Raw genomic sequence first — 130,604 nt, forward strand, 5'->3', positions numbered from 1 at the left:
AATAAGACTACCATAGCTTATCTCAGTTGTTCATTAAAAAAACTGGATTCTCCCTTCTGAGGATGAGTTGGGTACAATTGCAGGGAAAGAAAACACTGTCTGGATGTGGGGAAAATAATAATAATAATTATTATTATATATATATATATTAAAAAAAAAAAGTCAGTTTCTTTGTCAAAAAGCAGTCTTAAGAACTTCATTTGTTTAAATCATACATGTTGTATTGAAAGGAAGGGAAAAAAATAGCTATAAAAGAAATGATATAAGCAAGACACCAAGCCCTCAGATCTGATACTCCTGTGTAAAATTGGAGGAGATCAAACATGAGATCCAGATTGCCTGGTAGCACTCTTCTTTCACAATGTTGGTTAGTCTCAGGGCACTTGCATTCCTACTTCAGCAGTGGTAACCTCCCAGCATAGTTCCACTGATGTAATATGCATAGGGTAATACACAGATATTGCAAGGACCATGTTTCAGAGAAAACATATGGGACAATGAAGGAAGAATGAAGAGGAAACATAAATATGCCTTCCCTGTCCCAAGTGCAGGACTGAATTGCAGCATAAGGGAGCAGTAGCTGCAGGACTGGGAAAGAGGAGGGAAGCCAGGCACTCTGCCTCTGCTGGGGCTGGACGAGGGGTGTATGGCTGGAAAACCTTGTAACCAGGGTAATGGGACAACAGCTAGAGCTATCTCTCAAGCTGCAGGTTTAAAACAGCACCACCACAGTGTAGCACAGTGAAGGAAAGCAAATTACTTCGCCTTTCTTGTTAATATCTGTCTGATCTTCCTCATGCCTGCTGTGGAAAGAAACCTTCTGCGAAGTTATCATTAAAAGCCTGGCCTAAAGCAAAACCAAACTGGACATCAAACAAAGGTTAAAGGCAACTCTGACAGTGATGCCCTTGTATTTCCACTGACTGGAACTGTCAGGAGACGGCCCAACAATAAATATAAGATCCATGTATTTTATAATTTGTCATCCTTCTTCTACAGATTATTGCACAAAACAGAGGAGACAAATTTCCTGTCTTGATGATTAATTTGATGAGACCTCAGATTCTCAGCTTCTTCTCTGATTTAAAGCAATATTTAGAAGGCAGGGGTGGGATTGTCAGTGCCACTGCCATCGACTCCTTGATGTGGAGATGGCTGGGATAGAAGGACTCTGTAATTCTACCTTAAATTATTAATTATTATTAATTATTATCAATCTACCTTAAACACAGCTTATTCAGAAAACCCCCAGGAGAAAATCCAGGGTCAGGAAAGGAAATCAGGTATTAGCACTTAATGGGCTTTCTGTTCTTTGTTATAGTTGACGTCTCATTCTCTAAGTCATCACAGAACCCTCTAGACTGTTTATGGATAGACTGATTTATCCTCAGTGTTACCTGTTGATAACACTTTCATACTTTTAATTTGGTTATAGCTAGAGTGTAAGCCTATTTAAGGTCCATCAACAACTTTACTATCTGTGGTCATCAGAAATATTGTACATGTGCGCTGTTGTTATAAACTGGTGACAAGGATATGTCCTTAGTGTGGAATAAGAAATTGTAGAGGCTTTCTGTATTAGTTGTTTACAAGCAAAAGCAAGACTTACAAGGTGTTTCGAAAATTATCCTGAAAGTTTTAACTATTATTTCTATAAATAAATGAATGTAGCACACAAACTTTCTAAAAACATTATTTATGGAATGTATCTGAAGCTGTTCCTCTGTCTGTGGAGCTATTTTTGAGCAATTTTATGCATTTATTTATTTATCTTAAAGAAATCAGAAAGAAATGCTTTTCACAAAAAGTAGCACAACACAGAAAACATTTGCTTCATCCTTCTAGAGCAACGAAAGAAGGAAAGGCAAAGGTTTTGAAATATAACATTTATCTTCAGCTGAAAAGAATCTCACATTAATTATACAAAATTGTGCTTCATATTCTCACAGTGTAAAGACTGAAATATTATATTTTATAAAACGGATATTAGCTTGATAGTACCCTAATGGGGGGTTTTGGTGAAGCTGAAGCTGAAGATTTAGCTTTTATGCTTTGAGAACCCCAGGAAGGATTTTAGAAGCTTGTTTCCTTAAAATTATTACCTTTTTTTTTTTTTTCACATTCATTTTTCCAGGTCTTGAAAATGTTTTATCTAGTGGAAAAACAGAAACTCAGTCCTTATCAGAGGTGCAAAGTAATGATTTTGATGTTCAGTTACACGTCTTCTAAGTCTCTTTTGATTAGCTCATTGCATGAAAATGGCTTTTAGATTGTGGAGTCCATCACTTCTGAAGAGCACAGGTACATACAGTTTTGTAATGTGAAAAATCAAAATATTAAATTAACAACCTTAGTAAAGGGAATTTACATTGACTGTAAATTGTGTGGTCTAAGAAATCTGTAATTTAATTTTGTCCATTATAAATATTTTGCTTCCTGCTCCAGTGTTATGAGATAATGGTTCATTATCACTATGACTACAGATTACATACGGGATTATTTTTTTCTGATCTAATTCCAAGAAAGAGAGGGAGAGAATAATCTAAGAAAGAAAGCTCTTTCTGCAGACTCAGAGATCTGGCAAGAACACAGACAAAAGAGTCAAAAGGTAATTGATAAATGTAATTTATTGCAAATCTCATTAGTTATTGTATAATAGAAAGGCACATATGATAAGAAATGCCTTAAGGTAAAAAAAAAAAAAATCAACCACAATGTTTTGAAATTCTTCTTTCTTGAGTACCTTCCAAATTAAATAGGCAATATTTTTGAAATGTAAATAACTGTGACAAGCACACAGTGCAGTATGTGCAAAGACACAAAGTATCTTCCAACTGGGGAAAAAAAGAAAAAAAAAAAAAAAAAAGAAAAGAAAAAGCCTTACATAAAGTTTGCAATGCTCTTTTTTATTATTTTGTCAACACTTCTGCAAGATGTGATTCACAGTATTCTACGACTACGTACTGCAGCTGAGATGTTATGCCTCAAAGGAAAGAAAAAATTCCAATGTGGTATGTGAGCTCCTTTTTCAGATCTTCATACAAAGCAGGATAAATGAATCAGAGCATGGAGCACAGGTCAGATGTTCAGGTGTTTCCCAAATATGTAGGTGAATATTTATTTCTGCCCTGAATCTTTAACATTAAAACCAAACATCTTCCAGCTCTTTACATGTACCTAAGATCTTCTAACAATGTAAGTAGAAGCAAATATTAGCAAATATATAAATATTCACAGAATCACAGGATCACAGAATCATCTAGGTTGGAAGAGACCTCCAAGATCACCTAGTCCAACCTCTGACCTAACATTAACAAGTCCTCCACTAAACCATATCACTAAGCTCTACATCTAAACATCTTTTAAAGACCTCCAGGGATGATGACTCAACCACTTCCCTGTGCAGCCTATTCCAATGCCTAACAACCCTTTCTGAGGTCTTAACCTTAGCAAAATATCTATTTGCAAGCTGCCAACAGGGTCTGTAATCTATGACACATCCTTCCCACTATGTTTAGGAAATAAGACAAACACTGTCATAAAAAATATTTTGTTTTTCTGTCTTTTGTTAATACAGATATGTGAATTTCCAGCCTAACGTTGTTATTTAGGGAAATGGTTACTTGTCATGTACAATATGTATACGGAAACTGTATTTGGCATCTGCATGTGATGGAGTGTGGCCATGGGGAGACACCTTCTTGCTCATGGTACTGGGTGGATGAATATGAGGCCCCTGTGGAAGATACCTGCTGCTGAAATCACTCCTGAACTCTCTTAAGCCAATGGGCTGAGCCACAGCAAGGCTGCCAGGGAGAGGTGATCCTCCTGCTCTATTTAGTGTTGGTGTAGCCTCACTTATTGTATTGTGTGCAGTTCTGGTCTCCACAAAATAAAAAAGGTGTTAAGATACTTGAAAGCATCCAGGGGAGGGCAAAAAATCTGGAAAGCATGTCCTATGAGGAGAGGCTAAGAGCACTTGTGTTTTCTAGTTTGGAGAAGAGAAGGCTGAGAGGTGACCTCATTACTCTCTGCAATTTCCTGAGGAGGAGAAGTAGAGATTGAGGTGCTGGTCTCTTCTCCTTGGTAGCTGATGACATTATACACAGGAAGGGCACAACGCTTCACCCAGGGAGTTTCAGACTAGTTTATTAGTAAAAATGTATTTACTGTGATCATGGTCAAACACTGTTTTCTATTCTGTTCTGTTCTGTTCTGTTCTATTCCATTCTATTCTGCTATGCTATGCTGTGCTATGCTATGCTATGCTATGCTCTGCTATATGCTATGCTATGCTAACGCAGACAGGTGACAAGTTATGTGGCACATACAGCACAAAGTTTATAGTGAATTCACAAGACCTAACTTTTTCACTAAAAGACAAACATAAAACATATGTTACCTGCTTTTGAATTACCCTTTAGCCACAATGTGTTTAACAGACAGCTTGTTCACAGAAGGCTAGAAAACTAAGAAAAGGATTATGCATAGATAAAAACTCCACCCAATTTTCCAGTGAGCATTTTGTGACTATTTTTATCAAGGCAGGGTAACAAACTGAGGCATTTAAACCTCTTTTAACTTTACATCTGTTCCAAATGTCCACAAATCTCCATGGATGTTATTACTGTATGAATTATGTATGTTATTTCCAGGTTCTGGCTATCACTGATCTCATGATGAAAAGGATATGTTATGAAAAGTCCTATCTCCCATTTGCTGTGAATTCAGTCTGAATTCATTCAACAGAAAAAAAGAAAAAAAAAAAAAAAAGGGAGATGTAGTCAATAATATTTTACAGTAATTATAATTTGCACAGGTCAGTGAGAAATTACATCTTTGGCAGGGACTTCAAGATATTTTGAAAGCTGCTCTGTAATAATACAGTAATACAGGAAAAAAAATATTATACAGAAAATTATATGAAATGCTCAGCCAAAGTGCTGTGAAAACAGCATGTAAATTGTGCAGGGGAAGACATGGGGTGTGGGAAGACACACCGAGCCCTGACTTCACTGAAAGTAATTTGATAATAGAGCTCTGATGTATTGTTAGCACAATTTGATGGTCATTAGCACAATTTGCTAGTCTGACAACATAGAAGAAAGAAAATGTTATGTGTTCCAACTGAAAACAAAATATATTCTGTCTCTATGAGCAAGATCATTGTGCATTATTTGAATCAAAGTATTATTCGTGTTGTTAAGAGTATTTGTTACCTGTTCAGCATGGTACAAGACTCAAATAGAGGAGTAGAAATGTGAGTAAGAGGATGGACATTGCATAAGGTGTTTTTAAAATTTATTATTATTATTATTATTATTATTATTATTATTATTAATGATAATAATATGAAGATAATGTAGTTGAATTGAAAGACAATATATAGAAGGGATGCACCTTGAATACTGTGTTCAGTTTTTCACCCCTGACCACAAGGTCATTGAGGTGCTGGAGTGTGTCCAAAGAAGGGCAATGAAGTTGGTGAGGGTCTAGAGAACAAGTCTTTATGAGGGAGTTGAGGTTGTTTCGATTGGAGAAAAGAAGGCTCAGGGGGACCTTACTGTACTTTACCTTAAAGGAGTTTGTAGCAAGGTGGGGATTGGGCTCTTCTCCTAAGCACCAAGTGATAAGATGAGGGGAAATGCACTCATGTTGTGCCAGGTGAGGTTTAGGTTAGATATTAGGATGTTTCTTTACTGAAATGGTTGTGTGGCATTGGAACAGGCTGCCCAGGGAAGTGGTTGAGTCACCATCCCTGGAAGTCTTCAAGAAATGCAGAAATTGGTACCATGGTTTAGTGGTGGACTTGTTAGTACTAGGTTAAAGGATGGACTAGATGATCTGAGAGGTCTTTTCCAAACTGAATGATTCTGCAATTCTATGATGGAGAAAGGCTGCACAGAAAGGAAATATGACTAAATCTGATCACACAAAATCCTTGTAACTATTTTGAAATTACTTTTATGGAGTAAACAGCATGTTTTCTTAAAGGTAGGTTTAGTTTTGGAGATTGCAACATGTAATATAAGATCTTGTCTCCTATATCCATTTTATTTTATTAATAATATGGTAGGCAATTAAACAGAAAAAAAATCTAGAAAGCTCTAAAAGCACAGCTTCATAAAGCACAGAAAGGCCTTTACTTGGAAGTACCAATGAATAAGAATAAATATTTTGTTTTCATTCACAGCCATCTGATGCTGATTACAAGACATGAGCAACATCTATCCGTGTTATCGTTATATATGTTAGAGCTATCACACGCTAATTGCTGCCTATACATGTGCATTCCGAGAAGACATTTATTGTTGAAAATCAATACAGCATACAGGTCTAACAGAAAGGTTTTCAGAATAATTTCAACTGTTAGATTCTTGTCTGTGTTTCTTTCCCATTCATGATACAAAATAATTCTGCAGAATAAAATACCAAGCCAACTAATACTGATTAAGCCTTTAATGCCCAAAGAAAATTTTGACTCCTAAAAGAACTAGGAATCCTTATTAAGGCCAGTGTATGTGGAATAAACCTCTCCCTATGTTTCATGGAACCAGACTTCATCATAACCAGTTTGCCACTGTAATTTATTCCAGCAACTTTGAAAAACTTAGTTTTATCTTTTATCCTCTTGACGGATCACCAGGCCACAAAGCACCTTTAAAATTAATTTCTTCACACATTCTACAAAGCAGGATGCAATCCATGGTCTTGATTTATGCTAGCGTCTCTTTTTTTCTAAGCAATATCCAGTATTTTCTTATGAAATGTCTGTTGATGTTAACAAAAACTCTCTAAGCTAATCAGTGTCTCATTACAGACATTTCCCAGTTTGTAGGGAAATATGTGTCTTAAAACCATGGATGAGGCACAGTCCTGGAGCACTGGGTTGTAGTTTGACTTTGATGAAACTACTCACAATCTTATATGTTTCTAGGCTAAAAATACACTCAGTTTAAATGTTAGACATATTGGAAAAAATATTTTAATATTCCACTTAAAAACAGTTTGAATCACTGTACTTTTTCAACCTATCTTATCAAACCTCATCTTCAAAAGATGAAATGATTTGCACTGCTCTTAGCTGCACTTTGTCTAATTTACATTACAAGACCCACTGCACCACAGATGCAGACATGTCTTAGGATCCAATCTTAACCCATTTGTCCATTCATTTAGTAGCAATGCACTTCCAGTCTGTTTGCTAAGAAAGACCTTCTCTTGTAGTTGCTACAAGACCTTCTCTTGTAGTTGTAGTTCTCTTGATTTGGCTAGCAGTACTTTGTATTCATATGCAGAGCAATAGTGCTGGTACTGGCTAAAGGTCTGGTTGATCTAATATCTTATCTCCAGCTGATAGCAGATGCTTTTGGAAGCAGTACAAGAGTCTAGTATAAAGTTAACTTTCCCTTGGTATATCCTCCTAGTATTTGGCAACTGATTTAAAGACTGCTTGAGCTGGAAATTGCATCTGGATGACTGTATTTTATAGGGATACACAGCTTATACTGATTTAAAATAAACTTTTTTCAATAGGTCCCATAATCCGATTACATGGACTTTTAATTATTTATTTTTGTGACATCACAGACTTGTCGTATACTGAGATGATTATTTTTTTCTACTGTTCAAAATGGACACATATTATATAGAAGGCCACCAATGGAATTACATTTCTTTTTTGTAAGACAGTCTGTTGGTGCTTTGTTGTTATTCATCTTGTGAGTCTTAAAATAAATATCAAGTCACAATTTCTGGACAATGAATATAAAAATATAGCTGTCTCATTGGAATTAGTAACAACAGCACATGGACCTGTATTTATTCTGTGTGTCCACTAGACCTATCGTACAAAGGATCTGTTCCATCCTGAACTCTATAGAGTTCAATACAAAATGACACCAATAAAACCACAGAGCAGATTATATAGCACATGTTCTTCTGCAGTAACAGGTAACTCTGTGCAATAACAAATCCTGGTGAGTGTTTAGGCAAAAATATTGCATAACATTATTACCTCTATTCCTCAAATTCACTTTTTGCATAAGAAATATCTTCACCACTTTGGTTATTATTTTTTATTTATTTATTTTTAGTCCTTCTGAATATGGTAAAATTCATTATTGTTGTATTGACTAAAAGCACTACTGTAATAGCAGTTAAATTTTCTTCATAGCAACAAGCAAAATATTGCTTTTCTTTTACCTTTAAAATACTTTCCCAAAGACTTTAGAGGTAATCATCCATCTTTTGAAGAAATCCCAGTTTTGCCATGTACAACCTGAACTCTTTGGAAAAACTTATCTCACCTGCAGAAGACAAGCTATATGCAGTTTTTAAATACAACTGACTCCAATACACTATAAGAATTTATGTTTTCAGTGAACACTTCTGAGGAAAAGGAAAAGCTGTTAAGCACACACTTTCAAGCTTTTAAGAAAATAAGCAACTAAATACAAAATAATTTTCATTCTTCTAACAAATGTCTCCCAGTAAATATCCTTAAGTATAGTAACCTAGAGACGCAGATAACACAAGCAGACAGAAGTAATATTTTCTCATAGAAACTTTTATGCAGATAAAGATTTATAATGAACACAATGGAGTTCTGCACTTTAAGGAGTTTGTTTGGGGCAACACCACTCTTGCCTTCCTCGGTGTTCTTCACTATATCACAAAACACAAAGGAGAATTATGGACAGCCTCCTTATCTGTAGTGGGGTGGGCCCCTGGGCATTCCTGGCTGGGCCCCTGGAAAGTGTGGGTGTCCAGGTGAATAGCCTGGTGTTGAAAACCCCCAAGGTCCTGGTGGCCGTGTCACAGCAATGGGTGGGGGAAGAAGGTTTCCTCCTCTGTTCTGCATGGGATGGTGGCCATTTGGGGCAGAGCCTGGATTCTGGAGTGTCTGAGAGGAACTTGCTTCCTGTAGCTGACCCATTTTCTTTGCTTCATTGCCACTCTGTCCTTGCTTGTTATCTGAAATGTATTAGGAGAACATAGTTAAAGAATGAAAACGCAGAACAGAAATTCTCTATGAGGGAAAGGCTGAAGCACCTTGTCCACTCCAGCATATGATGGAAGGTCTGGGAGCCACCACACCAACAGTCTGAAATAAGGAACAATGCGACTTCATGATCCTTGCACCATATTTTCTCTCCAGTTCTTTCTGAAAGGTCCCAACAAACGGAAGTAGAAGTATTTCCCAAGTAGCTAAATTCACTGGCAAGAAGATATCATCTACAAATGGTGATGAAGGTCAGCAGTTCCAAAATAAAACAGACAGGTTTTGAGGCTGTAGACATGCCTTCCATGTGGCTCTTCCACAGATCGTCATCCCTAATCTGCATTTCTCTGCTAGGCTTAATCTATACTGATTGTATGGCATGCACGATTGGGAAAGACTAGTAATATTCAGAGGGGAGGAAACAGTCTGTAAAATCCTTATAGGCCAATTGAAACCTGCCTGACCAACTTAGGCTTTCTGATGAGGGTTATTACCACAGTGCCCTCTCACTACACCTTCTGCCACTGAACCTTGGCACAGAACGCATATGCTGTCCTCAGCTGTCCAGGATGAAAGAAGTATCAGACTGAAAGAAATATCAGCAGGATGCATTTTTTTTTTTAATGATTTTTTATTGGATAAGAGGGATCACTGACATTCAGAGAAGGTTGTGACACGTTCTACTAGTTTTATTACTTTGGTAAAAGGTGTTGCCTGTTGTGGAGTGATGTTACAGCATTTCTGAAATTAGCCAAAGGAAGAAAAATGGACTGGATATTAGGCTAATACTTGTCATTCATTATTGTGAACGTCTTTCAAGAAATAATGGCAAAGGAAGCAGACAAGACAGTGAACAACACTGGTATGGAATACAAGTATTTCTCATCTTGAGAAATTCAAAACTGTCCTTACCTTGATTTGGAGTAGATTCATCTTGCTTGCTTCCTTTTTGCTTTGTCTGTGGAGGTTTTGTCTCAAATGGATTTTCCTCTTGTTCATTTGATTTTTGTGCCTTTTGTTTATTTCTTCTTTTATTTTCTTCTGCTTGCTAATGGTGGGGAAATAGAGAAGGCATCTTTCAGTAACCTGAATGTCTTCTCTAATAATTAGTAAAGCCAAAATTCAACAATTCTTTATTCCTTACACTTTGTAGCTTCTTTTTAAGTTCCAAGTTAGCTTCCTTGTAGGATTTGGATGTAGCATTGAGATAATAAATACTCAGCCTAAATTTCAAGAAAAAGAATGCATCTTGTTAGATAATGATTTAAAGATTTCCTATAGCAATAACTACAACTGTGCTAATATCAAATCTGTATTTTTCCTTGTATTTTGACAGTGAGTGGATAACGTGTTTCCTCAGAGTAAGAAGAAGGTACTTATTTCAAGGTATGTGTGTGGGGAGGAACAGAAATAAATTATTCTGTCTTTTATACTCTACATTCACTCTTATGGTAGCTAAGGAAGATGCTCAATTAAGCTATGTGTGCATTGCTATGATGGGTGCTTCACTGAATAGCTTATAAAAGTTAATTAACTAGTATGACATACTTTAAAAATTAGTAAACTATATTTATAAAATCTTTTGAAGTAATACAAAATTCACAGACAAAGACATAGGCAAAGCAGAGACATTTAATGCTTTCTTTGCAGCCGCCTCCAATGCTGATGATGGGCTTCGGGATCCAGGATGCCCTGAGCTGGAGGACCATGATGGTGGGAATGATAAACTCCCAAATGACCCTGAACGTGTGCGGGATTTGCTGCTCCACCTGGATCCATACAAGTCCATGGGTCCGGATGGGATTCATCCCAGGGTGCTTAAAGAGCTGGCTGACATCATCGCGGGACCTCTCTCAATTATTTTTCAGCTGTCTTGGGAATCTGGTGAGGTCCCAGTAGACTGGAAGCTGGCAAATGTTGTCCCAATTTTCAAGAATGGCAAGAAAGAAGACCCTAGAAATTACAGGCCTGTCAGTCTCACGTCAGTGCCTGGTAAAATTATGGAGAAGATGATCCTTGAAGTTACTGAGGCGCACCTGGGGGACAATGCAGTCATTGGTCCCAGCCAATGTGGGTTCACGAGGGGTAGGTCCTGCCTAACAAATTTGATTTCCTTTTATGATAAGATCACCCATCTAATCAGTCAAGGGAAACAGAAACCAGCTGATGTGACCTTTTTGGACTTCAGCAAAGTTTTTGACACGGTTTCCCATAGGATCCTACTGGACAGAATGTCCATCATACAGCTAAACAAAAACATCATCCGATGGGTGAGCAATTGGCTGACGGGCAGGGCTTAAAGGGTTTTGGTAAATGGGGCCACACCAGGCTGGCAGATGGTCACTAGTGGGGTCCCCCAAGGCTCCATTTTAGGGCCAGTCCTCTTCAATGTTTTCAAAGACAATTTGAATGTAGGACTAGAAGGTGATTTGAGCAAATTTGCCGACGACACCAAACTAGGAGGAGCTGTTGACTCTCCTGAGGGTGAAAAAGCCTTGCGGAGAGATCTGGACAGACTGGAGAGCTGGGCAATCACCAACTGCATGAAGTTTAATAAGAGCAAGTGCTGGGTTCTGCAGCTGGGATGGGGCAACCCTGGCTATACGTACAGACTGGGCAACGAGACGCTGGAGAGCAGCCCCGCAGAGAGGAGTCTGGGGGTTGTGGTTGATAGCAAGTTGAATATGAGCCAGCAGTGTGCCCTGGCAGCCAGGAGGGCCAACCGTATCCTGGGATGCATCAAGCACAGCATCGCTAGTCGGTTGAGGGAAGTGATTGTCCCGCTCTACTCTGCACTGGTGCGGCCTCACTTCAAGTACTGTGTGCAGTTCTGGGCACCACAATGCAAAAAGGACATTAAACTGTTGGAGTGTGTCCAGAGGAGGGCTACAAAGATGGTGATGGGCCTAGAGGGGAAGACGGACAAGGAGCGGCTGAGGTCACTGGGCCTGTTCAGCCTGGAAAAGGGGAGGCTGAGGGGAGACCTCATCGTGGTCTACAGCCTCGTCACGAGGGGGAGTGGAGGGGCAGGCGCCGACCTATTCTCTTTAATCACCAGTGATAAGACCCGCGGGAATGGTGTCAAGCTGAGGCAGGGGAGGTTGAGGCTGGATATCAGGAAGAGGTTCTTCACTGAGAGGGTGGTTGCACACAGTAACAGGCTCCCCAGGGAGGTAGTCACTGCAGCAAGCCTGGTGGAGTTTAAGGAACGTTTGGACTGTGAACTTACTCACATGGTCTAAAATTTTGGGTAGACCTGTGTGGTGCCAGGAGTTGGACTCGATGATCCTTATGGGTCCCTTCCAACCCAGGATATTCTATGATTCTATGATTCTATGAATAGGCAAAGTCAAATACTTCTAGGAAAATAGCCAAAACCATAAGTTTTAATTTTTGTTCTAAATTTGGTTACACTTTTCAATATATTGCATTATTTTTGTGATAACTCTATGAAATTAGCATTTTTTACTCTCATGATTTAATTAGAGAAATTCTGATATGAAACCCTTTATTAAAGTAATCAGTAAGTAATTAATCTTCATTTGCTGTTGACTCTGCTTTGCCAGATTTTGCCTTGTATTTTCCTTTTTTTTTTTTTCTTTCTCATTTATATTTTGGTATTTTTGTCTTGGATCTTTGCAGTATAGGAATCCTGCTCAGAAAAAAATAAGTAGAAGGTAACCACATATTTCAGAGGACATTCCAGTCTTTTTGTTTTTCTAGCTAATGGCTAAATGGAACAAAATGTTAAGTGAATCTTGGTAAAATTTCATCTCAGAATTTCATTTTGCTCACATAAAGTACTTTGCAATTTCCATTATATTCTGTAATCTTCTCTATATTTCTTGGCAATTCTACAATACAGGGTTAAATCCCAGCTCATTTCTATCTAGAATTAGCTTTTAGTGCAGCAGTATGCAAAAATTGTGATATACATGAACAGTAGTTTAAAATGTCTTTATGAAGAAGGACTCAATATGGTTTTTGAGAAAGACTATTCAGGGGTCATTATTCTTTAAGTGACTTATGAAAAATCCCTACTAGCCCTGTTCCATAAGAAAGAATAAGACTCCAGGTGATTTTAGGCAGTTGAGACTGGAACATCTCCATAGTACATTTCTAGCACCCTCTCTCCCTCTAGTCCCGACAACATAAGGTACATCAAGGAAAGGCACAGGCACTCAAGATCAGACTCACTGAAAGTTAATGAGAAATAGCTCTGCTTCATGGCAGTCACTGTTCTGTGAGTTTTCTATTGAACTTGCTAAGGATTTATGACATGTTGTTCTGTCTACTGAACAAGCTGATCAAGGTCACAACAACATCAGATCCCATAGACTTTTGCATTTAAATAGTTTTGTCATTATGGTAGCAAGAGCAAAAAAATGTAAAAAGAAAAAAAAAAAAAGCTGAAAACAGCTGAACAAAAGAGAGATCACCTTTTGTGCAGAGACACATTAATTATGTTCAACTAAAAGATCTAAATTCTTAAAGTCCCTCACCATGGGGGAATCAATACCATATTTAATTAGATATTCAGGCAGTAAAGATTCAGAAGGAAAGAAACTGATCAGACCTTTCATTAAGGATTAAGTTTTCAGTTAATATTCTATACGTACACCATCAGTAATATAAAAGGTAGGATAAGTCCAGGGTTAGAGGCATAGCCAAATACCTTCCCAAACCAAGAAGGGAAGTCATGCTCCAGAGTTTCTGATATGACTTCAAACATTCTAGTTTTCCCACTGTTAAACAGAAAATGTGACAATATATCATATCCAAATATTTTAGCAATGCCAATTCAGTATTATGAATATGTAAGTTAATAACATCACACCAAACCAGGGAAAAAGTCAAAAAAATACGTTAGCATTATTTAAAACATAAAACTCTGAAACTAACTTTAGTTAAAACAGGATTTATGTATTTTAAGGAGAAAAATAGACACCAACATTTTAATCTCAACAGGCTGTAGAGGCATAATAAAGCACTGATATACTCTTTAAGAATAATTTCTGATTTAGAAAAGTAGTAACAAATGTTTACATCACAGCTAATCAAAAGAAAAGGTTTTCTGTTCTACAATTCAGAAAATTAAAATACTTTTTAAAATAATTAACCAGATTTATAGGATTCCAACTTCAATGATTATCCATAATGAGAAATGTCACATAATTAAACACTCAGCCTATCAGGTGCTAATAGTTATAAAGGAAAATCCTTTTCATTACTGGATAATTCACTGTGATTTGATGTGGTATTAACAATAGGTGGATGTAAAATGTAAAATACCTGAAAGGACCGCAGTCAAAAGATGGTGGGATGGAGACTATGGTGTACACAGCGGGCAGCGTGGAGAGAAAGAGAATGAAAAGCAACATGGCCATGTAGAAGTTGTTTGATCTGGAAGCTTTGAAGACCCTCTCCTGGGGGACATTGCAACACATCACTGCCCAGCACTGCAGGTACATTGAAGTGTGGAGGCGGAACACATTAATTGCTGGTAGACATGGAGCGTAAAAAGACCCCATCCTAGAAAAACAAATAAACAAACAAACACTTTGTAGTAGGACTTCTGCCTAAATATGATACCTATTTCCCACTCTGATATGCTTTGCAACATCACTGTGTGCACTGTTTTTCTTAAAATCTTGTTTATTCTTTTTTTTTTTTTTTTTTTTTTTTTACTGGTGTTGCCTCTTCTTGCTTTAAGAAGAACTGGAGGCATATAGAAAGAATTCTCCATATGTACTCTTTGTTTCAAAGCTCCAAAATTCTCCTTCTCTGTGAATGAGATAATCACTTAATGAAATGTTACTCATGAAGCATCTGTCATGTGTTTCATTAAAAAAAAAAAAAAGAGAGAGAAAAAAAAAAAAAAGTAACCCAAAATCTAGGTGTTACTGAAATAATCTAGATTATTCTTTATTATTTTTCTTAGCATATTAGTATCATTTTAGGAAGAATATTTTTGCTAAATTGACATTTATTTTACTTCTGTTACTATGGTTATTTACTGCCTTATTCCAATGAACTTATTGATTCTGCTAAATGTCATATTTTTTTCCTTATTTTCTACAGTTGCATGGTTATGACACAGAAGCAGTTGGGACCATTTTATTTTTATCTGACCATGTTTCCTGTGCCATGATGACTGAAGAGCAGTTATTTTTAACTGCCTGTCCAAATGGTACAGATAGCAGGAATCTGCTTTTTCCTTTATCATTGTTCAACTGATCAGGGCTGAGTCACCTTGCTTTTGGGTGACTCTTTTTCTCTTTATAGAATAGGAAAAAAAAATCTATGTGGTTGGAAACATTCCTGTAAGTATAGAGATGTCATGTCAGAGTATATGATATTAATATCTCTTCTTCCTCTTTCCACATATCTTCAATTAAAAGAGATGGCAAAGGATTGGTGGTCTTTGAAGGCAGAGACCTAATGGCCTTATTTCTTAAACACACAGAAATCAGTTGTAAAATACTCTGCAATTTCAGCAAGTTCAAACTCTAGGTAATTTATGGATATTGCCAAAATTTGTATGTATAACTTAAAAAACATGGTAGACAAATTCTTGCCAATAGGTTATCAATATGGAGAAGACTTGCAAATGAACTGCATTTCAGTCACTTTGTGAGAACAAATAAAGAAAGAGCCTTTGTAAGTGTACTCTCTCTCTCCTCTCAGAAAACAAATGCACATATACGTACGTCTCATCCTTTCTAGTTCTGTGGCAGTGCCAACTCACCAGCTGCAACTGAAACTCTTTTCATTCTGTTTCAGATCTGCGAAATCTGATGCATCTGGTCCCATGATTTTAGCTCAGAAACAGCTTAGAAATTGTTCCACTGATTCCACTGTACCAGCATCTGATATATATTGCTTCACACTGTCATCAGACTAAAACAATGAGACAGGATCCTCATTTCACAGATGCTGATAAATCCTGCAGTCCTGTGGAGAATGCTGACACAAGAGACACACTTTGCCACACCTACCAGATCATGCCTTGGTTAAAGATCAGTCCCAGCACATTCCCACTTATATCAAACTCTGAATATGATGGCTGAAAGAAATAAAACAAATTCGTTCATTAGACTTGCACAAAAGGTTTTAAGATGACTTATGCTAGATTAAAATTGTCACTTCCAACAGCAGCAGAATAATGGTATTGTATTGTAAAGGCTCTTGTTGCATATTATCAATGAATCATGAAATTAATAAATAAGACTCGAGGCCAACAGATAGACTTTAATACTGGTTGCAGAATTTTACTGAGAACACTGAATTTGAGCAATGACTGAAATGCACACGTTATTTTGTAGGCAGGTTTGTGTGCATATGCACCAGAATAAACATTTCTGGTAAGATACTGGCTCCAAAATTTTGGTTTACATTAAAATTTATTATTCAAACATATTATCCATTGAGTTTTCCATTGTCACAATCTTTTGCTTAATAAACTGTCTTGGAAGAAAGAGTTATACTACAACATAGCTGGTGACCTGCATGATTCACCATAGTGGGTGGTCAAAAAGATCATGAATGATGATCCAGGTATTAATTACAGGGACAACTGACATGTGGAGTAATGGGCTTGAGATACAAAAACAACTATTTCCCTGAGTCTGAATCAAAACAAAGATATTCTGTTAAAACTAACAAATTAAAGTCACAATTACAAATTATAATATGTTGGGATATTTGGAGCTTCTACACTCTTTCTGCCTAGTTTTATGTATATATATATATGTATGTATATATATACATGCATATACGGATATCTGCATGTATGTTTACAACAAATTGCTATATTTATGTTGTGTGTACTTATGAATTGTCTTCTATGCAAGGAAATATTAAATAGACCTTCAACTAAGTATTAATTACCAATTATTAATAAAGTAAGATTAAATCGTATTCAACTTGAAAAACAGTTGAATAAGGGGAGCTCTTTAGAACCATTCTTACATAATGCCAAATAAAAGTTTCACTGTTTTATTAACAGTTAAGTGATTTCTACAGCAGCAATGGTATCCATCAGATAAGCTGTCTTTGCAGAAAATGAAGGAAAGCTCAAGATGATCTTTCAAATTAAAGACTATCAATAATATATAAAATCTGGGTATGGCTCATTGGAAGATTCCTTGTTCATTATAAGCTCTAATGGTGTAAAGAGTTTGGAAAATTGGCACAAATAGTTCTGTAAGATCAATTTCCTTTCTTTTATTTATTTTTGTTTTGCATGCAAATCAGCACAGTTTCTAGGCTGTAGCACTGATTCTGATTCCTTATATATCTTCACACCCTTTCCTTGAGGTACTAGTAGCACTTTTTCTGTACAACAATATGTCCATCATACACTACTAGCAAATGTGTCATTGGCACTTTGAGAACAGTAATATAGCATGGAAATAAGGTGTCCCCTCACTGCTGACCAATCAGTCCATGGCTTCTCTTAACAGTGGTTAAACCCTTGTATATGGGCTGTAAGGTTCACACTCACTACTTAATACTTCTCTGTACATTCTTTACTCTGTATAGAAACATAGAATCATAGAAAAAATAAGATTGGAAAAGACCTTCAAGATCATCTGGTCCAACCATCACCCTACTACCAATGTCACTCACTAAACCATCACAGAACCACAGAATCACAGAATCATCTAGATTGGAAGAGACCTCCAAGATCATCTAGTCCAACCTCTGACGTAACACTAACAAGTCCTCCACTAAACCATATCACTAAGGACTACATCTAAACATCTTTTAAAGACCTCCAGGGATGGTGACTCAACCACTTCCCTGGACAGCCTATTCCAATGCCTAACAACCCTTTCAGTAAAGAAGTTCTTCCTAATATCCAAACTAAACCTCCCCTGGAGCAACTTTAGCCCATTCCCCCTCATCCTGTCTCCAGGCATGTGGGAGAATAGACCAACCCCCATCTCTCTACAGCCTCCTTTAAGGTACCTGTAGAGTGCGATAAGGTCGCCCCTGAGCCTTCTCTTCTCCAGGCTGAACAACCCCAGCTCCCTCAGCCGCTCCTCACAAGACTTGTCCTCCAGACCCCTCACCAGCTTCGTTGCCCTTCTCTGGACTCTCTCGAGCACCTCAATGTTCTTCTTGTAGCGAGGGGCCCAAAACTGAACACAGTACTCGACGTGCAGCCTCGCCAGAGCCGAGTACAGGGGGACAATCACTTCCCTAGCCCTGCTGGCCACACTGTTTCTTACGAAAGCCAGGATGCTGTTGGCCTTCTTGGCCACCTGAGCACACTGCTGGCTCATATTCAGCCAACTATCAACCAATACTCCCAGGTCCTTCTCTGCCAGGCAGCTTTCTAACTACTCATCTCCCAGCCATGTCCCTACACACCAGGTCCAACCTTTCCTTGAACAACCCCAGAGATGGTGACTCGACCAATTCCCTGGGCAACCTGTTCCAATGCCTGACCACTCTTTCTGAGAAGAAATATCTCCTAATTGTTTTAATTGTTGAGTAGAGTAGTGCTCTTTGTTTAATTCTTTGTTTTAATTGTTGAAGAGTAGGGGCATCATGTTTCCATTTTTCCACTCACCAGGGACATCGCCTGAATGCCAGGACTTTTCAACTCTGATGGAGATAGGCTTGGCAACTACATCAGCCAGTTCCCTCAGGACCCTGGGATTCATGTCATCAGGTCCCATGGACTTGTACCTGTTTAGATTCGTCAGGTGGTGTCGAATCTGCTCTTCACTTACAGTGGGTGGGACTTTGATCCCCCAGCCTCCATCTATGGGTTCAGGGAAATGAAGGACTTGGGAAGCTCGTCTACCAGCGCAGATGGAGGCGTGGAAGTTTTTGAGTACCTCAGCCTTCTCCATGTCTGTCGTTACCAATTACTCAAATATAGAAACTCATTCCTGATATAAGAAATTAGCCACCTATAATCGCTTACACACTACTATTTTCACCCCTCAGTCTATTTTCACAAATGCTAAAGGTGCATGGTGGCCCTCAGGGACTCCTCCTGTCACCCCAGAACAGCAGCCTGAAGGAAGCTGGGTCCTTTCTTGTGCTCTTCAAGGTTCTGTGCAGAAGGGATGCCACCTCTCGCACAAGGGCTGGGGGATGGAAAAGAAGCATTCACGCAACCCCTGAGAATCGGCAACAGAGTTCTTTATTGCTGGGAGACGTTGCAGATAAGCCTGCAGGATGTTCATGCTGTTTGGCGGCTCCAGGCTAATGTTTGGGATGGAGCCTGAGCGACGAGTAGGGAGCTCTCCAGGCACTCCTGCAACACTGTTGGTGCGCTCTGATGGCACAGAGCAAAGACATGCCACGGTAGTTGCAGGTCTGATCTGGTGGAGGTGGATCCACTTCCATCAGTTCCTCCACATCTGGTGGATCCCGCTCCATGGGCTCCATGGTGTTAGGCAGAAGGATAAGCCAGTCCTTGCCCAGGACTGGCCAAACAGGATGCCTTTCATCCGGAATGCTTTCAGGCCAGAGTGCCGAACCACGGAGTCATCCAGTTCCACCCCTAGGTCCCATGCCATTGTCTGGATGATTTCCATGCATGGATTCGATGCTGCTATCTGTTTTAGGGCCATGGCTGGGTCCCACACTGTGTTCCAGATTATGGGCACACCTCTGCTCCACACGGCTGTCTGCCTGATGCTCCTGCCTTCACCCCATGCCACCACTGCACTAATGGAAAGGCCTAGGCCCCCTGTCGCTGTATGGCTGAGGGGGCAGCCTGTTCCCTGCGTAGTTGCGGTGCCAATGGTACCGCTTGTAAGTGTCTGTGGGCTGGGCGCCAGAGGTCCCCTGAGCACTGGTGTCTGTTGTGCCACAGGTGCTATCCCTCTGCCCATGACACATCTCTGTCTTGTTAGGTGCCTTCCTTCTCGGTGCTTCCTTGGACTGCATTGCTGTCCTCTCACATCGAGGAGGGCTGCTGCTTGCCTTCCTGCCTCTGGTCTTCTTGCTGCCACACAAACTGGCTGTCAGAGGGCCTAGAAGCTCAGCGAATGGTGGGCCACCTGCAGGGTTCCTGTTCTATAGGGCCCGTAGCAAAGGCGGGGCAGTGGTGGCCACTGTGACCTCAGCAAGCCTCTGTGATGAAGTGGCCCATGCGTGCCCAAAGACAGCTGTGTTGGGAGTGGCCTGGAAGATGCCCTCATGTGGAAGAAGAAGGACGGTTGGTGGGGCTGAGGGCCCCTTTTCTGGGGCAGGCTCCCCTAGGCCGTATGGATGGATGGGTGACTAGAAGGAAGGATGGTATCTGTACAGCTCTTCAGTCCAGTCACTTAATTAAGGCTTTCTTGTATCAGCCTTGTTCTATTGATTAAATAACTGTGTTATACCCTTTTAACTTCCCTAACAAACAAAAACAAAAAAGTCTGAAGTGTTAATGGCAGAATGATTGCCTCACTAAGGAGATCAGATCCAGGGCAGACTCATTCTGCTGTGAAGTGGGGGATCACAGCGTGCAGGGGGTTTTCTGCTTCAAGGTCACTCAAGAGAGCCGCCAGGACCCAGCAGCCCTCATGAGAGTGGCTGACAAGGCTCAGGCAGAGCCAGAAGCACCCATCCTCTGTCACAGAAAGGCAGCTCCTGGGGAGCATGACTTTGGAGTGCAGCGACCAGGGCGGGCAGTCAGGGGATGGTGCACTCGTTGGCCCAGCAGAGCATGCAGGGATGGTGAGCAGGACCGTTCATTTTGTGTCCTGGGATCAGCAGAGGAAAGGCCTCCTACTGAAACAGAAATGGTGTCCACCCACCAAGCCTGCTGGTCTGAGGCTGAAACCCAGGCGGGGGGGGCAGCAACCTCCCCGGGCAGATGCCTACACCCAAACAGACCTCCTGAGGATCAAAAGAGCATCCCAAACCCTCAGTTCCAGGGAACTCCAGTCTCTGAAAGCCCAGGGCCTGAAGGTACAGGTGGGTGTCATGGGTGCAAGTGTGCCCAGCTGGATGAGTTTTTCAAACTGTTGGCTCTGTTGGGAGAAGAGCTCTCCAGACAGCGTAGCATTTGGGATCCCCAAGTTGGGAGGAAGTGTCAGTCTGCTAGAGAGTAGGAAGGCCCTGCAGATGGACCTGGACAGGTTGGGTGAATGGGCAGAGGCCAATGGGATGAGGTTCAACATGGCTAAGTGCCGGGTCCTGCACTTTGACCGCAACAACCCCATGCAGCACTACAGGTTTGGGGTAGAGTGGCTGGAAAGCTGTGCAGAGAAAAAGGATCTGGGGGTGTTGGTTGATGCTCACCTGTACATGAGCCAGCAGTGTGCCCAGGTGACCAAGAAGGCTAATGGCATCCTGGCTTGTATCAGGAATAGTGTAGCCAGCAGGACTTGGGAGGTGATCATCCCCCTGTACTCAGCTTTGGTGAGGCTGCACCTCGAGTACTGCATTCAGCTTTGGGCTCCTCAGTACAAGACGGACATCGAGGCCCTGGAACTTACCCAGAGCAGGGCTATGAAGCTGGTTAAGGCCTGAAACACAAGTCCTATGAGGGGTAGCTGAGGGAACTGGGGTTGTTTAGTCTGGAGAAGTGGAGGCATAGGGGAGACCTTATTGCTCTCTAGAACTACCTGAAAGGAAGGTGTGAGGAGCTGGGGGTCGGCCTCTTCTCACAAAAAACTAGTGATGGGACTAGAGTGAATGGCCTTGCTCCAGGAGAGGTTAAGGTTGGAAATTAGGAGATATTTCTTCTCAGAAAGAGTGGTCAGGCATTGAAACAGGTTTCCCAGGGAAGTCGTGGAGTCACCGTCCCTTGGGGTGTTTAAGGAAAGGTTGGACTTGGTGCTTAGGGACATGTTTTAGTGGGTGACATTGGTGGTATGGTGATGGTTGGACCAGATATCTTAGAGGTCTTTTCCAGTCCTAATGATATTATGACTTCTTTCACCTGGATGTCTGCTGGGAAAACTACACAGCAGGCTGTAAGCAATCCAGGAGATTCCTAGAGTAGGTTGAGGATAAATTACTTGTCCAGGTATTAGACAAACCAGAGGAGAAGCGTTACTTGACCTGGTGCTCATCAGCACTGAAGAGTTCATTAAAGAGGTCAAGATTGCAGGCAATCTGGGCTGCAGTGACCAAACGCTGGTTGAGTTTGTGATCTTGAGGAATATGGGCCTGGCAAAGAGCAAAGTCAGGATGCTGAACTTCCAAAGAGCAAAATTCAAACTATTTAAAGACCTAGAAGATGAGATCCCCTGGAACACTGTCCTTAGGGACAAAGGAGCTGAACAGAGCTGACAACTCTTTTAGGATGTTTTTCTTAGAGCCCAAGAGCTCTCTATCACCCTGTGTAAAAAAGCGGGCAGGGAGGGCAGACAACTGGGATGGCTGAGCAAGGACCTGCTGGTCAAACTGAGGTGCAAGAGGGAAATACACAGTTAGTGGAAGCAGGGACTCATGGCCTGGCAAGAGTATAGGAATGCAATCCCACGTGAACCTAATGAGGTTCAACAAGTCTAAGTGCAAGGTGCTGCACCTGGGCTGGGCAATCCCAGACAGGAGTACAGAGTGGTAGAAGATGGTTTGGTCGGTCTTGGGACCAATGCTCTTCAACATCTTTATCAATGACATAGACTACGGAATCAAGTGCACCCTCAGCAAGTTTGCAGATGACACCAAGCTGAGCAGTGCAGTCAATACAATAGTGGGAAGGGATGCCATCCAGGGGGACCTGGACAGGCTGGAGAAGTGGGCCCATGAGAACCAAATGACATTAACAAGGCCAAGTGCAAGGTAATCCCAGGCAATCCCAGGTATTTATTTAGACTGGGAGAATAAGAACTTGAGAGCAGCCCTGCGAAGAAGGACTTGGGGGTCCCGATGGATGAAAAGCTGGACATGAGCCAGCAATGCGTGCTTGTAGCCTGGAAGGCCAACTGTGTCCTGGGCTGCATTAAAAAAGGAGTGGCCAGCAGGGAGAGGGATGTGATTGTCCCCCTCTATTCTGCTCTTGTGAGGCCCCACCTGGAATACTGCATGCAGGCCTGGGGCCTCCAGCACAAGAAGGATGTGAAGTTCTTGGAATGGGTCCAGAGGAGGGCCACTAAGATGATCAGAAGGCTGGAGCACCTCTCCTGCGCTGAAAGGTTGAGGGAACTGGGCTTGTGTAGCTTGGAGAAGAGAAGGCTCCGGGGAGACCTCATTGCAGCCTTCCAGTACTTGAAGGGAGCGTATAAACAGGAGGGGGAATGCCTGATTATATGTGTTGATAGTGATAGGACAAGGGGGAATGGTTTCAAACCAGGAGATTTAGGTGAGATATTAGAAGGAAGATTTCCACTCAGAGGGTGGTGAGGCACAGGAACAGGTTGCCCAGAGACGTTGCGGATGCCCCACCCCTGGAGGCATTCAAGACCGGGCTAGATGTGGCTCTGGGCAGCCTGTTCTAGTGGTTGGCAACCCTGCCCAGAGCAGGGGGGTTGAAACTTGATGTTCTTTAAGGTCCTTTTCAATCCAGGCCATTCTGTGATTCTATGAAGAACTCAATGAGAGCAGCTCTGCAGAGGAGGACTTGGGGGTTCTGGTGGAGAAAAAGCTCAGCATGAGCCAGAAGTGCACGCTTGCAGCCCAGAAGGCCAACTTCATCCTGGGCTGCATCAAAATAGGAGTGGCCAGCAGGTCGAGGGAGGTGATTATCCCCTTCTGCTCTGCCCTTGAGAGGCCCCACTTGGAGTGCTGCATCCAGATCTGGGGCCCCCACCAAAAGAAGGATGTGGAACAACGGGTCCAGAGGAGGGCCATGAAGATGATCAAGGGGCTGGAGCACCTCTCCTACAAAGAAAGGCTGAGACAGAGCAGGCTGTTCAGCCTGAAGAAGAGAAGGGTCTGGGGTAACCTCACTGCGGCTTTTCAGTACCTAAAGGGAGCTTACAAAAAAAATGGAGAGCAACTCTTTGCTCACTCAGATAATGACAGGACAAGGGGGCATGGTTTTAAACTAAAAGAAGGGATATTTAGATTAGAGGTTAGAAGGGAATTCTTCACTGTGAGGGCATTGAAGCTCTGGAATAGGTTGCCCAGAGAAGCTGAGGAAGCCCCATTCCTGGCACTGTTCAAGACCAAGTTAGATGAGGCCATGGTCAACCTGGTCTAGTGGGTGGCATCTCTACCAATGACAGGGGGAATTGGAACTAGATGATCTTTAAGGTCCCTTCCAACCTGTGCCATTCTATGATTCTATGTGTCTCCAGTTGGCAACTGGCACTCTCAATTCAAGCTGTCCTACAATGTGCTACATGGCTCCCAGCAGTGGAAGACTGCAGGAATTTAACAAACTTTGTTAAATCCAGCAGCACCACCCAGCTGTTCTGGATACCCAAGGTCACTTCAAACAGCACTAGGGCAGCTCTTGTGACAAAAAAGTCCCTGCATAAAGAGCAGATGATTCACAGTAAATGGCAGAAAAAGCTTCAGGAAGACCAAATAGAAGCCAGATCACAGAATCATAAAATCATAGAATATCCTTCCTGGATAGTTGGAAGGGACCCACAAGGATCATCGAGTCCAATTGGGTCCCCAAAGGACCACCCAAAAAATCAGACCATGTGTCTGAGAGCATTGTCCAAACGCTTCTTGAACTCTGGCAGGTTCGGTGCTGTGACCACTGCCCTGGGGAGCCTGTTCCAGCACCTGGCCATCCTCTCAGTGAAAAAACTTTTTCCTCTCAGTGAAAAACTTTTTCCTGATATCCAGACTGAACAGCCATAACAGCTTCGAGACATTTCCTCCTGTTGTATCACTGGTCACCTGAGAGAAGAGATAAGCGCCTGCCCCTCCACTCTCCTCATGAGGAAGCTGTAGACTGTGATGAGGCCTCCCCTCAGTCTTCTCTTCTGCAGGATGAATAAACCAAGTGACTTCAGCTACTCCTCATACGTCTTGCCCTCCAGACCCTCCACTATCTTTGTTGCCTTCCTTTGGACACTCTCTAACAGTTTTATATCTCCCGTACTGTGGTGCCCAGAACTGCACACTGTACTTGAGGTGAGGCTGCACCAGTGCAGAGCAGAGCAAATCACTTACCTCGACCGACTAGCAATGCCGTGCTTGATGCACTCCAGGATATGGTTGCCAAGATGCCAAGGCACACTCCTAGATGCCAAGGCACACTGGCTCATGTTCAACTTGCTGCCAAACAAAACCCCCAGATCCCTTTCTACAGGGCTAATCTCCAGCCTCTCATGCCCCAGTCTGTACTTATAGCCAGGGTTGCCCCTTCCCAGGTGCAGAATCCAGCACTTGCTCTTGTTGAACTTCATATTGTTGGTGATTGCTCAGCTCTCTAATTTGTCCAGATCTCTCCCCAAGGCCTCACCACCCTTGACAGAGTCAGCAGCTCCACCCAATTTGGTATCATCCACGAACTTGCTCAAAAAACCTTCAAGTCCAACAACCAAATCATTATGAAAACATTGAAGAAGACTGGTCCTAAAATGGAGCCCTGGGAAACTAGTGACAGGTAGTGATCATCCTAGGTAACGAGTCTATCCTGTAGTCCTCAGAATAGCTTTCAGACTTGCATTCATTCATACTCTTTCATCCTGAAAATCCTAATAGGGAAAAGTTCCAGGATATCACTTTAACATCTTTGGAAAATATGAGGTCTGAACTGTAAGACAGTAGTAAGACATAGTACTGGCTACAGCAATTCATGTATTCCCCATATTCATTCTCAATTATTAAAATAGCTGTGACAAGTATGAAAATGTGATGAAGTTCCAGATGCCATTTAAGTATACGAAAATACACTGTTCCACAAACTGTGCTGGTTCTCTGTGCATACTGTATTCAAATCCTTGCATTTGATATTGTTATTGCAAGGGTTGTGTCTTGGTTCTTCACAAACTGGCTGGCTTGTAATATCTGTCTCCAGTCCTACCCCAGTCCTGTTAGATATACACAGGAGAATTAACAGGGAGAAACTGAACCTTCCTATACAGGCTGAAGTTTCACAGGAGCCAGCCAACAGAAATGACAATGCTACAACAGAAATACATATATATATGGCCTGTCTGAATTTAAGAAGAGATTGGACTGTGCACTTAGTCACATGGTCTAAACTTTTGGGCAGACCTGTGCAGTGCCAGGAGTTGGACTTGATGATCCTTATGGGCCCCTTCCAACTCGGGATATTCTGTGATTCTATGATTCTATGTGTCCTGGTTTCAGTTAGGACAGAGTTAATTTTCCTCCTAGTAGCTGGTAGGGTGCTATGTTTTGGATTAGGATGAGAAGAGCGCTGATAACATGCTGATGTTTTAATTGTTGTAGAGCAGTGCTTACACCAAGCCAAGGACTTTTCAGTTTCTCGCTCTGTCCTGCTAGCGAGCAGGCTAGGGATGCAGCAGGAGCTGGGAGGGGGCAGACCCAGGACAGCTGACCCAAACTGGCCAAAGGGGTATTCCATACCATCTGACGTCATGCTGAACAATAGATAGGGGTGGCTAGCTGGGGTTGGGGGGGAGCCGGCTGCTCGGGGATAGGCTGGGCATCGGTCAACGGGTGGTGAGCAATTGCATTGTGCATCACTTATTTAGTACACATTATTATTATTATTATTATTATTATTATTATTATTATTATTATATTTTATATATATATTTATATTATTATTATACTTACTTACACAATCAAATTAATAAAAACATGTTTTCAAAGGTTACTGAAGCCTGAAGAATAAGGCAAATATTAAGACAAAACCAAATTCTGAGACAAACAAGCAAAATATTGTTCAGGAATTTTGAAGGTGATATGCCTAGGCAACTGTAACCTCTGTACGATTAAAAGAAAAATGTGATTTACTACAAAAACATGAAGTGATGATCTGACAAAAACATTTAAAATAGCAAATCGTATACTTACAAATCCATACTCCAAGTCCCAGCACCAGCAGTAATTGAAAAACCTAACAAAGACAGCTCTCAAGAAATCACCAATTAGAATTGTGATATAAGTTGTCATCGTGTCAGAGACTGTCAGCCGCACAAATTCCTGTTAAAGCAATATTATTATTTTTTTTGAGAATATATTTAAGCAAGTTATAGTTACAATATTGATGAAGGATATATCCTACACTAGGATGTTCTTATCCTGCTACAACTTGGTAAAAATTCTCAGCTCCTCCTGATTCACTGATTCTGAGAAATGCCAGGAGGAAAACTGCCCCTCATTTGTTAGAGATACCTGCTGCTTTTATTTATGTTCATAGCAGATGAGACTTTCAGGGTACGATTAGTCTGGGAAAGGTTTCCAGCTAAGACTGCCACTATAGCAGAACTCCACATTGATATCTCAACCCCCTCTTTTGGCTTTCTTCCTAAATGAGCACCAATTCCCACTGAATATGGAAAGAAAAAAAAGAAATTCCTAAAATCCCAAAATCCTTGTTCTTTTACTTTTGTTTCAGTAAGTCCCGTCAGTCCCACTAAAGCCTGCTGTACCAGGCCTTACCCCATCTGCCCAAAAGTCTTATTATTCTCTCTGATTTCAAATTATGGAGAAAATTAGCACAGTGATGAGCTCTTGGTGTTCTTAGCTTATCATTCAGCATCAGTGGGAAAAAAAAAAAAAAAAAAAAAAGAAAAGGTCTGTTTTTTCTTGTCCATCACCTGCTGGTCACTTATCCAGTCAGGAGTGGAGACAAACAGGTACTGAAACTGTCAGAATGATGGAACAATAGCAAAAGCTGTGATTCAATGGTGGATTTAATCTCGTGGACAAAACAATAACAATAAGGTATGATCAAACAGAGGAAAAGGGAATGCTGGGAAATTCTTTGGAAGCGTCATATTATATGAATGTCAGTAGCTATGAATGTTCAACTGAATCAAATAAAATGACTGATCAGATTTACTGTTAAACTACTGATGTTCTTTTGCATGATGTTACTTGGTTAAAGATAAAGATGGTTTCTCAAATGCACACTGCTAGCAAGAGCTGATTATATACTTTTTTCTTTTTTTTTTGGTTGAGCTACTTATCTTTGCAATATACCTGTCATTGTGAAAAACTGATCTTTGCTTGATTAAAAATTTATTCAGAATTATTACTTTTATTAATTGTTGTGACCAATCCAACTTCTCATAGTTGCTAAACAGGCTTTACAAGACAGATGAGGAGAGGAAGATGAACCGTGAGGAAAAAAAAAAAAAAAAAAAAGAGGAATGCTTTGAATTGTGTCAGGTACCAGCAGGGGGACCTCCCTACTAGAGAGGATTCAAAGAAATTAAAATAGTGTTTTCTAAGCTTTGTAGCTTGGGAAAAAAATAAAAAATAAAAATAAAAATCCTTCATTATCTTGTCCCACATCTGCATTTTCTCATGCTCTCCCACCTTAATGTCAGCAGAAATAAAGAGGGGTTTCGTATTATATCTTGTAACACACTATGATCTATTTTCAAATATGAACTCAAATAAGTTACGTTACCTGGCCCACCATTGTTTCCCAACATGGGCCCCTGGGGACATCTGCAGGGTCCACCTGTATTGGAGGAGCAGTTGAATTTTCTGGAATAGTGCCATTGTATAGACTGGCTTCCCATATTGTCATGTTATACTTGACAATCTTCTCTTCCTCCAACTAAATAAATAAATAAATAGGGGATTAAAATAAAATAAAATAAAATAATAAAATAAATAAAATAAAATAATAAAGTAAAATAAAATAAAATAAAATATAAAATAAAATAAACATGAGCTTATATTACCAATACTCAACCTTTTCTTTTCCACTCCAAGACTTTCCCATCTTTCCCTGACATATCTATGACATGGTTGGAAATATATATCCTTACCATGTATCAACATGTTAAAAATAGTGAAGGGAGGTAAATAGCTTGCCTTGAGATTGATTTCATCCATTAGGGCAATAATGAAAGTGTAGAGATTGCCAAGAAAAAGAGCAAAGATGCGTCCCAGCTGCCATCTTAGAGCTATTCGAGGGTGGTAGTTTTCCAGAGAACTTATTACATCAAATAAAGTTGGACAGAACATTCCTAAAAGTGACATGACCATGTTCACCTAGGGGGAAAGAAAAAAAAAATTTACAGTGAGATGTTAGAGGCAAGATTGATTTTGATGACAAGTGCGTTTCTATTGCTACTTGTTATTTGGTATTTGATTTAATGAAAAGCAAAACCCACTCTGGGAGTCACAAGGTGTTTTTGCAAAGAAACAATGAGGTGAAAACTTATTTGTATTCTCCTGTAAATAGATACTTTGGATTTTTTTTTTCTTTTCAATTTTACAGTTCACTTTAACGTCAGAAAAATATCAAGTATTAGCTGTTTTAAGTACAACCTACAATCTAGAAAAAATTATGTCATAGAACTTAGCAAAAAAACTATTTCCAGTACTGTTTCATGCTAAGTCTCTTCCATGTCTTCCTAATAGACACATACATGTTCTATATAAACATTTCTCTAAAAATTCCGTGCTAAATTAAAATTATCTGACATCTCACCCAAAGTTAATTCTTGATGCATAAGCAAAGCAAATTCAAATCAATCCTGATGCTTTCTGCCTGTTTTTCTGAAAAGACTCTAACAAGATTAACTCACATCACAGAAGAATGGAAAAGGAACAAGCTCACTGAAAGCAAAATGAGAAAAACAAGCTTTCATAGACAGTTTGAAATTCAATATACTCAATATATGCTACGGAATATTGAATACACATTTTTATTCTGAGTGAGGCATTCTAAGAATTCAGCATGCTTAAACGATTGCTAAAATTTGTTCCAAGTATGCTTGAATCTTTTGGTGAAATAGTACAAAATCTAATCAACTGTGTCAGCCAAAAATGAAAGTAATTGAAAAGTTTTAAAGTGCATTTTTTTATTTCAGTTTCAAATAAAATTTCCTAACAAAAAGCTCATCTTTAAAGGACTAAAAAACAAGCAACAGAAAACATTGTCTCCAGTTAAGTCACAAAACAAAAAGATGTTTATTTAAGATGACTCATACTGAAACAATTAAGTAAAAAGGAATTGATTTAGTCACAAAATTAATAATAATAATAATAATAATAATAATAATAATAATAATAATAATAATAATAATAATAATAATTGTGTATCAATTGTTCTGAATTTAGCAACTCTCAGCCATCCTGGAATCCATTTTGCTAGAACTACTGCAAATTTTAACACATTTCTAACTTTCTGCTATCAAGGAATAGAAGATCGGTCTTGGTTCTCAGAAATAATATGACAGCAGAAAAGCACTATGCCAACAAAAAAATTCACTCTCTATTAAATATGTACATTCCCACTCTTACAAATTCTCACCCAGTTCTTTTACTGGAAGACATGATGAACATGTATTTTAGAAGAAAGGGTATGTCCTTTAGGCAGTTTTAAATATAGTACTTGCTAACTTCATCGAATGTTTCTTTGTTTCTTCACTATGGGAAAAGCAGAATACAAGTCACTGATTTTCCTTATCATTCAATGTTTTCTATATTTTTCTTATGTTCTTTTTTATTATTTATCTGAAGTAAGAATATTCTTTCTTATTTGTTTTCTCTCTGCATTTTGCCATGCCTTCACCATGCCCCCATCTCAAAGACATTTCTAGTTCTGGAGAAAAAACGTAAAGATAAGAAGTGAAGCAATGCACAGAAACTGGTAAAGCTGAAAAGTGAGAAATGAATAAAACAAAATTCAAAGTTTTACTGAAACTAAATGTAACTTATTGAGTTTTCAAAATTCAGAAACTATAATGGGTTCCATATTTTAAAGTATAAACATCCTTCATATAGTTTCACAGCACATCATCTTTCTTTTTTTTTTTTTTATGAAGTATTTTACTGAACAGAGAGAAATATATTATCCATTGAATTTTAGCCACTTTAGTTCTTTAGTTTGAATTCAGAAAGGAGCTAATTTATATTCTGGATTTTGTGTCAACTTCAAGTGCTAGAGCAGATTTTCTTCCACTGTTTATATCATTGACAGTTCCACTGTTCTGTGTGACTTGAAAACTTCAGAATGATATGCCAGAAGAAGGACAGCATGGCTGCATGTAAGCATGATACAGTTACAGTTCATAACTAGTATGGTCTTATCTTCAGTGTCTGCTGAGTGAATCTCAAAAACATTCCCTGACCTACCGAGATAGCATTTCTGAGTAAGAAAGGAACAGCAACGAAGATATATATACTAATCAGTGAAAAGCCTGGTTCAAAACAAAGTTCTTCATCTCTCTAGAACACTAACTACTCTAGACACCAAGCATCTGTATGACATTCTGAAAGCTAGAAAATTACTGCTTACACAAGCTTTTCAAGCTGCTATGAATTGGATAAGAAATTCTGTGACTGCATTTACATCTAAACACCAGCCTCCTCTGCGTATGAATGTGTGCTAAACATTAAATGGTGAATTCTAACTGCTTGCTTATTAAAGGATAAGTTCATTAAAGGTAAGTAGTCTAGTTAATATAAATCATATCTTCTACCAACAACTGCAGTAGTCACAGATTTGTCTAGCATCTACTGCAGAAAGCAGTAATAAACAACTATTTTTCTAGTTAATACAGTTTCATTTTTAAAAAGACAATTAGAAGTAAAATTTATATTTCAAAATAATAAAAGCCACCTGATGATTTCTCCAATTTAAATAGAGTATTGACAACATAGCTTAATAAACCCAGTGAAAGTCTGCTCCATATCTACTACTAGAAACATTAAAGTAAATATCAGGAAGTTTTTGGCAAAAGGTCTATGGGGTCGTTTCACCTTGCAAGATCTAAAATGTTAAAGCTATACATTTAAAAAAAAAAAAATGTGTATGCCCTAAGCCGTATCTCCTCTTTGCCCAAATGTTGTTAATAATTCTGATACAGAGAAATCAGTCTGACTCTCCATTAGTTCATTCTGCTTTTAAGTAATTTTATCTTTAAACAGTATAGGAACATATTTGACAAAACAGAGTACCAATGTACCAAAGAGATGTTCACCATATAATGTAGTTCTACAAGTTATCTTTTGTCAAATGAGAAAAGTCAATTCCCATTCAGTACTTTTCATCTTATTTCAGAGTACTGTACCAAGGAAATCAGTGGCATTATTCTCTATTTTATTAAAATTTCCATAGTCATGGAGAAATTGTTACAATGTACAGAATCATTGTTCATCCATAACCAACCACCTGGCCACAACCACATGTGAGAAGAGATGCAAAGGCTGATGAAGTACCTTAACAGTCCTAGTCTGCCTCTTCACACTAATTTCCTACTCTTTGTGATGGGCTAGACAGTTTCAACTGAACTATGACCCTGAAGAACTAGATACTGGTGAGATGAAGTTCAGGTTCACTGAACCCAGTTTTGAATAGATTTGCAGTAATATGACAGAGGACAACAATCAGAGAGAGAAATAGGTCTTGTCCACAAAGTCACCAGTGGCACTTTACTAGGCCATGAGCTTCAGCAACAGAATATATGAAAAACATTTACCCCAGATTGCTCCAAGGACACCATGAATATGTGTAAACATTTCCTAAACCCCTAATACATCTATTGTGAAAATAAATTCTTACAACAGTAGCTGAATATTTTTTATGAAGAAAGTTGCTTGAATTATATGTAAAAGCTGCACTTTTCCTTGCTTTAAATAGTACACCAAGTGTTTATGGTCTTTTTCTGATCAAAATCTCAGTTCATTTATTCATGACACAAATGTAAGAGCTTAATCTAGAAAATAAGAAAAAAAAAACAAGAAAGAAAAATGTTTAAATGGCTGTTAAGAAGAAGCCAAATATACATATCTCATTAAATACTAATACCCAATCAAAGGCAATATTTTGTACCTCACAAATATGTTCACTGCTTCTCAACAGGGAAAAATTTGTAGCCAAATAACAGCAACACTGCCTTATCCATTCTTGTTTAGCAACACTTGCTCTAGGTCTCTGTGATACAGTGCCTCCTAAGCAGTGTTCTTTTGTACAGCAAACAAAAAATAAAATGTAAACATTCATATGCTTAAGTATTTTCCAGATTGCAACATAAGCTGATATAACAGCTTTCAGTAGCACTGTCCATGTTAGAACAAATATGTTACCACACCTTTCAACTGAGAAAACTGAATTCCTTCTGAACAACCTTCATCTGCTAGTCTGTTGTCACATATAGAGCTTGTGTTGCATTAAGCCAAGTAGTTGTTACAAGAATTCTTTCCCAACCAGAGTAAAATGAAATAATTTTTATCAAATAATTTAATCCAATCTTAGCTGACTTATTTCTCTGGATTCCAAAGGTGAGTTGCTGAAGTATGTATGTTACTTCCTGTGACAGATTTTGGTGTTCAAAGTTAGGGACTGACTTTCCTCATTCTACCATTATCCATGCCATTAGCTTTGTGAGGCTGGCATCTTTTGGCCTTACTTTAATTCAGATATCAACTTCACTCTCTAGGTCAGAATACAAGCTTTAAATAATGAACAGCTAGTTTTACAATATGCACAACAGTGTGTCTGTTAAATAAAAACAAAGCCTGTCCAGGTTTTTATATGGTAATGCTGAATTCAAGTGCCTACTACATACTGTTACAGCAAACACAATCAATTTCACTATACACCTCTATAAGTCAGGACTGCATTTACTCTAGAAGAAAACATTAAACAGAAAAAAAAAAAAAGAAAAAGGAAAAAAAATGAAAAAAAAAGAAAAAAATGAAAAAAAAAAAAAGATATTGTGCTCTTGGACTGGGCAGGTAAAGCTGGAAGGCTTAAGCTTCATGCTGTTGCTGCACTGCAGAGTTGTACCTCTGAGGTCCCAAATAACTTTGGATGTGGCTGCATACCAGTCACTTTCCTTGGACCAGTCTCTACAGGAAAGCAACAAGAGACTAGGCACCTGGAGGAGATCTTGTGAGTCCACAGAGTGGCTGGAAAAACAATTTTAGGGGCTCAAAAGAGGAAAGGTGAAGGTCTTAAAGGAAAATTGAATATCAAAGGACATTTGAAAAAAATATATATATATTCCTTTTAATGAAGCCCAAAGCATAAAGACAATAAGAGTTCTTTTGTTGCACATTTACCACCCACACTCAAAGTGCTTAAATTCTCAGGGGAAAAAAAAAAAAAAAAGAAAGAAAAAAGAAAAAAAAAAGTCAACATGCAGAGTACGGAGACAGTTTGAAACCACATCTATTTTAGAAATGTGCTAGCACGAACTTCATTTCTTTCCCACCACCCGTAGTTCTCCAGACCTTCCAGGGCAAATTTCTGTGATCTTCTCACAACAAAAAAGATGAGGTAGCCACTCCCAGCAAGTGTGCATAGGGCTAAGAAGTTAGCAAGAACTCTCAGGAATCGAGTCAAGTGAATGTTTTCCTCTTTTCGGCTCTCCTGCTCCTCCACAATAGCTTCCTGCACTTGTTAAAAACAAAAGAATATTATCAGTACTTAAATGGTCAAGACTCTACATTGCTTAGCCAGTAGTTAGAATTCAGTTAAATCAGTTGTGATGATGCAAATGCACACTTGGGCATCATGTTTTGAGATAAAATTATATTGTCTCATAAAATCTGTTTACATCTCTTTAGCGAGCTTTGTTTTACCTTAAAGCTTGTAGTGATCGAAGCAAACTTATTATCTGCTGTCTCAGGATTGCCTATCAGGTAGTCCCAGCTTGTGAACATTTTCCAGCTGAAATTAAAACTAGTGTCATCTCCACCACCATCTTCATTTGCATTCCTTGCCATTCTGCAAAAGTCAAAAAGACATAGAAAGGTCCTATTAGAAGAAGTTTTGCTATGTGATCATGTTGTTTGTTTGTTTGTTTGTTTTCATTCTTCCTAAAGCTCTAGCATTATTCTGAAAAAAATATATATACATATTATCAATGCAATCAGCCATGTTGCAATCAGTCAAGTATAGAAAAATCTGTTTGAAACAAGGGAGAAGGACAGAGATTTGAAATTCTTAGCTGTTTTTATTTATCAGCTCACAACACATTTTTGTGAGAAAAAAAGAATTTATTTCATGAACATCTCATAGAACTTCCACTGGTTAAGAAACTCAATAGTGAACACAATATCAAGAAGATCTCTTAAACAGAAAGCTGCAGAACAACCTGAACTGAAGTAGATTTGATTATAGACTTCATTAAGAGGAAAAAAAGAATTCTAAAATAACCAACCAGGATAAAATCTGTTTTTACCAAATAAATAAAACTCTATTAGAGCTTTCTATCTTGCCTCTCATCTCCTATGCACTTATAAACAAGATTTATAACAGTATCCACAAACATCAAATTCTTTCTTCAGTGATTTGATTTCATCTTGACTACTAACTTTTCTTTTTCAAATTATTGTCATTCATGTAATAAAAGTGGTCTTGCTTTTGCCTACTTCATCTCTTAATTCAACTCATTAAGCACAAGTATGGATTATATTGGTAGGGAACAAGCCATTTAACCTTGGATACAGTATTGATTTCTTGGACAGAAAATTGCACCCCTTAAAGCTGACTAATGCAGTCGAATTATGTTGTTAGTATCAATACATTCGATATATCACATTACTAATGGTCCGGTGAAATGCATACTCTCATATCCGGGAAGAGAATCATAAGTAAGTAATACGGCAAATACTTCTGAGCTGGCATAAACTAAAGCCATTGGGGAAAGGAGAGATTGGTTGGTTGGTTGGGGTAGTTTTTGTTGTTGTTTGGTTTGGTTTTTGATTGTTTCTTTTAGTTGTTTTTGCTTGTTTGGTTGGTTGGTTGGTTGTTTTTTTGGTTTGTTTTTTAAAGATTATATACAGAAGAGAGAGACTTTATGAAGGGTCTTGGTGAGAATTTGCCCTGCTGCTGGTTTCTAGACTAAGATCATTCCTTCTCAAGAATTCCTAACAAAACAGTGAATATGGTTGGGATATTATTTCCATGAGACCAAAAATGTTTCTATTTAGTGACATACACAGGAAGAGCTGAAGAGTGGAGCCATAATTCTAGATGTTTCCCCTAAATATAATAATACCATCTTACTACCTCTTTCACACATGCACACTCTTTCCCAGATCTCTGTTAACAGGATAACAACAGTAGCACTTCCCATTATATTGCTTTCTGGAGAAACAGCAAAGAGAAGAAGACTGCAAAAACTGTCCTTAAGATCACCTAATTATAGATCAGCTTTAGTGTCACATGACCAGATGGGAAGCTACTAGATACGCTGTAGTTTTCCTCTTCGGTCTTTGTTTTATTCTGAGGGATTCTCTGATAGATTCTCTGAGACTAAGACTTTTCTAATTTTCACAGATACGTTATCAAATAAATATTTTAAATGACAGTTTCCAGCTATACCAATGACTTTTTTATTGCATTAGTTTTTTTCTTAAAAAAAACAAAGATATGTGTAATTGATGACTTTTTTTTCTTCTGAAATTCTTTTGCCCTATGCAGGAAACGATGTAATATTAGAAAAACAGATCATAATTTAATCTAGTGCTCATGAAAGTGAAAAATTCTGGCCTCAGCATGAAACATTAGAAATAAATTAACTGTGATCTTTTCAAAAGTGTCCTTGAATCTTGACCTGCAAAGCTCCACTTTTCACCCTTGCTAACTTTTAAAGATGCATTACAAGCTAACTGCATTTATTGCAGTAGGTGGTCGTCTTGCTGGAATCAAGGGTATTAAATATTGTATTTACTAGCAGCCAATCTCCTCTGAAAATATTAGAATTATCACAGTCTATTCTAATAATTAGTTTGGCTATAAAATAATAATAAATGAGTATTTGTTTTAATTCTGATCCTAGGACAAAATTGAAGTCTGAAATTTGAGAGCCAAAAATGTCTCACTAATTGTACTGCCTAGGTCCAATTTCACTTACCCATATGCTTCCTACTGATTTAATGTTATGTTTTTAGCATTAATATTAAGCATAGTTTTCCTGGGTAAAACACTGCTGGAAATCATTTTCTGTGCCACAGGACATTAAACCTTTACTATGATCAGTGGTATTAATTCTTCTCTACCACTGTGCAAATGTGACCTAACCACCATAGTCTTGCTGAGAGTCATTTACTGCTGACTGTGAGTTACACAGAGAATTATTTGCCATATGTTTCTTTCTTTCTTGTCTTCTTCCTTCTTAAAAGAAAGTAACGCACATAACGTATCATTGAAGGAAGAACAGTTGAATTTCCTGAATGTTAGCTGACATTATGCTAGATGCAGAGCATAATGACAAGAAGGGCTGACAGCTCTGTTCCTTACTTTACGCACTTATTTTACACTTTGAAGTTGCAGGAGAGAAATACTGTTATTTCAATAAGGACTTTTCCCACTTCCACAACAGACAGCTGCTAATGCCAAAAAAAAATAAGTGTAGGCCCAAGGAATCTTATATGACTTTGACATGTAAAAGAGGCATCAAAGGCAATAAGAAAGGGTTCCATAAGTACCTCAGTAATAAAAGGAAGACTAGAGGAATTGTGGGCCCTCTCCAGAAGAAACAGGAGACCCAGTCATCCAGAGAAGAGAAGGCTGAGGTACTGAATGACTATTTAGCCTGTCTTCACTGACAAGAGCTCCAGCCATATGGCATGGGTCCCAGAAGGCAAAGGCAGGGACTGGAAGAATGATGAACCACCTAGTTGAATTAGGATTATGCGGCAAGGTTTTGGTAGCAGAGGTTGTACGGGTGGCCTGTGTGAAAAGAATCCAGCAGCTGCCCCTTATTAGAAAAGAGCCAAGTTCAGCCAGCTCCAAAGGGGCCCACCACTGGCCAGAGTTGAGCCAATAAGCAATGTTGTTTGTGCCTCTGGGAGAGCAGAATTAAGAAAGGGAAAAACTGTGCTGCAAAACAGCAGCTGGAAGAGAAGAGTGAGGAACAGCCCTTCAGACTCTCAGGGCAGTGCAGCAGGAGGGCCGGAGGTGCTCCAGGCACACAGCAGCAGTTCCCCTGCAGCCCCTGGAGAGGCCCCTGGTGGAGCAGGCTGTCCCCCTGCAGCCCACGGGTCCCACATGGAGCAGATCTCCACACTGCAGCCCGTGGAGGAGCCCCCGGTGGAGCAGGTGGATGTGGCCTGGAGGAGGCTGCGGCCCATGGAGAGCCCCCGCTGGAGCAGGCCCCAGGCCGGAGCTGCAGCCCATGGAGAGGAGCCCACGCAGGAGCAGGGGCTCTGGGGGGAGCTGCCACCCACGGGGACCCATGCTGGAGCAGTTTGCTCCTGGGGGAGGGATGGACCCCATGCTACGGAGCCGTGTGGGAGCAGTTCTTGAAGAGCTGCTGCCTATGGGCAGCCTCCGCAGGCTCAGTTCGGGAAGGATGGCATCCTGTGGGAGGGACCCCACGTGGAGCAGGCACAGAGAGTGACCGTGAAGGAGTGGCCAAGACGAAGCATTAGGGACTGACCGCAGCCCCCATTCCCTGTTCCCCTGTACTGGTCAGGGTTAGGACATAGAAGAGGGTGGATGGGGGGATGGTGTTTTTATTTTGTTTTTGGTTTCTCACTGCTCTAGTACTTGTTGGTAATAGGTAACATATTTTACTAATCTCTCTGTGCTGGGTCTGTTTTGCCCATGATGGTAAATGGGCAAGGATCTTGCTGTCCTTATCTCAACCCTTGAGGACTTTCCATCGTATTTTCACCCCCTTTCCTTTGATGTATGGGGTAGAGAGAGAGTGGTTGTGGTGGAGTTCAGATGCCCAGCTTGGTAAAACCACCACACCAGTGCTGTAGAAGATCAGGTTCGAGACCATCTGTATGGTCACTAGTGGGGTCCCTCAAGGCTCCATTTTAGGGCCAGTCCTCTTCAGTGTCTTTATAAATGATTTGGATGTAGGACTAGAAGGTGTTCTGAGCAAATTTGCCGACGACACCAAACTTGGAGGAGTTGTGGACTCTGATGAGGGTGGAAAGGCCTTGCAGAGAGATCTGGACAGATTGGAGAGCTGGGCAATCACCAACCACATGAAGTTTAACAAAGGCAAGTGCCGGGTCCTGCACCTGGGACAGGGCAACCCTGGCTATACGTACAGACTGGGCGATGAGACGCTGGGGAGCAGCCCCGCAGAGAGGGATCTGGGGGTTGTGGTTGACAGCAAGTTGAATATGAGCCAGCAGTGTGCCCTGGCAGCCAGGAGGGCCAACCGTATCCTGGGATGCATCAAGCACGGCATTGCTAGTCGGTCAAGGGAGGTGATTGTCCCGCTCTACTCTGCGCTGGTCCAGCCTCACCTCGAGTACTGTGTGCAGTTCTGGGCACCACAGTACAAAAAGGACGTGAAACTGTTGGAGAGTGTCCAGAGGAGGGCGACGAAGATGGTGAAGGGCCTAGAGGGGAAGACATATGAGGAGCGGCTGAGGTCACTGGGCCTGTTCAGCCTGGAGAAGAGGAGGCTGAGGGGGGACCTCATCGCAGTCTACAACTTCCTCGCGAAGGGGAGTGGAGAGGCAGGTGACATATTCTCTGTTATCGCCAGTGATAGGACCCGCGGGAATGGTGCTAAGCTGAGGCAGGGGAAGTTTAGGCTGGACATCAGGAATAGGTTCTTCACCGAGAGGGTGGTCGCACACAGTAACAGGCTCCCCAGGGACATAGTCACTGCGCCAAGCCTGTCTGAATTTGAAAAGCGATTGGACTGTGCACTTAGTCACATGGTCTAAACTTTGGACAGACCTGTGCAGTGCCAAGAGTTGGACTTGATGATCCTTATGGGTCCCTTCCAACTTGGGATATTCTATGATTCTATGATTCTATATAAGGAACCTGAAGGTGCACAAGTCCATGGGATCTGATCCATGGGTCCTGGAGGGAACTGGCGGATATAGTTGCTAAGTCACTGTCCATCATATTTGAGAAGTTGTGGCAGTCTGGTGAAGTTCCCAGTGACTGGGAGAGGGGAAACATAACCCTCATTTTTAAAAAGGCAAAAAAGGAAGACCCAGGGAACTACAGGCTAGTCAGTCTCACCTCTGTGTCTGGCAAGATCATGTAGCATACCCTGCTGGAAACTATGCTAAGGGACATGGAAAATAAGGAGGTGGTTGGTGACAGTCAAAATGACTTCACTAAGGGAGGATCTGCCCAGAGAAGTTGCAGATGCCCAATCCCTGGAAATATTTAAGGCCAGGTTGGATGGGGCTCTGAGCAACCTGGTCTGTTGGGAGGTGTCCCTGCCCATAGCAGGGGGGTTGGAATTTGATGATCTTTAAGGTCCCTTCCTACCCAAGCCATTCTATGATTCTGTGACAGAAGTCAGCCTTTCTTTGCATTTTAGCTCCATTACTGTGTTCCAAAGTGTATTTTTTCAAAGGTAGTCTTAGTGATCAACATCGATATTACATGTCTTTCAAAATGTACTTCACTCCAAAGCCAAACAGAACTTACGTTCGAATGACAATCATAAAGCTGTAGCCAATAGTCCCAACTCCGACAAGGAAATAGGAAAGAGGCATCCTGAACTTGAGCCATCCAATTGTCCTCTGGTTATTGTAATAACCGTAAAAGAGCACAGAATACTGTGCAAAGCCCTGAAAATTCAATAAAAAAAATTAACATCATAAGTTTGTTAGCTATGCACTTAATTAGAATTCTACCAACAGCAACATACTGAAACATTAATTTTAATGCATTCAGAACAGTTATAAGCATCACTATAATAAAGCTCACAGGATGGACAAACCCTCCTTTTGTAATTTTTAGAAAGACAGAATATTTCATGTCAATTTGCAAATATTTTATCTTTAAAACTACAAGGACAGTCTTTCTACTGAAAAAAAAAATAAAAATAAAAAATCACATACTTAGTTTTACAAATTACTTCCAGCAAAAATACAATATTTTTTTGCTTCATTTCCACATTTCTTGTATATTCTTTTTAATATAAAATTCTCATACACATTCTTTGTCTAATGTTGTTTGCTGTTCACTGGGTGATCATTCAGTATATGTTAGTCGATACATAGCTGCATTTTATTGAATAATTATTCAGTGTGCAGGGTTTGTTAACGCTTTGACTCCAGGTTTATAAGGAATGCAATGCAAATGTATCTTTTCAGCAGTTCGAAGTTTATCTATTTTTCTAAAAGCCTTAATGAGGATCCCTTTCTCTTCTACAAGTCATATTGCTGATTTTTCAAAATAATTTACTAGTAAATGGTTAACAGTAAAAAAAAAAAAAAAAAAAAAAAAAAAAAAAAAAAAAAAAAAAGCTGGTATCTAAAATGATCTAAATACCTGAAGTTTCCTGATAATCCTCAAGTTAGAGCAAGAAATCTCCTCCTAGAAGACTGTACCTAGAAACTTTCAAATGACAACTCTCCATGGCCACACCTCCAGCTGACTGCATGAATTCAAGCCAAATACAGAGTTCAGTGAAAATGTAATTGGTGGATAGATCATGCATTATTTTGACACTGATACAGTAAACTGACGTTTTTGTGAGTTAAAGAAGCCATTTACTTCCCTTCTGCTGTTCAGTAGCTCATATAACTTAAAATAAATAATATCTCTCCCTTATATATTATCTTGCAATATGCACAGTTATAGCTCTTGCTACATCTGTCACAGAGTTAATTGAAAAATTTTGTTTGCAATTCTAATCTGCAAATGAAATATTAATATATCATAAAAATATTATTCAAAATGTCTTGATTTAGGAATCAATGTATCTCTTTTTACATCATATAAGACTGGCTTTCAGAAATACGTATACATACAAGAGTAATAATATTTTCTTTTCTGATAAGGGAAATATTGTTATAGAACGCCTTTATTAATAATTACTAGTAAAACTTTCACACAGTTGGGCCATATTGAAATTCAATAGTTGGTCTTTTGCATCTTTATGCTCATTACAGCATCGTATAACTCCATGTTAGCTTAGCTTTCTTTCAGCTTTCTTTACAGCATGACACAGTTCTGGTGTCAGCCTTTTATATCCCTCAGAGTATAAAAACCTCTCGTAAGTCATTGTTCTGCAAAGTCTGAGATAATTCCTCCATTGTGTGTAATATGTAATTCAGTAAGGTGTTTGTTTGTTTGTTTGTTTGTATGTTTGTTTTTCCTGGACTTTGCCTACAGCATTTCACCATGAAACTTGAAATATTTTTAGCTGTGTAGGCATTCATGGAAGACATATTTTGCTATTTCCTTACCCAAATGTAAAAGAAGGGTAAGATAAAATTATTGGTCTACTGTGTATAATGCAGCTTGATAGTCTGATTCCTTTAGGTTTGGATTATTTTCTGAACTGTAGATTATACAGTATTAAAACAGAATGCCAAGTAAAAAAAAAACTGCGTCTATTTGCCTTGTCAGTAAAATGAGTACAATATCAGGGGTAGAAATATATATATATATATATATATATATATATATATATATAAAACATCTTTTCTTCACTACTTTAAAGAATGGTGATTTTTGGGGGGGGGGAGTATGAAGTAATGTTTGTTGACACGGGTTCACTTGTGTATAACTTACTTTGTAACATACAACAACTGCTATCAGATGAAAGGTACTATTTCCTACACTGCTTAATTAAACATGTCAAAGTCTTCAGGGAATACTTTTTAATTTGACATGCTTCAAAAAAATTCTTTTTTGCCCTCAATATTTCAGGGGATCCATCTTTTTCACTGGCCTGTTCCATGTTTATTTCTACTGCATTTGCTCCCGGTGTTACCTGCTGCTGTAATTCTCTAGACTTTCTTCTTCAGATATGTCAGATCTTGTTTCTCTCAGCTGTTATAAACTTTCCCCTCCTTTCACCATCTGTCTTCATTCATCTTTTCTCAAATCCATTTCTTTTAAAAACTCTTTTCCCATTTGCTGTATAAACCTCCTTTAGTCTCCACTCTCTTTACACTCTCCAAGTCACTATACAATTCATTTTTCTTCACTATTTCTCTGATGTTTAAATTTCTCAGTTTAAAATGTCATAATCATTTAATTTCCCATGTATATGTCTAGACATACTCTTCCTGTCATTCAAATATGTAACCCTGATGAACCAGACACAATGTCATTTTATGCAGCAGTCATTGCAAAATGTTGCAAAATGCAAGATGGCTTTTTAGACAGGTCAAGATCCATTTTATCCATTTTTATCCAAGGAGGAACAACCACTTTTTGAGACAAAATAGAGCAGAAGTCATCTGATCACTTTATGCAGTCAAAAGACAGGCAATCGTTGTACTTTGTACATGTTACATTACTTTTAAATGTAGCATTTTGCAACAAATAAGCCTGAAAGATTTTGCGTGTAAATGAGAAAATTAGTTTATCAAGTTAAGTCTTCTTATATGTTCTGTGGTGTTACAACCAGATTCTTCCTACTGGTGTCTGATGATTGAAAATAAATCCAAGAACCAGCCAACATATAAAGTCAGGTGAGGCTCTGCATTGGAGTATTGAGCCACAAAACAAAAGACCCTATCTGAGACCTACACGTCACAAGATTAGATTTTGACTAACTACAGTCAAAAATGTCAATATTAGGGAGAGGCATAAACGTTGTACCTTAAAATGGTATTTTTGTTGTTGTTGTTTCTTTGTTTGCTTGCTTGCTTGTTTTTTCTTCAAGGGAGCTCAGAGCCATTTTTACTCTCGAAAGGGGAGAAGTATGTAAATCTGTCTGTGCCCTAATGGAAATACTCTTGCAAGCTCAGCAGCCTGCACGGTTTTCTGCACCAACACGATGGGACAGGGCCTCAAAGGTTTCAAACCCACACAGAGAGGCCACTTACAGACAAGTCATTCTGTTAAAAGTTGGAGACACTGAGCTGTAAACTGGAAGAACCTGCACCTGAGTTTATTTTACCTGAGAAATGTGTCTGCTTCCAACATCATGCCAATCAATCCAACTTCATGTCTGACCAATCTGCTTTCTATGATGGAGTGACTACATCAGTCAGTATACAAGGGAAGACTGACCAATGTCATCTACCTGTACTTCTGCAAGGCTATTGACACCATCCCATATGACATCTTGACCTCCAAAATGGAGAGATATGGTTTTGAAGGATATCAGTGGATAAGGAATTGGCTGGATGGCCACATGCAAAGAGCGGTTTTCAATGGCTCTATGTCCAAGCGGAGGCCAGTGACGAGTGGTGTCCCTCAGGGTTCTGTCCTGGGACTGGGACTGTTTAATATCTTTATCAATGGCATAGACAATGAGATTGAGTGCACCCTCAGCAAGTTTGCAGATGGCACCAAGCTGAGTGGTGCAGTCTACACAACAGAAGGAAGGGTTGCTATCCAAAGGGACCTGGACAAGCTTGGGTAGTGGGCCCTTGTGAACCTAATGAGGTTCAACAAGTCCAAGTGCAAGGTGCTGCACCTGGGTCAGGGCAATCCCAGGCATGAGTACAGACTGGGAGAAGAACTCATGGAGAGCAGCCCTGCAGAGAAGGACTTAGGAGTTGGGGTGGATGAAAAGCTTGACATGAGCCAGCAGTGAGCATTTGCAGCCCGGAAGGCCAACTACATCCTGGGCTGCATCAAAATAGGAGTGGGCAGCAGGTGGAGGGAGGTGATTGTGCCCCTCTGCTCTGCCCTTGTGAGGCCCCACTTGGAGTGCTGCATCCAGGTTTGGGGCCCACAGCACAAGAAGGATGTGGGGCTGTTAGAGCAGGTCCAGAGGAGGGCCACAAAAGCGATCAAAGCCTGGAGCACCTCTCCTACGAAGAAAGCCTGAGAGAGCTGGGGATGTTCAGCCTAGAGAAGAGAAGGGTCTGGGGTGACCTTATTGCAGCCTGTCATTACTTAAAGAGAGCTTATGAAAAAGATGGAGAGCAACTTTTTGCAGTGGGTAAACAATAACAGAATAAGGGAGGGATTGGTTCTAAACTAAAAAAAGGGAGATTTAGATTAGAAGTTAGGAGGAAATTCTTCACTGTGAGGGTGGAGAGGCACTGGAACAGGTTGCCCAGAGAGTTTGCAGATGCACCATCCCTGGAGCTGTTCAAGACCAGGTTGGACGAGGCCCTGGGTAACCTGATCTAGTGGGTGGCATCCCTACCAATGGCATGAGGGTTGGAACTGGATGACCTTTAAGGTCCCTTCCAACCCAAGCTGTTCTATGAAGTATATTCATGCTTCCTGCTGCTAAAATAATTAAAGTGCTAGAATATAGTTATATGCATAAGTCCCTAAGTTTTGATGTTCCTTATAGAAAAGAAAGAATGCAGTAGATTGAGATAGAAATCACTCTTAACTCAGTGGATGCTGCTTTCATTAATCTGAAGGAAAATCTTAATTAGATGGTTGCACTGTTTCACAGGTGAAAAGTACCTTTTGATAACATTGACCATGGCCCATAGAGAATTATAAAAACCTTCTAACCAATGTATTGCAATACTGAATTTATCATCAGCTAGCCTTATACAAAATTGGATCATCCGTATATATAATGAGATCAACTGCAGAGAAATGCCACATGCAAAATTAGGTTAGTTGTTTTCAGGAAGAAAAAGCTGTATGGCATATTTAGGATTAGTCTGCTTAGTCTGTCAGTATAGGACGTATAGAACCTTAGGTTAGGCAGGGCATCACATCAACTGTAAAGAATTAAAACATCCTTATTAATCTGGCTAAAATATCTATATATTATATAAGACAGAGAAAAACTAAAAACAACATTCAATTTTAGAAAAAAAAAAAACTACAGAGCACATTATTGGATTTTTTTTTCTTATCCATTCTGCATCCTCCAATGTGGAATCCTAATATCATAAATACAGAAGACTGAATTCATCTTTTAAGTAATGGACAGACTGCACCCAGGGCTGTGAATCCAACTTTGAGACTCTTTCCCATAAGCCTTTTTTATTGCTTCAGATACTGAGATGTGCGTGTAGACACTGAGTTTGATACATTTTTTACCTGAAATAAATGTCTATACATAGATATTTTTTTTTGAGGGGGTGGGGGGTGGGGGGTGGTAAATTAATTCTACTTCTATTTTCTCCTGAAATATTCCATATTAAATCTCTGATTATTAAATAATGAAGCCAAAGTTCATAATAACAAAAAAGTCGTCTGAATATGCAATATTGCAAAATTATGCACTTACACTAAAATCCCAGAGAGTAGCAAAGTTCATAGCACTGGCTTCTTCAGCTCTTGGGACAGTTTTTCTAGGTAGAGAGCCATATGGCTTGCCCATCAAAGCCTGGAACCAAGAAATAAGAGCAATTCACATTTTAAAGCAAAATACCAACAAAAGGAAGGGATAGTGATCTGTCACTTCTTAGGAAGACTTATTTTGTGCTCCTTAGTTCCCTAGTGAGGATGACCTACTTCTCCACTTCTTTTCATGGCTTCTGACATTTAAGATTGAACCTATGCCTAAAGTATTCATTAATGGTCTTTTCTAAATTTAAAGTGACATTTCACTAGCAACAAAGTGCTATCAAGTTGTGTCACCTACATTCAAAGGCAACAAAGAATTTCAAATTGATGAGTGGGCTGTGTCTTACAGACAAGACCAGAAGATTCATTTTTCTTGCATAATGAATTTTATTGGTTTGTTAAATGTGTGGGAAAATGCTACGATTCAATTTGGATTCTGAGTCCCACTGCTCTGGCAAGATACTTGCCAAGCCACAGTATATGTCCTTACAGCGCCCTTTCTAAGCCTCTCCCTGTATATAGTTTGTCATTTTCTCTGTTTTGGCCTCAGTGAAAGATGAATCACACTACTGAAATGGTGTACTAGGAAACTGCTGGAAATTCCTAACTTACAGTTTGCCATCTGCTCACTAGAAGGTGTGAGAATGTGAAAGAGTGAAATCAGGGAGATGGCACAACACTTTTAATTCCATATAAGCCCTCTTTTTAGGAAGGTACTAAAGTGCCTTAAAGGTGCTAAATAAATATTTTATTTTACAAAAGTGGTTTCTGCTTGAAGTACATATTCTGGGCACGGTTTTTAACTTGTGCCTCTCTTGTGACTTTACAGCCTGTTCAGCCTTCTTAACATATGAGTACGAAGGCTGCTGGAAAGGGTACAGGGTGCCTCAGAGCCTTGGAATATATCTTTGTCTTTGCAGTGCACATTTTAATACACCACTTGACTGCTTCTTTGCCTGAGCTCCTCTACTTTTTTCTCTATTAAAAAAAAAAAAAAAAAAAAAAAAAGTTTAACACCATCCCAGTCTCTGCAAAAACACTTTTGGGACACATCCTTACATACATTTTTCTGTTAGGTCTACTCCAAGACACCTCTCTAAAGACAACTTTCCATGAAGTACACCTTCATGACCTTAGTACACCTTAATGCTTTTTAATGGAGCATAAAGAGATTACAAATCTATCTGCAGGCCCAGTCCTATGAAATGTCACAGCAAAGGCAGAAATTCTCAATGACAATCTAAAAAATGATAATTTAAAAAATTCCCACCTCAGGCACCATTACAAGTCCAAAGGTCAGTCCAAAGAGAATCATGTTTATTCCATACATCCAGCGTAAGAATATGAAGTAAGAGGCTACTGATGAACCAAAGTGACCTATGAAAACATAAGATGTGAAAAAGGAGCAGATCAGTTAACTTTATATGTTACTTTACCTTAAAATGAAGTTGTTCAAAGCTTACTTAAAATAAACTAAATACGGGAGTGTTTTTCATCTTCTTTACTACTACAATTCTAATAACTTTTCTTCCAGTTTACATGCTAGCATTCATTGACGTGGTAGAGAAAACAGAAACAACAAAAAACAAAAAGCAAAAATATTACTTGGACAAAGTACTTCCGGTCATGTAAGTACTATGGTATTTAATTGTATGAAATCCTCTAATGACAGGAATCAAAGTAAGTCACACTTTCTCCCTCCCTCTCTCTCTCCCTCTCCCTCTCTCTCTCTCCCTCTCTCTCTCTCTCTCCCCCTCTCCCTCTCTCTCTCTTTTTTTTTAAATACATGTGTATTTTGAGCATTTTTGGCATGTTAAGCCAGTACCACCTCAGTGTTAATAGGAAGTACCACAGAATTAGCTAGTGGGAGTAGTCGTTCCAAGGACATAAAGTACTTTAAAGTGCTCTTTTAAGCTAGCTAGTGGAGACAGAGTTGTTCACCACGGAAGAAGAAAAAGATCTGCAAGTGTTTTATTCTTTCTTTCTCTTAATTTGCTATCTGTGTATTCCCCTCAAACCCACGAGCAAAGGCTAACCCATCAAACCAGACCTTGGACCTTCCCCGCTCCAGACCACTGACCCAAACGTATGTGAAGAGGAGGTTGCAGGAGAACCAGAGAGCACTAAGTGTGTGATTTTACCAATACCTCTGCAAATGAGGCCAAACAGAAGTAACAGATCAAATTAAACTCAAGCTGCTACAGCACCACTCTGCTAGATAGAGAACAGATGGCAGTCTTGCTCATCTGAGCTAGAAAATAGCAGATTTCACATGGAAAAACTGACCTTTCCCCAGGTTTTCTCACACACAGTCTACCTAAGGAGCCTGATGCACTCTTACAACAAACAAGAAGCTAATAATCACTCTGTGCAGAGGAGTTTACATTGGTATACACAGGCTGTTTTGCAAAGCCGACAACAAATTCTTCCATTTTTTTAAATTAGGTTAACATGGTTGGTACTATCTGGGGCTAATCTATGCATGTTCTATTATTTAAAAAAAAAAAAAAAAGTAAAAAAAATTAACACACTTAAACTGGCATAATCCCAGAGAGTAAACAGAGATCCATTGATAAGAGATATTTATTTGGGCTATGAAAAGGGAAGGAAAAAACAACAATGACAAAAACACTCTGTTAAGGATTTCAGCATTTTAAAATCTACTTTATTCACAGTTCAGAATGAAACTACAATTTTGAAATTCTGCATGAAAAATCTTAGCAGTGTTCTACCTACTGAAAAGTCTATGTGCAGACATGTTTTGGTCAGCCTGGTTTGTCATGGGCCATTTAACCAGTTACAACACAGCTACAGTTTTTGGTGTTGCTATGGACTAAAAATAAAAATAAAATAAAATAAAATAATCTAATCATGCTGGATGTGTTCTTCCTGGTCAATATTAATATCTTCATTCTTCTTTTAGGAATGGTTTCTTTTCATTAATCTAGTTACAGCTTTTCATCATTTATCCTGATGAAATCACAGTTATCCAACTGGAACACGTGCATTAAGGCAGTGCATTGGAATTGCACGCATCCATACAGGTATTGCAAGTCATGCTGCACAGACTGCTTATGGCCTATATTGATTTTCTGGTAAAACCAGAAATCTCTAATAAGTGAAAAGGTTAGCTGGGGGTAAGGATAATTTTGCTATGGATGCCTCTAACTAAATTTCTGAAGTAGGCAGGTCAAAACAGAGAGCAACAGGGATCATGGAAAACCGTACAAACAGTGTGAACCAGCCATGAACAAAAACAGTCCTAGTTTCACCAGCATTTTAAATTTATTCTGAGGTACAGCAAGTTCCAGGTACGTATGAAAGTGTAATACTTTATTTATACTATGCATTGGAATGAACCATGTCAATTACAGCTGTGGAACAGAGAAGCTTCCCCTGTCCCAATATAGCAATGTGTTTCCCATTGAGCCCTGTTGCAAAGATACTACTGAATGCCTATTCTGTAAGGAAATTATTAATTAATTAATTAATAGTGTCATTGTGTTATAAAAGTGTCTCTTTTTCAAATGTAAGCATTTCATATGTTTAATTATCAACTTCTACCTCTCCTGAATGTGAAGAGAAAAAAAAAAAAAAAAAGCAGATTCACTTATTTCAGGTAGATGGATGATGCATACAGCGTACCTTGATGTGTGTTATTTTGAAGCTGGGCTCCCTTTGCTGTAAAGGACTCTGAGCTTGAAGCAGAGAGGCTGTCTGAGGTAACACAGCACTTCAAGCTGATACTCAGTCTTTCTAGATAGCTGGCAGCCTGAAAGAGTCAGACCCGATGGAAGAGTGCTGAGAGAACAAGGTCCCTATTCATTATACCGGGCAACGTTACATAAATAAGCTGAAGGTTAAAGATGAAAGTTTGCTTGCTAGGGCTTAAAAATAGTTAGTAATTCCTTTTTTCTTCTTTATCCTGTTTCCTTATTATTTCATTTATTATTATTAAATAATATTGTTGATTAATAATATTGTTGATTACAGTTATCACAGAAAGGAAAACTCTTTCAAGAATTTTATTGTCTAAACATTAGCAATCCCACTGCTCCTTGTCCATAGGCACAGCAGAGCTTGCTTAGCATGAATCATTTTCTTCCTAGGTCTTTCTAGTGTACAAGCAATGTCCCAAAGAATTTTTCAGTTCAGTAGTATCCCAGGCACAGGCAAGGCACAGCACTTGCACCAGTACAACCCATTCTTCATTTGACTTCTTTTACATAAAACTATACTATTTCTACTGACTTCATGTGAATTTCACAGTTCTGTTGTTCTCATGAAGTATGTTTGTTGTAATGTTTTTCGCCAGCTTTCCAGCATCATTTGGTGATCGTAGGGCAGCATAGCTACCTATGCTTTTACATTTGCATGAAAGAAAGCATTTTATTTCTTTTAACATTTTTTCACCAGTACAATATTTCTTGTTAAGTCAAAGCAATCTTACCCAGTAGTGCCTAACTGACCTTTCACCGTCATATAGGACCTTAATTTACATTTCATTTGCAACCTCTCTGCAACCCTGCCTGCTTTTGACAATGAGGAAGAAATATGCCAGATACCCTTCTGTGTCCTGGTGGTAAAAAATTATCACATGCACATACACACACACACAAAATATTTTGCACATGCTGTACTGTGTAGCAATGTGGAAAGCAGTTGTACAGACCCAGTTCTGTAGCAGTGAACTCTGCCAGAGCATTTTATATCACTAGATTTCCAAGAGTGGTCCAAACAGCCTACTTTACCTGTCACAATATGATATTATTTGCAGTTTATTTCACTGTACTGTCTCCTCTGGAAATGAACTGTTGTGTAGACCGTGTTCAATTTCCTTCATTCAACCATACTTTACCATGAGAGTACAGCCCATGGGAGCTAACATGACCAAGAGTTCACAAACATAATGCTGTCTAATGGCAGTATCTATTTTTTAAATATTGATCCTGGTGTCCAGTCCTAGTGTTCAATCACTTTCTTCAATCCCTCTTCAGTCTTTTGGGTGTACTGGAGGATTCAGTGGTTACATGTGTGGTGTTACCTGTGCCAACAAGATACTCTCACTTGTTCAATGTTCTGCAGGTCCCAAGGGAATTTTAAGCAACGAAAGTTCTATTACTGTTGAATTCTTCATAAACAGTATCAGACTCATCCTGTTCGTTGTCTGATACTACATGCTTAAGGCAGTAGAATTACTTTCATTTTACAAAGCACTGAACTTAAACTCAAAAGAGAAAGCCATTGGCTCTGTGACCGAGGAGTCAAAAGTCAATCAGGTCTATTATTAAGAACACATCCATTTACTAAGCTTGTTAGAGTATTACCAATACTGTAATACCGATACATATCCTATCTATGTATACATTAAGGTGACAATCAGGTCAAAGTTGAAGCAGCCTTTTTTCAGTCTGTTTTCTGTGTCTCAATGTTATCTTAATATTTACTCTTTCCTTGTACTCTTTCCTTACACACTGACTGGTTTTCTTCAATTTCAGTTTCTCTCACTTCTTTTTTAATATCTTTTTAATATGCTTTTTGTCTGTGAGTTGGCAACTTCATCAATGTCATCATTAAGATGACCTTGATCTCAGTACTGTATATTTGTTAGTACGATGTACATGCTAAGAGCTACTGTTTGAGTTAACCAGAATCAAATAAATTGTGATTTAAAACTTATTTTTTATGCAATATTTCAGAGCTTTTTCCTCGAAGTCTTTTTTCTAGACTATAGAATTTTGGACTCAACTGTAATCTAAGTGTACTTCTTAACTTACTAGTATTCAGACAGAAGATTGTTTCTACAAATAAAAACAATTTGCATTAGCAATGAGATGAACAAATATAATAATAAATATAATAGAAAAAGAGTAAATTTCACAATCCTCCCTCTTGAGATTATGAAAAAGTGTTATCCTACTATGCTTTTGAGAGCTTCCAGGTGACAGTAAAAATATTACTCATTGTGAATGAAAAAGTAAATAGATATGAAAGCAAGACTGGAATATACATCTACTTCTATTTTTGAATGCATATTTTACAAAGAAATAAAAGTGCCAGTTGAAAGTCATTACTAAAAGAACGGCTTGTGCCAGGACTACTTCTTTGTGGAAACTAGCAGAAACATGATTCCCACACATTCTCAAGATGTCTATTATGTGTCCATACCAGTAAGCTACGATGTGCATCCTGCTGCTGAATTTGATTTTAACTATACATATCCAGCAGCTTCTTCTAAACTTCACCCTAAGTATACAGATAATGTGTTCAGCAGTCCATAGACCATATGTTTAAGGACATTATATAAGTTCTCCTCAAGGGTTATTTTGTAGTCCAAAACTCCACAGAATTCACAATTTATCATTTTCCTGCTCTTGTGGCTATTGCACTTTGACACAACCGACAGCTTCTCCAAAAGGCAACTTCTCTAAAGTCAGGCACTATTGCATTCTCAGCTGCATTCATTGGTGACAGAACCTCAGTAAGGTACCCATGAAGGTAACCTGAATTTCCTTCAAAGAGAGACATGCAGTTTAAAACCTATGCCAAAAACTTACTCTGAAACATACCCATAGGACTAACTACATTTTTCTCCTTATATTTATGCCTAGTATGTGGTGATGTCCAAGACCACTAATTTTTGCTCCATGTTGTATTATATGATTGAAAATGAGAGAAATAACTTTGTAAGACCTCTAACATTGGGCTCAAGATAACGAAGAAAAGAAAAAAAAAAAAAACACCACCACCACCACCAAAAGTCGCAGAAATTATTATAATACGAATACAAGCAAAGTAAATGTAGACAACAGCTAATCCCAATATCTGTTTTCCAGGATTAAATTCAACACTGGTTCCTAATTTGTTCACTGTTTATTGTTGCGTAAGTTGGCTAACACTCTCTCAAGGAACTTTTCAACAAGCTATTATATCAAGCTTAATAAGTATTAATGAAAGAAGAAATACTTATTACATTTATACCACACATTGAATACAGATAGGTATTTCTAAACAACTGAAAAGCAATTTAAAATTTTGGCATGCATCAGAAATATAATACTAGATATTATTCTTTATTACCTTTCACAAGTACTTACTCTCAATCTCCTTGATTTTCATTTCCCAGGGTATGCAGGCTGTCTTAAAATTCTCAAAATCTCTTTGAAATTTCATCCATTTCTGAAAAGGGTTACATATTAAAAACAAGCAAACAAAAACATAATCTCTGACCCCAAATGTGCATTTTCCACTTGAGCTAATGAAAACCCTTAATCATCCAGAGCATCCTTTGGCAGAGCCCACTGCAACAGAAACACTAGCTTATAAAGAACTATCTCCTTTTATTTCCTCTGAATATGTTTCCTACTGGCTTTGGGTGAAGTCCCTATGTCTTCCACAAGAAAAATGATTAAAGAATCTGTTCCTTTCATGCCATTCTTTTTTTTTTTTTTAATTATTTCTGAGAATTTAATTTGTTCTTTCCTTTGATATTCAAAATTCAGATTTGGAGCTCAAACTGTGTCATTTAATTGCAATTACTCTACTCAGTATTTTGTCTAATGGATAAGTATAACTTCTGTAATTGAGCTTCTGGTGCACATCTGAGTTTGAAAGCCTAATTATTTATTTGTGTGAATATTAATGCTAATAAGATTTGACTACACATCTGCCTGCAGAAAAGCCAGTCTACCTAAAGGTGATGCTGGCCAGATTAAGTGGTCTTGCCAAATGTGCTTAACATTATTCTGCATCATCATTTTAGTTTAGATCAGGAGTGTGTTTCTTGTTTGCTTGTTTTGTTTTGTTGTTGTTTTTTTTTTTTTTCCTAGTGAATCTCCAAAATCATCCCAATTTACAGCACTTATCTTTGCAATTTAAAGCTGTGTCAGAGCGTAAAACTAAGTTTTTAAGCATAAAACTAAACTGTACTCTAGAAGACTGCTAGTGGGTATTTAGTCCATGGGACCTTACTTTGACTTAGGCCAAAGTCCTGCCAGAACACGTATAATGTGGACCAGCAACCACCATTCAGTCTTTCAGTCACAATCCTGCAGAGCTGTATTGCTTTCTGGAATATATCTAGGATATAGCTCTAGAGTCTTGGCTTAGTGGAGATGCCCCAGTATTTTTTCTGTGGAACAAAAAGACACTTTCTGATCTTTCACAAGATCAAGAGAAAGACAGGTCTTAGGATCCAGTCAACAGATAAACATAATTTATGCCAAGAAAAATTAACTTTTACTAAATACATGACCAGATATGTGTCTTTGCAGGTCTTGCAATACTGTTCATTTTTATCTCGATATATGTCTCAATCAAATTGTGAGCTTGCATTTGAAATTATTACATGTAAGAGCAGTGGAAACAAAAGTGTTAAATTTCAAATTAAGACAAGGAAAATTATTTTGGAAGATGGGTACATGTGGCAGTAATCTTCAAAAGGCTCCCCTTCTGCATTACAGGAAGTTAGTAAAATAACATACTTACCTTGGTCATCATCACTTTGTATGCATAGAACTTTTTTCCTTTTCCTTTTCCAAGAGCACCTTCAAACTTTTCAACAAAAAGCTGGGCTTCCCTGGAAAATAAGTGCAAAAGAGAGGTATAGATGATGCTGCAGTAAACTTAATATTGTGTCTACCACAGTAATGTAGTTTTTCTAAGTCTTTATAGAGTTTTGTGTGAACTTGTTCCCTTAGTAAAGCTTAGAAAGAAAAGCTCTGAGATTCTGTCGTCCATCTGCCTAAGAAAAATTTATTTTCATTTTTAGTACATAGACATGTATACACTAGAGCCTTGGTTCCCCTGTGCCTATCCTTCCCAAGACTATATTTAATTCAGCTGTTCAGAATTTCTGCATATATCATCTGTAACTATAAAGAAAAATTTTGTAGTGGTCCCCAAAAGACTGAAATTTTGCTTATAAAGATATAGAACACAAATTGATGACACAAATTTGGAAAGATTTTTTAAATTGTATTTTTTAAATTGTTTTAAAAGGCATGATGTCCATGGATTAAAATAATAAACATTTAAGGCCAAGAACGTACTAGTATTTCATCCATTTCATCTCATTTATAATCATAACTTTCATGTATCTCTCTATTGACAAAATATGCCCTAAAAGTCACTTATCCTTACCTAAAACACCGGCAAATGGAGGAAGAATTCTTAGTTGTCAGTGTATTCTCACTGTACTACTGTATCATCACACTGGACAACTGCAGAGCACTCTATATTATATTAAATATTACACTTGGGAAAAAATTATTGGGAAAATATTAATTGTGATGTACATTCCTCTAGAGGTGCTTCTTTAGACACTCTAAGTTCACTGAGTGAAAATAATGATCATGTTTATATCTGCTGCTCACAGATTTTACTCACATGAGCAAGCAAAAAGATTGTGTCAAACTACAAAATCTGACGTTGGCTTTGCAAAACAGTGGTGTTGCTGTGATAAAGGAGAATGAAAGTAACGTGAAGAATGCTATTAGCCACATCAAAATTCCTTTCAAATCTTGGCTAAAATTTCTACATCTTATAAAATACTGTGTTTTTTACCGTATAATACTGTAGTTTTAGTAACTACAAATGCTTAGGTTAATCTTTTTATTTTCTTTTGAAGACTTGTATAAACTAGACACCCATCACACTACTCTCTTTACCTCCCAGTGCCAAGGCTCCCAATAAACTGTTGTTTTCATACTTTTCAAGATGATTCAGATTGAATTACTGAGTTCAACTTTCACTCTTTGATAGCCTTCTGAGCACTCTCACCTTCCCACTCACACCTAAACCTAAATGGTGAGGCATCAGGACAAGTGTCAGTTCTCTTGACAGCCACAGGACTACAGCATGATTTTTTCCACCAATTTTCTAATTTTCTCCTTTAAGGACTCAGGCTGGTAGAAGCAAAACTACACACTGTGACATGGGTCCCAAGCCAGTCAGTTCTTTTTTATTATTTTTATTTTTATATTCTTTCCCTGTGGTGAAAGGCATGCACAGACTCAGATTAAGAAAAAAAAAAAAAAAAAAGAACATGCAGCCACCCCTTCAGACGCACATTCACGTGTACCATCTCCTCCTCACCACTTCCAATTGTTCCTCAGAAATATAGTCAGAGTCTTTTTAAGGCTCTTGAGATCTCTTACTTCATGCTTCTGCATCACATTGTACTTATACTGTGGTTCTGGATCACATTTATATTCTGGTTCTTTGACTCTGATTTTTCTGTACTTAGCTAACTTTGACAGTGATTGAGACCCTAGCATTTTCCAAGTCACTCAGGTTTTTCAGAGATATTCTGGCTTACATCTCATTCTTTCACTTTGATTTGCAAAATAATTCCACTCTTACATTCTAGCCATCTCAAATAAATAAGAGAAAATATATTCTTCCATCTTCAAGAAAAGTGTCCAAGAGTCCCATTTAAATCCGTGCCCTCAGGGTTTAAAATCTTGCTGCACTGTCTGGAGAGATACAAGTCAATCTTAACAGTAGGTGGCAGCGTCCTCATAAACTCCACAGTCAGTGCTGAAGCCATACCATAAAATCAGCCAGTATCAATAAACTGAGCATGTAGCAATCCTCTAAGTCACCACATCATATTTTTCTTAAGAGAAAAGCTTTATACCATCACTTCTGTCACCATGTAATGCAAGCTAGTTCATGAAAAGTTACTGAAATCAAAGCCTACAGAACTCTAGAAAGCATATGCTTTCAGTCGCTAACTGCATACAGTTAAGCTGCAGAACATGAAGATTTCAAAATGTAGGCTTTGGGGTTGTTGGGTTTTTGTTTGGTTGGTTTGATTTGTTTTAAGTGAAGCAATAAATTAGAAAATTAAGGGGATAATATGAAAACAACCATTAAGACACTTAAAATTCTCCACGGTGGATATCAACGTAGTTTGTGTCTGTGGCTGAACACAGTTCTCCACAAACTTGTTGTATGATAAAATTATTCTAAGCCAGAACTAGAAGGAATTTTCCACAGTGAAAGTCATAATAGGATTTATTTCAAATTCTCAATCTAAGCCCTGTGTTTGCTTGTTTGAAATGTCTTTTTACAAGTTTTTGTACAAAAAAAAAAAAAAAAAAAAAACAGTATTTCTTTTGCTTTCCTGCCTCCAAGTTAGATTTTAGTAGTAGTTAAGCTTTTGCTCCATTTTCTGGCTTTCTACAACAAACCAAAATATTGTTTTTTGAAGGTTTTGATCCAGATTCCCATGGTTAATGTTGATGACTTTCCTGAATGCTTCCTTTGGTTTTGCCCCACCTGTGTCTGTGGTTTCCTCTCTCCCTCCTTCCCCTCTCTCCCAACACTGCCCTGTTCCAGTGTGCACTGGTTACAGAACTGTTATAAGCCTCTCCTAAATGTGACTGATTTATAATCCTTTTTTCTCATATTTTCACTCCATTGTCCTGCACAAGGCTAAGTTCATCATTACAGAAGAGCCAAACCAGACAACTGTCTGATACCAGTTCAACTTCCCACTGAGTGTTTATACATGCAGTTAACTGACTTACACACAGCAGACTGGAGCACAAAAATGGTTGTAACCATGCATGAAGTATGTTTGCAAAGCTTCTTTTTTGCTTCATGAATGAAATGTGAGGCAACTCCTTTCATGCTTTTGTATATTGTTTGGTCTGTACTTAAAAATGTATAAACCTTAAAAGATTCAATTAAATCCAAATGGTGGACTTACAGAATTACTTTAATTTTCCATTTTGACTGTATTTACCTTCTAATCCAGTTACAAAACAGCATGGCTTTTGGCATTAGAACCTTAATGTATATTTCACAATGACTATGATAAGAAGATATTTCAACCATGCATAAAAAATGTGGCTATTAATAATATTTTAATATTAATTAATAATAATTTTAATATTAATTAATAATTAATGTTTCCTATTCATGTGAAATAATAGCCAAAATCATCACATAGTTAATAAATAGAGTAGCACATGTAAATAAGGTAGAACATGCTATATTGCATTATTATGCAGTTGAAATAAATGAAATTCTTTTGTATTTTTTTAAGAGAGAATGAAAGTTTTCTTTCACTTGAAATGAGTGAAATCAAGTTACCTTTGATGATCTTCAAGCATGTTTTACCTTTCTGTGCACATGGTGGATTTTTCTTTACCAATACTATTTTAAAGAACATTTTTGTACTGCTTATTTAGAGAGATTAGGTCTTATAAGGGAACGTCATCATTTGCAGGCATATAGAGGAGTTATGTGCCTCATAGCAACTTATCTGTTAGCTGCATCCATGAATATATGAATGACTAACGTAAAGAACTTATGCAATTGGCAATTAAAAGCAAATCTCAATAACAATGTGATTCTATGAAAAATTCCAATCAGAATTTTAATGAAATATCAGAAAAAGCAAATTCAGTGCAGAGGCAGAGCTTGAGAGATGTCCTGTGGCTGAAGGAGGCAGAGAAGGTGTGTGCAGTTATGTGCAAGGAAACGATACAGAAAACATAACTATATGATTTTGCTGGAGATATCAAACAAAACAAGTTTTCCTTCTTCCCTCATCAATTCTTCCCTCAACAGCTCTGCAGTCTGTTGGTCCCGCTGGGCTACTCCCAAATTTTGTGATTTACAGGCTAAGAAAAACCCCAGTGTCTACTTAAAGCTTCCTGGCTTTAAAAGGTCAGCAATAACATGACAGCATTCAGTCAGGGAATGTCCTTTCCAGTCAGTGTCTGTGACACATGCTCATCTTTATTAAATATAATTGAATATGTTATTTAATTCAGCTTTCTACCTTGATGTCCAGTCCACCTCAGGAAAAAAAAAAAAAAAAAAGACTATTTGTACATCCCAACAGACTTTTGCCACATTTTGCCCTTTTCTCCATTTCTTTTGTTCTAAAAATAAAACGTGAAGACAGGTAGAATGATCAAGCAATAAAAATTAATCTTAAATCAGTACAGCTATTTTAGAAACCTCAGCAATGACCAAAAACCACACACAAATATGTGCACAACCACTTGGAAGTAGTGCAACTTCACCAACACGAGGACGTGTCAAAAGCAACACAGGGTGACAAAACTGAGCTTTGTAATCGCTGGTATCATGTGTTATAGGTAAATTATCTATATCACAAGACAGGCCAAAGTGTGCCCCGTTAGCTAACTGTGAATTTAAAGAGGCTTCAGAGAAACCTTATTAATTGAATTACAGACAAAAGGAACTAATAAATGTTTCATGGGGCCCAGCATTATTGTCCCAGAGAAGCCTGAGTTAATTATTAATACTAGGTGTGGAGTTACAGCTCACAAAGTGCTAGGTGTACAGTACTTCGGGCACTTCAGTGTTGCACAGAAAGGATGAATTACAGCTCTCAGAGGTTGCTGTTAATGAACAGGATTCAAGTGGATTGCTCACATTTTTCAGTAACAGTTCAGGAAGGTTTCAGTGTCCAAGATCAAAAAACTCATTAAAAACAAATGTCGTATCAATATTGATCACCCAGGACTTTTCCTAATCTTAAAAATATTGGCTAAAAGCTGACCGCAAAACAGCTATTGCCAGCCACAGCTCACTTGAAAGCAGTTCAGCAATAATAATGGGCAAATTACAGTGTTATTCAATACCCAGCCAACCTTCAGGACAGCCAGGCTGGCCTCCAGGACTGCCAGTAAAAAACTTGAAATGCCCACATCAAGAAACTTGAAATACAGATTCACTGGAGTTCAGACATCCCATCCAAAGATGAGAAATTTCCGTCGTCTTACACATTCACTTTATGTATATAGTTACCTTTGGATTTTGTATACATATAAAGTATTTTCTTTCTACTTATCTGTCTCATTGGATTCTTTGATAAAATAAATTTCTTGGGAAAAAAAAAAAAAAGAAAAAAAGAAAAAAAAGAAAGAGAGAAAGAAAAAAGAAAGAAAAAGAAAGAGAAAAAGAAAGATTTTGTCCTTGGCATATGAAGAGATTGCTGTGCTCCTTGGATTATTTATAAAAACTAGTAAGTTTTCATAGTTGTCTTTACACTCTGTATTTAATTGGAATTCCTTTGAAAGGCCAAAACCTGACACTTGACTGCTGTTTTGTTGTTGTTGTTGTTTTGCTTTATTTTCTATCATCATTTTGTTTGTTTTGATAGTTTGTTAATTGTCTTGTGGTATAGTCTTAAACTGAGACCACAGTTGGCATGTTTCTGGATTCTTATGTACCATTACCTGATTATATGGAACTTTAATAAAATTCTCTAGCAGAGGTAAACTACATAACTATTAATAGTCTTTCTGTTATGGAGCACAAACCCTTATCTACCCAATAATGAGATTAGTATTCCAGATCCAAACACAATAGCACAGCTTTTGAACCTTCCCTTTAGCTTCATATCTATGCGAAAACCAATCAAGGGAATGCATAGACAGTGATGCAGTCCCCCAAATCAAACATTTAGCTGTAAATTGGGATAACTTTCCCTGGAGTTTCTCCAACTTGCAACAGTCCCATGAGATTTTTCTTTTGTGTCTTTTTCTAATTCAAAAATCTTTTCAATAATTTAACCCCTTCTCTCTTAACCTCAGTGTTGTAGATAATGACTGATGATCATTACTCTCTGATGGCTCTTCAGTTAATTTCATGCTGTCCTAAGTAGCAAGTGTCAAGAGGGAAAGTGCACGAATTATCATCTCCTATTGAAAAGGCACAATAACGGTGCTCACAAACAATCCAAACCAGTGAAAGGAAAATGAGAAATGCCAGAAAGCTCTTTTGAACAAGAATATTTTTCTCTGAAATGAGACAAAAGCCTAGGCTCCAGCCATTCGCAGGCTCTCAACAACAGGGACTGCAATGTCCTCTGTTCACAGCCATGTCTACTTGTTAGGGGAGAGAAGCAATGCTGTTTATCACGTAACATCTTTTCATTCCTTTCAATGGTTTCTTTCTGCCTCTTTTCATGTCTTCAGACCAATAGAGACCCGACCATGTCTGAAGCTGAAATGAGAATCTGAAGGTGATGGTATAGCTCCAAACTGCAGAGGAACACTCCGCAGCAGAGGACTATCCTCAATCACACTTCTACAGAAAATAGCTAGGGGGCTATTGAAATGCATCTTTCTAGACATGGGGATCTAAATTAGAAATTAGAGCTGGTCTAATTTTGTAGTGGATCTCAATTAAGAATTCCATTTCAGCAGTCAGGGTTTCAGTCAAGTTTTGACAGAAGGCATTTTCTACAAAGCGACCAGTTCTGCAACCAAGTTTTAAAATTAATTGCTTGTTCATGTATTTTCAGAACAAAAGAACGAAGGAAAAGATTAACCTTTCACAAAATTGTCACTAGAGCTAAGTAGAAATTGTGTGTCCCATCCTATACGTTTTAATTTCAATACTTACTTCTTAAAAATATGCATACATTATAATTGGTTTGCATTTAGAAAAGAAACTGGATTTGAGTCAACCCACAGAAGACGTTATCCAGTCTTGAAAATTCCTAATGGAAATATTTTTGAAATATTTCATTTTTTATCACTTTTTAAAAGCAGGCAAATTGGTAGAAATTAAATCTTTCCCCCCAAAAAAGTAGCTCTAACAAATTAGCTTTTCTTTCAAAAAATGTAAAGAACAAAAAGTCATATACAACCCTAATATTTGCTTTTCAAAATACTGCAAAAAGTTTTTTTCATGTTTTGTTTTGTCATGAAAATGTAAAAAGGTTTTGAGCATTCACAGGGAAAGTTTTTTTTTTTTTTTTTCATTTGGGGGAAGAAAATAGGTTCTAGTACAAAGCAATCATGGAAGTACATTTTGGCAAAAGAGATTTCTCTTAATGTTGAGATGAAACTTCCATTGAAACATTTCTTTGTGGAATTTGGAAGACAAAGAATATGGAAGTTTTTTCTTGACCTTTAAGTAGATATGGCATTTTTTCTTTCTGTGTTTCCTATAGGAATCAAAAATCTGCACTGGTTATGAATGAGATGACACACCCAAGTGCTAGCAAAAAATATTTCTTTATCAAAAGTTCAAGAGCAAGAAATGCTATTATAAGAGCATACAAATGTCACTTATGACTGTCTTATGGATTTAAGACACCTAGAGCCAGGTTTTGTCCATTTTCCTTGTGTAAAAGAATAACGCCAGTGTATCAGGCTAATGATTATGGGACAAATGGTTAGTAAGATGTTAAAATCCAACACAAATATATAGATATCCTAAAATGTGCTAATATAGGCACTTTTGTATTGCTATAACTATGGTCGTAATTAGAGCAACCATCAATCTAACAGTATTACTTTTCTGATTTTAGGCAGCATAATAACACTAGGTCTTCCATTGTGACTCAGTTGGACTCAAACTCCAGAGATCCAATTATGGAAATAGTACTCTACAAAAATTTGTCTAGTGTATTTTGGTACATAAATGATTGTGTTTGATTTTTTCAAAGGTACTGAGTACTTCCAAATTCCATCACTTTCATCTAAAATACTAAAATAGTAAATGCAGATTTAAATCCCTAATTCTCGGTACATGTTTTAAAATGTGACCAAATATTAGATTTCAGGTGTTTTGTTTTTTTTGTTTGTTTGTTTTATTACATCTGTTTTCTGGTTATATGCATTTTGTCTGCTGAAATATGCATGACTGTACAGAATGACAAATGTCACATGACTGTGACAATCTAAATGGGATTGTCTGCAATGGTTGGTAACTACTTTTGGAATCTGAGTTCATAGAGAAACATAGAAAAAATGTAATTCTTTAGTTAATAAAATTAGACAAAATAAGCTAATTTGAAGAATTGCCCTTTTTTTTCTTGGAATGCAAACTTTTTTATGGCAAGTAAACTGTTACTACGCTTCTAAGCCTACTTCAAAGAGCTCTGTAGCCAAGCATATTAAAAACCACATTTTTTGGAATCCCTCCTTGGAGTACCTTGGCGCATAGTTTTCCTTTTGCAAATGTATCCTCCCCAAGCTCATCTTACTTTCTAGAAAAAAATAATCACAGATGTTCTGCACCATATTTTATATGCTCTCTCCTTCCACTATGTCCATGTTTCCTTGCCAAACAAAAAACTGTCTGGAGGAGAACTCGTCTTTTCCCTGTTACTTGTGCCTAACCATATATTTTGCTGTTGTTTGGTCAGTACCACAGTGAATGAGTTACTTAAAACAGAGGAGCATAGCAGCTTTGGCAATAATAATAATAATAATAATTTAAAAAATCTCTGTGTTAACCCAATTTCTTGTGATTGGTGGAAATTTAACTGATAATTTAACTGAAATGTAATTGATTTTTTTTCCTAGTGAAAATGTATTGATAGATTTGCTAGGAAAAAAAATGTAGATTTATATGTGACATGACTAATAATACATGGAAATTCAGGCTCAGGTTTCAGTCATGTTTTCTTTTTGATAAGTTTTAAAAAAATCCATTCTTCTCCCAAGAAAGTTAGAAAAGAAAGAAAAAATCTCTCTCTTTGCTCAAGTAATGTTGGGGTATTTATGAAATTGGATCATTTTTTTCCTTAAAAAGACATTAAACACAGCAGTAGAAGAAGCTACCAACATAAATTTGACAACTGTAGAAAACAAAAGATTTTGCAGGAGGGTGGAGTGTAATGGAAATTAAAAAAAAAAAAAAAAAAAAAAAAAAAAAAAAAAAAAAAAAAAAAAAAAAAAAAAAAAAAGGCAAACAAAAAAGTCTTGAGTTTTTCATATCTGACAGAGAAAAGAAAGCACTGGTCTGCAATGCCATTTACCTCTACTTCATCTGAAAGCACAGCCTGGGAAAGAGATATCAGAGATAATTTGAGGTAAATTGTGTCTGTAGGTGTAGAAATAAAGTGAAAGTTTAGAAGAAATATTGCACAGTAAAAAGCAGGATTGCAGATATTCATTACAAAAATCAAACCATACTTCAGGACTGCCAACTTCTTTTTCATCTTCCATGGCTTGTTTCGTAATGTTGCAATTAGCTTCTTTTTTTCTTCTACCTCTTCTTTCAGCTTGGCCAATTCTTCCTCTGTAATTGGCTCCTCCTCAGAATCAGAATCAGAGCTTCAGATAAAAGTGAGAATAAAAACTATCACCAAAACTCAGGAGAGAAAAGGTTTTCAGTGAAGCGCATACACGGTGTTAATTCTTTTAAACTCTGACACCTAGAAAATGCCTTCCCTGTTGCACTGAAGAGAGGATAGACTGTATCAAAGGCAAAACTTGCACATGAAGTGCAGAGCAAAAGCTGAACCAGCACTACATCCAGAACAATGATACTACAAATGAAGAATGACTTTTCCTTTGGGGGAAGTGTTCTGCAGGAGTAACCAGCCTCCTCAGAGTCCAAATCAAACTTGCAACACCTAGTAGAATATTTTTATATATTTGTATACTTATGAAGTTTGAAACAAATAAAATAAAAGCAATTTTTTTTGGCAACACATCAAAATATAAATTTCTTATTATTCATCCACCTTTAGGTTTTATGAAATACACAACACTGCAGCAAAAGCTACAATGGAGCAGTTTAAAAAGTAAGCCAACAGAGGAAAGAAACTCTCAGAGTAATCAGATGACCCACTATTAAAGACTCAAATACTATTTACTGACAAGATTATCAAATAAAAAAGTTGAGTTCATGAGCCATAAAATTTCAGGCTTTGTGTAATTAAAAAAAAAAAAAAAAAAGCCACAGAAAATATCAATCTAGACAAAGCAAAATTGGTCCTGAAATAGTTTTGAACCAAACATATTTATTGTTATTCTGATATTGTTAGGGCGAGTGAAGAACTGTATGAAGGATTAGGTCAAATGGACAAAAGTCAATAAAAAGATTGATACATACGATTCTGATCCATTATAAAGAAAAGAAAAAGTCATGTCAAAGGATTTAAGAAGAACCAAAAGATTTTGAAAAATTGTTTTAGTGGGAGCTTTAAATCTTCATTTGTTACATTCAGCTGCTTTGCATTATAGAAAGCTGACAGCAACATATCCAATAGTGGGGATTTCCTTTGGCAGAAAATAATAATAATAACAATAGTGCTGTGCAAAATTAAAATAGGCAGATTTACAAGACTGCAATGATAGTGGTAAGAAATGAGTGGCAGATCATTTCTCTGTAATCTTACTGAGAAGAAGAAGCTGTGCAGAACACAAGAGGTAAAGTAGGGTTAAGAATGATTTTTGTGCCATTGCCCACTACCAGTTTATTTATCTTTGCATGCACAATTTATTTTTCATTTTTCCTTTTCCTTTGGCACCAGAAAAATAATCAAATTTCCAAATTTCTAAACATCTTTAACAAATAAATTTTGTTTTGTTTTGTTTTTCAAAACTACTTACACTACACAGTCAAACTTTGTGCTGTTGCAGCAGCTTTTTCCTTTAGCTCAAGTGGTTGAACACTAAAAGAGTCAAGCCAGAAAATCAGAATTCTGCCTTCTACAAGAAAAAAGACTTAGACATTCTTGAAAGGTTGTGATTCACACATCTGAAGACCAGAAAGGATCACTGTGGCTTTCAGGCTAACACAGATCATAAAGCATCATTCAGTAATTCCACAGCAAGCACTGTGTTCCTTGATTTCAATTCAATACAGAAATTTCATCTTTTCCTAAGTCAGTAGAACTCTTGAAATCAATGGCACTTCCTTAAATCATATATGTAATGAACTTTTCCATACTATTCATGTTCTGGATTTAGTTTTATCTCCTTTGTACTGATTTAACTACATTTTTATGTTGTTTTTTTTTTTTTTTTATGTTATTTTACAGAGGTGGAAATTAAGAAGAAAATATTTTCTTGGAGTTTGGATGTTGTCAGGGGAAAGACGGAAAATATCAGTGGTGTCCAGTGATAGGACGAGAAACAACAAACATAAACACAGGAAGTTCCATCTGAATATGAGGAAAAACTTCTTTATTGTGAGGGTGACAGAGCACCAGAACAGGCTGCTCAGAGAGGCTGTGGTGTTTCCTTCTCTGGAGATATTCAAAACCTGCCTGGATGCCGTCCTGCCCAATGTGCTCTGGGTGACCCTAATTGGCGGGGGGGGTTGGACCAGATGATCTCCAGAGGTTCCTTCCCATCTCAATTATTCTGTGATTCTGTGATGCTGTGACAGGTAGGACTTTAGGACACCAAAGAGGTGAGTGAATAAATTTGACTACATTTTTCCTGTATTTTCTGTATGAAAATTCTATTGGTTATTGATAATCTCCGTAACATCTCCTGGCATTTAGTGCTCTTCAGCTCTTTTCCTACTAGCAAAAAGCAGTGCATGTACTGCTTTTATCTTCCATGTAGCTCTGGACTTTTGCAAAAGCTCTATATCCTTTAATAATTCTTCTAAAATCAATTGATTTGCTTATATCAGAGCTATACAGTAAAAAGAGAAATGCACATACTAGACAGAACATAAGAGGTTCTGGCTCGAGTGATGGTTGCTATCAAGTACAGTTACTATATGAGACCCATCAGTCAAAATTAAGCAATTAAAGAACAAAATAGCTTTTGAATGGAGCCATTGAACCTAGCAATACTGCAGGAACCTAAGAATATCACAGATATTCACAGTGAGTGAGACTATATGGAGCAATTTATCATAAATATTTTGGAGGTGATGATTACAAACAATATAGAGAGGTCCTTTACACTACTTTACAGATATCAATGATATCTAAAAGCAGAAAGTATTAAAGTAACCCAGATACAGCTCCTTTGCCATGGAATTACCCTGTAAAACTCACTATCAGAAGACAGCAGAGATCAAAATTCCAAGCAAGTCTAAATGAAAATTTAATAATAATAATAATAATAATAATAATAATAATAATAATAATCTGTATGAACACATAATTCATTTAGAAATTCTTTATGCAGAACGATCAGTTATAAAGAGGTTTTCCTGGTTTAGGTGAAAAGCAGGAGGTAAGAAGAGGGTAGCAACAGTAGAATCTGCTGACTTGCAATGTTACCTAGGCAAAAAGTAAATGTGCACTGTTTGTGGACAACAAAATTCATAGTACCATCAGCAAATACAATCTCATTCCCCTGTGGAATAATATCACATTTAATATATCATCTATATTTATTTTACTTTTTTTTTTCCCATTACAAAAGTACACTAGTAAGATATACTTTGAAACAGTACATAGTCTTTTCTACGGTAGGCCCTAAAAGACTTGCTAGACAGGCTTAATTTCTGTGTTCAAGCCATTCTCTTCTGTTCTGAAGGTTTGCAAATCCTTTATGTGAATCATAGTTAAACTGATCACTACCATATTTTCCTTTGATTTTGTTTTTTTCTTTTCTTTTCTTCTTTTGAAAGCTATTTTGAGTATTCTGGTATTTATTCCTATGTAATCTTGTCAGCTAGTCCCCTAAATGTCTAAAAATATAATGTTTTCAAATTATCTTCCAAAGCATCATCATTTTTTCCTCAAGTGTTGTGTATCTTCAAGTGTGATTTCTACTTCAAGAACAATGTCCTGATCTGGGTAGCAATTTCAAAATACTTAGCCTATGCATTTTAATAGTTGGAATTTTGTAAGACAATGAAAGTCATTATGCCCTCATTCAATTTTTTATATTTTTAGTGGTCTCTTTAAATTAGTGCTCAGTAAATATTTACAATAGATGAGTGGCAATAAGCAAAGGAATGTGGATTGGCAGATTCAGATCTGTTGCTTATATGAGTAGAGGAAAACTCACTGGAATATAATTGGCTTAACAGTGAATAGCCATCACTAAGGAAGATTTTAGGCATTCTTGCAGGGAAGGGAAATGAGGTAGATGTATACTGAAGTGGAATCATGAAAAAATTAACACCCCAGCATGTCTGACTGCATTTTGTTCTTCTTCTGACTCTTCTTGTGCTCTCCAGTGATGCATTTGGGAACACGGTTGTAGCAAGTACTGAATGAGGGAAGGGGAATTTCTGTCCCTCTCCACTGAGATAAGCATGTCTAGCTCCATTTGCTTCATTGTACACCATTCCCAGGGGCTATTTCCTCTCAATAATATGAGGGGAAAAAAAAAAAAAAAAAAAAAAAAAAAAAAAGGACAGGTTGCAAGAGAACACCAGGATGACAGAAAGAGAATAAAAAGAATTTTCAGGAGTTTTCTGTGCCAGTGCAATCTTACAAAGACGCCAGGTTGCATTAAATACTTTGGAAAAGTTACTGAGAATATTTCAGTGGGAGTAACGGTGAGATTGGAACTTTGGAAAATCCCATCTCAGTTCTTGGCTCTGAGCTTTGTTTTGGCATCAGTCTTCTACAAAAGCTGACTTGAACATGGCTGAGAAACACGAAATTAATTTTCTGAACAGTGTCAAGACTGGAGTTCTGCACTAGAAATAGAGCTAGACTCTGGAGTTTGGAAGGGTTATCAGTTTTGAGTTTAGGAGCTTTATGTTTTTTGTCTTTTGTTTTTGTTGTTGTTGTAGCTTTTGCTTGTTTGTTTGTTTTAGGAAAAAGCAGTAGAGATCTCACTCTTTATCGTCTCTCTCTGTCATTTATTCCCCTCCTCTGTCACTCCAGAGAACAGCTCAAGAGCTTGGGACATTTTACAGCAGTTAGGGGACCCTGGCTCAAGTTCCTGTTCTGACTAAACAGATTTGTTTCTAATCCTCAGGCTACCAAAAGGGTCTGGCTGGTCATTTCCCCAAGTTCCAACCTGTACCTGTGACAGCCTCCTGACAAGGTACCACTATAGTGGAGTTGGGTCTCCAGTTCTCATTGTGTTCTAATGAATAAGTGAGTCATACTGACACTTGGTATTTCACAGCTATAAATGAAATCAGGTTTTACAAAAGATAATTGATTTATATTAAAAAATAATAATTCACTGAATTACCCAGATCCTGATTTCTTTTTATCTTTTTTCTTCTTGTTGGCCTTCTCTTTTTTCCCTTTCTTATCAGCCTTTTTGTCCAGTTTCTTCTCATTTTTGCCTTTCCCATTTTTATCCCCTTTACCATCTTCTTCTTCTTCACCATCTTCCTTGGATTTTTGATTCGCCTTGTTCTTCTTCACTTTTTCAGGATCCCCATCAGAACCACTGCCCTCATTTCCACCTGCTCGTCCCCGTCCTCTCCGGTTTCTGTGCCTGCGATGCCCAGCTCTCCTTGATTCATCTTCATCATCTCCATCCTCCTCACCACCATGTCTGGCTCTCCCTCTAGCATGTCCCCTTCTGGTTCTTGGTGTTGCTCTCTTTGCCTCTTTATCTGTGACATAAACAAAAGCATGAGAGAAGGCAGTATGTCAGAGGGAGGTGTTCCCTCTTTCTTGTTTCATATAGATAATCAGAAAACACCTGAGTGTGGCCTCAAAGTTATCCACACCCACTGACCTGTTCCTTTGACATTTTCCTCATTCCCAGCTGCACTGCCTTCTTCATTGTCAACATCACTGCCATCTGTGGAATAGAAACAAAGGCCAGTGCATGTGAAGTGTAGATTAGTCACTAGAAATTCAGGAGTTTTAGCAAATTCTTAGCATTTGACACACTGTGCCCCCATACAACATTTAACAAACCCAGCTTTTTGGAACATGGAGAATAGCTTTCAAGAATTAAGATGAAGACAGAAAACAACAGTTATTCTTTCCTTCAGCACTCCTAGGCGCTGAAGCACCTAGAAGAGTGCTTTTAGACTTACCTAGCAGACTAGGTAAGTCTAAAAGTGGTGCCATAAAAAACTTTCTCTCACAGAGGAAATATATAGGACAGGAGGACCCTAAAACAGAAACACCAAGCAGCACCCTGAAATTGGAAGAAGAAAAGAAGGAAGATTAAAATGATTCTCAGGCAATTCTCATATTTTCTTGAAGATGTGAAAGATAAGCATTGGCTGAGAATAAAGAAGATTAAAAGAATCATTTTCTGATTTGGCTGACTGGAGGGCATGAAGCTTCATAGTTAGAGCATCGCTGAAGAGAATAATCCCAGAGGAAAAGGAAACCTACTCCCAGATCTTCAGTTCTAGTAACCAAATCTTTAAGCATCTGACAAAAGTTGACCCAGCTCTCTTTTATGCTCTACCACAGTACTCCTTTGCCCCTCAAGAGTTGATGAAAACTTTGGAGACTGTAGAGGGAGATCCTGTTTAGAGAAGCCAGGAGTATTTCTTCATAGAGACATCTTTGTTTTGGGGTGGATCTCTTCCTTGTTTGCTCTCCATAAGTGCAATAAGAGATGTTGATTCTGCTTTCCATCAATAACCAGGAAAGAATCTAGTTCATTTACCTTGTACACACTGAGATGAGGATCATGTATATACGGAAAAGAAAAACACTCCCTTCTTTCATGTGCATTATACTGTATACTGTATACTCATGAGATGTTCTTCTGAAATATTTAGTTAAAGCACTCTCTGGAAATATTGATATGAGCATATTACATACCATGTCACCACTGAAACTGTTAGTGGTGTTTGTCAGCAATGTTTCTTAAGAAGCAGTCCAATACCTGAGAAGCCAGGAGCTAATAGGCTCTCTTTCAGGTATCCTTGTTTCCGTTTGTAGATGTGGGACATCACTTGAGACATGCCATTGTAATACAGAAAGATACGTGGTAGTAAGGGATTAATGACTAAGAAATGCTATCTTGAATAGAAGTAGGCAGCTGTCATTCGGCTCATACATAGCGCGTATTTTCAGACATATCTTGTCTAACTTCCTCTTTGTACAGACAAGACAGGTGACATGTCATAATCTTTATGCTGTATTTTTCAGGCAAGAGGTAACTACAATTATTTTTGTTATTCACTCATCCATAATTCTTTTGAGCTTTTCTTTATATTCTTTTTTTCCACTCATTCCCTTGTTACTTTCATGGATTTTTTTAACACACAAGAAATTCACTGAAAATGTATATACACACATATACACACATATACACATATACACACAAGGGACTGTTGTAGCTGTCAGGCACAACTCAGTTCTACCCAGTATCAAAGAACAGTAAAATACATGAGGCTGCAAACAAGAAGGAATCTTGTGTCTTGTTTCACTGTATACAATAATGTACAAAGTATTTTTATCCAAAATTTGACGGACATTTTAAAAATAGGACATATGTAGGGATTTATGTTCCCTCTACAAAGCGTTTAATTGAAATTGCAATTTCTATCAATTCCACAGCATCTGCACACTTTTTTTTTTTTTAACTGTACAAAAATGTTATCACAATATCATCAGTGGAATGTGAAAATAAGTGCTCCTTTGTTCTCTCTGGACGTATGCCTTCTGTTGCTGACAGTAACTAGATCTCCATTTGACAAAGATCATTACGTTGCTATTGAAAGCCTGCAAAGATGACGACAGGCACCTCTGAAGAGATACTTTGCATGTAACAATAGGGCATGGTCTTTTATTTGCAACTAATGCTTTTGCTGATTCCCTTTAGCCAAACAGAAAATCCCAGGGAAGTACTTAATGTTACAAGATTGGCCTCACTGGAAATTCTGATGAGTATATACAATAAGAAAACAGCTGGGGGTTTATCACATATACTGAAACTTGCATTAGCAGTGAAAGTGTATCATGCTGGAATTAACATCATATTGACATACTCGTGAAAGTAACAATGGACGCTGAAACACAGGATTAAACAAAGAAGAATATAGCTGTTGGGGTTTAGTTAATTATAATAGCATAAGGGTAACAAATGTGTTAATCTGAATCCAACATTTCAGGCAAAATAATGTGTTAAACTAACAGACTTCAGGCTGCTTGAAGAAAGTACTGGGAATGTTGTTAGAGGAAAGTGTATGTGAATAGTGACTCCTGTGTGTTTATGTCTTTTTTTCACAGAATTGTTCAGGCACACAGGTGACAAGTTTTTTAAAGCAATTAAGGAAAAAAAAAATGAAATCAAATGGGAGTGGATATTTTCACAAAAAAAAAAAAAAAAAAAAAAAGTCAAAAGCCTAAGGGGGAAAAAAAAAAATACAGCATTTGATTATGTGGATTCATGTGGCTATAAGAGTAGAGGGTACTACATGCATACCCAAGAGATACAAGTCCATCTTCAAAAACTGATTTCTGTAAAAATTTAAAATTATAACTCCAAAGTGAACTTCAGAACATTCCTGCCTCCACAGTCTCATGCTCACCTAAAGATATAAAACATGCCCATTTTGTTTCTGAGATTGCACTTTTAAAATAAAATAAAACAAATCAAAACTTCACCACCACCACCACCCAAAAACACCACCTTGTTCTACTACTTTTATGTTTTATCATTAAGTAGACAATTACTGTGAATTTGCTTGAGGCTCACTGTCATGCACTTTGCTGTGGTTCATTCAAAAAGCACCTCAGCCTTCCTTAAGCTGCATCCATCAAAATTCAGTCAGACCTGCAGAATCAAGAATGTTGGGGGTTTGTCTTTCTGCTGCATCCACAGAAAGAGATCTCTCCCAGGTCTTGGGATGTGACGCAGAAAGCATTGCACTATAATTTATTTTTAAAAGATAGAAGCCACACAACACGCCAGATCCTCCAATTTCCTTGAATACACTGCGCTCTTTGTCATGATCCATGTCACTAGAAACTCTAAAGCTCAGAGTAGAACTAGAAGTTATTCTTTGTGTCAGCTGTAATAGCTGTTGGTGTTAGGAGAAGCAAAGTCACTGAGGAAGGGGATGAAGGACCTTTAACATCCCTGAGGTCTGTCCTGAATAACATGTATATGTGCATTCATATCAGCTAGATAGCTACCCAGCCCTGTACCCACACTATAGCTATTCCTGTAATTCAGACAACATATATTAATAATCAGCTTTTTATGTTTGGGGGTTTTGCTCACATCACGCAAAAAAACAATGTTGTTAATTGGGTGGATATTTGAGTAACAAGAGAGAGAGATAAATAATTATAAATTTATTCAACAGTATTGTTATTAGAAAGCTATTTCAGATCATTAACACTAATATTTTTCAAAGAGGAAAGCAAGAGGTTAAGCAGCTCATAACTCAGCACTTTAGTTGCTTATGGCAAACCGTGTCTCACTGCATAATCGGAGAAGTACTTCAACTATACACAAATTACATTTCATGGTGGCACTAAATCCAGATGCAGCTTAGCAATAAGTTTAAGTGTTCTTCAACAAAACACAGCACAGAGAAACACTAGAGAGGCATTCTGCAGGTACTGTATTGCCATTCTGTATGAAAATTGAAGAGCATTTTTGATTCTCTTGCTTATTAAAGTAGAAATGTATAGTCTTTGATGTAGACACAAAATCATCACTATGTAGGATTCTTTTAGGTCTATAACTTTTCTGCTTTTTTAACCAGATCTTCATGTGATCCTACTTACCAAAAGCTCAGCAAAGCCTTGGCTGAAAGCAAGTCTCACTACAGTGCTGTCTAGAATTACACAATGTTCCAGAAGAGACCTCATTTCTTCACATTATTAGCACTCACAGGGCTCATTTCAGGTAATGAGGCTTTGAGTCAAATAATGTGAATTTATGTGACCTCAGCACAAACTATTTCTCAGCTGTTGCTTCTTCCAGGATACTGCATCCGCCCTAATTATACATATATTATTAGGTATATCTGGAACTATAGTCTATAACTCCTTATGTTCTAAGAAAGCCAAATTATTTCCTGGTTTGTTTACTTATTCTTCCATGATAGTTTAAGAGAAACTTTATCACCTTTCTAGACTAAGGGCAACAAAGGTGTAAAAGGTGTAATTTGAGTAAGCTATCATTTCACTTAAAGTCTTGTTTATGTTTAGACACATATATGCCAGCTAGGCTAAAGAAAGGTAGACTGAAGGTAGACTGGGCTCAAGCCAGAGAAAAAATGTCAAATGTCAGCATACAGCTAAGGAGGACCTCAAAATATTGACATGTTGGCTGGTGAGGAAATTGAGCACAGAACAAAATTTATAAAACTATAGAAGTCTTTGCTATGAAGTGGTCATTTAGCAGAATGGGGGATGGATTTAATGTTTTTGTTGTTTGTTTGGTTTGGTTTGGTTTGGTTTATGCCAATAAAGTTACCTTATTTTTTCAGTGTGGGGGTGATAATGATTCTTGGAACTAACCCACAAAATATGTCTCATTGTTGTAATATTACTGCTCACACTGCTACTATGTAAAACCAATTGCTAGTAAGCAATTCTATGTTCCCATGCCTTGGAAAAACTAAACAATAATAATAATTAAAAAAAAAAAAAGTGGTGATTTGTATATGATTCAAAAGAGTTCAAATATGATTCAAAATTGACTTTTTGTCTATTCTAAGTTACAAATTTAATTTATATTAATTAATTGTTAAGACAATGAAATGGATCATATACAGATAGTGATCTGCAAGGAATTATCATGGATTTTTTTCCAGTGCCAGAAAGGTGTTAGCCTAGACAGCTAATAAACCAGGTGCCCGAAATACAGAAACAGCCATATAAGGTCATATTAGATAACAAATGCATGTGAAGTATCAGTCAAAAAGAATAGCAAGAGATATATATTATCCATTTCTAGGTATTTGCATGCATTCCCGTAATATTATTTCTAATCACATAAATACAACAGTGTTTCACAACATTCTGTGAGGAAAAATATCACTAGAAGTAACTGTCAAACACACCAGAAATAACATACCAAGAATTCACCAAAAGTCTACAGCAGAAGAGTGAACTGGTGCAGAGTTAGTTATCTAGGATTTGAGACTTTAATAATTGAAAGCTCATGCTCTTAGTGTATTTCTAAACAGTGGAGAAAACAGCTTGCCCAGTGCTGGGCATAGGAGGAGGGGACTGGAGCAGTGGGGTCAGAGGAGTGGATGTTGCCTGCAATATAAGGCAATATAAAGCCTGACATACTTTCTGTCCCCGTGAATGACTTTCCCACCACTGAGATGTAGGGCACCTATGACTTACTACAGTACACTTTTGCCACAAATCCAGTTCCCCTTCTGGAACACAAAAATGGGGTAAAAATTGACACTGAATATATGTTTCACCCTATTATTCCATCCCTCATGTGGTCACACAAAGGTTTACATCCAAACAAGATTTAAACTTGAATAAGAGCCCAGTCCCACACTTGAAACACCAGGTAAATGTAACTTGCATGGACAGAAGGAGCAAAGGAAGGCTAACAAACCTCTACCATGATTTGGAAAAAAAAAAAAAAAAAAAAAAAAAAAGAGTTATTGACTGAAGTACAGATGTTCAACAATGATGAACTAGCTATCTGCAAAGACATTGGCCTAAGTCCCTCAGCTTTTCCAGAACTGACAAAGTGATTTTTTTTCTAACATCTGTATGCTCTTGTGCTATTTAAAAGAAACAAACAACAACTACAAAAGCTACTTGATCAATTTGATAAATGCTTTTGAATTTTTTTTTCTTATACTGCAACATCTCATCAACATTTTAAACAAGATCCAGAGCTGATGGAATAGAAGAAAATTGGGAAAGTTGAAATTTAAAAAACGGTGACAGCACTGATACCAAGAACTTAAGGCGGCTGACATGTAATTACATTTCCAGAGGAACCTGGAGAGTTTGGGAGATATAGAAAAGTTTTAAATGTGATCTAAGGAAAGAAAGCATAGGAGTATTCCAAATCCAATTGTATGTAATTTCTTTCCATCATTGACCGTGTTCCAGATATAGAAGCATAAAATTTTATCTTCTATGAAAAAACAGAGTAGGTTTCAAGACCCAAATCCAAAAATAGATTCTTTCTTTCTTGTCTAATAAATATATTTTTTCCTGTACTTTTGTTTTCAGACCTGCACTATGAATATGACGTAGAATTAACATTGTAGTTTTATTTCCAGATTTATGGCCTCCTTTGCGCAACTTTTACATACAAACTTGATGGTTCAAAATTGCTTTCTCCTCAGCTTTAGTGAAAATAAATGTGATGTATAGATAGCCAAGTAGATTATTTATATATGTCCAAAATGTCTTAAATTTATGCCTTTTTAATGACTTTCTGCTTGCTGCAATTAGACTCTAACAACTAGGCAAAAGATTGCTCCTCTCCCCAGTCGCTATCCTCAATAAAAATTTTCCATGTTTCATAATGAGCTACATTTTTATGTTATCTAGATTCAAAATACTATTCTGAGAAATTATCATTAGGTAAACAAAATACCAAAAGCAAACAAATAGAAACAGAGTGGGACTGCGTAGGTTTTGTTTGGTCACTTTCTTGTTGTTTTTTTTCATTATTTTTCATTAAATAACAGAACCATCAAAGTGATCAGTCTTACCACTACAAGATGTGAAATTATTTATCGAAGCTGTTTAGAGATTCAAACTCATCTGTCAAAACTCAAAGCCTTCCATTTATAGTCTTAATTCCTGGAAGCTAAAGAAATACTAGCTATGTGCAGCATATAGCTAAATACTAAAGTTTAAACTTGAAAATTGAAGGTTACAGGATGACTTCAGAAATGCAGTAGAGAGAATCTCACCTTGAATAGACTAAAGGCCAGATACGCAGCTCATACAAAGTGTCCTACATGGGCGGAGTCCAAAACCCATCTCTGAAAATAACTTTCCTGGCCTTCAGTGTTTCAGAGTTTATTTCCTCTCTCAGCTTTCCAGTAATTTCATTAAAGAAGAAAAAATAATTTCATAGCCGTAATAATGGAAAGCACACCTTCATAGAATACTGCCCTTGAATGTATTCTAGATTTTTATTATTATTATTATTGGAATATAAATTGAAAAACAAAAATTATAAATAAGAATTTCACTTCTGGGATTAGCAGAACTATTGATATTTGAGACCATACTTGACTTTTTTGTGGTTTTCCAAGTTAGTGTTACATTTTTTAGTTTCTATGAACAGAAATAAAAGTTGCAACTTAAATATATATATACCCTGTTCAGCATTAGCTATAAAATTATGAAGTAAAATAATAATTCATATTCAGTTACACTCACACAAGCAAATAAAGTGCTTATTTTTCCACACCTAAACTGGCAATGATGTAAATACTAAACTAGCCAGAATATTTGTGCTATGATGTCATGAAGCCACCAATGTGTCCCATAAGAACTAGTGAACTAAACTCCTAGTGGACTGCAGACTCCTGCAGCAAAAGAGGTTCAAGATGTTGCCTGAGTGGCATTATGCTTTCCCTCTGTGCAGATTGCCACTAAAGAGAATCTGCCCAGAATCGTAGTCCAGTCAACATTTGAAAATTACATATGGGAACCACAGGGAACAAATGAAGGAGAAACATTATTTCATTTCAATTCACATCCATAAATTGATCATTGGTTTTCCACTGGTAAGAAAAAATGACATATGTCTGCTAAATATTCTGATAAAACAACAGACTGAGCCACGGCAGATCCAGCAGGCACTGGGGCTGGCAGTGGGGATTCCATCTGATTACAGTCTCCTCTTTCCGTTTCCTTCCAGGCTGTACTTACACACCCGAAGGTGTGAGTGTTGTTTCTCACAGAAGGCAGAGGAGAAAGATAATTCCACAAGACCCCTCAAAATTTCACCCCCTTCATGAAAGCATAGAAAATATTTTAGAGGCCATTGCCTATTCCACTGCCTCTGTGGATACACCCTCCGTATACTAAACAAACACCTAAACATGTAGTGCTTGGCCTACCCGAGATTACACCTCTGACAAGCTTTCAGACCCATTGCTAACTGTAATAAAGCAACAGGGAGAAGCTGCATTTGCATTTTCTCTTCATCACACAGTTAGCTTGATGGTGGGCAATTTTTCATTTTCATTGCAGTCTTTACTGCAAAAATTAGGATCAGAATATTAAATGCCTAATGCATTCTAGAAAGCTTGAGATGACAGTAAATCATACCAATCTGACCTTTTCAGGTTCGAAATGTGATTTATTTAGCTTATTCTCATTCACTTATAGTGGTGTTAACATGGGAAGAACAAGAGTTTATATGGAAGAAAAAAAAAATATATATATATATACAGCCTATATTCAAGCTACAAATGTAGCATTCTTGGTTGATCTCGGCCCAGTTGCATTTTTTACTATCTTGTGGGGAAACAGCTCTTCTAAGATAGTTATCTACAGCCGACGTGGTTATGCTGATTTTATTGTTGTTAGAGGCTTTTTTCTTTTGATCTCTTTTAAACATCCACTCTGAAGATTTGTGCCCTAAGTCATTTTCTTTATGAGAAGCCTAGAAGAGTTAATTCACACTCACGATCTTAGTGTAATAGACCATACAACTTCTACCATCCAGAAAACATGCTATGAAACAAGAAGAAAGACCTAAACAGGGCTTCACTAGAGCAGAAGATATCAAAAAGAAAAAATATGTGGCCTTAAACTGTATTTCTGTAACTCTTCTGCAGTCCAATCTTTGAAAAAATACTCCTCAAAACTGTCAGCAATGATGAAGCAAAAGATACTGTACCAAAACTGTAAAAAGTTTAGTATCTGAGCTCTGTGCTAACTAATTCCAGTCAGAAGATTCAGTCAATTCAGTCCAATATGTGAGACTAGAAGGCAGATCTTTACAGAAAACTTAGGACCTTGATAACACAAGAAATCATTCATTAGAAACATTAATAAAAATATGTATGTTCTATGATCATGCCCATTTTGCTTCTTATTCAGATAAAATTCTACATATGCTACATTCAATTGTGTGCTTTCCTCATGTTAAAATGAGATCCATTAGCACGTACTGATTGAAAAATAAATTTATCAGTATCAATATTTGTAGGAAAAGAAGAGGGAAGAAGGGAGGGAGGGATGAAGATGTTCAAACAAGAGGAAAGAAAATTTTATCACCACTAAAATGTGCTAAGGGTTATATTCTGCTAGAATGTTAAGCAATCCTTCCTGATATTTTCAACAGAAGCTATTACTATTATTATTATTTCACATTATGAGTATGGATTAAAAAACACAGAAAACACTTTTTCATAGTAACAGCCTTGGTACTTAGCAAGGCCTGACAAGAATTAATTCATTCAGAAACCATTTCAGAATAACATACCTGACAATTTTCTTCCGTGCTGAAAATTAGTAATTTCATGTTTGTCACAAGATCAATATTTTGGTAACGGTAATATTGTTCATAAGAACTGAGAACACTTCCCATATCATACAGTTGCTTTTCATTTTGCCAGAACAAGACATGTCATTATTTATAATCCTACAAATCATTTACTTGCATCCAGAGAAGTATCAGTGCAGAAATATTGTTAATGCTTTATTAAGCATTTATGCTGCTATGAAGAATGTGATTGAATTTAATACTAAATACTGAAAGCAATAAGCAATGGAAGAATTGTGCACCTTACAGAGGCCACATAATATCCTAATTTTCTTAAGGATCCTCATAAAGTACAACACGTAACAGGGCTGTGGTTGCATTCTTTTCATTTACGAACTAGTAGAGAACCACACAGGTATCCTATAGGTAGCAAACTTACAGCAAAGCTGCTTTCAACAACCAACTCTGAACAGAAGATAAATTAAAATAAAGGCAAATTTATATCAAAATGAACAACAAGAAAACAAAATTTGCACAATGTTGAGCTACATGCAGAAAAATAAACGTTTAAGATGTATAATTATAGTTGTAATTACCATTTCCTTCAATGTTGGTTGGCTTTTCATGTTTAGACATTATGACTTATTTCACAGGTCTGCTCCAGCTGCTACCTAAATAGGAGATTGTCTGAAGGTTGAGTGGTTCACGATAAACTCAACATCTTCCTGTCTGTCACTGAACGGATGGCACTGGTGAAGTTTCACCGACTGAAATATAAGAAGATACTAATTTCCTAAGTAATTAATCTTTCATGAATGTTTAGTTTACTACTTAGGGTTTGCAAGCTAGGGTCAAAAGAATGGAAGAAGTTGTTCACCTTCTTTACAATCGTTAGCGAAAAAAGATAAATCTCCCACAACGTACTTACCTATGACTAATACTAATGTTTAAATGTTTAAGTGCCCTGCTGTGCAAGGATGTTGCATGGTGTCCTCATAAGGACACTTAGGTGAATACAGGTCTACATTTCTACTGTGTTGTATGTAGAGGATTTTTATTTATTTATTTATTTATTTTTCTCATGAAAGACAGGTTTTTACCTTAGAGGTACATTTAAATGGCATAGCTTTAACAAACAAAAGAACCCTAACACTGATTTAAGATACCTTAGCAAAAGAAGCCTGACACTGATATATCTGCTGGCTTATATTTGCTTCACTGGATGTGGCAGTTCCCTTAAAATTCCTTGCTTCTTTATTTATGCAAATATTGCGTGCTATGTATGTAGTAACAGCTCTACCCTGATTCACTTTACATTTACAACATTGGACAAGGTTAACAGTGAAACAGAGCATACATTTTATTAACAAGACAGAAGTCAGGATTGGAAGTAAAAGATTAGAAAAAAACATGCTATAAGAAAAAGCTCAGGTTAAAAATTAATTAATATAAAATGAAATTATTGCTATGTATTTAACTAGACAATTCTTTCAACACTTCCTCAGTATTTCTTATCTAGAATCCCCCAGTGTGACCCAGCCTGAAAACAACAAAAAAAAAAAGTTGTAAGGATTTGCACAATACATTTCTTGAGATGTTCTGGAATGTGTTCTGGATCCTCTTATCCATACTGTTATGAAAGCCCTTTGTTTTTCTTTGGAGCTGTCACTCAAATGCCTGAAGAAAGTTTATTTGGAAGTATATGCAGTGATTCTAGGTGCCTTACTTTCATTTCCAAATTTTATCATTGGGATATTTTTTGATATTTTGAAAATATTTGGGAGTGTTTTTTTGGTCTGACTTGAAATTCACTTTACAGACAAAAATATAGCCAGGTGTCCAGTCCTGTTTTTGTTACAATATTAACATGCTGTGCTTCAAATATGCCCAAAGAGATTATATCCACATATACAATTATAACAGGCATTTATTTTCATGAAAGTTGGGAGCTACTCCTTTGTCTACAAAACATGTTTTATGAACTATTTTGTGTCCTTTACTGCATACTCATATTGCTTATTAAACAAAATCCTAGCTTCTATGCTTTTATATACCTGGGAATGGCTTCTAATTTAAAAAAAAAAAAAAAAAAAAAAAAAACAGGGAAAAATTCAAATCATCTCCGTAAATTCAAAGTTAGACCATGCTCAATAAGATATGGTTTTAAGAACTCACATAATGAATAATTATGTTCTCAAAATCCATTTCTCTACTTCTTTAAAAGAAAGAATATGTTGGGTGGAATAATAAATACAACATTCAAGTTTATGATTCTGCAATTACTTGTAAAAAGAAGCAGTGAAAGAACTCTAACATGTTTGGCAGTTGCAGTCAAATCAGGAGCTTCTTGATGAAGCTGTCTAAGTCTTCTTCAGAAATTCAAGTTAATAATAGCTCACTTTAATTTATTAACTACACTGGAAAATACTTGATATATGAAAAGGAAAGAGACATATATTGAGTGTTAATTTATTAATCATTGCCAATAAAAAAGTGTTATATTGATACCAAAATTGTAAAGGTAGTATTCAAAAAGAACTAAAAGGATTACAGATATAAATGTAGCCTGAATGTGGTCTCTGGGCCACATCTATATTCAGTATGGTATAGATGAATTGCACACACCTTATTTCTTTTTCTCAAGGTCCACATTATACCACAATGCAATTTCTTAGTGTAGACAAGCCAAATCCAGTCCTATCTGTGATTTACTTTTGGGGATGCAGGAGTCTGTGTCTCCTAGACTTCACAGAATCACAGAATCACAGAATGGCTGAGGTTGGAAGGGACCTCTGGAAGTAATCTAGTCCAACCCCCTGACAAGCAGGGTCACCCAGAGCACCTCACACAGAATAGCATCCAGGTGGGTTTCGAATATCTCCAGAGCAGGAGACTCCACAACCTCTCTGGGCAACCTGTTCAGTGCTCTGTTACCCTCACAGTAAAGAAGTGCCCTGTCATTTTCAGGTGGAACTTCCTGTGTTTCAGTTTGTGCCTATTGTCTCTCATTGTCTTGCTGGGCACAACTGAAAAAAGACTGGTTCCAAACTGGTTCCCCTGCTTCCTGCCCTCTCTGGTGTACCATTAAAACGGGGGCTGCCCCGTAGACTAAGTCACTAATCATTTTATTAAGTTAGCTTAATGCAGAGCTCTTATTTATAGCACAGTTCCACGAACAATTGTGCCAGCACAGAATGGGGAGACAAATTGCGACATGATGTGGGAAAGGGTAGCTAAGGTCAGGGGCAGAAATAGGATGCAAACATTTGAAGACAGCCTTGCCACTGGAGATAAGATGGCATGCAGCTACATCCTGTGTTTCTGCTTACTCTTGGAGACCAAGTGTTAAGCAGGTATTGAGGACAAACTATCAATTTAATCTGGTACCGTTCTGCTGCTACTCTAGCACATAAATGAATAGCATAAATGAATGACTGAACATATAGCATAAATAAATGACTGCATAGACAGCATGTTCGGTTTTACAGCACACCAATCTTGCAAAAAACGCCTTTAATATAATCTGTCTTTATTTAATAGCAATAAAATCTGAACAATACTGAGTGGTTTTAATATATAATCAATGACAAAAATACACCCAGTACAGACAGGTTCAGAGAACTTAGCCCGTTCCTAAATAAATTTGTTGAACAAAACAATTTTTTTCTTGTTAACAAATATGCCACATTTTTTATTTTATAGTTCCAATCTGTATCTTCTTTTCAGGGACACTTACTACACATTCAAAATGTTGAAGCATGCATGGTACACAAAAGTTGAAGATCACAATAAGTAATTATCCCTTTACCGCATCTGAAACTGATGGAACAACCTGCAGCAAGGTAAGTGAAAAGTATTGGTCCACATATTCATATCATTAAATTGATAGACCATTTGATAGCTGTCTGCCAACCAGATCAATCTATCCAAAGGAAATAAAGATGACACTTAAGAACAGTGTTATCATTATGTTTGGTACAAATATTAGTGCCTCAGTTAATTTGCAAGGTTCAATTTTGCTTGCAATTAACATTTAAGACACAGTGCCACAACGCATTAATGATTAAATAATCACTGTAATTTCTTTCCTGAAAATGCTGCACCTCAGCTGCACTCACATTCTAACAAGATGAAATGTTCTGTTTGCTGATTTTCCATGGTTCAAGGTGCATTTTCCGTTGGTTTCCAAATATACTCTAAAACTTAAGGCAATAAATGATCTTTTAGCAGACCTTTTTTGCCAAGGCGACTCTTTTCAGGATGGAATTTTATAAAGTGTAGTTTTACTTTTAGGTAGACAAAAGTCATATCCTGCTCTACTGAATCATACGGTAAAATCAGGTACTTCTGGATGAGGGTGTGAAATCAAGCAGAAGTCATGGAACTGTAGCTGTGCTACAGAAAAGGCCTTTTTCTATGTAATGCAATACTTATGTCAGCCCTTCCCTAACCTGCTGCATCCAAATGAGTCAGATGAGCCTGAACTGCATTAATAGTAAGTCTGCACCTAACATCCTCATTATCCCACATCCTTTCACAGCTCAGTGAATGGTTACACTGATCATGTCTGGGAGCAGCAGGAGGTTGCACCAGGAGGGACCAGGGCAGGATGGGGGCACCCCCAGGAGGGTCAAAACTGACCCAAGTGGCATGATCCTGCATCAGGGCAAGATCAGGGCAGTGACAGAGGCATCAAGGAGTCCCTGGCTGGGCAGCCACCTTCAGGTGACAAATATCATTAATTAATTTTATGTAAAAAAAATAAAAGTTGGCTTGCGTCACTTTTGCCTATTGACTCCCAAAGCAACACGGTCAGCTCCTGAACACTGATTAGGCACTGCCTTGTAACAGAAAGACAAATAACCTTGTGCTGATGTCACACTGGTAAGCATAGTTTTATTTAAAAATAAATAAATAAATAAAAAGCTAAATCTTAAATACACTTGCAGACAAAACCTTTCTTTGGTAGAGGTCTATGAGCAGCAAATGAAAAGGCAAATCTAACAGCTAAGTTAAAAAGCTTCATGAAATTCCAAACGAGTTTTGCAAGTATTGTTTTTGATGCCACCTGAGGCTTTTCTGGCATTTCTGAAATAATGTCTTTCAAGATTCACTGAAAACCTGGAATTTAAGTGAAAAGTAATGCAAGGTGTATTTTTATTTATACTTAGGTGCTTTATGCTCTACTGGTAAATATGATTATCTGGTTCAGAGGAAAAGAAGCATCAGAAGTTTCATGAAGAAGCCATGTTTAAAGATTTTCTTGTCTATCAATGTACATCACAAGGAATTTGGGTAGCATATATGGTTTAAAGGAACTTATCTAAACTTCTCTTGATCACTGAATCTGTATTGCTCCACCACATATGTTCTGGTTTTTAGATTAGTTCTGAAAATTTGAAGCCGCAGGCATTTGGAAGTTTATATGAAAGTGCGTGTACATATATTTCTTTTAATTATGATGCTCTTTTCTACTTGGAATCATATTCTCAGCATTATCCTACCTAAAATGAATGGCTGGCTGCATGAATACGGCTGCTTTCTTTAATAGCAACATCTGATATCATGCACTGTCTGCTATTCTGACTGATCACAGCACTTGCTATGCTGATGAATGGACACAATGCTCAGATAATTGTACTTGCTGCCTAGCTATGGCTTCACTCAGAAGAGAATGGAGTAAACCAAACCTCACCTCAAGTACTGTGTGCAGTTCTGGGCACCACAGTACAAAAAGGACATTAAACTGTTGGAGAGTGTCCAGAGGAGGGCGACGAAGATGGTGAAGGGCCTAGAGGGGAAGACATATGAGGAGCAGCTGAGGTCACTTGGCCTGTTCAGGCTGGAGAAGAGGAGGTTGAGGGGGGACCTCATCGCAGTCTACAACTTCCTCGTGAAGGGGAGTGGAGAGGCAGGTGACATATTCTCTGTTATCACCAGTGACAGGAGCCGTGGGAACGGTGTTAAGCTGAGGCGGGGGAGGTTTAGGCTGGACATCAGGAAGAGGTTCTTCACCAAGAGGGTGGTCACACACTAGAACAGGCTCCCCAGGGAAGTAGTCACTGCACCAAGCCTGTCTGAATTTAAGAAGACATTGGACTGTGCACTTAGTCACATGGTCTAAACTTTTGGGCAGACCTGTGCGGTGCCAGGAGTTGGACTTGATGATCCTTATGGGCCCCTTCCAACTCGGGATATTCTATGATTCTATGAAATCACTCCAGATTTACACCTCAGTACAACCATTTACTGCATGTTTTGTCTGAGATGAATTTATAAAAACATTGTTTCTTACATGATTTTTGCAGGCCTTGAAGTACTTATTAGTATAGTAAGTGCAGCTGGAGAGATTAAAAGGTGTGACCAGAAGTCTTAGCCTGCACTGTTTTAGACAGAATGCACTTGTGAGCACTAAAATGCTCAGAATTTATAATTCCACAGCCTTCAATGCTCCTTGTAAAACACAGACCAAGTCCTCCTAAATGCTATATCCACTTTAATGTACTCAATCTGCAATAAGCACCCCACACCAGATAACACTTACTGAAACAAAGTTGCATTCAGTTTTGTCTGCTTTCCACAAAAAGTTTCATTACAGTTTTCAGACAGCTTGTTTGCAAAGGATTTAGCAGGCACAGGTGGCAGAGCTCAAAATTCTCCTCACCACTGTGCATGCCAGAAGAATCAAAAGGTTGTAGTCACCTTCAGTCATTCCCCTCTGTGGACTTTGACAATTGCATGTTCTTGGAGCATTAGGATCAGAGCAAAACAAGCCGCCCATATTCCCCAGCTAACATTTGTACTCCACTCTGGTTCCTCCGTTGACTTGGTAAGTGGTAAGCACTATAAAACTAACAATAACCCATCTTTTTCTGTAGGGAAAAGCATAGACCAAACGGCACCAGAAGCTTGTTTCATTGTGATCAGGAGGCAGAAGTTAAAACCTTGAATATGAAGCTTCAGCAAAATACTAAAACCCTGAGGTACAAAAGCAAATTCTGTAGAATGATAGAGGGCATGGTGCCTTTAGCAAAAGAAATGGGTCTATTAATACCTCTCTGCTTCACAGTGACTGTAAAATCAAGTGGATGTAATACAAACAAAGGGCAGCAATCTAGAACAGTGCTACTAGTAGTCAACTAAGTGACAAATTCTTCAGCTGCTAAGTGAAAGATTATTCATAACACTGCCCATGTACTCGATCAGTGCCTGCTCCTGGGAGCTAAAAGGATCCCAAGAGGATAAGGTTAAACAACTGAAGAACACCAACAACTTTTTTGAAGTATTGGCTGGAAAGCTGTGCAGAGGAAAAGGATCTGGGGGTGCTGACTGATGCTCGCCTGCACATGAGCCAGCAGTGTGCTCAGGTGGTCAAGAAGGCCAATGGCATCCTGGCTTGTGTCAGGAATAGTGCAGCCAGCTGGACCAGAGAAGTGATCGTCCCCCTGTACTCTGCTCTGGCGAGGCCACACCTTGAGTACTGTGTTCAGCTTTGGGCCCCTCAGTACAAGAAGGACATCGAGGCCCTGGAGCATGTCCAGGGAAGGGCTACGGAGCTGGTGAAGGGCCTGGAGCACAAGTCCTATGAGCAGCGGCTGAGGAAACTGGGGTTGTTTAGTCTGGGGAAGAGGCTCAGGGGAGACCTTATTGCTCTCTACAACTACTTGAAAGGAAGCTGTGGGGAGCTAGGGGTCGGCCTCTTTTCACAGGTAACTAGCAATAGGACTAGAGGGAATGGCCTCAAGTTGCACCAGGGGAGGTCTAAGTTGGAAATTTGGAGACATTTCTTCTCAGAAAGAGTAGTCAGGCATTGGAACAGGTTGCCTAGGGAGGTGGTGGCATCACCATCCCTGGGGGTGTTTATAGAAATGTTCGACCTAGAACTTAGGGACATGGGTTAGTGGGTGACATAGTTGGATTATATGATCTTGGAGGTCTTTTCTAACCTTGATGATTCTATGATTGGGAAAAGTTTAGTACTAGAACAAATCTTTTTCATGAGGTAGACACTACAAAAAAATATATATAACTACATAAAAAGGCAACTTGGGTGTCAAGAAAAATGCTTTCATGAGGGAAAAAAAAAAAGGCAGAAACACACTACTTGGAGTCTTTTCAACTACTGATATGGCAGATTTCCCATAAGACCCATTTGACTGAGGTTTGTTATGAGAACTCTACAGTATGAGTGAAAACTTACTTTAACTTCCATATACTTTCAGCCTTAGTTTATTGAGCTAATATAACAGGGTGGAAGCCAAGTAGTGTCAATGATAGTATCAGTCTTTGACATGTGAATATCCCTTCATTGGCAAAAACTTTGATACTATTAATTCATTCTCTGCTCATCTCTTGAACAGCTGTTTAACAGAAATAACTTTTATTATTTGGCAGCCCTGGACAAACTCATACAATAGGTTAATTTTTTGCAAGTCAGCTGCAGGTTGAGTCTCCTACATTGTTACTGGTCTCTTGAAAATATCCAACAATTCATTTGATAAGGGAAATAAATATACTTGTATCAAATACACAGAATAAGCTAAAGATAAAAATTTTAAAAAGCCTGTCTCCAAATTAATATGATCTGGACAAAATGCAGATCATCAGCTACTGAATAAATTACAGAAAACTCTAAAGCTATGACTTCTCAGTGAGCTTTTCATTGCATAGGCTTAAATCATTGCTGAAGAACAAAGGCAATCTTGGAAGAGCTTTTTCAGAGTACCCTAAACCTTGTCCATAAACACAGCAGCATTCTGTCATCATTTATTGAGATAAGATCCTTGGAAAACACAGACTCACGTTCCTGAACAAACATAACTCTAGCACTGCCATGATACGATGCCATAATCAAAGGTTTAATACCAGTGGTGGTCCTGGTACTCTAATCCTGTGTCTACTTTAGAGCCATCCCCAAAAGGAGGCAAGGCGATTGAACACGAGGCATAGAGAGGGCTTTCATTTCTTTTTCTTCTAATGTTTCCTAATTCTTCGTAATGCTTTGGAGGCTTCATTGTCCACTTTCTGTGCCTAATATGCTGTGTCACACATTCATGACCAAGACCATTGAGTCAAATTCATGGAGAGAATATTAGTTTTGTTATCATGTACATATTTTTCTATTTGGTGCAAAATTCACACATAAATTCCAGCTCTCCGTGCATATCTGTCAAACTATATAAATTGACTTAATTAATACTCCTGACTTCTGCAAAAGTATAGAAGATTATTAGTTTCTTATTTCTGTCATTTTTTAACCATCCCAATAATGAAAAGTGTCAGAAAAGTGTCTTCATATATCTAGCATGTCACTCAATCTGTAAAAATATGCAAAGCTAGAAACATAAGCAGTGCTGATGAATGTTGTCATATCACTAGCTTCTAGATCTTTTACTCTACACAGGGATGGAGCCTTTGCTAAACTATATGAATTATCATCTGTTGTTAGAAACTCCAGGCCATGAAAACACTTCTTGTGAAGCTGCAGTTTTAGCTGCTATCAGCAGATGGCAATATATGTGATTTAATCATATGTTAATACAAGATCTCCATTTACAACAAAATCTGCAAAGTATCGCAGTCTCATTACTTTAAAAAACAGAGGACCAGCCAACAGACATTTTCCTTAGAAACAGCAAAAAAAATGAGAGTGGCTGACTCACCAGAGGGTCATTCTGCCATTGAGAGGGACGTCAGCCGGCTGGAGAAATGGTCTGACAAGAACCTCATGAAGTTCTACAAGGAAAAGTGCAAAGTCCTGCACATGGGGATGAAAAACCCCAGGCACCAGTACATGCTGAGGGTCAGCCAGCTAGAAATCAGGCTTGTAGAAAAGGACCAGGGTGCCCTGGTGGACACCAAGTTGAACATGAGCCAGCAATGTGCCCTTGTCCCTAAAAAGGATAATGGTATCCTGGGCTGCATTTAGGCAAAGTATTGCCAGCAGGTGGAGGCATGCCATCCTTCCCCTCTACTCAGTGACGAGACCACACCTGGAGTGGTGTGTCCAATTCTGGGCTCCTGGTACAGGAGAGACATGGATATACTGGCAGGCACTGGAGGGACGCTGCAGCCTCTATGCTGAATCCCCAGGGCAAGATGCAGAAGTCAGTTAAAGTCAACAGGAAAAGCAGAGAGGTCATGTAGGTGTTAACACAGGAAAGTGTTTTAGAAAAATAACCAGCAAAGGATAACTGTCATTTGAATGCACAGACCATTGCCTGTCTTCTGACAGAATTCCAACTTTCTAACATCTAACTTTTGTACATCATTAAAATCTTCTAACAACAACAATGCATTCAAAACTACAGCTGACCATGCTTTTGTGTTTGATTAATTGTTTCCCCTTGGGTTGAGCTACACCAAAATGGTTCAACGTCCAACAGTGATGCATGAAGGTGGGGAGGCAGCACTGGAACAATCCCAGGCTGCACTGAAACCTTCTGATGAGCCCTGTTAACTTCAGTGAAGAAACTGACACTAAAATGCTCATGAAATCCAAATATTTCCTTAATTTTGTGCTTCATGTAGTAGCTAAATCCAAAAATTGGGGGATCACTTTTTCTGTCAAGCATCAAGATTCTTCCATAGGCTACTTTATAAAACATTTCAAACCTCGGCCTGTTTGTTGGTTCGTCGTTTTTTCTTTTTTTTTTTTTTTGTTCCTATTAATGAGGTTTTGTTGGAGATTTAAATTTCCTTTTAGTTTTCATCTTGTTCTAATTATGAAGAATATGTTCCATTGTCTTCATGTAAACACAATACATGAATTTAAGTTGGAGAAACTGAGCAGTGGTATAGAGAAAAAGGTTTTTTTTCTGAAGCCTTCTGAGAAGGTTCTGACAGTAAAACATGATTAAATTGTCCTTTCTTCTAACACAGAGTAGCACAGAATTTAGATTAGTCATTGTTTGAAGCAGGTTCTAAATCCTTCAGAGATGCAAGGTATTAGATCTAGATCTAATCTAGATCTAGATTAGATCTAGATCTAATTAGATCTAGATCTTAATTGTATTTTCACTGTTGTAAATCATACAAACCCTAAAGAACATACTCTTATAAACTGTGCAAATGAGATCAGACTTTTGTCATACAACAGAAAGACATGAAGTTCATTACCCCATCTGAGCCTAACTAACATTTGTATGATCTTCAAATTCAGGATTTTCATTTAAGTCTTCCTTGGGCATATGAATGTATATTTATGAGCCATATTTTGATCTCTGCAGTATCACTCATATGCTAAGCAGTCTTCAATTTCATTACTGTAAATGAAAACACAAGTAAAATGGATGATATTCTCACAGATCCTTTAATATTGACACACACCAGTACCGACCAAATGTAGCTGGTTTAAGTCATTTTGGCAAACAACCTTTTCCTTAGCCATGTCGGCAACAACCATGGTCAGTTTTAGGCACTTCAACCTCACTTAGTGATTATTATGTGAGATTATTCTTCTAGTAAGTCACGAATGATTTTTCCATTGAGGAATTTCAGCATACCTCTACTTCTAAGACATCGTGATCAATTTTTTTAAAAGTTTTTTTCTGAACATTTCAAAAGACATGGGTTTCACTTGCCCCTTTTGTAGAAAAGAACAAGAGACCGAGCAGAGATAACAGTGAAGCTCTTCCTCACTGACATTAAAACCACTATTCAAACTCAGCAGCAATACTACAGGACAAAAGTCAAAATAACGCATTTTTTTGAACTAAACAAACTCCTCACATCAGCAAAGAAACTTTAAGTGTTACAAAAACACATGAATTAATAAGGTCTTCAGTTCTTCAAGCCAGGCCAGAAAAAATGTGGTTCTACTTCTACTATATTAGCATTCTGATCAGGACAGGACAGGACAGCAAATAAAACTCCATAGCAATGATATATTTTAGAACTCAGAAGATATATACATTTGTTTCAATTTTGACATAGACACACACACACACACACACAAAAAAAAATCTCTTCTTTCTTCCATCCCTACTTTTTATTAGCAGTCAACAATAATATTTCTACATCAGCAACTTAAGTTTCACACTATTCAGTATTCTTAAAATCATTGATTATCTGTCATGCAAATATAGCATCTGCTTTGAAAGGATAACCCTTAGACAAATAAATTCTTGAAGCTTCAAGTGATAAAATATGTAATAAACATTTTATGTATTGGAACTCGGACTTATGATTTCAGAACAGTTGTGTCTGACACACATTAATGAGATGATGATGGCTTTTTTCTTTCTTTCTTAATTTAGAGTACGTCAGATTCTGAGCTCCCGAATGTTCTAGATGTCTTTGAGTTATCGATTCTACTATTTCCCCCCCACACTTAATACAATTCATTGCTTCTCACTCTTTTTCTTATCCATGCTTAGCACAGCGAGATAAAAATGTAGGCTTTTTTTGCTCAAGCAAATTTTCAGCAGACATTTGGGCTCTGCTCTTCGCCTTCAGTCAGAAAGAGAAGTTCAGAGACAAGCTGAAGTAAAAAAAAATGCAGAAAAGTTAGCTAAAACAATTCATAAGAATAGATAGAAAAGTGGAAGTGAGCTCTGTTTCCGTGTTTGAGAAATCCTGCCAGGTTATCTGTCTAAAGAGCCCACTTGAATGTATTTGAGCATACTCTGGCCTGCTGCATGGAGAAGGGACTGCTACTACTTAGGAGACTTGGGTGTAACATGCTGGGTGAATTTAGGTAGAACACTTCAACTCTCTGTACTCGTTACCTCATCTGCTATATGGGAATATCACTGCCTTGAGACCTACAAATGGAAAAACTACATCAAGCTGTATTGTATCTTCATCTTCTATTACTATTTCACAGTGTTTTTAGGAATTCATCAAAGCATACAGTATGGTAATATTTTTTTTCTGAGATTTTGTGAGTGTGAAATTAAACCTTCAGAAGATGTAGACACTTTCTTGTGGGCTACAAAGAGCCACCAACAAAAACAGCCAGCAAACTGCAGTAGAGGCTGTGCAAATGACCAGTGGAGACTTTGGATCAGGTGAACATCAAAGTGCATGCTTGCCCTTATACACGTGAGCAGTCTCACCCATCAAAACATTTAGCCATTAGATGTTTGACTAATCTTGCTCCTGCTCACCAAATGCCATAAACATGTGGTGTTTCGTTCTCAGCAAAGTCAGTGTCAAACCCCTTGTGAAGAACAGACCATGTCAAGGCAAGTGACTAGAGATCAGCCCAACCACATTCTCCAAAAAGTCCACAGATCAGACAATGAAGGTTTAAGGGAGTCTTCCCACAGATAGCAGGGCACCACTTCACTATTCTGGTTTTGGACATGTACCTCCATTGAAAACTACTTTCATGCCTATAAAAGTGATGTAATACAGCATTGAAAAAATCTCAGCTCTTTTGTGGATTTTTTTTTCCTTAACATTCTACTTGATTAAAATTAATTACAAACCTATTATAAACATCTCTTACCTTCTTCTCAGCTTACTCTCTTCTAAGAGAGTGTTCTCTGTTTTTCCACTTTGGTTCTTGTTTCTTTTTCTTACCCTGATAATCTAATTTGAAAATATATGAGATACATATTTTCAATGAAAATGTCAGATTACTTTTAATAAGATGAAATATGAATAGATTTCATTACTGAAAGGTCTGGAGAAGTTTCACAGGAGAGCTTGTTAAATCATAAAGTGCAAGAGGAGAATCTTGCAAATTTGTAGTTCTGTGTTTTAGGTCTAGAACATTTGCTTAGACAGAACAATGGACTTAGACAATTAACCAAGAAAAGAGTACCAGTATATCAGATGATTTTCACAGCTAGAATTTTAAACTGATCTAAATTAATACTCCTCTGAAAAGTTACTTTTATACTAACATGCTGCTTTTTCATTGGATTTAATCTGTAAATTCAGAATTCAATTGTAAATTCAAATACATAATGTGGAAGAGAGAAAGATTATAGAAAATCCAATTTTTGTGGATGACGCTTTTTATGCTATAGGTATATTTCTCCTTCAATTTTCACTACCTACATTAATGAACTAACATGATTGTTATCTCCCTAGCTTCTTTCAGAATGAGAGAACAGAGATGGTTCCCCATAAATAGAAGCTTAATCAGCATGCTCTGACTTGGTCAAATTTCCTATTACTATTGGGGATTGTTTTACTTAGTTTTCTATTAGTCTGTTTTACATTAACCATTAAAAAGTAACTCATTTATGTACTCATAGCATTTACAAGGCTATGCAAGTGGATTCTGTGTCTCTCGGGGTAATTAAATTACTGCTAAGTAAGTAAATCAAACAAGTGCAAGGTACAGAGAAAGTGCAATATTGCCACTGATGAACTTCTGTAAGGCCTTTGATACGATCCCCCACAACATTCTTTCCTCTAAATTGGAGAGATATAGATTTGATGGATGGCTTATTCAATGGATAAATAAATAATTGGTTGGCTATATCCAAAGATATATATGTATACAAAGAATTGCAATCAATGGCTCAATGTCCAAATGGAAACCCATAATGAGTGGTATCTTTCAGGGTCTGTACTGGGACCAGTACTGTTTAATATTTTATTAATGAAATAGATGGTGGGATTGAGTGCTCCCTCACAGGTTTGTGGACAGCACCAAACTGAGTAATGCAGTTGCTACAATAGAAGGAAGGGAGGACCTTAATGGGGAAGGAAGGTTCCCCTTAAGGGGGGAAGCCTTAAGGGGTGGGACCATGTGAACCTTTTGAAGTTCAATAAGGCCAACAAGGTGCTGCAGCTGGGTCAGAACAATCCCTAATATCAGTACAGTTTGGGTGATGAACTGAAGAGAATGATTTGGGGATATTCATGGATGACAAATTGGACATGAGTTGGCAATGTGTGTTTGCAGCCCAAAAAGCCAATTGTCCTGGGCTGCATCAAGAGAATCGTAGCCAACAGGTCAAGGGAGGTGATTCTCCCCCTCTATTCCATTTTCATGAGGCCCCACCTGGAGACTGGGGCCCCCAGCATAAGAAGGATGTGGGGCTGTTAGAGCAGGTCTAGAGGAGGGTCACGAGAATGATCAGAGGGCTGGAGCACCTCTCCTATGAAGACAGGCTGAGAGAGCTGGGGATGTTTAGTCTGGAGAAAAGAAGGGTCTGGGAAAACCTTACTGAAGCTTTTCATTATATTATAAAAGGCGGCTTACAACAAAGGTGGAGAAAAGCTTTTTACCAGGACCTGTAGTGACAACAATTGGTAATAGTTATAAACTGAAATAGCAGAGATTTAGATTGGATAAAAGAAATAAATATTTTACAATGACGGTGATGAGACACTGAAAAACATTGTGCAAAGCTGTGGATGCCCTGTCTCTGAAAGTTTTAAGGCCAGGTTTGATGTGATTTGGGGCAACCTGGTCTACTGGAAGGTGTCCCCGTCCATGGCAGAGGGGTTGGAACCAGGTCATATTTAAGGTCCCTTCACCCATACCATTCTATTATTCTATGATAACATACCAATTCTCAGTTACTTTTATAGAAATCAAGCTCAAGAAAAATAAATAAATAAATAAATAAAAGCAACATCTTCCTAATTGGCAGAAAGTTCCAGAATAAAATTGTAACCAGCAGTTGCATTGCGCTCTGCCTTCAGTTTCTTACGGTTTAGACAGCAAACAAATTCAACGTGAGTTTTGGTTTGTAAGAAAAATATATATATATATACAATGTATATATAATAGTAATATATAATAAAATATAATAATATATGTTATTTATATATATATATATATATCATGGCTCTCCCATTATTTGTCCTGTTTTATTGTGAACCAACATAAAGTGTGCTGACAACAAAATGTGCTCCAGGCTAATTACAAACTTGTGACATTATGCCAATTACAGTAATTAACTGCACTGATCAGTGTTCATTGTGAAAATTCACGTGTGCTACTGTTTACACAACACGCTATGACTTAAAAATGGAAGTCTTCCTTCCTGGTTTTAACCTTGCTGATCTGTCTTATGAAAGTTATTCTACTCTTGAAGACCATGCCAAGTCTACCTTGGTTACTCATTGCCTCATGAGATAAGAAAACATTGCTCTGGACTACTAACGCTCTCCCAAAGAATCACAGAATCATAGAATGGGCAGGGTTGGAAGGGACCTCTGAAGATCACCTAGTCCAACCCCCCTGCCAAGCAGGATCACCTAGAACACAGGATGGCAGCCAGGTGGGTTTTGAATATCTCCAGAGAAGGAGACTCCACAACCTTCCTAGGCAACCTATGCCAGTGCTCTGTCACCCTCACAGTAAAGAAGTGCCCCCTCATATTCAGCTGGAACCTCCTGTGCTTCAGTTTGTTCCCATTGCCTCTCGTCCTGTTGCTGGGCACAAGTGAAAAGAGACCAGCTCCATCCTCTTGACACCCTCCCCTCAGATATTTATACACATTGATGAGGTCTCCCCTCAGCCTTCTCTTTTCCAGGGTAAACAGGCCCAGCTCTCTCAGCCTGTCCTCGTACGACAGGTGCTCCAGTGCCCTCACCATCTTCATAGCCCTCCTGTGAACTCGCTCCAGTACCTCTAGGTCTCTCTTGTACTGGGGAGCCCAGAACTGGACACAGTACTCCATCTGTGGCTTCACCAGAGCTGAGCAGTGCGGGAGGATCACCTCCCATGACCTGCTGGCAAAACTCTTCTGACTGCAGCCCAGGATACCGCTGGCCTTCTTGGCCACAAGGGCCCATTGCTGGCTCATGGTCAGCCTGCTGCTGTCCACCAGGACTCCCAGGCCTCTCTCCGCAGAGCTGCCATCATGCAGGTCAGCCCCCAGATAAGGACCTCAGATAAATTAATTTGGGGGGATCAGAAGCTAAGTTGCCTTCTGAGGACAGTTTCCATATAAAAAGAGCATGCATGAGGGGAAAAAAAAAAGAAAAAAAGAACAAAAAAAAGTCCTCTAGACACCATTTTTTTGTCCCCTGGACAGAACGTAGAGCATAAAGAAGGATGTTTGCTTAAATGCAGAAGAATAGTTGATGAGGTTCACAAAGGATGTTTATGTGGTTGGGCAGTTACACACACTGAAGTTAGTGGGACTTAGTTAAAGGCAGTTACCAATGACATCTTCCTTTGAGCACCCAAACACCGAGCCACTAATTCAATGGGCACTCATGAAAGCATTGGCACTAACAATTAATATCAGCCTCCATGATGAGTCACAGGTAGTAAAATGTGTGTGGGTAAGTTTGTTGTAAAGGCAGAAACTGCCCCTAGAAACCATTCCACCTACATTTTGTATGGAACTTTCCTTCTTACTCCATACAATTCCTAAAAAATATATACTACTGATCACTTACAACTTATGTTAAAGGCCTATACAAAATTTCCGAGTTTAAGTTTTTACCCATGATAAAGGCCAGTCCCAGTTCATGATAGACCCATCAGCAATGTCATTATTCATTGCCTAAATATGCACGCTTTAGAAAGCTTGCTCCACTCTCCCTCTGTAGTTATTTGTTTCCTTTGTGATAGTCTCCATTTGCTCGAAGAGTCACAATTCAGAGAGAATTAGTTTACAGCTACACAACAACGGGCAGGGCCATGCTTGTCCTAGAACTATAGATACACCACTACAACTGGTGAGACAGACTTGTTTTGCAGATATTTAAACACATTACCAGTTTGTGAGAAGTTAGTAAAAGAGCAATATTTTATTAAAAAGCTATAAATAAATAAATAGATAGATAGATATGCAAGCAGGAAAATCAAGATCCTTTGCCACTTCTGTCATCTTCAAAAATATTACTAAGGTATTTTTTCAAAGTAACGTTCTATGTCTTGTTATTTCAAAATAGGTTATGTACTTTTGCATCTATATAAATAAGAGCATTTCTGGACCGGAGCAGAGGTCCACTTAGCCTAATATCCTGCCTGGTAGTGGGGCCCTTAGCACAAACTGAGGAAGACTGGCATCTTTGACTCTTCCTTCTAGAACCCTCCTTGAAGCTTCTAACTTTCCTCTGTTCCCAGAACTCCTGATTCTGGCATGGTTTCTGTGTATTAACTGATCTTCTGGGGTTTTCTACTCCATGAAATAATCCTTCAGCACATGCGTTACCTTGGCACACTTCCACACCCTGACTGCTCTCTGCTTAATGGAGCTCAGCTCCTTTGTGCTGAATCCAGCCCTGTTTTGGCTCCCCCTAACTCTCATATTGGAAGGAATGACAAACAACCCTTCCTGACTCATTACATTCACAATTTTATAGATCCTCCAGGACATTCACAGTGGCCAGAGCTCTCAGGCTTGGCCTGCCTCTACCTAGTGCCACCATGTACACATCACACAATGCCAGGAACATATGAGAGACATATTTACCTGCCTACGGAAGGTTTGCCATGGAGTTGCTGTAGAGCTCAATGGCAACACAGATGTTGTAGAGTGTTTTTCTACCCTCTCCACAAGGATCAGCTTTTTGACAGTCTTTTATTTTCTAAGCAATTCATTTAATTTGCATGTAGATTTGGTAAGAGCTAGATAATAGCCATCAGCATAGATGTGAAAAAATTTCAAATGCTTTATTTTCAGAAAATTCAATTTCAGCTAATTTTATGTGCTGAGCAGTGAATCAACAAACTGATTTTTTATCAGTAACAGAAATATTTTGAATCCAGACCTTTGATGAGCCAGATATCACAGACACAATGCCATGGTTTGAGGAGAAAGAAGGTTCTGATAACTTTTCCTGAGACAGTAACGGCCAGATCCGGTGGGGGCACACTAGCAGAAGTCACCACAAATTAAAATCAGAGATGCTTATGGAACATGGGAGATTTGGACTCTTGAGATCTCTGTGCAGAAGTAAAAGTGATTCATAGTGCAAAAGCCACAACACTGGGAATTAGAAGGCAGTATTTAAGTATTTGTTTATTTATTTATTCGTTAACAGTGCATTTTTTCTTTTACTGATTACTAAAAAGGGAAGAAAAAAACATCAGCTACTGATCCTAATGAACAATATTTTCTTTTATAAGGGGAGTTTGGATTTTTACATGCCAAAAAAATGACTAAAGCAATCTGTTTCACACTGTGACATTCATCTGTGCCAGTAGTGTGGCTTTTTAAAGCTCCCTTTCAAAGCCCTGAGCCAGAGCAGGCATGTTGGAAACACTGCCTGCTTCCCAGGGTGCTCTTGCTCCTGCCTCCTCTGTGGTCGTTCAGACTGTGGCTTGACAGGACACACACATCCATTCTGGATTTGGTGAGCAGCTTGTGAAGTCTTGCTGATGCAAAGGAGTGAGGCTCTGATCTGCACACATCCAAATCCAGCAAGATTTTGTTGTGCTCACCTGGACAGTGGTGTTTTTGTTGTTGCTGTTGGTGGTGGTGGTGGTTGGTTGGTTGTTTTAGACAGTGAGGATAGAGACAGGAGATACTGGAGTTAGAATCATAGAGTCATAGAATATCCCGAGTTGGAAGGGACCCATAAGGATCATCAAGTCCAACTCCTGGCACCGCACAGGTCTGCCCAAAAGTTTAGACCATGTGACTAAGTGCACAGTCCAATCGCTTTTTAAATTCAGACAGGCTTGGTGCAGTGACTACTTCCCTGGGGAGCCTGTTCCAATGTGCGACCACCCTCTCGGTGAAGAACCTATTCCTGATGTCCAGCCTAAACATCCCCCGCCTCAGCTTAACACCATTCCCGCGGGTCCTGTCACTGGTGATAACAGAGAATATGTCACCTGCCTCTCCACTCCCCTTCACGAGGAAGTTGTAGACTGTGATGAGTTCCCCCCCTCAGCCTCCTCTTCTCCAGCCTGAAAAGGCCCAGTGCCCTCAGCCGCTCCTCATACGCCTTCCCCTCTAGGCCCTTCACCATCTTCGTCGCCCTCCTCTGGACACTCTCCAACAGTTTCACGTCCTTTTTGTACTGTGGTGCCCAGAACTGCACACAGTACTCGAGGTGAGGCTGGACCAGCGCAGAGTAGAGCGGGACAATCACCTCCCTTGACCGACTAGCAATGCCGTGCTTGATGCATCCCAGGATACGGTTGGCCCTCCTGGCTGCCAGGGCACACTGCTGGCTCATATTCAACTTGCTGTCAACCACAACCCCCAGATCCCTCTCTGCGGGGCTGCTCCCCAGCGTCTCATCGCCCAGTCTGTACGTATAGCCAGGGTTGCCCTGTCCCAGGTGCAGGACCCGGCACTTGCCTTTGTTAAACTTCATGTGGTTGGTGATTGCCCAGCTCTCCAATCTGTCCAGATCTCTCTGCAAGGCCTTTCCACCCTCATCAGAGTCCACAACTCCTCCAAGTTTGGTGTCGTCGGCAAATTTGCTCAGAACACCTTCTAGTCCTACATTCAAATCATTTATAAAAGCATTGAAGAGGACTGGCCCTAAAATGGAGCCTTGAGAGACCCCACTAGTGACCACCCGCCAGCCAGATGTGGCCCCATTTACCACAACCCTTTGAGCCCTGTCCATCAGCCAATTGCTCACCCATCGTATGATGTTTTTGTTTAGCTGTATGCTGGACATTTTGTCCAGTAGGATCCTATGGGAAACCGTGTCAAAAGCTTTGCTGAAGTCCAAAAAGATCACATCAGCTGGTTTCCCTTGATCGACTAGATGGGTGATCTTATCATAAAAGGAAATCAAACTTGTTAGGCAGAACCTACCCCTCATGAACCCATGTTGGCTGGGACCAATGACTGCATTGTCCCCCAGGTGCGCCTCAGTAACTTCAAGAATCATCTTCTCCATAATTTTACCAGGCACTGACGTGAGACTGACAGGCCTGTAATTGCTAGGGTCTTCTTTCTTGCCCTTCTTGAAAATTGGGACAACATTTGCCAGCTTCCAGTCTACTGGGACCTCTCCAGATTCCCAAGATCATTGAAAAATGATTGAGAGAGGTCCCGTGATGACATCAGCCATCTCTTTAAGCACCCTGGGATGGATCCCATCCAGACCCATGGACTTGTATGGATCCAGGTGGAGCAGCAAATCCTGCACACATTCAGGGTCGGTAGGGAGTTTGTCATTCCCACCGTCATGGTCCTCCGACTCAGGGCACCCAGGGTCCTGAAGCCCATCATCAGCATTGAAGACAGAGGTGAAGAAGGCATTAAATGTCTCTGCTTTGCCTATGTCATTGTCTGTGAGGAGACCTTCCCCATCAAGTAACGGACCTATGTTTTCTTTGGTTCTCCTTTTTCTGTTCACATATCTAAAAAAAACTTTTTTATTGTCTCTCACAGACATCGCCAGCTTCAACTCTAGTTGGGCTTTGGCCCCGCGAATTTTCTCCCTACAAACACGAACAGCATCCCTGTATTCCTTCCTCGTCGCCTGACCCTCCTTCCAGTAGCCGTACACTTTCTTTTTCTGCCTAAGCTCCAGTAGAAGATCCCTGGTCAGCCAGACCGGCCTTCTGCCCCGCCTGCCTGCCTTCCGATATTTTGGAATCGCCTGATCTTGTGCTTTCAGGAGGCAGTGCTTAAAGATGGACCAGCACTGATGGACACCTATGCCTTCAAAAGCAGCTTCCCAGGGGACCTTGCTGACTAGTTCCCTGAGCAGCCTGAAGTCTGCTTTCCCCTTTCCTAGTTGGGCACCTTTCCTGGTTGTCTCCCTTAGCACCTGCACCAAGAAGTTATCATCTAGGTGCTTTATGAACCTCCTGGACTTGCTCGCGTCAGCTGTGTGGTGATCCCAGTTGACGTCTGGCAAGTTGAAATCTCCCATAAGGACAAGGGGAGTTGATTTTGAGGCATCTCTTAGTTCTGCAAAGAATAATTCATCGGCGTTGTCGTCCTGGCCGGGTGGTCTGTAATAGACTCCCACAACGACATCCCCTTTATTTGTTCATCCCTTCATCCTTACCCAGAGGCTCTCAACTTTGCCATCCCCAACTTGAAGTTTCACGCAGTCCAGCCCATGCTTCACATACATCGCCACCCCGCCACCTTGCCTACCCTGCCTGTCCCTCCTGAAGAGCCTGTAACCATCTATTGCAGCACACCAGCCACAAGACTCATCCCACTAGGTTTCGCTTATGCCGATGATGTCATAGCTGTGGGACTGGGCCAAAACTTCTAGCTTATCCATTTTATTCCTCATACTGCATGCGTTTGTGTAGAAGCACTTCAAATGCGCCTCCCTATACACAGCACCTTGTGTAGCCAACTGAAAGGCCTCACTAGCACACACTCCCTCTGATTCTTGCGCACCATCCCTTAGCTCATCACCGGCATGCCTGGTTTTATCCCCTTCCCCCTTCGACTCTAGTTTAAAACCCTATCTATCAGCCCTGCCAACTCCTGAGCCAAAATCCTTACCCCTCTCTGAGAGAGGCGCATCGCATCTGGTTCCAGCAGGCCTGGCGTCACGTAGACCTTCCCATGATCGAAAAACCTGAAGTTCTGTTGGTTGCACCAGTCCCAAAGCCACGTGTTAATGTGGTGAGCCCGCTTGTCAGCAGCGATCCCCCCTATCGGAAGGACAGAGGCAAACACAACCTGTGCCCCTGATCCTTTAAGTAGTCGCCCCAAAGCCCTAAAGTCCCTTTTGATTGCTCTCAGACTTCTCATTGTTACCTTGTCATTACCAGCCTGAAAGACCAGTAGCAGGTAGTAGTCGGTGGGCTGTACCAGGCGCTTGACCTTCTTAGCTAAGTCTCTCACCTGAGCCCCGGGGAGACAACAGACTTCCCTGTGGATTGGGTCCAGTCGGCATATTGGGCCCTCTGTCCCTTTCAAAAGGGAGTCCCCCATGACAATAACCCTTCTGTCTTTCTTGACAGACAATGTAGCAATGCGGGGGGTAGGTTGCCTTGCCTTAGGCACCCTCTCCAACTGGGAGGGGCTTTCGTCTACTTCATTGTTCTGACTGTGGTGTTCTAGAGCCTCGTACCTGTTACATAAGGGTAGATGGGAAGGTGAGGTGGGCAGGGACGGGGCTCGCCTACCACCCCGAACAGGAACCTGCCTCCATTCCCCCCCTTGGCCTAGGTCCCCTCTTACTGCCTGGTGCGATGAGGGGACTTTTGTCTTCTGCGTAGCAGGAGGCACCTGTGCTGCGGCAGGCTCCTAAGTCTGTCTCAGAGAGGGTAGAGTACACCTCCACCAGTCAATTTCCCTCTCTGACTCCCTGATGCTCCTGAGCCTGTTCACCTCCTCCTGAAGCTCCGCTACCTGTTTGAGCAGCTCTTCAACCTTCGCACACCTCCCACAGGCATACCCCTCGCTGCTGCTGTTGGATACGGACAGAAGACTCGGGCACACCCTGCAGCCCAAGACCTGGACAGCGGTGTGTTTCACAGTTACTCTGTGCACTCAGGAAACGTCAGTGATCATTTGCTTTAGGCAGCCCCTAAAGAGAGGTGAATTCTCCAGTCTGAGGCCATATTCCAGAACACGTAATCACTTTCTGTTTGCAGACTATGAAGCCTTTAAAGATGCAGTCTAGCTAGCAAAATGCAGAAACCTGAAGTTTTAAACAGGGCCCCTCTACCCTTCAAGCACATTCACCCATCCATGATAAATGCAGCTGGAAGCAGCAGAGACCACGGTAAAATGATCTCAAACACTGCCATACATACCAGACAGGTTTCTCTTCCTAATGGAAGCTACAGATACTGATCGGGCTGATTAGAAAGCACCAATTCACTGTCAGATGAATATAGTCAAAACCACACCACTCACTGCTTTTTTTTCTTTTTTTTTTTTTTTCTTGTGGGGTCAGGCACATTTTGTGGATGGGGCAGATTTTGTGTTTGGGCGTGAGCCTCCATCCCTTTCAGGGACAGTTTTTGGAAACAACAAAGCATGACCCAGCTGTCCTGAGCTGCCACAGTCCAGCAGGGCAAAGTAGACTGCACAGCAATCCCTGTTGTTCTTAATGGTCACAGACACCTGTCTTTCCCCTAATCCCCTGCCCTGGGGCTGCCAGGACTTGCTGCAGAGCATTGAAAGGAGGATGGTGGCAGCTGGCCCTGCTGCCCCCTCCTCAGGTCCATGCAGGACAGCACGTGGCAGATGCCAGACAGCTGCAGGGGAGTCCTGAGCTGAACAAGTCAGCTGTGACTTTCTGTGACTTCCAAATCCATCATCTAGTGTCACCTGCTTGTAGCACAATAAGGGGGGAGAGCGAAGGGAAGTAATTTGAGATGGAGCAGCAGGCACAGAGAAAGCTCAGGAGACAGGGAGAAAAAGGCTGTCCTGTTCTGTAGACCTTCAAAGCATCTCTTTCTGAGCACAGCTCCATCTTTACCACAGCCTTTGTGCACAGTAGGTTGAAATCTACTCCTTTCCCTGCTGCATAGTAGGGAGGTAGGTCACCCTGAGGACTTGGATTTGAAACTTTGCAATGCTTCCAAAAGCACTTGCTGATGCCTATTTTAAGAAAGCACTTGTTGCAACTGCCCAAGTAGGTACATGCTTGTGTACAAAAACAAGTTTCCTGCCTGTTTTTGTGCATGGGTGTAGCTCTGTGTGAATCGAGGCCTCAGAACTCTTGCTTCTGAGAGTCTGGCCTGAGCAACACTCTGGTGAACAGGGCGCAGCACACAAATAGTCTTTGAGCTGTGACAGAGACTAGCCCTGCTCTCAAATACACAGATGCATGTTCCTGTTTGATCAAGATTGTTTCCTGCTGCAACTTCTCAAAACAAGTGTTCAGCAGTTCTGCATTAGTTTTTACAACCAAGTCATCATGGAAGAAGGAGTAGCCTAATGCTCAAATCTGCCTTAGGATTTCAAAACAGTTTGAGGCATGACTCATTCATGTTATTACAGTGTTTTTCATTGGTGCAGCTTGAAGAAAAGAATGAAAATAGAAAAAGAAACACAAGCTGCTTTTGCATGACTTGTTAAACCCAGCGACAACAAGAGCTTCTGCTGAGTCACCTGAGCACTGCCGTGGCAGCCGCACCTTGCACCATCTCCCCAGCCAGCTCAAAGGAGTCCTCTCCCACCAGCTGCTTCCCCTCACTGCTCTGGTTTACTCAATAAATTAATCAGACCCTTACAACACTGTGTCTGCAAACCTGAGAGTCATTTGTTCTGAGCAGAAAGCCAAAACACGTAAATGACTTTAGCAGAGACAGCACTGTCATTCCCCTTGCCAGTATTTTGTTCTCATTCCCAGAAGATATTCTGAGTAAGGCTGCCTGGGCTGGCAAACACAGCAGCCAGGTACACAAGGAAATGTCAGGTTTCCTCCTGACCTATTTTCAAAGGAGGAAAATGTCTTTCCCTGGAGCTGATATCAGATGATGCTCCTAATTAGCCTGCACATTAAGTAAACAAGGCAGGGGGCTGGGACTGGTTCTGGAACTCAAAGTGTCTCCTTTCCAGTCTGGTATGCCTGTTCAATCGTTTTACCTTAGCATCAGAGCTGAAGAGCTCCTATTCATGAATGACTACAAAAGCAATGTGCTAGTATTCCCCTCTAAAGCAGCTATGTATTTCTTTAAAGAGCAGGCCTGATTCTCCTTTCCACTATACCATTTTTACATCTATGTCATTCTGCTGATTTTAGTCAAGACTACAATATGATTCTCAGTTTCAGCAAGAAAAGTCTTTGCTAGTGCACATCTTCTTGTGTGCTGTTATAACAGCTGAGTTTGGTGTTAACCTGAGGAATTATGTGGCAACCAGTGTTCAAAGCACGTGTCCTACCATACCTCCCCACCTCTCCACATCATGTCACACAGGTAGCAGACACTTTGGGAACACTAAAAAAAGGCAGCACTGACAAACAGGGCAAGGCAAAGACACACAGCAGGCCATGGACTGGTCCCCTGCTCCTTATCAGGCAGGAAGTTTGAGTGATGAATGCAGATCTCCATCCAAAATAGTTACTGAACAGTAGCTGAAATAAAGGAAAAGGTTAAGACCTTTTAAGGTCTTTTCTAAAGGCTAAGTAGGTACACTACTACATGGACATGAAGAAGGCTCTGCTGAACACTCTGCTGAAAAATGTCTTGGGGTTATTTAGATGAGCTGAAAAACAAGTCTGGCTGATTTCAGCAAAGGTAAGTCATTTTGCAGAAGCTGAAGATGCTGTGCATACTCTTCAATGTCTCCCGTTCCAGGAGCTGAAGATGCCCTTGTCACCCATTATGCAGATGCTAATTATGAAGATTCCCATTTAATGTCACCCATTCCGCTAAGCCTGGTCCAACTGGAGAGGACAACACAGGTGAGCAGGGTCCTCCTCAGGCACTGGGACTCACCAGGATGAATGGTACAACAGTGCTGGACAAGTCTGCACACTGAAAAGCCTATTTTCAGTTCCCTCCTTTCTGAGCATTGATACTGAATATGACTGGTACACCTGTGTTTATGTGATACATGTTTTGGGTTTTGTGCCCTGTTTGGTAGGACCTTTTTAGATCAGTAATTTTGATTTGGAGGAATGATGCTATTTAAAACCTTTTTTTTAATGTCTGAAGAACCCTTATGCTTTTGGTTCTCTTCAGTAGATATTCAGCTATCTAATTTAGGCTTTACTCTTCCTTTAAGTAATGTGCCTAACGTTAGGAAACAGAAAACCTCAAAATGCCTGAAGAGAGCCTTCTTGTAACATTCTTAGAACATGCTGTGGTTTAACCTGGCAGGCAGCTCAGCCCCACACAGCTGTTCACTCTCTCCCAAATCCCTGCCATAGTGGGGTGGGGGAAAGAACCAGGAAAAAAAAAAAAAAAAGTAAAAACTCGTGGGTTGAGATACAGACAGTTTGATAGGACAGAAAAGGAAGGGAAAATAATAAATAATAATAATAATAATAATAATAATAATAATAATAATAATTAATAATAGGATGTAGAAAGCAAGTGATGCACAATGCAGTTGTTCACCACCTGCTGTCCAATGCCTATCCCATCCCTGAGCAGTCCCTCCCATCCCCACACCCTGGACAGCCACCCCAGTTTTATTGTTCAGCAGGATGCTATACAGTACATGGCACACGGTCTTTCGCCAGGCTGAGCCAGTTCTCCTGGTTCTGTCCTTCTTTAGGAAGAAGATTCTTAGGCAGAAGACTGAATACTGAGATTCTGCATTGTATTCTTACACCAAAGAAATCCCCACCTACATGCAAGATTTAATAAACAAACAAACAAATAAGAGACATGTACTGCATTGTTTAGATATTGTTCTGATGGAAAAGGTAACTGAAAAATATAGCAAGTGGTGTATGGTGTTCAGGCACAGGAGTGAGGGACTTACAGATATGTGCCATTGCACGCTACAGCTCTGAATCCACTTTGTCCTTCAGACATTTCCAGTTGTCCCTCATCAGCAGTGTGGAAAGAATTGACACAGCAGTGGTTGGCATTCCTGAGCCTGGAGAAAGGGTCATTAAGAGTCTTACCTCACAATGTCTTCCAACTTCCCTTACAATAAATGCAAGAATATATGGAAATGATCAAGGCATACTGCTTCACAGGTTCAAATTCGTAAAGAGTTTCCACTAGTAAAGATGAAACTGCTTTCCTTTTACTCACTCACATCATCTTCCTGAGAAAAGTATTCCTCCTACTAGTCCAAAGCCATTTAAATTTTTCTGTGTCGTGTTCCTAAAAAAATATTCTACCTATATAAAAAACTGGTCCACTGACTGTCTCAGATATCACAGAACAACTTTGTATCTTTCATTTCTAGCTTTTGCCAAGTCTAAGTTATGCAGGTGAAACTGGCCTGAAATAGTAAGTCAGTTTTAAGACTGGTTACAGGTGGAGGTCATGGAAGTCTCCAGTGTGAAAATATTCATGCAAACAAGTCACCATCTACCAACATGGTATCACACTCAGATGGCTGTTTGAAGCAACTTCCTTTGGCCATCCTTCCTCAGAACAATTTCTGATTACAATTGTTGGAATTACTTAGCAATATCATTTATTACAAAAATTGGGTCGGGTTTGTATGTCTCTCTCCACATGCAGCAAAGTGAGCAAAAATTTTTCTCCAGGAGTTGTATGTTGTGTTTGATGTGCAATGATCTCATAATCATATCTGAGTAAATCCAGTCTAAATGCAACAATGCACGACATCATATGCCTGCCAAAATAAACAAATAAATGAACTTATTAATCGTGAAGCAGAAAAATTCTTGGCAGGGTTTCAAAGCTGCTTCAGAAGTTGTTGGAACAAACCATTGAGTCATGGAAGGGAGAAAAAAGTCAGAGACAATAACAGCACTACTCAGCTGTGTTAATCATTCTTTTAGCGTGTTATGTGGCATGCTGAAATGGCAAAAAGGAGCAGGTAAAATGAATTATTTGGGGCAGATCAGTTCCCATTTTGTAGTTTACTGAGTATATGCTGCAGTGGGTGCATCATTTTAGGCTTTGTTTTTCCTCAGAAAAAGGGAAAAGTAAGTAACAGAGACACATTACAGGGTGTTAAGGTTTACCTGGTATTAACAGTCTTCATGAATAGCTACATTTTCTCTCTATTTCTTGAGGATCTTCCATCCAATGATCACAAAGCATAATAAATTAAGTATATTGATATATATACAATTCCAATGATTGAAGTGCATCATGCTAGTCTGGCACATTATTTGCCCACGCTGGTGGTAGTAGGGAGTAACACCATTTTTCTTGGCCTAAATCACCTTCAGAAGGATACAAATCACAAGCAAACCTGTGAGAGTGGGAACACTGTGGACTTCCCACGCAGTCTAGGACTCTTTGCTTTCTCTGTTTCTCTGCTCTCATAGACCCAGAAGTCCTCAGGCTCCTGTGAAGGACACCTGCCTTCCAAAGACAACACAGAGGCAGTGGACACATGGGGACAGTGTTTGGAGAAGGTCCTGTTCACTCCTGCTCTCACTGGAATGTCTGCTGCAATCTCGTGAAGTGTGTATTGTCTACTACCTTTACAAGGAAGAAAAGCAAAAAAGCAGGCAAGCAAATTACATGACCATGTATGTCAAAACATTGACAACTGCTATTTACAGTAGTATGTTGAGCCTCCAGCCAGTATCTGACATCCATTGGCTTATTCTATACCATACTTCATCAGAGAAACAGAAACTATCCCAATCACTGTATGAAATGAGTTGGTAATCCACACAAAACCCCTTGCTAAAATATTAAGGCAAAATTCATCCACAGGGAAATTTAACCTGATAAATTTAAAATCATATCTTCTGAAGCATCCATGCACCATCTCTTGAGTTAATACAGCTCATGGAGCTGATCTGGCTGTGAAGTATTTTTTATCTGTCTTTCTCCAAGTTTTCCTGTGTCCCAGAAGGGCTCTCTAATCCATCTCACTGTAAGGCCTCACAAACAGTTTGTGTCCTTAGAACAGTGGATTTAACTATATAGAACTAAACCCTAAATAAGGGCTCATTAGAGCTGGAAACTCTTTCATGTGTGACAGTGAGGGGTAGAGTTAAGGTTAGTCAGGTATATTAGGATAAGAATAAACACAAGGAGTAGGAGCCTCTAACAATGCTGCTGCTAAAAGAAATGCTCAGCGAGTTGCAGTTTAAAATTCGTTACCAATATACCCTTCATTAAACGATACTTCTTCCTTCACTCTCAATGACTATTTATGACAGATTTTGGTATTCAAATGTAGTCATAATCAACTGGCTAAAGGACTACATTATTTTTTCCGTTGTTTACTTGGCATCCACAACAAGCAGTATAAAATCAGTACCAAACTTGAAATGTATATGGTTACACACGACAGGACAACTGCAGTAATAATCAGTTTTGATCTGCAAATCTTACCCTGCAAATCAATCAGCATGTCTTCTGAAAATGTGTATCTATTTTTTTCAAGTGGTATCCTCAAGAATTTCAGGGAAATGATTGTCTGAAAAGCCATGCTTTTTTTTTTACGTTAAAAAAAAAAGTGTCAAGTTACTGGCAGTTTAAGCTACTTCTAAATATTACACATAGGACAGCAAGGGAAAACATAATCTCCAGATGGTGTGTTATTTATTTACTCTGCAGGAAAGAGAACTGTTAAAGAAAAATTGTGAGGATCACAGTAGGAAAGTAATAAAGCAATGAGTAGCACCTCAGAGAGGAAAGAAGCCACACAAACTTGTTACAAATTGAGGGTTTGACCTCAATTACTGTCCAGCTACCGTTTGGGAACTGAAACTAACTCCATAATGCAGAGAAAGTGGGCACTTCTTATAGCTAGTGACCCAGAAAATGTAACAAGGTACATAAATTGTCTTTCTATTGTCTGGCATTTAGTGAAATCATCTGCAGAAGTTAAAATCCCATTGTGCCTTATATCTGTTTTTTCCCAAGACACCATTGAATAAAGTTCTTCCTTGAAAAATCTCCCCAGTGTTGATCAACTTCTGAGACATACTTGTGAGAGAAGTTTGCTGTGGAACAACAGGAAATGTAACAACTATCCCTTCTTTCTCCTCCATGGAGGAATAACACAAGCTAACTCCTGTCTTTGTATGGCTCTGGATTGCAACAGGTATCGCTACAGGGATTTTCATTTTTTAACATTTCAAGACATATTTTAAATGACAAATAACAACAACAAAAAAAAAGTGCAGCAATTAATAAATAATAATAATAATAATAATAATAATAATAATAATAATAATAATAATAATAATAAACTAAGCAGAACAAATACACAATATTGATAACAAAAGGCTAGGGCAGTGATGGCAGTTACCAACAACATCACCCTTCCTATTTTAGATGAATCATTCATATCCTCCTTGTGTTTATGCATACTTTCGATACCACTTCCTTCTGATTATAGCCTGTGTATGAGGGCTGTTGGGCAATGCATCTGCTTATTAACACTGACAAGAGAACCAATGTTAATAGGAAGGGCCCCAAGGCAGAACTCAGAATGTCTGGTTTGTATGCATATGAAAACTATCATTTCTGCTATTTTTTGCCCTATTTGGACACTCAGCAAACCCAGCTTTGACCTGCTTGACTTTGGTCCAGACCTATAGTTTGATGGTGTTCTGCTAAGTGGCTGATCAGTAAAAATATTTGTTTGTCTCCACATGGACTTAAGCTCTTTTGCTACTTTTTCTGTTATTCTAATATTTCAAGGGCACAGATTATTAGCCTGCATTTAATTTGTGCACACATTGTATTGGCAAGCAAATCCATCGTGAGCTACTTGAGAGTTTTACCTCAGGTTTCATTCACAGCTTGGCTGACTATGGCAAATGCAATTAAGTATTAATAAGCTGTCATGAAGACCGCAGGAAATGCACATCATTAGGCTATGGTTCATGTATGGAAGGCACTTGTTTGGTTACCTGACTCATAGATTCAGTGAAAGAGAAAAAACAAAATAATATAAATATTCTGGGGTTTGACAGATTTCTCAGCTGGCAAACGTTCTGTTTGAAGATTTCTTGTTACCATCCTCTGCCAGACATAACCAGTGTGGGAAGAACAACTATCCAAACACTCCCTCATCCATTTCAGAATTGGCTTATCCAATCAGGTGTTTTGAGTTGACCTGTCTAACTTTTCCTGATGTGGATAACTCATAGCTCATGTGATCCATTCTACCAAAACAAGCTGGCTTGGTAACCTTTGCTAGGAAGATGATAGAAAAAAGCAGGTAGTGCTAATCTCCCCATCTGACAGACAAATGTTCATAAGTGCTCATTTTAGCTGACCCAGAGCTCAGCATTCAAGAGGCATTTGGACAATGCTCTCATTATTATAACTTCTGGTTAGCCCTGAAATGGTCTGACAGTTGGACTACATGGTCTTTGTAGGTGTCTTCCGACTGAACTATTTTATTCAGAGCTTCTGCAGCATGATGAACCCCGTGAGTTGTTGGCCAAAATACCCTAGCTGATTACAAATGTCATGAGAAAGCACTGGCAAAAAAAAAAAAAATGCCTTCCTGGAAAAAAAAAAAAAGCCAGCCTGACCCCTCTGACCCCTCCAGAGAATCCCTCACTATCAAGTAAAGCTGGTTAGAACATTAGAACACTATCATAAAATGCAGTAATGTCAAAATATAAGGAGGTAAGATTAACAGTTATTGTCTTCATTATCCGTTATTATATGGGAGATAAAATAGTTGCAGTTCTGAAAAAAAATAAAAAAAAATCCATCCCCAGAGGAGGATATATTTGTAAGGTAATACAGTCATTTAATAGCCAAGTCTTTGATGAAAAAAGGTTTATAAATTACCAAGAAATTATAATTTATAAGCATTTTAGTTACACACAAGTGACATACTCCTCTACAAAAGCTTCTTTAGGCAAGCATAACATAAACCACAAAATTCCTGACCTGAGGAGACTGAAGTCACCTTGATTCTTGAAAACGTTACTGTTCTTTACACAACTTAAAGAATGCATAATCTGCTAGCCACAGTCAATAAACAGCTACCTTGGCATCCTTTCCTGTTCAGAAAGAAATACAGTTGGTTAAGTTACAGAGTTTAGCGATATCATGGGACGCATGAGAACACTACCAAATATTACACTCAAGTGTAAGACTTATTTTAGGATAAAATCAGTTAGCACTAGTGTTTTTTTTTTCTTCCTCTTCATCCTTCTCTCTCTTTCTCTCTCACTTCCTTTCTCTCTCTCTCTCTCTCCCTCCCTCCCTCCCAACAGCTTCACAATTATTTGTTCCAAAAAATCATTCCACTTCACACATATTTGAGAGAATATCTTCATGCCTCTAGCAAAATCTATGATTCAAGAACGAAAAAAAAAAAAAAAAAAGTAGAATCAGAAGGTGAGTCATGAATGCAAACAGTTAATCGAGGAACCCTTTTCTGCAGTACTTTTTAAATAAGTGGAATTAACTCTACCATGGCAAGATGCAGTGAAGCCAGTGTAGTGATTCTTCAGTAGGTTCTGCTACTCTTTCTCTCCCTCACTCTCCCTAGCACAGCAGTTTCCAAGTCTCTTTAGTCAGTGCCACTCACCTGCTCACATGATTTCCGCTTATATCTTTCTTCTGATCTCCCATGACATTTAGTCCTACCTAGATTCCCTTTTCTATGTCTTGAGATATATCAGGTAGGCAGAATACTATACTGTTGACTTTACTCTAGTCATGTCTGAAAAGAAAAAAAAAAAAAAAAGGTCTCTCTTAAGGCTCTCTTTCACCCACGTTGTTATTCCACACTAAAAATTTTCCCTATTTTTTTTACCCTGGTATCACTTTTGTTTGAATCTTTCCAGCTTTGCTGTGTAATGTTCAAGTACTTGCAGCCCTCACTTTCTGTTCCCTTTTCAGAATATTCCATTTTCAGCCCTATTATTTACTCTTTTCTGCAGGAAGAAAAAAAAATAGATTACTATTATTAAGGTTCGTTTTCCCCCTTATGGCTGTACAAAACACTACGTCCTAAACTCTCTTTTTCTTCCAGAGTTCCTGAAGAAGTTCTCTGTTCAGCAAGGCTGGTCTTCTTCCCTTCCAGCTCATCTTTTGGCACATAGGGATGGCCTGCTCCTGTGCCTTCATGATTTTATTCTTGAAGAATTTCCAACCTCCCTGGTCTCCCTTGCCCTTTAGAAGTGTCTCCCAAAGGATTCAGTGCATTCAGGTCCCTAAATAAGCCAAAATCTGTCCTCTGAAAATCCAAAGTTTTGCTGACTGCCCTCCTTGCTTCCCCAAGGACTGAGAACTCTAACATCTTGTGATCACTGTGCCTGAGGCAGTCTCCAACCAACATATCACCATGAGACCTTCCCAGTTAACAAATAACAGGTCAAGTGGGGCACCTTCCCTAGTCAGTTCACTCACCACCTATGTCAGGAAGTTACTCTCCACGAAATGCAGGAATATGCTAGGCTGTTTCCAGGCATTGTATTTCCTGCAGACACCTAGGAAGATGAAGTCTCTTATGAAAACAAGGGCTAATGACTCCTCCTAATTGCTTATAGAATATTTCATCTACTTCTTCATCCTGGTTGGGTGGTCGACAACAGACTCCCACCATAATATTTGCCTTATTGGCCTTTCCCATTACTCTTACCCAGAGATATTCAACCCTTTCATCACCAACTCCATACTGTCAAGGCATTCCCTAACTTACAGGGTTACCCCACCTCTTTACTTCCCTGCATATCTCTCCTGAACTACCTGTAAATATCTATCCCAGCACTCCAGGCATGTGAGTCATCCCACTATGTCTCACTGAGGCTGATGATATCAGAGCCCTGAGACTTAACTAAATCTTCCAGTTCTTTATTTCCCATGCTGTGTGCATTTAGGTAGAGACTCTTAAGTTGGGAACCCAATGAAACAGTTTTATTGGATGAAGTGGCTTGAATTCCTTGGTGCTACACTTCAGATACTCTTTCACTGACCTTTGATCCCTTTCCTGGCTATGGACATATATTGCTGATGCTGGCATTGCACTGATAAGAGTCAGGTGGATTGAGGTTCCTGTCCCCCTGCAGCTGTCATTTAAAACTGTCTTCTCAAACTTGGCAAGCCTGCAGCTGAAAATGCTCTTCCCTTCTTCTGACAGATGGACCCCTTCAGTCCCCAGTAGTCTAGGTTTCTCAAAGACAGCCCCATGGTCCAGAAAAGACAAATCCCTGGCTATAGCACCAGTTCCACAAGCATACATTGATCTACTGGATTCAACTGGTCCTTTCAAATCACTTTCCTTTGACCAGAAGGATTTCTCTTCTTTGACAGAAGAGAAGATGACCTGTGCTCCAGAGATTCTTGCAGCTGCTCCAAGGGTTCTGCAGTCCTTCACAGACTGCTTTGACTGCTCTTGACAGTGTTTTTGGTATCCACATAAAATAACAGCAGCGGATAGTAGTCTGTGGGCTGTAGAAATCTCAGTAGTCTGTTGGCAATATCCCTGATATAAGCCCCTGTCAGTCAGCAAAACTCTCTTTACAGTAAGCCAGGTCAGCAAATGGGCACCTCCATTCTCTACAGAAGAGACTCCCCTACTAATATCACCTGTCACTCTTTTTTGGATAAACTGCTCATTATTTGGGGAACAGACCAAGCTATCTCAGTCAACACCAGTGTCTCCCTTGCCTGACCTGGCAGTCCCTAGAGCAGTGAAGTTGTTCTGCAAGGGAAAGAAAAGGATGCAGTTCAAGAAATACATGAAATTGCATTCAAAATAACACTTCTTCCTTTTAAAATACTACCGCTTTCATCCTCTTCCTATACTTCTCAACCCCCTTTCTTCAGCTACACAAGTGTCTGATTACTTGGTCCTTACTTGGTCCCAATGGTCCTCCCATTTTCTCCCAGGCCCAGTCTTATTTGTACTTTATTCATTGTAATAATCCTAGTAATCCAGGCCCATGTGAGAGGTAGACAGAACAGCAGGGGCAATTTTGGTGCTGTTTTATGTGTATTAGTGTTCTCACTGTTGCTACTGCTGTAGTCCTGGACAGTACTACATAATGAAAATGTGTCATGGCACAGAAAAAATTGAAGTGTAGGATCTGCATGTTAGATTTTATTTGCACTTCTGTCTTTGTAATGTGTCTTCTCTTCTTTGCCTGATTTCTGTTTCCTTCCTGAAACTACAGGATATTTTTATTATTCTCAATATATCTATCAATATCAATATCAATATCTATTTTGTAGATGTGTCTGTCTCCATTCATCGTCCTTCATATGACACCGCTCCACTAAGCAATCATCTGTGACTTCATGACTTTCAGTTTCTCACACAGTCTTCATCAGTAACCCTCTGCCAGCCTATGTATGAATTCTTACACAGGCCATTAACATTTCTCCATTTAATTCTATCTTCAACACCCCCAAAATACACAGTGGGAACTTTGTTCTAGTTTGTTTGTTACTTTCTTGTGGTGAATCTTGGTTGTTTCGATAGCAATTAGTTTCTACTGTTCTATTTCCCCTCTTCTCTGACACTTTGTCTTCTGCTTACATTATGAACCTTTGTCCTACAGACTGTTATGGTGTCTTTGGAAAGTACCTAGCACGCGTCATTGTCACTGCAGTAAGAAAAGAAAAAAAAAAAAACATTCTTAATTCATTCCCCATGCAATATCACGTCATGTTATTTCTTGAAATTTGTACAACCATGTGGTCACCTGAATCTTACCAGTCTACCCTCTAAAACATTTCAGGAACACACGTAAAGGACAAATCAAATGTTAACAAGTAAATACAAAAATAATAATAATTTAAAAAAAAAAAAAGTTGTATCCTAACCATCTGTACTTGAAATCAAGGCTCTTCCTTTTAAAACTTCAATTTTAAGTTTAGAATATCCAAACAGAAAGACTACTAAGAAAAATTAACAGTTCTATGGTGATATGCCCACACCTTTCATTTTTATTTTTTTATAGGTCTATTTTCAAAGAAGACCCAAGAAACAGTAACTAGCTGTTTCTTCCGTGGAGACAGCATAGGTGCCTGTCAGTCATTGTTTTGGATCACCCCTCCTATGAGCAACCCTTCTGTTAACAGACAGTAACATCCCGACTTCCCATTCCTTCAGTCATTATTAGTCTCTTGCAGGAGTGCTCTTCAAAAGAATTTCATTTAAAAATCACCTGTTCTTCTGTCAACCTTTTTGTGTCTGAGTAAATCTTGTCACGTGTGAGCTTCTCAATCCTATACCAGGAATCACAGAAACATAGAATGGCCCAGCTTGGAAGGGATCTCAAAGATCATCTAGTTGCAACCACCCTGCCATGGGCAGGGACGCCACCCACTAGATCAGGTTGCCCAGGGCCTCATCCAACCTGGTCTTGAACACCTCCAGGGATGAAGCATACACAACCTCTCTGGGCAACCTGTGCCAGTGCCTTACCACCCTCCAAGTCAAGAATTTCCTCCTAACCACTAATCTAAATCTCCCTTCTTTTAGTTGAAAACTGTTGCCGCTCATCCTGTTAATATCTGACTGATCAAAGTTGCCCTCCATCTTTTTTATAAGCCCCCTTCAAGTACTGAAAAAGTTGCAATGAGGTCACCCTGGAGCCTTCTCTTCTGTAGGCTGAACATCCCTAGCTCTCTCAGCCTATCTTCACAGCTCCAGCCCACTGATCATCTTCATAGCCCACCTCTGGACCCATTCTAACAGCCCCACATCCTTCTTGTGCTGTGGGCCCCAGACCTGGATGCAGCACTCCAGGTGGGGCCTCACAAGGGCAGAGCAGAGGGGACAATCACCTCCCTCTTCTGCTGCCCACCCTTCTGTTGATGCAGCCCAGGATGCAGTTGGCCTTCCAGGCTGCAAGCACACACTGCTGGCTCATGTCGAGCTTTTCGTCCACCAGAACCCCAAGTCCTCCTCTGCAGGGCTGCTCTCAGTGAGTTCTTCTCCCAGTCTGTGCTCCTGTCCAGGACTGCCACAGCCCAAGTGCAGGACCTTGCACTTGGACTTGTTGAACCTCATTATGTTCACTTGGGCCCACTTCTCCAACCTGTCTCTCTGGATGGCATCCCATCGTTCTATTGTATTAACCATTCCACTCAGCTTGGTGTCATCTGCAAATTTGCTGAAGGTGCACTCGATCCCACTGTCTATGTCATTGATGAAGATATTAAACAGTACTGGTCCAAAGACAGACCCCTGAGGTACATGAAAGTATCTGACTTTCCCACACTTTGAAATTAGCTGTTTGGCTATTTATCATATCCATGTAGCTGGCATAGTTCTGTAATTTGCTTTTTTTCTTTTGGAGGCCTGCAACCAGCTTTGAATTCCCTTCAGGCTTGTTAAAACTTATGTAGTTTAACCAAGAGAGACAAAATATTTTGAAAATAGGAACAGTCAAATAAAAAATCTGGAATCTTTTTTTTTTCACCTAAAAACATACTGACAGCAACCTTGCAGGAGCATGAGGTAGAACTCGGGGAAGGGTTGGGTCCATTGGACTGGACCGTAGCTTGAGAGACCTTTGGTTCAAATCCCACTGCCTGTAGTTTGACTGTATTTTGCCTGTAGTTTGACTGTAGTTTGAGACCTTTGGTTCAAATCCCAGTGCCCTCTCCAGAGTTTACCATATTGACACTCTTTAAAACCAGTTCAAGCTACTTTAGAAACCCAGCAAGTCCTTCTCACCAGCAGAGCAGCATCCAAGAAATCTGCTCTTAGCAAGAAAAAGAGTCCACTTCACTGCTCCAGTGATGCCATTCATGCCAGCTCTCCAGCCCACTGGAATAAAAAACCCCATGTGTTCAGCAGGAGATCAAGCTGTACTGGCACCAAACAACTCCACCACTACTCCGTAACAACTCTCATGTGGTTACTATGAGATTTCTTATTGCAAAGCACTGTTTCCCATTTTCCTAACAACCCTGTAGAATTAGCCCAATACAGTTACACAGCAAACACCCCAATAAACAAGTAAGTATTCAGGAATTATGAGTCCGCGGTAGCTCCACTGTCTGCCACCAGCCCCAGTGTGATGTTCCTTCCAAGTGTCACTAGCTCATCTCACACATTCTGTTTTATCTATAATCATATTTAATGCTGTTTGGGAACTGTGTGCAGGAAGAAAACTTTATCTTTCCATGTGTAACTGTGTGCTAATTCAAAGAAGAATGTGCTGGAAAAAGATGCAGACTTATGCAATGTGGGTAGGTCTTATCCTTGTCACAAATGTAAAAAGCCGCCATAACCAATTAAGCCTTAAAAAAAAATAAAAATAAAATAAAATAAAATAAATAAATAAATAAATAAATAAATAAGCCCTTCTTTTTTTTTTTTTTTATTTTTTTTTATGCTTTAGAATAGACAAGGCAAAAATTCTCTTAACAATTTCTTCCGTATCTGTGAACTATTTTAAACACCATTTGAAACACACAAACTGGCAGCATAATTCTTTACCCTAACAAGTGAAATGGTTGGAAAAAAATTACGTCCAAATTAACCTAAAATAGAACAGCATCAAAAGCAGTAGTCAGGTTTGAAAATATCTGGGAGTTGGTTTTCAAATATAAATTGTCACCTAATTGATACCAAGTAAAGTATTTGATTTACTAATTTTTATTTATTTATTTATTTATTTATTTATTTATTAAGAGGTGATATAAGACTGCTAAGAGAATCTGGCATAGCTACAAGCTAGGTTAAATGTGGCAGACACATTTTTATGGTTCCTTTTTTGTGACCAGTATTTGGCTTTCAATATATTTTTGGGGGGAAGGAACTGAAGCTTCACTTGCAGTTACCAGTGTACTTTGTTTATCAGTTCTATGACACACTGCAAAGCAACAATGAAATGTTGAAATGAAAATGTTTAGCAAATAAGTGCTGATATAATGTAAAGAAATGGAAGGAATTAACCTGCTTATATCCGGGAAAAATAATTGATAGAATAACTGCTGCAGTGATAAATACTAATGGTATAATTGCTTTCTGATCTTTTTGGATCTTGGGAGAAGCAGAAGGGTGTTTTTTGTTAATTGCATAAATTACTGTAGTCTTCAAAAACGTTTAGAAACTATGAAACAGTAAAATTACTCTGGCATGAAAAGAATTCATATGCCTGAAATTTTTGCAGTCTTAGGATCTCCCTAGATTACTTCCCATATAATCGTCATCAGCCTGCATACTGTGAGAGTCTCAAAGCTATAAGTCTTCTTCTATCTGCCTCTATAGGAAAGGTAATCCTTTCTTTCCCACTGGGGCTCTCAACTCAGTCACTTTCTCTTCTGTACTCATCAGACCTCCCTGTATTACTTCATCTCCATATAGTGTGAGATTAGGGAAAAGCAAGGCAGGTAGTACACTGTGCCCACCTGCTCTTTCAGCTAGTTAAATGACACATTACTATTTTACTGCAATTTTTCCACAGGTTTCTGGCCTGACTGTATTGTCAGCACAATATATTGTGATCATAATATTCTGGACCACCATGCAATCACACCAATAACTATGTCTCTATAAAAGGCGTGGCAAGGTCTCAAAGTCTTTTGGGGTGGCAGGGCACAGAAAGAATAGATATACTGATGCACATGCTGAAGAGTTTCATGTGAGCCAATATAAGAGAGCAGAAGAAATGCCCTAGTGACCTTTTCAGTCCCTGATCCTGAATGTCAGTTTTGATGATGCTGTTACACCTGTCACTCTATAACCTTATCCTTTCTACTGGGAGCAGATGGGATACAAACAGATGACCATTTTCCAGCATTCATGGCTTCCTGGGTGTGTCTTTTCAGGGTAGCTTTCCTGTGCTTTCTGCTTCCAAGTTTACTGAACAGGATTCATTGGTATTTCAACCAAGGCTAGATTTGATTAAATAACGTTATTCACCAGCACTATAAAGCTTGACTCTCACCATAGTGAAGCTGCAACAGCGATATATCCCTTGATACATGCTGGCCTAGACAAGTCTAAATGAAACAGTGGAAAGTGTTTGTGACTGTTCTGGCTGCCTTTTTGCATTCACTGGCAGAAACATGTGTTCTTTCATTCAGACCTTACCACCACCACTCTTTAATCTCATTCACTGTTTATGTAGTTGAGCTCTTATCTTGATGCCCATCACCAAAGCATCTGATGTCTCACAAGGATTAAATTAACAATAATAAATCCCTCATCTTTCCCATCAGGTAGGAGTTGGAACTTGATCAGGAATAATTCAAGTCATTGTTACTCCCGCATTCCCCTCAGGCAGCAAACAACACTCGTTGACTGAAACATTAGTAAACAGGAATATGATGAAACAAATCATCAAAGCGAAAGAAACTGGGTGTGAAGCATGAAACATTTATAGAACTGTATTAGTCATAATTTGGAAATCAATCAAGAATTTGAGGGGCAGGGGGACAGAAGTCTAGAGAGGCCAAGAGGTAAGCAGACCTTGCTGTGAATAACTTCCCTGAAGACAGCTGACTAATATGTACTGCATGAGTTGAAACTTCTCTGTTTGTTTGAACCCTGTGAACCCTCCACAGGTCTCTGCTGTTCAAATGTTTTGGAGCTGGAGGCAGATGCAAGTGACAAAGGTTACTCCTGAGCTACCACCATCAAAACAAACAATTTGCTCTCCTGCACCTTTCTGCCAGAACTGGTGCAGGGATGGCTGAGCAAAGTGACCTATCTCTTAAAGTCATGGAAGCATGTAGGTGGTTGGTGGCAATCATCCTCTGAGCACTACTCCCAGCCCTCTCCCCCTCCCTGTCCTGCACACCCTGCTTAGGGTCCTGTTTATGCACCTCACATTTGGTAGGGCCCAGGAGAAATATGTGGAGAGGTGGATGGGAGAGGCTGTTCTGGGTTTTCCTATTTATTTACTTATTTGCTGCAAATCCACAGCCACTAAAGGGGAAAGAAACAGCTTGAAAGGGGAACTGGAAGGGTACTGATCTTCCTCAGTAAATCTCCTCCCACCTTCATTTACCTCCTCTGTCCATGTTGCATTATTGCCTCATCACTGTTGTCTTTGCTGCTGCAAATGAGTACTTGGGCAAAGATGGCAGAAAAAGTAGTGCTATGCTTAATGAAGCTGCCCTGTGTACATGTAAAGAATCTCACTCTAAAACTTATTAGGAGGAATGCTTTAAAGAGTTTCTAAAATTATTATACCTGTATTTTTGCCAGTAGACTTCTCAATGGTGGGGATTCAAACATCTCATCACTGAGTTTCATTTTTCTGCAGATACTCTCTTTTAACATGTCTCCATTATGAATTGTAAGGAGACAAACACTAGAAGTGGGCACTGGCAGAGAATTATTTCACAGCATTAATAAACATCTCACATACTAGTACTAAAGGTGAACCGTAATGAATATGTCAAATTATTTAAAACTCTTGTAATGCTATAAGCCCACCTTTTCTTCTCCTGCTGCAGCACAGATCACCTAGAATCAATCTGCTGATTTCTGCCCTGCTTCACAATTGAACTAAGGAGCTAATTTAAGAGTTAAAAGCTAAATGAATTTTGTTCCAGCTACCCAAGACAGATCTACATTTCTTAAAAACAAAACATCTCAAGATACCCATGGTTCCTCTGTTACAGTGAATTCATGTTTATTCATGAAGGAAAAATCACGACCCAAAAGACATCATTTTAAGAGGAGGGGGATGAAGGCTGTATTTAATTGTCAGCTGAAGTGAAAATACTTTTTGTGTTCAGCTCACAAGGTCAACACAAAAACACTTTTTCAAACAAACCTTCCTATTGCTTTCATAGTCCCTTTTTTTCCCTTTACTCTTATATATACCAAAGTAAGGAGATAAATGCTCTCCAATGCCTATTTCTTACGAAAAGGGAAAGACGAAAATCATAAATTTGTTATTTGTACAGCTGATCCAAATTTCATGCTGAAAATTTCCTCGATAAAATATGTAAATTCAATTAAAATGGCATTTTTTTTCCCAATAAAAACATCAGTGTCTGATTTTTCCACAAGAAATGTCAAAATGACACTTTTCTGTTTGAACCACTGTTTTGTTTTGAAATCTCACACAAAAAGCAACTCACAGAAGTTTCAGCACAGCAAAAGCAATGAAACCAACTATGAAAAAAAAGACACTGTTTTGGACAGTGAACTGGTTCTTCAACAATATCAATTATAAATTAACATTCATCACAAGACTGGAACTTGTTATTGTTATTTCAAGGGATGATATCAGTATTAGAAGAGTAACAGGTTAATTTGCATAATGCAGGCTAATTCAATGGGCTGCTCCAGGAGGAATATGATAAGGCATAAACAAGTTTTGACTAACAATTAACTAGGTTAATGTGACAGTGTGTGTGTGTGTGTTGGATGGGGATATTACCCTTTATGAAGCATTATGAATGTGTCATATCTGCAATACTGATTACTCATCCCTGCTTGCAGACAGTCTGAAAGTACTTGATGTTAAGTGTATGCATCAATTTAGTCAGCACAGCCTAGTGGATTAAGTGGAAAATAGTGTCGAACAGGGCACTGGTGACTCAAATATTGCAGCTCAGTTAATGAAGTCTGATCTGGTGTTTGGGTTTAGGGTTTTGGGGGGTGTTTTTGTTGTTGGTGGTGGTGGTTGGTTGGTTGGTTCAATCATTTTCTGTTCCCCTGTGTTATGGTAACTTCACTTTCTGAAGAAACTGGATCATGAGCTGGAAAACTGTATGAATAATGTGGTTAGTAGTAGCTCGGCATCTAACACACAGGAGACCTGAGTTTCTCCCCACTGCTTTTTATGTGAAATTCACAGAGAAGACAAAAAAAAAAAAAAAAAAAAAAAAAAAAAAAAAAAAAAAAAAGAGGCCCTGACAGCCCAGAACAGTACCTCCATTGGCATTTTCTGTTGTTTATCCGACAAAGGTCAAGCAATGTCATGTGGCTGCCTTCGCCCCTGCTCTTTGTGTAGTTGTATCATTCTCTTCTGCAGTTGCTGAACTAAACGTAAGCACTTGCAACCCCCTCCCTTAGCCATATACTTCATTTGGAAGGGTGGAACGCCAGAACTAAACCTCTTGCCTAGCACCATTATCAGTCTTGAGCCACAACTGAATAACAGATCTTTACACTAACAATTTTAAAATCACTTTCCACCTCCACCAGCAGTATATGCCACTGCAGCGGGTTAGTAGAATGTTTTCTATTTCCTGTGGCAGGGAAACTAGCCATATTTCTGTAATATTGCTTCAAAACAACTGAAACATTTTGTATAGAGTAATTCTACACAAAATCAAGGGCATGATCCTGAGAAGGGTTGGGTATCACTCTGCTGCCTTTTTCTTTCTGACAACCGTATACAAGTGAAAAGGAGACAGATTCTTTAAATGCTTGTAACTATGGGTGAATTAGTAGTCTTAAAATTTTAAGTCTCAAAATTATACCTGCAGACCAGGAGTCTGAGGCATTATCCAGAGACACCATTCCCAAGGCTTCCATTTCTGCAGATATTTTTTTGTTGTTATTTTGTTTTGTTTTGTTTTGTTTTTACCAAAGCTCATATTCTCAGGCACTTTCCAAACTGCTACAGCCTTAAACAATTTATCTCCTTCTCCTTTTCCTGTCTGTCCACAGAGATGAGGGTTAATTGAAGCCTTATAAAAAAGGCATTTTTAAATTATATTTCAGTATTTTCTTGCTTTCAATTTCTCTGTTTAATCCTACTTTACCTGGTATTTCTCCTATGCATTGAGCACGGATTAGGACTGATTTGCTTATACTACTGTTTAGATTATCACTTTTACTAAATCTTTTTTAAATAGGAAAACTGCTACTATAACTAGTTGAAGATGGAAAATTGTTTCTACTGAAAGGTGAGCTCTGTTGATGGCTCGGAAGAGCATTTTAAAGAGATACAACCTTGTTTTTATATTCAGCAGAAAAGCTTTGGATTTCAGTAGACTTCCAAAATATTTAGGACCCTAAGGATTACTTACACTGGCTGAATATGACCTCAGAAATCCCAGTCTTTTTTTGTGGATGAATTCCAAAAAAAGTACTCCAACCTTAAAAATGAAAACAGATGACTGACAATGTTTTCTTGCAAACTTTATAATGCTTTTCAATATAGGCAAAATGCTGCCAAAAATGGCGGCCCACCTAATGTTTCTCTTTTCCACACCCTGTTGTATCAAGGACTGCTAAAGGTCAGTCAGTAAAAATTAAAACAAAACCATAAAAAATCTGTCCAAAGCTCAGATGGATATGACTGTAGTTTTATTGGGATTAAATTGGCTTTTGCTTCATTCTAACCAAACCCTGTTCAAAGCAGTGCTTAAGACAGCACATCTGCAAAAGGTGTGCCCTAGTGAGCAGTCTGTCAACGGTATCATGTACCTACTTTATTCATGCAACGTTTCTCATTAATATCAACAATACAACTCATTTTCTAGGCTGATCTGTCTTCTAAAATGTTTTGCAGAGCTTGTGTTAAAAACAGTTATTCAGGAAGATGTAAATTATTAATGAATAATAAACCTCAATATGTTTTCTATGTTCCACAAGGTGAGCTGGGTTTAAAGATGTAGCCCTCCACTTGGCTTATGGGGTAAAGCATACCCTGGCCAGTAGCATGCACACAGACTGTCTTCCACAGAGACAAGATAGAAGGGGGAAGAAAAAGCGACACTTCCTTGCAAACAAAGAAAATAACATGGGTTTATTAACAGAGATCTTATCTAAATATTTATTTAAATGTTTTGCCCTCTGCATAGTAAACTTCCTCATGTGATTATTTATCATCCTGTTTTTTCAGATGAATTTAATGGAGATAATAATTTTAAGTGCTTGAAAGGTAATACCTAACATCCAGACCCGGAGTCAGTAAGTACAAAAAACCGGTGAACTTTGACATGCATATCTGTACTGAGATGGTTAGAAGAAGTAATCCATAGACATTGGGGTTTACAGAGGACTCATTAAACAAATGTTCTTCACAGTCTGAAAAGCTGGTGGCTTGACGGAAGGATAGGACAGGAGTCATCTCCACCTTAGTGACCCAGATGGCTTCATTTACTTCCTTGCCTGCTGTTTTTCCACTTAAACACCCTGTTATGGAAGGATTATATGACCAGCAGAGAAATCCTGGACCAGCCAAGGAAGTAAACATTGTTCAAGCACGCATATTTTCTTAATATTAACAGACCAGAATTTCTGGAAATGAGTGAGAGGCGTCACATGGGAGATACTAAATTATTATTATACTACACATATCCTTGTCTTCTTTTGTCTCAAAAGAAGCAACACTACCTGTCTATCTGGTATCTTGTGTTAATAGACTAAGAAGCAAGGTGTTGATGCTAACCCAAAGATTTAGCATAGCCAACCAAGTAGACATGACCCGAGCCATGCAGCACAGTGCCTATTGCAATGGGACCACATCCCCAGCTGGCCCTTAGGGGATTTTCCAACAGGTTGTTAGGGATCTGTGGTTAGACTTGCAGACCCATGAGGTGTCTTGCAGATTAATGTGGGGTTGTGGTGGCTTCTCCTCTTGGAAGTGTAGGTACCAAGTGTATAAATGGCAACTAATTTTGCACACACACCCCCCACTGACTTTTATGCCATCCTATGACAATTATTTTTTTTCTCCAGATTGTCTTCAGTGATCCAAAAGATTGCTGTTTCTTCCTGTCAGTATAGGTTAAAATACGTGGACTGAAATGGAGCCAGCAGTCCATGCTCAAAACCATAGCTCTTATTCTGAATTTCCAAACCATGTGAATGTCTACAGCAGCACCTAGTTTGGCCTCTAAGTAACATTTTTGTGCATGCAGGTATCCAAGTTGTACACCCAGTATAACACCTTACTTTTCAGTATGTGTGTGCGTTTAGTATGAGGATCTTTGTTATGTCTAAAATACCTTAAGGTTGTTGAAGAAGAAAAAAATATCATGAACTCTAAAAATCTTACATTTAAAGAAGACATAGTATGTTATAGTTTCACAATTGTTTGGAGGTCCTGCTCTTTTTGAGTGAAAGGGAGTCAACACTGCAGGGCTGGGACAACCATTTGCTTACAAAGTGCAGCACCACCCTTCAGGAAGGAGAACAAGAACTTTAAAAGGTGGTTTGTTTTTTTCCCCTGGTATAAATTAGGCCCTGCGTGCTGAAACGTGCCAGTGTTTGATGGGTTAAGAACTTTATGCAAGTGGTTCTTGGCAGACACGAACTATCTGCTGAAAACAACTCCATCTGTAAAACTGCACCAAATTGGCTGGCACTGAGTTTCTTCTCCCTGTACCATGTGCTGACTGGTGGAATATGAATCATAAAAAATAAAGACAGAAAATATCTATTAGCTCATCTGTTTTTCTCCTGCCAGGGCAACCCTGTTCTCTGCCATATATTCGGCAGTGCTTTCTAGTCCTTTTATAAAAGTTTCACACAGACACCCACCATTTTTTGGCATTCAACACGCCTAATGATTCCCAAATTAGAAAACCTTACTTAGTGTATAACTTTTGCCTAATTTCATGGCATTGCTTCCTCTGCATGCCCTTAGCAATTACTCAGTATGTTTAAGTTTCTTTCCACTTGTTTCCAGTCCCGCCACATCATTCCTGTCAAATGCCATAGCAAAGAAGCAGACTTGCAAAGCTGGCTCTTTTTAGCATCCTCAACAATTTTCAAAGCAGATCTGAACAGAATGGCTTGGCTGCTGGGGTAGATTGTGAGCAGCTATGAGAAGGAAAGGCAGAATTACACAAAAGTACAGGGACAGGCTTCTGCTAGTGGAGGCACGACTAAACCATTAATGAGGAACAGTAGGCCTTCTGAATGTTGATACATCTCATGCAGTCTGTTCATGAAATGCTAAAAAGAATCTACAAGGAAAATACTGCAAGCCAAAATCTGAGGTTTCCTCTTGTTCTTTAAGCCTTCCTGTATGGAAAGCTTTAAGCCTTCCTGTAATGGAAACTGAAAGGCTTGTCTAACTGGGCAATTCTAATGGGTTCTCCATTGCTGGGTATTTGTTGGTTGCAAGGACACAAGTTGCTTCCAAATGTAGCCCTTCTGTATGAAGCATATTCTATCATTATTTCTACTTATTTTTCTGACTGAAGTTTTAAGTCCTGCAATAAACATCCCTTCTTAGTGCATATCAGTTGTTTAGAATGCCAGGAGCCTAGGTTAAAAGTCTGGGGTTAAAAGTCTGGACTCTAGAGACTGTACTTGTATTCACCTCCTTCCTACTTCCACTCCTTTTCTCCAACTACAAAGACAGTACCATAGAAATTACAACTACCTTTTTGACTGTATCATTTCCCATTAGGTGATTCAGCATTTGTTTTAACTGAAATCTTCAGATGTCTTCACCCTTGTTGTTGACAAAAAAAAATAAAATAAAAAATAAAAAATAAAAAATAAAAAAATAAAATAAAATAAAATAAAATAAAATAAAATAAAATAAAATAAAATAAAATAAAATAAAATAAAATAAAATCCTAACTGGCACACAGGAGAGCTAGAAAAAGAAAATCTTATTACTCTGGTAGTTAGCTTGTGAATTACATGGTGGCCTCAAGGAGAGAATCAGAATGGCAGTTCCTCATCTTCTAACAGTGTCGGATCACAGCCGCCCACTAATGCCAGGCAAGAGTCTGAGCATGAGTAATACACCTTGTTTTGCTTCTAAGAAGGGCCAATTTAGTTCACACAGTCTTGTGCTTGCTTTTTCCCTAAAATGTATTTTCCAAGGCTTTGTTCCTCCTGATTGTGACTCTCTCAAATCAGTTTCCTCCACTTTCTTTGAAATGTTACAATCAATCTATTTTCACCACCAAATCTGTCATTACAGCAGTCATCACTTATACTGAGAAGTGCCAGGAATTAGGTTTTATGAAGGATTTTCACTTTTTATGCCTTAGTAAGGTCAATAACCCCCAATTTTTATTTTATTTATTTTATTTTATTTTATTTATTTATTTATTTTCAGGAAGGAAATTCCAGGACCTGGGTTGAAAAGGGTTATCTTGGAACAGGAAAAACATCTTAAAATCATCCTTTATTTCCTTTATTAATGTAATTTTTTCAACTGCTATATTGGACTATATATAACACATATTGTACACATACCTGATAATTGAAATGAAAAGTCATTTGAATCTTTTAAACACTGTAGATTTGCAGCCTAAGTAGTGATTGGGAAATCTTTATATGGTTCAAATATTTTTCTGTTCCCTTTTTTTTAAGAGAAGTGCCAGCCAGTAAAAAATAACCTTTATTTCTCCAGAATTTTGATATTTACACACTTTCACTGCCTTTTCCAACAGAAAGCTTGTCAGAAATGCAGTATTGCACATATGTTTTTTGTTTTGTTTGACCACAGTAAATGTCATCCTAGAAGTATGGCAAAATATTCATTTTTTTTTGCTTTCATGTGTAATAAAGTACACCGTGTACACACAATGTATGCCTCTGAGTGAATTCCAATATGCTCTAAATGTAAGTATATGTATTTTCCAAATGCATCCTTGGAGATTCATCACATACATAAACCTGTTGTGCACACCTCCTTAAAATAAATTTTATTCAAGGGAGAGGAAAACACATCATGTTGCAGTTAAAAAGCTGGGAAGAGGTGGTGGTGGAGGAGGTGTTCTAATTGACTCTGAATGGAAGAGGGATGCTCTGCTGTCATTTAAAAGACACTTGTGCAAAACTGCCTGTAATTTTATAGTTCCACAGAGACTTTTCATGATTCTAAGTATTTAACAATGCTGACATTTTAAAAATAGTTTCCCAAGGGACTGTGACAACTACTAGGGTTCACAAAAGAACTGCACTGTCAGCTCTAAGAAAGGCTCAGCATTAGTACAAAGCCAAAGCAGCACTGATGTGGTAGGAGAGGCCCCAGCTTGTAGTTGTTTCTACTTACAATATTCTTTTTAAAAGAGTCCAAGCAAAGCACACTTATGAGAGAATGGAGGCTATAGCAGCCTTGGGGAAGACAAATTACCTAGAGGATTTATTATTATTATTATTGTTGTTGTTGTTGTTGTTGTTGATTTGGTTGGGTTGGGTTTTTCTGTTTGTTTGTTTTTCTCATGTTGTCAGTTCAAGGAAGGACAGTAAAACTCGACCTTTTCAAATGTGTTCAAAGTCAAATAAATGAACAAGTATTTTCAGGACCAGGGCTGGCATTGAATATTAACCAGATACATCAAGTTTTAGTTGGTGTATTTCTCTCCCCTTCTAAAGCAGAGCTACTCATTACTGCATGATCCTGATTGTTATACCTGCTCCCTCTTCCCTAGCAAGCCACATGAGAAAGATACATGGGGTCTTTGTGTTTTGCAAGATGAAATAACAAGGAAACAGCATTCAACATGGCTTACAGAAAGCTTTGTGTCAAGACACTGCAGAACAAAGCTATAAAGCTATTAGAGCTTTAAAAGAGCTTAGCAATTGGCCTGCAAAACTCTGCCAATAAGATCTTCATGCACACCCTGTGCACATGTAACTTATTACATAATGTTTTATTATGCTTATTCCTTTACATTTCCATAATGATGACAATGTGCTCAGCATGCTCTCACCACACAGAGAGAAAAGACAATTTTAACACACACACAAACAGACATGCACACACACACACAGTCCTTCGTGTAGTATAGGAGAGGTTTTTGTAATTGTGGCCCAATGTAATATGTGGCAAATGAGTAAGGAGCAGCTAACAGTAAGACAAAAAGTAATTCTATCTCACAATAGTCTAACAAGCTTACATGGCTTCTTTTCATTAAATTCTGTTTTTCATTGAAAAGGCAGCTGGACAATACAAGGTAGACAGGAAAACTGTGAGCAAAGAGCAGGGTTTGTTCCTAGTTTGATCTCATCTCAGCACTAGCTCTGCCAGTGTTTGGAAAGACAGCCTGGTTTCATTGTCATGCACTTATATTATCGTTTTCCTCAGAGAGTTGCTGGTGGGAAAGAATTCTGACATTTGTACAGCAATAATGAAGCAGGGATATAAATGTTCTGCGTTTCCCCGTCATTTTGCTGACAGGCTTTTTGAATCAGTGTTTAGGGGATTGGCAGTCCCCGGCCCAGCAGCATCTCTGAGTGATGTGATGGTGCTCAGCAGGCCTTGCCACTCGTCCTCCAGGCCCTGACACCCTCATGACTCTGGCCTGTAGCATTTTATGGCAGCACACAAATCTTGCCTGTCTGTAGTTAAGCCATAACTTTGAATAGAACTGGGAAGACAATGCAACTTTTTTTTAACAATTAGTTTATAAACAGTACCTAATTCAAGGTAGTTTTCCCCTGATATTGTGGTAATGAAATGACATTGTTAGATGTCACTACCAGCTTATAGCTGGAGCACCAGCACAAAAAGGTAGGAGTACTCCAAACTACTGAATGTTAAAAAGAAGTTAAGTTCTAGTATGATGACAGCATTATTCTGGCTTTTGGATCACATCTATCAAGCCAACACCTGTCTAAAAAAGCAGTCTAGAGCACTTGCTGTGGACGAATATAGCTCACCTGTGCAAATCCACTTATTTCAGTGACTTCAACCCACAAAAAGATTTAAAGCTTGCCCGCTTTCTTCAGGTTGCATGAAGTTGATGTACTTCCATTTGAAGTGCACCATCTGGGTGAACTGAGTGTCCGTGTCCTATTGGCTTTCATTTTGCAGTGAGTTAGTGCTTTAGGGAAAGGAAGGTTCCCTCTGATGGCTTGACTTGTTCACAACATTGCCGGCCTCTATTCATTGTGACATTCTTCTGGCAGAGCATGCTTGGATGTGGGCCATGAAGCAATCAAGAACTGTTGTGTACCACCTGGGCATCACACATGAAGAATCCTTGGAAGCTCTCCTACCATCCCAAAATCTGACTCCTTTGAACAGCCAGCAAGTGTGAATAGCCAGAGGCACAACCACCAGAGGCAACTTGTGCTTCAGTCTGTCAGGCAGGCAGACACACAACACGCAGGGAGTATGTGTATTTGACATGGTGCTGATCACTGCAAGCTGGCTGCAGGCCAAGCACTGTGCTAGTCAACGACTGTGACAGTGCTGTTAGTGGCCACAGTCACAGGTTCCTCTGTCTCATGTGCAGCTGCCCAGAAAGGAGAACAAGAATAAGGCCAAGGAAGAGTAAAAGCAAGGACAACACTTAGAATAGCTTCATTTTGTGCACTGTTGTTATGGT

General features: G+C 38.9%; 1 protein-coding gene across 1 annotated transcript; it reads right to left on the bottom strand.

The window, feature by feature from the left end:
- Positions 1-8,536: 8,536 nt before the first annotated feature.
- On the bottom strand, positions 8,537-70,670 carry TMC1 (transmembrane channel like 1). Its single transcript, XM_040541178.1, has 20 exons — positions 70,592-70,670; positions 69,476-69,541; positions 68,978-69,350; positions 64,037-64,177; positions 54,603-54,693; positions 53,213-53,294; positions 47,386-47,492; positions 46,057-46,155; positions 40,365-40,507; positions 34,580-34,724; positions 34,194-34,388; positions 28,856-29,035; positions 28,443-28,595; positions 26,879-27,007; positions 16,003-16,070; positions 14,297-14,536; positions 13,624-13,749; positions 10,149-10,227; positions 9,917-10,052; positions 8,537-8,976 (listed from the first exon to the last, which is right to left on the bottom strand). Exons 1-20 carry the CDS (start codon positions 70,668-70,670, stop codon positions 8,708-8,710), a joined length of 2,901 nt encoding a protein of 966 aa, XP_040397112.1. The 3' UTR covers positions 8,537-8,707.
- Positions 70,671-130,604: the final 59,934 nt, after the last annotated feature.

The sequence above is a fragment of the Cygnus olor genome, chromosome Z (genome assembly GCF_009769625.2).
Source record: "Cygnus olor isolate bCygOlo1 chromosome Z, bCygOlo1.pri.v2, whole genome shotgun sequence".
NCBI lineage: Eukaryota > Metazoa > Chordata > Aves > Anseriformes > Anatidae > Cygnus > Cygnus olor.

Coding starts and splice junctions, on each gene's coding strand:
- TMC1 (XM_040541178.1), bottom strand. CDS start 70,670: ATGTCTCAAGTGATGTCCCACATCTACAAACGGAAACAAGGATACCTG. Junction 29,036..34,193: donor GGTGGTGGGAAAGAAATGAA/GTTCGTGCTAGC, acceptor CTTTCCCCCTAG/GTGAACATGGTCATGTCACT. Junction 10,228..13,623: donor CCTTTTATATTACTGATGGT/GTACGTATAGAA, acceptor CTTGAAATTTAG/GCTGAGTATTTATTATCTCA.